This window comes from Musa acuminata, chromosome BXJ1-5 (genome assembly GCF_036884655.1).
Source record: "Musa acuminata AAA Group cultivar baxijiao chromosome BXJ1-5, Cavendish_Baxijiao_AAA, whole genome shotgun sequence".
NCBI lineage: Eukaryota > Viridiplantae > Streptophyta > Magnoliopsida > Zingiberales > Musaceae > Musa > Musa acuminata.
This window is the reverse complement of record NC_088331.1, coordinates 5,794,187-5,932,704: the sequence shown is the minus strand read 5'-3', so window position 1 is coordinate 5,932,704 and position 138,518 is coordinate 5,794,187. Positions and strand designations below refer to the sequence as shown.

Below are 138,518 nucleotides of genomic sequence, written 5' to 3'. Positions count from 1 at the left end.
CGAGAAACACCATTTCATCAGGCGGGGCCTCAGACAACAGCAAAAATACACCACTGTTTTAGTTGCAAGATCGAACCTTTAAGTCCTTAATAAACCGATCGAAGTGCAACCGCACGCCACGAAGGAGCTCGAGCACAAACTCGTTACTCTGGCAAGGAATCTTGGTCACCTCAAATATCTGCGACCCAACCTTCGGCTCCGCAACCCCAAGACTGAATTTTGCCTTCTTTCCTTCTTTCACCTTGGGAAGATTCATTTCCAAGAAGTTCCTCAACTCCTCGGTCATCAGCCCTATACTCCCACAAAAAAAAAATCAATAGATCAAAAAATATTGCGCAAAAGATAAAAAGAGTGAAAATAATTTGGACTTTCAGGCAGACCTTCCGAGACGGCGTTGCATTGGTTGAGGGCGTCGAGAGCGGAGGAGAACGGGTGGAAAGCGACGAGCTTTACCACCTTGCCGAAGCGAGTGAGGTCGAGGACGGAGTTGCGGACGGCCTCCGTGTTCTGGCCGATCTCGTCGAGTCCATAGGCGTGGAAGAGCGAGTAGCCGGAGGCCGATTCGAAGAGGAGGTAGAGCGCCATGGTCCGATATCTCGGACTAGGTTCTTCCACAGCGGCGACGAGGCCAAACTACCGGGAGAGGGATTTAGACTGACGAGCACGTAGCGATTAGGGTTTTTGCGGCCCGGGTTTTACGTCAGATGAATACCTGTCCCTACCTGTCTATGGTATTCATGCCACACTGCATCACCTAACGTACGAATGGTGGCAACAAGTGGGCCCCATCAGATGTCACCTAACCCCAAATAAAAAGCAGGTAAATACTTAGAGTAACGAGAAAATTTTCATTTATAGGTTACAAATGACCTGTTTTAATCCTGTCCGTTAGATTAACTCTAACGTTTGGACATTATTCCAATATTGTCCTGCTGTTGTCTATCTTGTCTACAATAAGCCATCAATATCAATGCTATACCACTTATAATATATATATATATATATATATATATATATATATATCATTTTATCATTTATTTGTAAATTAGGATTTAAATGATGTTCATATCCTTTAAAAAATGATTATGATTATAGAATTAGAGAAATATGTTTTCAACTAAATTATATAATATTAGATATAGTAGTCATCATTAATCTTAATATTTTGGATAGATTTTGTTGGATCAGTTTTTAATTATTCAAGTTTGATTTTGTTTCTTCCTACTTGTTGCAAGTCCATTTTAGTCAACATCGTTCTTATCTAATTTTGATTATGTTAAATCTTACAAAATTACATACTTTTATTTTTCAGAGATATATATTTTGAAATATATTATAAAGTTATTTTTATAAATAATATATTTTTTCTATACTTAATTAAATTAAATCGAAATTTAATTTTTTTTATGTTGAGATTACCGTCCCGCCGCTGCTTGGCTCACTTCCTCTCCCTCTTCGACCTGTTAGGGTTTGAGATCGTCGGCCTCTTCTTCTTTCTGTTTCGATGAAGCTGGTAAGCGTCATGATGGCCTCCTCCCTTCTCTTTCTCTTCCGATCATTCGTCCATTCCTGATTCTCGCCTGCTATGTGTGTGTGTAAACCGTTTTGAAGACATGTCTAAGCCAAGGGAGTGGCTACCACTGCCCGCCCACTCATATCCTCCAGCTCTGCGGCTTCCGCCTCCTCCTCGAGTGCCCCATCGACCTCTCCTCTCTCGCTGTCTTCTCCCCTATCCCTTCCACCGGCGCCGCCAACCTCGACGCCTCCTCTGGCCTCCTGCGAGCCCTACCGTGGTACAAAACCGTGCCGGGGCTCCACCTCTGGGACCCGTCCCTCATCGATGCCGTACTGGTCTCGTCCCCCGCAGGCATGCTTGGCTTGCCCTTCCTCACCCGCAACGCCAAATTCTGTGGCAAGGTATGCTAATTACATATAACGAGGAAAAAGATTGGAAATTGAACTATTGTGGTTTGTAAAGTTTGGATTTTGTGGTTTCTGGTTGATAGATTTATGTGACGGAGGTGGTGGCGAGGATCGGGAAGCTGCTGATGGAGGATCTCTTGTCGATGCATGCTGAATTCCTGCAATTTTATGGTGCTGATGCGTCTCCCAAGTGGATGAAGTGGGAGGAGCTCGAGAAGCTGTCGCCTGAGCTGAAGCAAGTGGTCCTGGGGGAAGATGGGGAGGGGTTGGGGGCTTGGATGCCCTTGTACAGGTTTCATTCTCTTCCCTTATTTTCTTCCGGCATGTTTAGCATTTTAAAGTTTGAAAAATTAATGATTCCAATTAGGTAATCATCCAATAACATTTCACATAGCTGAAGCATCTTCTAGTATTTTGTTGTGTTTTCTTGTCCTGAGTTGAAAAACAATGTGACCTGAGTGGTGGCTGTATAAGGTGCTGAACTCATTTTGTTCTGTTTCTGTGAGGTTGCCAGTAAAAGGCCTTCTAGTTCATGGCTCTCTTATTACTGTCACCATCTACGAAGTGATGGTCTCAAGAACTAGTTTACTTTATCAGAGCTGTAAAATTGAAAGGCTTGAGGTGGTACTAGATACAACATTCAATCTGGTTAATGATAAATGTGGTTGTTTTAACATGACAATGATTATTTTGGAATATGTATTACAAGTATATAATTTGCTACTATTTGAACTGTAATCACTAATTTCCTAAATTATCTGGGATTTGGTGTTGACTTCTTTTTGGTCTCTGTTCTCTATCACTTATAAACAAGTATGATATTGCATACAACAAGGTTCTAAGATTGGACTGAAGTTCATTATTCACTGTCTTCACTTTGTCCAAACTTTTAGTTATACCTATTTTCAGATATCACACTATTTTTGTGAGGCTTATTCTGTAGTGCAAATTGTGAAGAAAGACATTTCTCAGGCTGCAAAGTTTGATTTGTCGTCTATAACCCTTTCATGTTATTGTACAACTTAGGATTTATTTTTCTTGATGATAATTATCTGAACATATTAGTGCTGCAGATATAAAGGAATGCATGCAAAAAATCCAGCCTCTGAAGTATGGTGAAGAAACTTGCTTTAATGGATCCGTAATCATGAAAGCATACAGCTCAGGTCTGGACATTGGAAGCTGCAACTGGACAATAAATAGCCCCAAAAGAAGTATTACATATTTATCAAGCTCCTTATGCATGCCAGCTTGTTGGAAGGGTTTTGATTACCGTTCCCTGCTTGGGAATGATTTAGTTATATTCTCAGATCTATCATCACTAAGCAGCACTGCTAATACTTGTACTGAAACTCGTGAAATTAGGAAGAACGATATGATGGTGGACAATGATCCTTCTCTTTGTAGTGCTTCTGCTCTCAGGTAGGTTTTCTTATCATTAAATGTTTTGGAGCATTTGCTCCTTTTTCAGGAGTAATATCAGTTTTTTTTCTGTATTACATGCTGATTAATTTGTTTTCTGGCTGATAGTAAGGATGAAATACCCCATCAGTTGTTTGGCACTGATGAAACGTCAGATGAGATTGAGAAGATCAGTTTTATATGCTCCTGTATCATAGATTCCCTGGAAGGAGGAGGTTCAGTTTTGATACCCATAGGCCGACTGGGAACAGTACTTCTGCTACTGGAGCAGATATCTGATTCACTAGAGTCCTTCAATTTAAAGGTACATTTTAGATATGATATCTCTTTAAGTTTTTCTCTGATGTGTGGACATTTTATTTTGTATCCATTTCCTAGCCACCCTCTTTATCTTATTCTCTGTTTTGTAAACTTTTGTGTGTATCCAGCTCAAAGCCAGCTCTTACAATCTCCAATTTGAACTTGGTTTAGGTCTATATTAGTGGTGCACTTTGCAACCATTAAGGTCCATCATATCATTTCATCGAAAACAATCTTCAGGATTTGTTAGATTGGATTTGTTTCTTTATTCAACAAATTTATTAGATTGGTTAGATTAGTTCCTTCTTTCCTCTTGTTCTTCTTTGAGAGGCCCTTTCTCCTTCTACCTTGTCTTATCAATGTGCCATTGTGCAAACCTGAAAATTGCAAGGGTGTAAGTGAAATTGATCTCGACATTATATTTATCCGTCTAGTCCGTATGAAATGTTGGACCTTCAAGGAAACTAGAGAGAGAAATATCAGTGGTGATAGAAATCGATAAGATATGGGAATTGATCTAAGCTAGATGTCTGTCTACTTTGACTGATTAGCATGTCTACCAGTTATGATTGTAGATGAAAATTAAGTGTAGCTAATTTGGATTACTCATATGAAGAACTGAAATAGCATTTGTTAAACATGAGAGAGGTTTTTAGTAGTCATTTTTCACAATTATGCTTGATGCAGTTCTGATACCTGGTTTCTGACAGCATGAGTGATATATTAATTTTTTTTGTCTCTTGCATATAATAGGAGAGTTTGTGACGAGTTGCACTTGTTGCCATGGACAATGACGGACTTGGTCAAAGGCTGTATAAATTTGTCTTGTAAAATTAGATATATAACTTACAATGGCTGTTAAGATTTGGCAGGCAACCATGCATAAATTATGTGGACATAGAACTGGTTAAGTGTAAAACTGTACCAATCAAAAGATGAATCTAGAAATATAACCATTTTGCCATTGTCTGTAATCTGTATGCCTCCTGCCAGCAGGCATGAGGTTCATACCTGCTATCACAGGTCACCAATAAGGACACCTTCACTACAACATGTACCAAAGTGCCTATACCATGTTGGCACAAAATGGCATAGCAATGAAATTCATGAAAACAATTAGCACCAAACATTTTTTTGACATGTTTCCTTCAATCTCTTCAAGTTCTAAAACAACTCTGTTATCTTGAGTAATGAAGGGTAGTCAACCATAAAGAGAGAATCCAGTTTATGCCTTTTGGATGACAAACTCAATATCTTCGCGGCAAATACGAAGAATGGTTCACCAATTTTACATATGAACTTTTTGCAGAAAGATGCCCGATTACTACCTTCTCATAGATGTTTCTTTAGGGGTTTCTATGTGGTTGTCTATATTATCCTGACTCTTTTATTATTGTTATTATAGCAAAGTTATGTGTATTTCTTTTAGTACTCACCATAACATTTATCTTTGCTAGGTCCCGATATTTATGATTTCTCCTACAGCAGAAGAGACGTTGGCATTTGTAAACACTGTGCCGGAATGGCTTTCTAAGCAACGGCAACAGAAGGTGGCAACTTCTCTTTGTTTGTCTTGATTGTATCAATAATTTGTGAAATGAAATTGTGTTCATAGATGGTGATTTCATTTTTATTTAATTTTGTAGCTATTCTCAGGGGAGGCATTGTTTAACCATGTCGAACTCAGGAAAGTGAACCGGCTTCATGTATTCCCATCAATTTACTCATCTGAGTTGCTGTGAGGCCTCTGTTCTTCTAGCAATTGTATGCCTTTTGCTGATTTCTAATGATATGAACCTTTCATTTGAGAATTATGTATGAATGATTTCTCCAAATCCATATATGAATTCTAATTCTTAAGTGACATGTACTTTTTGTAGTTACCAAGATATTGGATGAGCTTATATTATTGTTAGCCCGTTTCGTAAGAGGGGAAGAATCATAGAGATTCTGTATGCTTTGAGAAGTGACGATGACAATTTTATATAGGTTTGAAAGTCCAGCATGCTGACTTCTTAATGTCACATCCCAAATCTTCATCAAACTTGGTTTGTAGGTGCCCTTATTATACTAGCATGCAATTGGTTTGTTGATCATCTTGGCAATTTTTCTATTTCAGTTAATGTTAACAATCATGTCGAGTAATTGAGTTTTTCTTCAACCATCGAGTAGTAAATGAAAATCTGTTGGCTGTATTATTGGCTTATCTAACTATAGTTTATGTTATGTTATTGTTTCTAATCACCTTTACTATTCCAACTTATGAAATTGAGCTCGTAACAGAATGATGTGGCAGGAGCCCTGCATAATCTTTTCTCCTCATTGGAGTCTTCGGCTTGGTCCAGTTGTTCCTTTGCTTCATCGATGGCATGCTGATCCAAAATCCTTACTCATTCTAGAGGTGCATATGCTGCAACATGTTACACTCTGAAATTATTTATTTTGATTTATATCATCTATTCTTCTAATATGTTATAATACATACATGTATTACTTGCAGCAAGGAGTTAATGTTGAAGTGGGTCTCCTGCCATTCAGACCAGTGGCCATTAAGGTTCTCCAGTGTTCATTTCTTTCTGGGATCATGTAAGTGGTCAACTTTTGATACTTGATCCTTGTGATTCTCAATATCCTTTTACATTCTATGTTTAAAGTTGGGATATGCATGTCATGCATGGAAACGGTTGATATGGAGGTGTTCATATAGTTGCCTAAGAACTGACAACTTCCAACCAAAGTAAAATTATCCTGTACTCATTTATGGCTGAATTCAGAAGTTCGTTTGTCTAATTTGTACTCTGGTTCATCTAAGCCTGGTTGAAATGGAGGTGTTCATATAGTTGCCTAAGAACTGACAACTTCCAACCAAAGTAAAATTATCCTGTACTCATTTAGGGCTGAATTCAGAAGTTTGTTTGTCTAATTTGTACTCTGGTTCATCTAAGCCTGATTATTGGCCTGCTTTATGTTCTATGGTCAAGACTTTGGCAAGCTAGTTATGATACTTTCTGTTGTAGACTTCTATTTGAAGTCTGAAATCACAGGGAGTATCCACCTCACCTTCTCACTTTTCTCATTCTTTGAAATTTCTTATTTTCCATCACCTTGAATGACTGGAAATATCTTCTCTTTGCATTTTCTTGACATAGACCAGCCAATATCTCTGCTAGTAGACTTTCCTGAGTTTAGATACTGCCTTTAGTTAGAAGTCTCTGCTATCATCATTGTCATTGGCCTTGGCACAAACCATTTAATGGATTTGGTCGCGATATATGGGCCTTGATATTTTACATCTGTCGTCCGATGCAGTGATCATTTTTTCATTTTTCTTCTTCCTAATTCTGTTTAGTTTTGTTTTAAAAGAAAATAGAATAACTAAAAGCATTACCCTGTTATTTTGAAGATGAAGAAATAGCAGGAAACAAACAGGATACAGTAAGACCGAGATATACCAAAACAAATGATAATCTCTGTCATTTGTTAGCTTGTCCTTTGAATTACTCCTATTTGAAGTCATAAATGGTAACAATCATTCTATATTGAAGCTTGGGATCCTAACGTTGAGTTTTTCTTGATTTTAGCTTAAAACTAGTGCTGCTCTGAGTCTTTTTTTACAACATTGTATAACTAAATATGCATGTAATGTTGGGCTTTTGTTTTTGTCTTTTTTTGCAGGATGCATAAGGTTGAACCACTGCTGGAAATCTTGCATCCTAAACTTGTTCTGGTTAGTTGTTTTGTTGTCATGTTTTCAGTGAGGTGCTTATGATCTACACTTTTATGCTATCAAGTGTCTTGTTTTCATGTCAATGTAGTACCCTGAAGATCTGAGGATTCAGCACCCTGTCAAGGAGAACAACTCATGGTCAGACTTGTACTATTCTGAAAATGTACAATTACGGGTTCCAAGTTTTGTGGAGGACGTCAAGGCGTGCTTGGAAACAAATCTTGCATTTCAGCTTCGGCCTAGAAGACTGACACAACAAAATATAGCCATTGCCAGACTAAAGGGGAGGATTTTCTTGAGTAAAGGAAAATATTTCTTGGCTGCCTCAAGAATTCCAATGGAATTCTCAAACAAACAGTTACTTTATTGGGGTTCTATTGAGCCCACTAGCCTACTTCTGGCATTGCAAGAGAGGGGGTTAGTTGGAACAATTAATTGGAACAAGGATGCTGCAAATGGTGTCTACACAATTCAGATAACCAACCCAGAGAAGGCAGTGATTGAAACCAGTGCAAGGAAGACCACAATCAGTTGTGAAGACGAAAATACCGCTACCCTGATTTATGAGGCACTTAGCAATGTATGTGATGGAATATAAAAGGGTACAATTCTGCAGAGGCTTTATTTAGATGCAAATTTAGCACTCATGGTCATTCACAATCAGAAGTTTCAGTACCAGCAATCACTCAGGATGCTTTCTCCAAGCTATCTGCTTCTGTTAGTTTCTAAATGTGACCTCACAAAATTGGTGACGACAAATGTTGCATGTTTGCGAGAGATGCTAAGGATTGCAAAGAAAGTGCTGGACTTTAAAAGCTGCATCTTTGAGCACATTTTTGCTTCAACTTGTACTTCCCTGCAATTTTGGGTGAGCTATTGATCCTTGAACAATTCTATGCATCTCCCTTTATTACTGATTACATTTTGATCACAGGAGATGGATTGATAGTGGTTAGGGGTGTGTAGTGACTTTTGTGCCTTAAGTTTTATGGAATGTTAAGGTGCAATTGAGATGATTGGTCATATTCTGTACATACCAAACCTTTTGAATGGTTATTTTCCTCAAAATAATATAAATTATGACCAAAAATTCTTTAAATCTGTATGTAATAAAATTAGAAGTTTAATTCAATACCTGTGATGCTGAGCAGTGTAGAACAGTTTAGAAGAAACCTCTACTGCACCGATGACTGGAGCAGAAGCTTGATTGGCTGCGCTTTAAGATTCGCACTCGGACCTCTGGACGGAGGGATGCCCAACGCTTTGTGCCGTACTGAGGCATGCAACGGATTTGGCCTTTTCGGGTATCCATATCTACCCGACCCGCTTACATAGTGAGACTCAGTGTACATTTTTCTGGATATTTACGCTTATTTCATTTATTTCAATTGGATTAAAATTAGTATTAATTGAATTTAAGATAGATACCTTAGTCAGATTATAAACGTTTGTTATAAGAACAATAGAAGATCAATATTTTTTTATGTTTATGTTTATCTGACATCTTAATTGAATTGAAATATCTATTAAATTTGGGACGAGTATGAATTGAGTAGGAAAATAAGTATTTTAATTGGATTTGAAATGGAACACGGGTTTGGATATTTAATCGGATCCGAAAACGGACTGATCGATCCGTGTCGGCCACGGGAAAGTATGTGAGACGCGCTTTAAGTTGAAAGGGCATCAACTCTTTCTTCATCCCCAAGTTCTCTATTGCTCAGCCATGGACGCCAAGATCCGCGAGTTCTTCGACTCCGTCGGTTCCTTCTTCAGCGGTGGCGATAACATCCCCTGGTGCGATCGCGACATCATCGCCGTAAGCCTTCTCCCGGTCCCTAATGTCAAAACCCTAATTCTGCCGTTTCTACTTGCCTTGATGTTTCTCGTCTTTTCGCTTTGAGACTAATCAGGCATCTCGTTGTCTTCCTCAATCTTGGAAGAGAAATTGGGACATCTTGAGGATATTATGCTCTTTCTTGGAGCAAATTTCTCGTTTGTCATCGATTCCTGATGCAGGAGATTTGATTCTTTATAAAAATGACATTTTTATTTAGTTTACGATGTATCATGCGCATCCCCTGGTCCGATCGCGACATAAGCCTTTTTCCGGTTTCTCCTACCAAAACCTTAACCTTTGAAAATCCTAATCAGGTAACTCATCTTGTTCCTCAATCTTGGAAGAAATTAGGGCATCTTGAGAAAATTGGGCTAGTTATGTAAGCAAATATCTCCAATCTTTCTGCCAAAAATGTATCTTTGCTGTCGTCATTTTATCTGGGCATGTTATCATATTAATTGTTCTTTTGTTTATTTCTTGCTACTATCATGTGTGTGTTTGGTTCTTTACAGGGCTGTGAAAGAGAGGTTGCAGAGAGTGGGAATGCAGAAAGCAAGAACGAAAGCCTTATGAGGTTGTCCTGGGCTCTTGTTCATTCCAGGCATCCGGAAGATGTGAATCGTGGAATTGCCATGCTTGAAGGTGTCTACACATCTTATGGACAATTGTATTTTGTTATCACAATCTACAGTCTCCTATTTTTTATCCTTGATTCAATGCTGGTCTTTGATAACACCAGTTACCTGATTTTGCAGCTTCCTTGGACAATTCAGCTAGTCCACTGCAATCAAGAGAGAAACTTTATCTGCTGGCTGTTGGGTATTACAGAAATGGAGACTACCCAAGAAGTCGTCAACTCTTGGACCGATGTTTAGAGGTGGGATCTTATTATTTATACTGTTATTAATTATGTGTGGTACACATATAACTCGGGTAGTATGTTTTTTTAATGTATACCATGTAGTTTAAAATTTCCTTGTCTAGTGGTGGAGCCATTTTTTACCAAGGGGAGGACATCACATAGTTCAAATGATAAACTTCTTTACCTGTTTATATTATGGATGCAACCACATAGCTGATTTAGTTATAGTAGAAGAGATGCATGTGATCATTTTAAAGGACGAGCAGAGTCATTTTCATCCTTATTTGTCATGTATTTGTAGGGAAAAAATAGTATACATAAAAACAAAAAGAAATAAGAGAATAAATTTCCATTGTCCATTTGTAGGAAATAAGCTGGAAAAGTTTCTATATCTTCAAACTGTCATTTGTGTGTATGTTCTTTTTGGCCATTTGTTTGGTCTTTGAAACCTTTATTCTTTATCTTCACTTAGTTAAAGAGAACTTTGGAACTCTTATATGTTTAGGGCCAGATGGACAAACTTCCTAAAATACTTGTAACCTGTAACAATTGAGAAGCTGCACAGTTTTAGTGCGCAATTAACTTCCACACCCCTTAGCTCTTCTACTGCTTGAGTGTGTATGTTTATCTAATTTAAGGAAGTTGTGAAGTGAATGCACATGCTATATCTTGTCTATAATCAATTTGAAAATTCAAATATTCTTTGTCTGAATTGTTCTTGCGCTTTAAATTCTCAAAATCCTTGTCTTGCTTGGCCAATTTACCTCTTATATGATTACTTTGCATTGTTTTGAATTTCTACATGCAGATTGTAGTTCAATATGTGATATGCCTAAAAGTATTTTTGGATGGATTTCTTTGAATGCTCTAGACACAATGAAAAAGTAGCATATTGGTAATTCATTATTTGTCAAGCAGATGGGAAATCAGTTTTCATGTATACAACAGAATGAATATATTAAAGTTGCTTCTCTATTTTCTCTCTGTCTTGACTTGTAGATTTTTTTTGTTTAACCCTATCAAAGCGGTCAAAGAACTTGTCAAGTTCCAACATCCCTTTAGATTTGCACACAGGACTGTCAAGGAAATCTTCATGTTTAAACTTCTAATTTATGAACACTGATTTTGATCCCTTAATCCCACCTTTCATCTAGGATTGGTTTCTCTTTTACTGCTGTCTTGACATGGCCCGCTACCTGGACTTTGTTGTCCTGAGTCATTACACTCTCAGTGTCATTTATTTTTTCTTGCTCCCTATGGACCGTGCAAAGATTCAAGGTTGAGGTTGCATTGTGATTGTTGTCTATGTATTAGCGCCTGAAGTTGAAACATCATGGCATTTAGTGGTTTGGCAATGCATTGGTTCACACTTATCTACAATCTAATGGTCTGATTCTAAGTAATATTTATTTCCTTTCAGCTGATACTGAGTGGCATGGGTCAATACACTGGTCCCATATTGGCCTGGTAGATTACCGAAAGTTGGATTACCATTTAAAACCTTGGTTTAGGTTAAGGTTATTGAGAATGATTAAAAGGTTGCTCATTACAGAAAATGGCTTTATTATCAAATGGTTGATTAATTCATCATAAAATGCTTTATTAAGCTTGGATGGAGCTTGCTTTCATTTTCCAAGGTAAAAAATGAATCTTAGAAGCATGGAGTTTGTAGGCTAGACTAAGGTAGGAATTCATTTGGTATGATTGTTAGGTTGGAGTGAGACAAAAACACTACCTATATTTCATAGATATCTGTCACAACAATTAGTGGGTATTATTTCACATCCATCTCAAGTCCAATTAATGGGTAATTGAACCTGGTTTAACTGGATGTGGTATCCATGGGTAGTCAAATAAAATAGATCAACTACCAATTTAACTTAACAATGGAGAGGCAACATGTAGTTACCAGTGAATTTTACCCTATCGAAATCCGAATCTGAACTTGAATAGCTATCTAGGTATCTGAATCTAAACTTGAATAGCTATCTAGGTACCTGAATCTAAACTCAAACCCGAACCCAACTTGGGTGACTAACTTTTTCTAAGGGTACCTAGATCCAGTTTAAGTGGATCAGGTATACCAGGGTCCTTGGGGAAACCTGGCCTGCTGCTATCACTATCCTTACTTTTATACTTTTATGTTTTGTACATATGCTATAGCCTGATGTGTTCACAGGTAACATAGGTAGGGCTGTAGAGACTCATATTTCACCACTGTTCAGAATGAGCTATGGAAGGACTTCCAATTGATTAGTCAGCTTTAAGGAACACTATAGATATAATTTGCTTCTCATATTGTTGCTCGTTGCAGTTTAGACTCCATAGGCTTTCCTGTGAAAGCTAATTTAATTTAGTGTCATTTACAAGGCAGGAAATGCTTGTAGATCTGTACAAAGTTTATAACCTTTAATGTGTCTCTGTGCAGTGCAGATAATGGTGCAAACATTAATCTTGGACAAGTTCATTTTTGTTGTCATAAATGCAATATCCCATTCTAATCTTTTACAATGTATTCCCTTGCTAAAATCTTAAGGCTGTAGGATTGCATCAGATTTCTAACAACTATATATTCCTGGACTTCTGTCAGGATCTTCATTTCCACAAACTAAAGTGTTGTACCGTCCAAAATAAAATCCTATGCTTGCAAGCATCTTATTTCATGGACCCATTCAGCCAAGTTTGATGAAATTTTGCTTTGAAGGTTTAAATTGTCTTTTCATGTTTTAGAGGTGGTTGATTACGTTTGACTATCCCTTCCTTTTTTTATTTATGACTGAACTTATTTGAAAACTGTTGAGGCATTATAAATCATAGGCGTGAGTTGAATACACAGCAATACTTGTTGTAGGATCTCTATGGAGGTAGTGATGTTGTGTATGAGTTCCATTCAAAACCTGTTATATTTTTAGATTTTTCTTAGTTACTTCTTGAGGTAGTTGAATAGTATATTTATTGTTAATGCTACATTATTTTGACTGATTTTGTAGATTGCACCAGACTGGAGACAGGCTCAAACCCTGAGAAAGGTAGTGGAGGATCGAATTGCTAAAGGTAAGTTGATCTTACATTGTGTCAATCCACCTGATTGTCGATGTCTGAAAGATTCTCAAGGAATCACTTCTTGCAACAGATGGCGTGATTGGCATAGGAATTGCTGCAACTGCTGTGGGGCTTCTGGTAGGTGGAATAGCTGCAGTGGTGGCTCGGAAGAAATAACGTGTTTCATTATCGATGCAATGTGCCATCTACCCCCTTCACCTTTTGATCCTTCCATATCTATGTTACGGTATCAACTTATCGCCTGTGTGGATTGTTAGTAGGGAAGATTTTGTGAATGCTTGATGCTAAATAAGCTGTATAAATAAATTCCTGCTTACATTTCATTGTTTTTGCGATGCTTGATATGCAGTGTGTCCTTTTACTGGTACAAACTGCTTGTTGGATTGAATTGTAAAGTTAAGGAGGTTTCTATTATAATCATATTTGCATGTGATGAGATGCAAAAATGCCCTGCCAATTGTTACCGCAAATCTTGTTTTGGTTCAGTCCATCGAGTTGAGACTAATGTGTCAACACTTCTGATCGATCTTATTTATAAGAAGTTCACTATCAATTGTGCTTAAATCGTCAGCATTTCTATGATTGTTGAATTGCTTGTAAAGATTTTCTCTTCGCGAGACATCGGGATTTGTCCGTCGTTCGTTTTCAAATTAATTAACTTTTTGTTTCGCGGACCCTTGGAGACCTGTATGAGGTTGTATTTAGGTTGACTCTTTAAGGGTATCTCATTACTTACACATGTTACACATATATATCTTTTTGAAATCCTATAATAACAGTAAAATTAATAGTAGTATTTTAGATGTTCTACTCTTATTTACTCTTAATAAATATATTAATCATTGTTAAAAGTATATTTATCAAAATCAAATAGTCTTGAAGTCACTCAGGATGAGTTAATTGATTATCATCTTAGTCGAAACTTCAATCATACAAAATATGATAAAAATGATAACATCAATATAACTTATTTACTCTTAATAAACATATTAATCATTGTTAGTAGTATATTTATCAAAATCAAATAGTCTTCGAGTCACTCATGACGAATCAATTGATTGTTATCTTAGACGTTAGAAGTATATTTATCAAAATCAAATAGTCTTAGAGTTACTCATGATGATTGTGACGAGTCAATTGATTGTCATCTTAGACAAAACGACTTCAATCATAATAAAAATGATAACATCAATCAACATTATATCAAAACTTCTATCTAGACTAAATAATACATGATAATATTTTAAAATTTTAAAAATATAATATGCAATTATTTGTGTTATATTATATGTTTGCAAGGATCGATATGTTAAATCATTTTGTGGATTCAAGTTATTTTGTTAAATGTTTTCTTGTCTACACATAAATGGAAGGAACAGTAATCATGAGAAACAATTCATGTCCTTTTTGCATTATTGATCACCTTCCTTTCACCATCATCATCTTCTGATGCACCGATCTGTAAGCTTCGACATCGGTTGATGAGAAGACCCACCCCGACATGGCTGTCAATTCTCCTTGGCCTCAGGAGACAATGGAATGTGATTGCTCCATAAAGGAAGCCATGATGTGATATGAGCGAGCTGACCTTGTTGAATTGGAATCTTTGGCGATGGGGATGAGGAAGCGGATGCGTGAAAGAAAGAGAAGGAACACAAGAAAACAAAGCGATCAAACTTGTCAAGATGCCTTATGATTTCCAAATAATGGCTACTTTGAATTCCCACAAGGATTCACGTTTCACCCTCACCGAGGAGTCCTTCCGCACCACACTTTGCCTGAGGTCTCTTATCCTCTTTAGCATCTTTGAGGGAAGAGAGATCATTTCCATCATCCGAACTCTGATACATATATATTAAGGGGGTAATCTGAGCAATCTTACCATCATACCGAATGTATATTTCCCAAAGCATGCTTTCTCTCACTAGATTTAAAAGCTTGAATGAGCATAAATAATAAAGTTGATGAGATCAGGTGAAGCAGCTATGCTGAACTGACAAGAAAAAATTATCATGATGATGTGCTGTGTCAACCTTTTGCATTCCAGCATGGTTTTGAGAACATCAGGAAGCTCATCTCAGACATGAGGCTGTGAACCCTATTTGTGTGTCCTTTCATGGTTGGATTCGTGATTCACCAAGCACAAGGTTGACCAAGCACAACCTGGGGGGATTTGTGGCAATTTATATGTTTGACTTGTTTCTTGCTGAAAGGCAATGTTGATCAGTAATCTGACCTGACCATGTAGACATCAACATGGAGTAATATTAACCTTCATGTGATTCTGACAAATGACCATGTAGGTTTTCAGACATTCCAAACTCCACAAAAATTGTAGGTGCTATCATAATTCTGATGTTTCCCATAAACCTCATATTTGTTCTTCCACTAGGATATGTATGATTCAAAGAATTCAGTAAGGATGAAGCCACTTCATGTAAATTTCAGAAAGAGTTGTGGAGATCTATTTTCGTGATACCATCCAACTTAAATTAGAACAAATTAACAGCTTGATTTGTGTCCTTTCAGGTGTTCCTGACATTATTCTTGTGGAAACTTTAATAGTAACAGTTTGACAGATGGAAAGGTAAGGATGATAAGAATCTGATCCTAAGAAATGATCTAATTGCAATACACTTCTAATAAAGATAGTATGTGTATAAGATAACATCACACTGCATCTAGAAAAGGTTTCAAACATCACATTCACTCACATCCTGAGTTCACCATTTGAATGGCTGTGATGATTTGTCCCAACCATCTGACCTTTTCATCCATGAGAACCAGTTTTGAAGGATGCAGTCAGTGCTACATCTTTCCTATTTCAATGGTCTCATGTTACCATGTTATTGTTGCACTAAGCTTTGAAGTATCATATTTTCGGGTTCTTACCTAATCTAATTTGGAATACTTGCAATTTAGAGAATATGATGAACAACACATCAGGTTCTTTTGCTGCACTTAGTTTAACACTTCTAGCAAAACCACTCTTCCAACTCGGAGAATTTACCTCGGTCTTCTTGTTTGATCTTTAATCTTAGGATAAATACACCCTTATTGTTTTCTTATTATTCAGAATCACAATGCATGAACCCTATTTATAGAGCAGAAAGTTACTATATAGTTCCTATTGAGGAACACAAACATTTAAGAGTCCTAAACACAGAGGTCTTCCTTTTGAGACAACTACCTTTTCATGAACATATTTACTGCACAACATTTTTGCATCCATCACCAGGTTTCATATGGCTCATACTGTGGAAAGTAACTCTTGTAGAATGCAAATCAAGCAGCAGTATCTTTCCACATTAGACTAGAAATTAACATCAATTTCTCGATCACAATAATCGGAAATCAGTTTAAGAGGTATCATCTAATTATCAACTCCAAGTTCATCCAAGAACAAATTTTTGGCTTAATTATTTTGGAAGGCAATAGATTTCTCTCTAGTCTAATTATCATTGAATGTATATCTAGGAATCAGATCAACCAAGTAAGAAAGATTGACAACCAAGTAAGACATTGGTCTTAGACCAATAAATTCATTGTTTTCTTTGTTCACAAAGAATCAAAAAGTACCTGTTTGATTAACATGATTGCCTATCAACAACCATGTTCAAGATCTAAGCAATCCAAGACACCACAAGAACATTACATGGTCTGGCAATGAGAAGTGAAGCTATTATACTGCTAGAATTGCATTGCAGATGACAGAAACTGGAGCTTACTGAGGAACTTGATCCGAGCACAGTGTAAAATGTAAATGATAAAAAAGCTAGTAGTGAAAATGATCTCTACATCTCAGAGCTTAGCAATTAAAACAAACAAAACTTATATAGTAAAGAAATCCTGATCCTTTAGATCCACTAAGATCTATAGAAAGGAGCCAATGAACATGTCTTAGAATGATGACAAACTATTTATTGCTGCAATTCTAGCAAAGTGGCTGCAACATGAAGCTCAAAACAATGTTCAAAGATGATGCTGTATATTGTTAGCTATGGCAAATAATTAAATCACGCAATATCAACAAAAACATTTGTTCTTCAGCTGACCTCAAGACCTTCTCAATGTGTGATACGAAAGAATGGAGGTCAAAGACCAGTTAGATTACACAGTTATTGTAAAGCCATCTCTCAAGGAGAAGATTGCTGTGAGGCTCGACAGAGTCAATGGGAAAAAGGAGAACACTAGAAGCAGCTGAGATGTGGTGCAGTGGAGTCAAACTGTGTTGCATTCATGCAAGACAAGGGATTCATTGGTCTACAGATGAGTGATGCTTTCGGTATCATCGATACAATACAAGAGGGAAATATACTGAAGCACTGTAGAAGCTGTTGTGGGAGGACACAGCTCATTGCCGTCACTGCATGGGAGACTGCCTTTATCCACATCCAAATAAAGACTGAGTCGGGAGGACAAGCACACCATTTAAAGGCCACAGAGAAAGGAGTGTACCCACTCCCTTCATCAGATGTTGACAGCCCTACAAGCATTAATAGAAGCTATAGTTGCTAACAGTCTCAAGCAATTCTGCCTCTCCTACAGCTTCCTTTGATCACTCGATGGAAGAGAGAACGTTTGCATCTCGGGAGACAGTAAGTGAGGAGATGAAAGAAGCGAAGCAATGGATGATATCAGAAGAATCAGCAAATGAAAACAAAAGGTATGATAGAGGCCACACACAGAGTGAGAAAGAGAGAGAGAGAAGATTGACCTGCATCTCCTCCATAATTGACAGCTTACTTAGATTCTTGTTGTCTCCTTCCTTCAATCCCCTACCAGTAAACCTGAAAGTTTACAAGAATCCAAGCAAACCCAAAAATACATTTAAAATCATGGAAAGCTCTTTGAGTTCTATGTCTGGGTGCAGCTGCACATGTCCATTCTCCCTATTCCTCCAAGAACAAACTCTGTCGAATACCATTCCCTCTGAGTTCGTGACTCTCTCTCTCTCTCTCTCTGGGCTTGCATTGGGTGTTACATCGAACATAGAATGATGTGACTAATGTGATATAGATTGGTAAGCAAAGGAAGTAGATATGGTCCTTCAGATCTTACACAGTTGTAGTCATGGGAAGCCATGAGCAGGGTACATGGAGGATGGGCCGATTCCACCACCCCCACCTTGGGATCTACTGCTGCTGCTTCCGTCTCCCCCTCCATCGTTCATCTTGCCTCCAAATTGTGCCGCCATACCAAGGTTCAGATATACCATTCTTGAGTCCAAGCTAAGGTTGACCATCCCAGAGGTGGAGCTGCTTGCATCACAAGCGCTTGTTCCTGGATTCATTCGGGGATAGATGGCCGTGGTCGGGTTGCTTCCAGCACCACCAGTACCGCCGCCACAATTAGCCTCCTCCCGGGAGATGACCAGTGCGGCGGACTGGACTAGCTCGAGACATAGCCGGAGCTTGTTGGGCTCGATGTGCGACAGGCCCGGTACCGCGCCCTTGAAGAGGAAGTCGGAGGTGAGGGTGCGGAGTATGTCGAGCGGTGTGACGCCGTCGACGGTGCGAACGTTGGGGTCAGCGTGGTGGTCGAGGAGGACGGCGACCATATCGGGGCACACCATTTCGGCCGCGATGTGGAGTGGCGTCTTCCCGGTGGGACCGGCCGGGGAATTGACATCGGCCGCGCCGAGTTCCAGAAGAGCCTTGACGACCTCCCGGCTACAGTTCTCGACGGCGTAGTGGAGGGCGAGCGCGTCATCGAGGTTCAGCCCCTCCCCCATGACCATCAGCTTCACGAGCTCGACGTCAGAGGAGTCGAGCGCGCGGCGCATGCGGCGGATCTTGTGGTGGTGGTCCTCGAGGTCCGCAGAGGAGCCGGAAACGTCGATCTGGTGGTGGTGGGCTACGAAGGAGGACCGACGGGCGAGGGAGGACTTGAGGCGCAGCTCCTCGATCCTGGCGACAACGTCGATGGGGAGGTGCTTCGCGAGCACCTCCGCTGGGAGGCCCGACTTGGCCACGAGGTGGGAGCAGGTGGTCCAGAGCTGCTGCATGTCTTGCTGCCGTGACGCCATCAGCACCTTCATCACGTCTTCGATCGACGCCTTCTCGGCCATGCTGGCCAATTGCTTCTGCACCCAATCGACATAGGGCAAGAACATCAGCAGATGTGTCTGCAACAAGCGTATTGATTAATGGAGCTCTACAGGATGAAATAAAGGTCGGGGATTCCAGGTTGACTCCTTCCTCGCATAAAATATACCGAGAGCAGCATTCGAGGAGAAGGTGATGATTTGTCTGTAATTTAGCAAACGGACACCCAATTCAAGAAATTGGGAGTGATGCACGAAGGGAGGAAAGGATCCATTGGGAACTTGTGATTAGTGAAAGAGACAAGCTTTTAGAAGCTGCTGTAGAAGATGCCTTTTGGAGCATACAGTGGAGGGAAGCAGAAGTGTAAAGAAGAAGAAGAGAAGCGAACAGTAGATGGAGACGTCCAAAAGAGAGCGAACAGATTAGATTTCAGTGTCCCAAAAAAGAAGAGCCGCTGCATTCGGTAACGAACAGAACTGTGGGCAGCATTAGGAGTCGTATATACGTGGGATGTGTGAGTTGGAGAGAAGACCTCGGTGATCTGCTCGAGCTGCTTGACGCCAAAGGAGCGGGCGGCGGTGAGGGTGTCGAGGGCTAGGTCGACGGCGGCGGTGCAGTGGGTGTGCCAGCATCCGCGCTCGCCGCAACTGGGGCGGGGCTCGTGCTTCTGCGGCACGACGGAGACCTGCCCGCTGTAGAGGAACTGCAGCATCAGCAGGAACACCTCGTAGCTGACCGAATTCACGGGGATGACGGCGCCTCCGGCGGCCCCGGGGGACGCGGCGCCCCCCCTGGGCGACGACAGCAGCCCCGGCGACGGGGGGTCCGTGCCGCAGAAGAACCTGCGGAAGAACAGGCTGCGGGCTGCGAGGATGCAGCGGTGTGCGTGTACCAGCCGGCCCTCCACGCTGAAGGTGACGTCGCTGAAGGCCTGGCCATTGATGAGGAGGTTGAGGTAGTCCAAGGAGAGGGCCTTGAGGGTCTCCTCCATCAACACCTCTCTCTCTCTCTCTCTCTCTCTCTCTCTCTCTCTCTTTCACCAGCTTAAGGTTCAGAGATATCTGATCATGGTTCTGAAGAGAGCTTTTTTCGGCAGAGCAGGATCAAAAAGAGAGAGAAAAGAGTGGGAGAAGCTCTGATGACAAGAATGAGCACCGCATGCCTCCTGAATCTTTTCACATCTCCATCATCTCCTGCAGCTGCTGCTGTCTCAGGGCTGCTACTTCTGGTTCATCATGTTCTTCTTCCCATCTGCCCACCTGGGTGCTGGTGGTGAGCTGAGATCTTTTTCCCCTGGGACGGTGGAGAAAGCGGTGGTGGATGCGTGTGGGCGAGGAAAAGAGAGCAATTTGGATGGCTCTCCTGGGTGGTAAAAAGCAGAGATCGGATGCAGACATGTTCTGAGAAGGGAAAATGAGACTGACCGGGGTTGGTAAGTGCAATAACAGGACTGACACCTCCTGCATTATTACATATGATAGGAAGGCATGACCTAATGATGCGACAAGAGGCTGTTAAAAGGTTACCCATCCCTTTATCTCTTCCTTCTTCTCCCTATTACTATTCCATTTACCTCATCATCACCACAACATTTCCACGTACTGATTACAATCCACTCGGTATCCAAAGCATGTAGCTCCGGTGGCTGATTCATCTGACCAAGACGTAGTCCCAGATTAGCCACCAAACAACACCAAGATGGGGGTCGATTACTCGTCCCTTACGAAGCGCATCCCCTCACTGAAATATTTGGGGAACCTTTCCATCGAGAGGTCCACATCGAGCATTGCCCCCACAGCACCCTACGGTTCAGAGATATTCTCAACCCCGAGCACTGCAATGTTGGATGTCTTCGATCGTATACACTCCCCTTGCTCGAATGCTCCGCGCCATGCCTGATTGCAACATCTGATGGACCATGTCGGATCTCTCATGAGTACAAGTAAACCACTCCTTTCTAGCTATCAACCCTAATGCCACAACGTGACAAAACTGCTCCAAGCGAAACCAGTGGCACACTTGTATGCTATCCCACGGCATCTGTCCTTGAAACCTTGTTCCAAGTCTGAACTCTTCTCAGCGGTCACTGTAGCAGTTATTGTCCACACTGAATCCAGTAGGAGTTTAGGCAGGTAGGTGAGGAGAGAGGGAGAGAGAGAGAGAGAGAGGGGGGAAAAGACTGGGGCTTACTGGGGGAGCTCGGCATCGTGCTTGGCGTCGGGGCCGATGCACATCAATGTCTACTATAGTTACGGGGACTGGCGCAGGCGGGGACAGCGGCAGCAGCGGCCCTGGCCATGCCATGCACGCCTTGACCGTGGCCTAACTCGATGAAGCCATGGTCTCGCTCTCCTCCCGTGCGTCGTGATGGAGCAACTCAACTCGCTGCGCATGCGTGAAGATGGCATGAGCGACGGAAGAGAAGGCGGGAGCGTCGCAGCCCATCGCTTACAGTCTTATGATTTGAGGTGTATGAAGTGACATCTGACAAGTCATCGTCGATTCACCACCATCTCTCTCCCATCCCATCCCATCCCACGCTTCGCTGGGCGCAGCTGCTGCATACCAAGCTTACTGCTACTGGTCCACATGTCTTTTCCCTTCTCTCTCCCTACCATGTACGTAGGAAGCTTCGATTTCTCCTACTACGTGTTGTGTGAGAGAGAAAGCGAGACATGTACGTGCGTACGTACGGCGTATAGGGAGGGTAATATTTTTTGTGCCGTACGTTCCTCGACCTGCGCTGCACGTGTATCTTCGCCTATCTCTTACCTTCACTCCTGGTTTCAGCTTCCTTCGCTTTGGGCTCGTGGTCCTTCTTCCCCTCAACTTGGTTGTCTTCTTCCTCTTGTCCTCGTTCTCACTCGATTGCTTCAGGAGCTTAGCTTGGTGCAACTCAAAGTTAATCTTGATGCTTTGCGCCTCAATTTTCCTCGCTCCTCTACACATATTCCTCACGGAAAGCCATCTTAGACGGCATTAGGGTAAAAGATCATTCGCTCCCATCAAACATGTCTATCAGCTTCATTCGAGACGAAAGATACTTACGGTAATGAGCTACACTAATGATTAGAATCGATTTTGACTTGAATGGTTTGAACAAAATTAGTACCGATTTACGTTCGCTCGACCTTTTCTCTCTTAATTCCATATAGATATGGTTGTACTTAGCGAAGCCACATGCCATTCATTTCACGTGGAGTTGGCTTCTTCACTTGCAGCCGATGGGTCCCCAAGTGAACCCCTCTCGCAAGAAGAGAGAAAAGCAGTGGTCTGCAGGGGGTCTTAAAAGAAGGGAACTTTAGAAGATAGAGTGACTCTGTTACTTCTTTTCTGGAGAGGTCCATCAATGTGGTGGTCCAAAAGTAGCTCAAGAAGATTTACCATTCATAAAATTGGCGTTTTCTTTGAAGATTTACCATTCATCAACATGCACATGACATGCATTCCACACTTGTTGTTTGGCATGCCAACCTGAAACTGGCTACTTCATGCAAGGTTCTCCATCTGATCCGCTCTCATGTAACTCTCAGTGAACATGTTGCCACTATTGAAGCACAAGCAGCTGTCCCCTCACTCAGCATGGATACTATATGAATGCAACATAGAGTATTCCAAAGCTTGTAGGGCTCCCTGCAAAAGGATATATATAATATATACAAAGATGGTGTCCCTCTCTCTCTCACTCTCTCTCTCTCTCTCTCCAACAGTTGAGCAATCATTAACCAGCAAAGATCAACTATTTATGCACATTGTGGCAATTACTTTAGGGAAAGTAAAGGATGTCAAGGCTTGGAGGTGGATGCATGCAAGTGCCCCACCATCCCTAAATGTGATAGATAAAAGTGGGACAAGATGGGCTAGTTCATTTAATGCCGACTGAACCATGGGGCTCACACATATGGCTTTGATGGCACCTGCAGATCAAACATATAGTCTTCTTTACTTGGGATCATTTTGGATTAGAATAATTCTACACCAGTCTTACTTGAGTCATCATGTGGTAATAGTCTTCTTCAGCACCTGCACATTTATTAGCTCATGGACAACCCAACTCGGTAAGATATATTATACTCAGAGAGGAGTTCTAAGCTCCAATCTTTGGCCTCTCGAATGCCTCTTCTGCGGTATGCATGACATGCAAGTGGGAGCGACAACCAGGGAGGAGGAGGAGCTCCATTCTTGGCACTAATCGTGGCCATGGAATCAATGGCATGCAGATGGTAGCCCCATTGCTCCATTAATGACTACAGCACTAGATCGTATCATATCATGGCGTCCACCTTGCACCGAGAACAATGGATGGATGGCTAAACCCCTCACGTCGACTCTCTATCTGTCTGCCTCATTGTAGGTCTCGGGAAGGCCATGTCCTCCGGTGTTGCCCTCTCTTTTTTGGAGGTGTTGCGGAGGTCAAAAACCCACCATGACATGAAGGATGATTGACGACGTGACTTTTGTCTCTTGCGACCTCATGAGTGGAGTCTCAATTGGCAGCACGTCGACCTTCTACGACCTGTGAATCTACATCGGAAGCATCGTGTTTTGGTCTTCAACAATGGAAACCCACATATGGTGAAAAGTAGAAACGAATGCTTCGGATTTCATTTATCGAAATGGAAAACAACAGTGCTATGTGACATTGGGTTTGATCATTAATTGCGTCACACATCTATGATTGTTTTTACCAATACGTTCTCTTTCGTTTTTAGCCAAAATAATAGTCTAAAAGATGACTAAAACAACTCAACCAAGTTTGCCGTATTTCATGAGGTAGTAATAGTTCGAGGAAAATGAAAACAACACCAAGAAATATTCTACCAGTGTGTATCGATATACGAACTTTATGAGAGGTGGAAAACTCATTCACAAGCTCTTATTTTGACTCCAAATCAAACACAGCTATTACACTAAAAGCAAGAAATTGCAGCAAAGATCAGTTTGCGTTACACAATGTGAGATGATCGACTCTCAAAGGTGTTACCAAAGCTTTATGTAAGCTTTATTTAGAACAATCTCTAGAAGAGAAAAGCTTACGAGTGGGCATGTGACAACATAGTAAACATACCTGTTTATGCCACACTCGAGAGAAGGATAGGCAACATGAGATCCATACCGAATCCACTGATGGGGTCCATTATGCCTCGACGAGTGGTGTAGATATGACAATAGGCAACAAAGATACGTCACATATCATTTTCAAAGGAGTAAACGCTAAAGAAGGTAAGCAAGTAATAATCTTTAGTATACGACTTAGCATAGAGTACAAATGCGGATCCAAATCCAATATTGATTTAAAAGATCCCAAATGCAACTCAAGGTTGCTCCGTTTGTAGAGATCCAAAAGCTGGAGAAACGATAAGATTGCTCCTTTACACGATCAAAGCATGAATTGAAAGGTGACCTTTTTGCTTGACAAGGGAAGACTATGTATATGGAATCGGTGAGAGTAGTCTGATACACTATGATTGCTCTCTTGTAAAAGGATATCTCGATCGATGTCGAGACTTCATCCAGATGAGATAGATTCATCGGAGCTCAAATTCTCAAACCATAGCACCACATTGGGTCCTCCGGCAAAACCGGATCGAGTGGGCCTTGAAATGTTGAGTAGTCAAAGAGAAGGTTCAGCCCATTTCCTTTCGTATTCTTTTTCCGTCTGTGATTACTCCCAAAATGATAGACAGACGTATGGATATACGTAGTCTTTCTGTACTTTCCTCACTTCTCGTGCTTCCGTGCGTGCCCGTTGTTGCTACGTAGGTTGCGTGCATGTTGGCAAATGACAGTCTCCTATTCGCTCAAAACTCTTTACAGACGCAGCTGTTGCGTACACAACACAACTTTCGTTCTTCCCCCACTTTTCCGCTTTTAGACTTTCTGAGTACCTCTAATTATTCATTGAATTGTTTATCATTGATACGTGGATCGACGATTCCCGAACGAGAGACGATACTCGGAAAACTCTTTCTTTTGAACGAAGAGATGGAGAGTATGGCTATGGCTCCGTGAGCGATATAAGGGAGCCAATAGAGGCCAAAAGTGAGGTAATGAAAGCCTTTGTTGGGGACGATAGATGGTTAATCGGAGGAAATGGCTTTCAAGACCAAAGGAAAGAAGATTGAGAACCTCTTCCGCATCTCCTACTCATGAGAAGCCTAAGAGAATAATGTAAGTGAAAAGTGTTGGAATTAAACTTATTCAAGTATAAAAAGAAAGGTTAATTTCATCAAAAGAAAGATTCATTGTATCAAGAGATAGATTCATTGCATCAAAAATATATATATTAAATGTTTATGGAAGTAGAAGCCAAATTGACTATTGGTTCTTGAAGAGATTTCTTCAAAGAAAATAACTCATTTTGAATACAATTAATGTAATGTATAGCGAGTATATAAACCTTATTGGGTCATAAAACATATAAAGTTTCTGAAATTATAAAAAATTTTAAGAGAAATATAAAAGATTTAATCTTGTACTCCTCCTTTGTTTAATAACTCTATCTCTTCTTTCTATCAAGTTCCATACTTGGTATCAAAGCATAAGTTAAGCTATGGCCTCTTCCCCAACTATTATCCAACTCCAAATCTCCATATTGGCAAAAAAAAATTATGACATATAGTGTATATAAATGAAGATTCTTCTAAAAGATGAATCTGTTGAACCAAGTCCGGCACGAGCAATGAATGCAAAAGCTAGAAAACAACTCAAAGATAAAGGAAGAAAGAGAAAAAGGTCTTGTTCATGATCTACCGAGAGCTTAATGATATAATGTTCGAGATTATTACTCTAGTAAATACTTCAAAGAAAGCTTGGGAAATGCTTTAAAAAGCATTTGGTGGTATTGATAAGGTAAATAAACATTGTCTAGGAGTTTTACGAGTCAAGTTTGAAAAATTACAATAAGATACTTTTGAAACTATTTTGATTAATTTTTAAATGATATAAAGATAAAAAAAAAGTGATATAAAGATGAAATGGTGAACAAATAAGTGATAAAAAAGCAATAGAAAAATACTAAGATCTCTAGATCCAAAATTTGATTTTATTACTATTGCAGTTGAAGAATACAAAGATTTAGAAAATATCTTTAGAACAACTTATGAGTTTCCTTCAAGTTTATGAACAAAAGATTACAAAAAGAGGAGAATATAAAACTATGGAGCAAGCACTATAAACCAAGCTTACTCTTGAAAATAAAGGTGAATCAAATTCTTAAAAAGGAAGATGATGTGGACAAAGAGGAAGAGGAGATAGAAATCAGACTAATCAAGAATCTTCAAACAATGGAAGTAATAGAGAAAATTCTAACCAAAGAGGCTGAAGTTATGGTCGAGGAGGTGGCCGAGGCCGTGGATGTGGTAGAAATTATAAAAGGTCTAAAATACAATCCTATGTTTGCAAAAGGTATGTACATTAGTTATTATAATTCTAATAATCAAGGTGATAAGATAAATTTTATTGAGGAAGAAAAGAATGAAAATAAAATTTTGCTAATGATTTCTAATAATTTGAAAGCGGATCAAACATGGTATCTAGATACAAGAGCCTCGAATCACATGTGACATCAAGGAGTTATTTTCAGAAATATATATAAGTTCTTCCGTGAATATTATATTTGGTAATATGTTTTAGAGACCAATAAGGGGTAAAAATTTTCTTGGATTAAATAATGGTAAAATATTATGCATTTTAGATGTTTATTATATTCCAGATATGAAATATAATATTCTAAGCTTGAAAAAATTACTTGAAAAAAGTTATGATATCGAGATAAAAGATATAGCTCTTTCTATTTATCATGAGAATAAAAAATTAATCTCACAAGTAAAAATGATAAAAAAAAAAACAAAATATTTCCTCTATATTTATGTATTTTTTATCGGTCAAATTATTTTAAAATTGATATTGAGGACATTTCTACATCTTAATTATGCTCCCTTAAATTTTGAGGCTTTGAAACTTCTAGATAAGTATAATATAATGATAAGAATGCTAAGAATTAATTGCCCATCAAAATTATATGAAGTATGTGTCATGGGTAAACAAGAAAGAAAGCATTTCAAAGTTAGAAGAACAAAAAGAGTATGACATTGACTTGATCTCATGCACTCAAATGTTTGTGGTCCTATCGGTCTAGTATCACTTGGAGGCAAATATTTTCTTACCTCCGATGTTCATAGTATCAAAACCTGGGTTTGCATGTTAAAAGAAAAGAAAGAAGTTTTAAGCAAATTCAAAGAATTTAAAAATTTGGTTGGAAAACAAAGTGGTTGCAAGATTAAATGTTTAAGAACAGATAGGTGTGGTGAATATATATCAAATAAATTTGAAAGTTTTCGTAGAAATATGAGATTTTACATCAATTCTTCATGTCATATATACCTCAACAAAAGAGTATCTTAGAAAGAAAAAATAGGATTATATTTAATATGGTATGATGCAAGTTAAAGGAAAGAAAAATTCTTAGGGTGATGTTGTTGCTTATGCAGTTTATTTGCTTAATAAGTTTCCTATAAGATAAATTAGTAATTTTACACGAGAAAAAGTATGGAGCTTGCAGAAACCAAGAGTCGATCATTTAAGTATTTTTGGAAGTGTTGCATTTGCTAAGATACTAAAAGAAAAGAGAATAAAATTAGAGAATAAAAGTCAGAAATAAATTTTGCTAGGTTATGCAAAGAATTTTACTGGCTATAAACTCAAGAGATATTGAGTTTGATGAGTAACAGATTTGGAACCAAAAAAGTGATGAGCAACATAAGAAAGCTATAACTTCAAAAGATGATGATATAATTATCACCTAGATTAGCTAGGTCACATGATTCAAGAAGTCCGATTATAAAAAGTACAAGATCGATTTATTAGCTATATGATGTGACTTGAAGGATTGATACTAATAATAATAAACTTTTTTATTTTATATTTTTATAGAATATGATCCATTAATACCTTTGAAGAAGCTGGTAGAGAAGAAAAATGATGACAAGTTATAAATGAGGAGATTCATGCTATTAATAAAAATGAAACATGAGAGCTTACTACACTTCCAGAAGACCATTGAGCGATCGGTGTTAAGTGGATCTTTAAAACAAAAAAAAATATAAAAAGGAAGGTGGAGAAATATAAGACCCAATTGGTTGTAAAGGGATACAAACAACAATATAGGATCGACTATGAAGAAGTATTTACACTAGTTGTTCGACTAGAGATAGTAAGATTATTTATCTCCCTAGCAGTTCAAATGAAATGAAAAATTTTACAAATGAATGTCAAATCAGTATTTCTTAATAGAGTTCTTGAAGAAGAGGTATATATTTAACAACCTCCTAGTTTTATTATTCATGAACAAGAAGACAAAGTATACAAGTTAAAGAGAGCTCTTTATGGGCTTAAATAAGTCCCACGAGCATGTAATTCTTAGATAGAAACTTATTTTATTCTAAATGATTTTTCTAAATGTTCACATAAACATGCTCTCTATACGAAATCGAACTCTGATGGAGATATCTTGTTTATATGCTTATATGTAGATAATTTAATATTTTCAAATAATAGTAGCTCTATGATTAAAAATTTTAAACACTCCATGAAGAAGGAATTTGAGATGATTGACTTAGACTTAATGACTTATTTTCTCGGTATCGATGTTATACAAGACAATGAAGGAGTTTTTATCGCACAAAAAAATTATGCAAATGAGGTTCTAAATAAGTTATCTATGGAAGATTGTCACCCTACAGATACACCTATTGAATATGACACCAAGTAAACTAAGGAAATTCAAGTGATTGAGTCGGAAGTTACGATAATCGAAAAAGTACAACTGGATTTGTATTTTATTTTGATGAAGCTATATTTACTTGATCTTCAAAAAAGCAATTAATCGTTGCTATATCAAGTTGTGAAGTAGAATATAACAGTATATTCTTATATTTGTCATGCAATCTGATAAAGAAAATTACTTCAAAAACTTCATATGTCATAGGAGAAGTCAACCAAGATTTATATTGATAACAAATTAACTATTGCCTTAGCTAAAAATCTAGTTTACCATAAAAGATTGAAGCATATCGATACAAGATTTTATTTTATAAGTGATCATATTAAAAATAAAGAAGTAGATCTACATCATGTCAAGACAAGTGAACAAGTGATCGATATACATACAAAATCTTTCAAATTTAAAATATTTCAACAACTTCGAAAAAAATTTGGCATGTTAGATAAACAAGTTTAAAGGGGAAGAATGTTGGAATTAAACTAGTTCAAGTATTATAAAAAGATTAATTTCATCAAAAGAAATATTCATTACATCAAGAGAGAGATTCATTGTATCAAAAAGAAAAATAAATTAAATATCTATGAAATGAGAAGTCAAATTAGCCATTTGTTATTGAAGGAGTTCATTGAAAGAGAATAATTTATTTTGAATACAATTAACGTAATATATGTTTGGAGACCATATAAATCTTGTATGGATCATAAAATATATAAAGTTTATGAAATTATAAAATATTTTAAGAAAAAAATAGAAGATTTAACTTTGTCATACTTTTTCTTTATTTAATAATTCTATCCCTTCTTCCTATCAACAACAACAACAAAAAAATATTCATCTTTTTCATTTAGTAATCAATCCATAGATTTTACATTGCCACTTTCCATCTCTCCAACTATTCATAACCTATTATACCAGCATGAGGATCGAGCGAATTAAACTGTATTTGTACCACCTTGACACTGAAGACATCACGAGAAACTGTATTCACTTTGGCTTGTCCCTGAATTCTCCATCAGCGTCCTCCAACACTAGACAGCGGTTCCTGCAGATACATATTGCAGTAACCTGTAGCATGAAAAACATTCATTCCACGTAGAGAATCTCCTTACAAGGTGCTGACAAGAGATAGGTGACAATATGGTACAGAAACTACTGCTGTCTTCTAGCTTTTGTGACTGCAGGCGACTGATCGTTCCATGGATGAGGAAGCCATGAGGTTGGATCCTGACACTGATGCTGGTGCAGTATACAAGAGCGATCGACCTGTTCCTCTTGTTTCTTCTGCTTGGATTCATAGGAGTACGCAGGTGCAGGTGCAGATTCCGCAGAAACCCACGAGGAAGAGAGGTAGGAAGCTGCCAGGAACTCTCGTCCCATCTGCTCATATACTGACAGCGTCGAACGTACGAGGAGAGCATCGTATGTGTGTATTGCGAATGATAACTGATATAATATATTCTGGCATCCGATCCATAGATATGTCGACTGTCACAATGGATCTAGCATGCGTTCCGAAGCCAACTTGACACATCGAGCTAACTCGATACATCGAATATAAACGCGATAGTCGCTTTTCATCCAAACAAAGCGACGTCGTCCTGAGCTAGTCCAGAGGCGCAGGGTAGAACCGAATGAAATAGGACTGGACAAATCAGACCGTGCCAACATCCCAGCATACAAGCTGGCCACCTATCTACGCAGCCCCATCCTGAGCTATTCTAGAGGCGCAGAGCAATGCTGAATGAAGTAGGGTCAGACAGATCAGACTACACTTGCGTTCCAGCATATAAGCTGACCACCTATGATGACAACGGCCATTAAACACTTACGTACGGAGACACCGTCGATCATTAATAGCTACATACGTCATGACAACATGTATAAAAGTCACACTCAGGGATAATACTAGGGGTTGGACCTCATACACACATTTTAACTCTCTCATCTCTAACCCAAGCATCGGAGGGATCGAGTTGGGAATCTTCCTCCCGATTCTGACCTATGTATAGGTACTCGACGGACAATTAAATGAGTAATCTTTAGTCTCCACCTAGGAGAATGAGACCTATGCCCCCTCAATCAGATCTTGGATTAACATGCTCCAGCTCAAAGATCATACTGATAATTTTACGTACTCGGGATGGATCAAACTGTTGATATCTTGATCAGGACATAAAGATGTAAAACAACAATACCGAGAAGCAAATGAAGGAAACCCTAAGTGTGTATTGCCACCGTCTACTACTGTGTAGAAAATATTTATATTCGCACGGCATGTCAATTGTCATATCTAAATTGATTAGATTTTACGTATCGAGCTTCGATTGATGGAAGACAATGATCATAATGGTGGGTCGGATAGTTTCGAATACTTGGATTCTTGACATTTACGGTCTTACTTGATCGGGTTTGAAAGGGAGGTTGAAACGGCGGGGAACGAGACCACGAGGTATGGCCCACCGGCACCGCTTCCTGGAAAGTGGCAACGCTGTGGGCGACCACATCACACAACCACATGGGACGCCCACTGACAACTCAATACCACCCAGCCGCAGTAACACATGGAGTTGGGGCCCGCCAAGGTCGAGACAGTCGTACCCACAGCATCGGTTGTGCAGGAAGACAGAGAACCCAACATGGGTAGATCTGGACGCACCCAACACAAGATCCGGTTGGATTCATCTTGCCCGATGTGTGGAGATGCATACATGCATGCCATGCACGCGAAGCACCACGAATCAGAGGCAAAAGTCCAAAAGCAAAACAACAACTCTTCGTCTCGTCCCATCATCTGTCACATCAATGCCCGAAAGCAGAGCCCCATTTCCGCCCGCGAAGCTTCCTCGAAGCTCACTGCGCCCCCCGAGTCTTCTCTCTCCTCCTTCTTCTTTAAACTCCTCCCTCAGCTGCCCCTTTATTCAGTCCATCGTTCTATCTACTCCCCCGATCTCTTAGCAAGATGAAGCTCAGCGTGGATTCTTTGTTGAGCTCCTTGAAGAGGAGCTCCTCCTCGAAGAACGAGAAGAAGAAGAGCAGGCGCTCCGTCGCTCGGGCGGACGCCTCCTTCGCTTCCAACTCTTCTTTTTCTGCTTCTTCCTCTTCCGAGGAGGAGTATTCGGCTGTCTCTGCCCGCCAAGCTACGCCAAGATCCGTCCTCCCGCCGGGCCATGGAAAGGCGCCTGTCGTCTTCCTCCCTGACGAGGCCTCCTGGCTCGACCTCTTCAACGTGTTCGACTGCGACGGGGACGGCAAGATCACGAAGCGGGAGCTGGAGGCGGTACTGCGGCGGCTCGTCCCGGACCCGCCCACTGCGGAGGAGGTGGCATCCATGGTGGCGGAGGTGGACCGCGACGGGGACGGGTGCATCAGCCTGGACGAGTTCGGCGCGCTCGGGGCGTTGCTGGGCGGGGGGCGCGGCGGGGAGGCCGAGCTGCGGGACGCCTTCGCGGTGTTCGACGCGGACGGGGACGGGAAGATCTCGGCGGAGGAGCTTCTGGGCGTGTTCGCCACGCTGGGCGACGGCGGCTGCACGCTCGACGACTGCCGCCGGATGATTGGCGGCGTCGACACCGACGGCGACGGCTTCGTCGGCTTCGATGATTTCGTCCGCATGATGGACGGCCAGATGTGTCACTGACGCCGCCGAACCAGATACGGACGGCGTTCATGGGTGAAGAAATCAATAGTTGTGGGCGGGAGGGTTTTGGTGCCAAATTTTTGTAACATGTAAAAAGAAATGGTTGGTTCCGATCAATTAAACTGCTTCCCCCCCAAAAAAAAAGAAAAAGAAGATAAAAATGTGTTCGACTAAATGTTTTGATGCCAAACCGAGATATTGACGAAGCAGAAAGCAAGAACGAGTGAGATTAGGCAGCGAATGTTGAGAGGGCAGTGAACGAGAAAGAAGAGCATCGAAGGGTACCGTGAATGCTGTGATCTCGAAGGGCAGAGGCAAGAGGGGCACATGAAGGCCAACACTTGTCCCTGTTGTCGACATCTTCTAGCGCAGACACTGCGAGGAAGAAACCTTGCAACCTCAAACACCGTCTCATGAAGGCACATAGATGAATGTCCGGTTCAAACGAATGTGACAGGATCTTAATAATACTGCAAGGAAGAGACTTTGGGCTTCCACATCTAAACATTATTAAGGCACAACTCCTGCAACGGGCCAATGTTCATCGTACCGTATGTTAATCTTTGCAGGAGCCGTTTCAAATAGAACAGTGTGTAGACATAGCGAATATACAATTAAGATTCTTCTCGAGCACCTTTAATATGATCTCTCTTGGCACATGTAGACAACTCTGTGCAGCTTTTGCCCAAAGCTTCAGAAAGTGAGCACGGAACCTGCTCCAACCAATAAGAGTCCCGAGGGTCAGATGACACAGCTCGCAGGCACCAAATTCTTTTAAATCATTGTCCAAAATGGAAGAGACGGTTTGGGTCCTCTTCAACTCATGCAAATGGAGGAGCTTGAGATGGTGTACCGTCCGGTAAACTAGACCGATCGGTAGACATCCAAAACCGGCTTGTAGCAGAGTTGAGAGCAGGTCCAAGATTCTGATTAACACCCTTCATTGATCCTTTTATTCTTTGTTGGACAGCATTATCTTCCTCGTGCCGGGTTGGAATAGGTTCATCAGTTTGCGGTGGCTGATCTATTTCTTCTGCAGTTACCCAAGGAATCTGAGACTTGGAAGGATTGTGCTTCTGGAATTTTGCTTCTCTGGACAAGAAAGCCACAACAATTCTTATCGGATAGCGATGTAAGTGAGCATCTTCCTGTGTTGATTTACAAGCAAAACTACTACCTATAGCTACTACTCCCATGCATCCTCATCAATATATAAAATTTTCTGGATTAGTTTTAAAATTTGCATCCTCATCATTAATTTAATATTTAATTTGCAAAAGATTCACAAGAAACCGACACTAACACCATGTATTCGAAATTATAGAGGCATCTCGCTGTTTTCTGTGGCTTTTGCATCTTTTCATAAACCATTCTAGGGGAAAATAGACCTACGTTCATGGTCCTAAATCCTTGTTTCCATCAACTACCTTTGCTAATTATATTAACATGCATGGGGTTGATGTAGTTTTTTCAAAATCAGCATATTTACCTCTGGCAATTTAGCTCAAATCAGTGAACTTATGACGATCAACATTAGAAACTGGACATCAGTTAATAAATAGCAGAGGATGATACAAGGGGGAAAAAAATGCTTTGCATATATATATGGAGAAATTAGAAGACATGCATATTATGTAGTGTGGAGCAACTTTAGGTTTGCCAAGAATACCTTTTTCTTATATATTCTGACTCATTTTCTGCAGAACCACTTGTCAAGAAGTCCTCCAAATATTGCATCTCCTTCCTCATCTGCTTGTATTCCCTTCAACCGTTTTTTCTTTTGCCGATCATTGGCCTGCAAAAGAAACATGAAAAATAGCTACAATTAGCCAAATGATTAAGTAGAACTTGGCTACCTGCAATGAGTAGGCACAAACTGTATGATATCTTTGACAAGAAAATCCAACTATCATAACTACCAAAATGTTGTTCCAAGTTGCAGAACTCTACGATAATGCGAAGATGAGGCACATCCTGTCATGCCTAAAACAGTGATATTTATCCAACTCATGCTTCATGTTTGAATTATATCAAAATAGTTAAGTGCAATTTGGGTGATATTATGTTTGGACTATTAAGGACACTAGAACTATTCAGGGATGCATCAAAAGAACTAAGCTCCTTTGAGACGGTTGTCAGGAATACAATGTTTGAGTTTCAAGGGACGCAATTTCGGGTTCGTAATATATGAAGTATCATTTCTAGATATCTCTAACAATATCAATCATTTCAAAACAGATTAAAAAAATGATTAATATGTTGCAAGTATTCAAGTATCAGTAATATGTTTGGAACATGTAACTTGGAAGTACAAGTTTCACCATCCTCTTCCAAAATCATGTAGATTCACTTATGAGTATGCCATGACTCACTTCATCTCCAGCTCAGGATGCTTCGACTGAACTTAAAATGGACTGCAAGAAAGCTTTGTAGAAGGACGATCACATGCTTTGGAGTCCCAAAAGCAAAAGAGGGCCACAATGCATTCTACTTCACAGGAATCTTTTATCTCATGGCATTTTTAAATGCACCAATCATTTATATCAGGATATATTACTCATCCTCGGTAACAAAGTTCACATATTTCTATTTACATGATCGCAATTTCAAAGGTATATACAACAAAAGAACATGCGTCCAAGGATGTTAGAAATTAAATTGCCTAATATCGCATGCCAGATTGTATACATAGAAATCAAGGTTAATTGCAAATGGTTCAACATAGATTTAACTGCTTCTTTAAAAAATTCTAATCATATACACGTCATCATTGGTACCCGAATTTGAACCAAGAAGGGGGAAGATAATTACACCAAAGTCGAAGAGATCAGAGAAGAAGAGGCCGTTCTTGGGGTGCTGCAGCCGCGGCTCCATGGCGGGGTGGCGAGGGGAGCGATGTCGGGGCGGAACCCTAGGCGTTCCTCCGTGAATTAAGAAGCGGCAGAGACGAGAGGAAAGGGCGGAAGTAGTGAAGGACGGGGAGAAAGGGCGGAGCGATGGGGGTCCGATTTGGTTAAATTAACGCCTTAAGTTTGAGCCGGGTTTGGTTCGGGCTGAGTAGCGGGATTTAATTGACCGGGTTCGACGTCATCAACAGAGGAGAAGACCGGTCCGGTTCACGACCACAAACCCCTGGACGCCAATGGGAAAGCTTCCTCCGGCATCATCATCAGGCAAATGGAGTTTCACATGGCACAGTGTTTCACTCTCTTAGTGCTGAGGCTGAGGCTGAGGCTGAGGCATCCTTCTCTCATGGCATCCCTTCGAAGTAATCATGTAGCTAATGCCACCCTACAGACTTAGCATGATCTCTCATTCCACTGAGGAGCAAATGAGACCTCAGCTAAGATGCCAAAACCTTGATTGACTGAGAATACAGATGGTGTTGGTATAGAAGACATGTCCAAAGAGCAAGAATCAAGTTGGTTTTTTAGAACTTGGGAACAAGTTCTGATGACAAAGTGATATGAGACTATGGCAGACATGTCCAAAGAAAATGAATGGGCTTACCTTAATGTTCCCTTCGCTCCCTGATCAAGTAAACATCAACCAGTTCTCGACTTCGTTGATGTTTAAGATTTAGAAGGAAGACGAGGCCGAGAGAGATTAATATGCGGATGATATGGAAATAGAAGGTCAGACTTACTGAGTTGTGACCAGAAGGCAGTCAAATATCTGGTTCACAGTTGGAACAAGAGCATTGAAATAGTTGTAAGAGTACTTCTACAAGTGAATTCTACACATCTGCCGCATCCTGAGATCCCATGGCATGAAGTCTATTTTGCGACCACGGACTCAAGCACATTTAAGAGCTTTGGCATGGTGGTGGATGTGATCGTCGATGAAGGTCGAAATGAAGTAGTAGGAATGGTCATAGCCAGGTTGCATCCGAAGCACCAGCGGGGCATTTGCACCCTTGCAGGCATCCTCGAAGTTGTGGGGCAACAGCTGATCGTGAAGGAACTTGTCATCCTCTCCCTGTCCAGCAAAGCATAGTTTTCGGTCATTGGTCTAAGACATACAATATGACCGATGGCATAGTCTATAAGCTTCCGAGAATTTGTTATCAAGGTTTGAGATCACTATCTTCTAGATAGAATCATGTTCCAAGAGTTGACAGCAGTTGATTACTGGCAATTACATGTTCTAATTACATTAACGATCTGAACACATATTTACTGTAAACATATTAATCATGAATACCTGTACAACTCAATAGAAAAAGAAAAGCAACAATTGGTACAGATAGCAAACACTCAAAAACAATCAAAATACTATAAATACCTGGTCAATTAATATAGGAGTCGAAATTTTGCTGCACTTTTCAATTAACAAGGTGGCATCATATTCCTGAGAGGAATTAGAAAGGCGCTTAAAACCCGAAATCAGAAAAAGAAGGAATACACTGTTAACATTCTCAAAGTTATAAAATCAACCGAGGGGTCTATTGCAGGGATCTCACCTGCCAGTCAGATTTATCGCTGCCCAAATAGTTTGAAAAGGCCTTCTGGCCCCATGGGCAGTTTGTGGGATTGGTGATAGGTGCAAAAGCAGAAACTGCCTGAACAAAGTATCAAATAATGAGAATGATGAATGTTGAAAAATCAAATCAAGTATTCTACTTATTCTTGAGTTGAGTATCAAGTCCACAGAATACCTTATATTTTTCAAGGTTTTTCAAGTAAATGGTCAGCGCACCATGGCCACCCATTGAATGCCCAGAAATTGATGCCCTTGATGTATCAAGTTGTTCAAAATTTTCACTGAGGACTTTTGGTAGCTCCTTAACGACATAGTCATACATACGCCAATTTTTCCACTTCTCTTCCTTAGCATTTAGATAAAATCCAGCACCTAACAATGGAATGAAATATAAGGCACACAAAAATCGATAAATATACTTGTTTCAGAATGTTTGTGTAGTAATTGTTACTCGGTGAGAAATCGAGCAAATACTAAGCATTTCTCAATATCAACCCGTGTCTTACTGAAAGTTCAGTGTTCCAGTATACCAAGGAAGCATAAATTTTCCTTATTTATCAAACATATGATTGCAGTAAGTTCCAAAGTTTATGTCAGGATTTGAAGTTTCAACTGGTACCCACTGAGGTTGAAATGTATAAAAATTCAAGGAAATATTGCCCCCAAGGAGTTAAATAGATATCTTAACCAAGGTCCGCAATACCGTACCGTACCATACCAGAGTTTCGACATGGGCTCGCTACAGTGTCTGCTACAGTGCTGCTACGGTGCCGGACCGGTAACAGGCGGTCCGCGTACCGGAAGCCTGTCGGACCGGTACGTACCACCCATACCGGGCGGTACAATCCGGTACTGCAGACCATGGTTAAAATATACAAAGGCAACAGTAAAGTGTGACGGTCGATGATAGATCAGAAGAAAAAATATATGAGAAAGTAGTAAATTCATTTATGTCTCGTAGAATAGTCAATGAATGATTGCATTTGTTAAAATTTTTTACAATTATAGGTAAAAGCAATTGCCTGAAAATAATAGAAAAACTTCAGAAAAGGTTTTAAACATATCCAAGGAAGACATATAATGTATGGGAAAGAAATCAAGTAAGTTAACTCGCATTGCAATTGTAACAAGAAGGATAGAATCACGTTATAATTGCAAGGAGAGAGATGATGATCAAATATGACTTTATTAGAAACAATAAGCGAAGCTAATAACATTGCCCACAACAGAGCTCAACATGAAACATCCATGAAGCAAACAGTTAATGGTTGGAAAATCAGAAAGGATTGTTCCTTGCCATTGTAAATTTGTGATGTAATATTAAAAGAATCTCCTATAAATAAACAACAATTACTTATGAGCAAATGTATCATCTTTGCAAGTTTTTCTCAGTTTTACTGATACTAACATATTCATTGAATAGGCTAAAATTTCCATGTTTTATTAAATGAGAAAAAATGTTCAAACCTGTTCCAGCGTCCATACCAAATGAGGCTGAAATTTTGTTTTAAATAAGGCAGGTTCAACCTATGAAAGATAAGCACCTCAGCAATTATAAACCACAAACATCCACAGAAGAACAAAGAATCTGTATAATAATAAATTAAATCTTATAGTGGCAATAATCACTTCATATATGAATAAAATGATTTTTTCAACATGTCAAACTAGGCAAATGCTGTTTGAGGAAACTGTATATTGAACTGCAATCTGACACCATATGCTGGTGTAGTCTCTTTAAGATCCCTATGATATCCTTTTCACATATTGACTGCAAATATAAGAAATGCATTTCAGAAAATTGTTATATTTTATCTGCAACAGCTACTCCTCTTGGTTTCATACATGTAGCACATCACTTTTATCCCATCTCATGTCTTGTGCAGTATGATAATGAGAATCACACAACATGGGCTAATCTTTTAGTATACAGGTTAGTTCTAAGAAACAACCAAATTGGTGCAACAAATAAGTTCAAATATTTTATTATCCTAACTAGGTGGCCATCTAATAAATAGGAGGATACAGATGCCACCAGATGCATAATTTTACTTTAAAACTTGAAATAAATCATATGTTTGCAAAAGCTTGTGCTTTAAAGCAAAAGCAGTAAGGGACTAGCCTACCAATCAATTTCATAAATCCTTTCTTACCATGTACATCAATTAAGTTCACCACCAAGAATCCTAAAGCCATATTGTCCTCTCTCAATGGGCACAGAAATAGCTAGTGTATTAAAACATAAAAATAGTTTCTACCTTTTAACAGATTTATCTCCAAGTTTCTAACTCCTTTGTTATCATAAAAACAGTCTTGATTGCTGCAGTCCCAGCTTCATCCTGTGATCATTTATAAGGAAAATAAGTAATTTGAAGTTTGAACATGTATCTTATTGCTTGGCCCTCAAAATAAAAACACAAATCGTTTTACAGTATCATTGAGCATAATTAGCATACTTGGCTTGACTCTTTTCCGATCCAGAAGTGAATGTCATAAAGGTAGGTGCCACCTTTGCCAGTTGTCTGAAACAAGCAACTCACCACATAAAAAATATGAAGCAGATAGCAGCAATCAAGGTGTAGAGTCGTCAAGCACATTTGTAGTTAGCCATTATGGATGATTCTTGAGAGATCAGAGCTAAAACAACTTCACTTCTGAAATACACCAAGTTTTCATTGTCGAGCAACATTTCAATTTATTTAAAAGACTGCATTTTTATACACCATGTGAAGACATCTAATGCAGTTTTAAAAAGAGAGCTAAAACATCAAATAATTCCACACTTCTGATTTAGCTTGAAAATTGCCAAACAAAGTAGACGAGATGATGAATTAAACATAACAAAGAGAACAACTATTGACAAGACCTGATAGACCTGCTCGCACATTAATTTGGAAAGGACAGGTCTCAACCAAATGGTTCTAATTGCTTAAGTTATTAGTAGTAAGCCCAACCAGTCATAGTAACCACAAGAAGAACCAACATCACTGAACCATTAGGGTGTTACAATCTTCCCAACTCAAGATATAATACCCTTGTCAATGCCCAACAAATTCATATCTAACACAGAATTCATTATTTTTCAAAATATACCATCTCGTAGCACAAAATAAGCCATCTCAATACATGGTGACCCACATGAAAAGGCTCATGGAGTTGTGATACTAATGATCCAACAAACTATACCGACAATTACATAATCATACTTAATTTCAAATCCTTTTTCCCAGATGAACAATGCAATATGAGAAATAGGTCACATCCTTGTGACTGTCTCATAGTTAATCACCTTCACAATTAATGGTCACAAAATAACCTTACAACCAAGAACCAGCATGTATCTCTTCAAAGATCATTATGATTAATTAAAGACTTTATTTTCCACCAAGAAATAACAACAATCCATCATCATATCCCAAACTAGTGGACTAACTTCCCATCAGCATCACACATAGTTGAAGCCCATACGATCCTAAATCAGGGTTCCCAACCATCATAAGGGCCCAAATTGGTGCACCCTTCTACAGATTGGTGCACCCTGCTCCTGGTCAATTCAAAAAATTCAGCTAAAAAAAGCCTATATATATTGATATGAGCTTGGTCCTGGTTGGTAAACAGTATCTCAGTCAAAGAATGATTCCTATGGATTAGCACAAGGGAGGACTCTTTAGCTTTGAAAAGTAGTAGACAACTCAATCCCAGTTGGAATAAGAGTGGAGCAATCCTTACTCGAACTGTTACAGTCGATTCAGGCAAGGAGAACACTGATCAAGGCTCTTCACTCAAACCTAGTGGTAGTAGATTTAGACTTTATCTTTCTATTCTTATTGTATATAATTTCATCAATTTTCTTTGTAGCTATATTAGAATGTAGAGTCCTGATTTGAGTTTATTCGGTGTATAAATCAAATATGATTATAAAATAGGTTAGACAAATCCAGCCATGAGCCATATTTGAAGAGTCCCAGAGGACTCTATTTTCAATGTTGGTTGATGACAAAGTTTTCTCCCATACAACCTCTTAGTGAACATATATCAGAGGACGTAAACCAAGAGATCATGCTTGGTTGTTATTTTCCCTTTTATGCAACAAAGTTAATTTAGTTTGATGGTGATCTCTGTTTCTTCCTTCTTTTTCTTCGTTCTCCCCTTGGAGGCATATTCTCCTCTTTAAATTGGATAATTCCCAGATAGGAGAGTCATTTCCTATCAAAATCATGCCAATAAACCTATCCAAACAAAAAAAAAAAAAAAAAAAAGATAACAGAATTTTTTTGTTCGGTTGAAACTTAAAAATTTCTTTTTGAGATAAAATAATTTCCAAGTTAACAAATTAAAAAAAAAACTTAACAGTGCTCTATATTAAAAAATTATTTACAAATGTAATTAAAATATTAACACCGAATTGACTCTATTTTACGAACTAAAAATAATGATCTATGATAATATAAATTCTTTAGTTGAAAAGTTCAAATTAGCAGTCAGAAAATACGAGTGAATTTTGTATAAGTTCTAGAAACCGTAACTTGTACATGTGAAGAAGAAAGCAACAGTTCTCAGGCAAAGAAAGAAAAATAATGAGAAGATAACAAAAATTACCTGTAAAATTATGTATGAATCTCCAGAGTAGAATTTACCATAATCGGACTTTGGTATAGGCACTGGTTGAAAGTTCTCAATACGCCATATTTCTGTTCCTCTATGCTATGTGGTGTTAAGTAAATGCTCACATTAAAAAAACAAAAGATACTACAAAGAAAAACAATTTGAAGAGTAAAAGAACAGCTAAAAAATTTGGGCAACCAATAGTGACAATAACTTGCCCACATGGTGCATTTTATAACATTTCTTATAAGGATACACTTTGTGTCCAACTCCCTGAAACGCAGGATCAACATATTTTGTAGAACTAGACATTGTATGCTGAAAGATTTTATACTACGACAATGGAACAAGACGTCTTCACAATTTCAGAATGTGCTCAGAACACTGAATAATTGAAAAAAGCTGCACTCAGCAGAAGAAAATAACATAATCAATAATCATCTAGAACTAATATGTACTGTGGCCAACTCATCTACAGGTTTTACCATAAAAATTAAACAACAGGTTGCTGGTCAACACAAGTCAGCTGTGCAGTAAGCGAATCATTAAACCACCAAATTATATAAAATAGCATTTCTATAACTTTTCTCAAGCAGGACGGATAAATGTACATGTGGGAACACGATATTTTTTTCTTACAACACACATGAGAAACGTTAACGAAAGAAAAGCGAAAAGTGTCTTCCATGATTCATCATCATCGTCTTCATCTCTTCTCCCACACGCAGTAGTCATTGCCAGAGGCAACGACGTGGAAGTTGGAAGGAACGAGATTCCCCACGTCGTATCTCGAGCCTAGCTTTGTCAATATCTTCCCATCGATCATTGCCATGTAGAGGTCAGCATCAGAGGCCAGAATGTTGAGAGCGCTACCCGAATGAATTCCATTTCGTGTTATGGTTTCAGCCAACCGAGTTGTTATTTTGTGCTCCTCTCAGATGTTGTTACATGCACGTTTCTCCTGTGCCTTTCCATGGTTTCATGATAAAATAATATATGCAGTCGAGTATCTTTGCCGACAACTCCTTTTCATCTTGTGATTTGTCCGCCCCAACCTATTGATTCTGAGATGAGTACTTTCTTTAGAGAAATAGAGAAGATTGACTGGGAAATTGGGTCTGAGACAAATTAAGTTGTGTATATACGATGAAGCATGAGTTGTAAGAGAGAGGTATAGATAAGATTCATAATGTTTGAGTTTTGGTGCAGTCAATAATGGAGAAATCGAACGTGATATTGAGATGCATTATTACTTTGATCATCGGCGTCGATGAGGAGGCCATATGCGAGGAGACATAAACCATGTTATTTAATCCCTCCCCTTTTTTCTCTCAAGTCAAACGATTAGTATATTGCATGGTGTCAATAAACCTTATGCATGAATGCATGGTTGAGTAGTAGTACGTACTTATGTAAAGCTTCCCTTTTGATTCGTTAACGAAGATTAGTGTTAGCTTATTCCAACAATACACTAACATCTCCTCTTAAAATAATTTCGAATATTGCCTTTTTTTTTTTTTTTACAATTGGTATGATTAATCATAGTCTCTTCTTTTGAGTGTTAGAATTGAATGCATGCATCTGAAAGCCAAATTTCAAATGCATGCATGCATATTTACGTGACGTAAAGATATGAGTTATTTTTCTTTTGGTCGACACTAGAGATGATTTCAAATGCATGCATGCATGCTTCAGATTTATTCTTGACTCACATCTCGGCCACATCCGACGCCCGAGTCACGTCTCTGCTAGCCCCTTGCCCGAGCCGCTACAGCTCGGTCTCCGACTTGCAACTCGTCGTCCGTAACTCCGAGTTCTGGTTTCAGCCAACCGAGTTATCTTCTCCTTCAATCCCTAGTCGAACATGTGGTCGTAGAACTGCACACACGAATATATAATCGTCAGGCTATAAAACTATTTGAATCGAATGTTAGGCAGAAGCATACTTACGATGGAAGGGCCTCCCGGATGCGTGAGTATATAAGCGTAGCCTTGCATGACCTTATCAGTAAGGAAAAGGCCACAACCTTTGCGTCGAACCGGTATCGTGGTTGTCGACGAAGGTGACAGCCTTCTCTGGCCACTACCGCATCATGATGGGCGCGGGCGCCTTCCCTTGGGGATCACGCATCCTCCACAATTTACCTTCCACGGCAACTTGTAGTATTCCCTTTGTAGTGAAATCGAAGGTCGTCGCTGGGCCTCCGACCTGCTGAACCCAATTAACCAGCCCTCGGCGGTTGCCGTTCTGATCGTATGCTGGCTTCCCATCGTTTCCGTAAGCTAATGAACTCCAGATCTCAGCCACCACGAAGTTTGGCTGTGTCTGTTCGACGTAGATCTTGGCGATGCTTGAGTAACCCTTGGCAAAGTTGAGCCTCCACCCGTCGAAGTCGATGTCAGTCTTGAGCCAGTTCAGCCAGTCCGTGAGCTCACGCTGGACCTGCGTGTTGAGGTGGTTGATGTTGGGAGCCGCCGCGAAGCCCTCGCCGGTGTCGAGGTTGCCGGTGCCGTCGGAGTACTGTGTGTCGTCCCTACAGATCATGTGTGGACACCAGTCCCAACAATACACTAACATCTCCTCTTAAAATAATTTCGAATAAATGCAAATTCTTCGCAATAATCAGAGTATTTCCTTTCTTTGGTTTACAATTAGTATAATTAATCATAGTCTCTTCTTTTGAGTGTTAGAATTGAATGCATGCATCTGAAAGCCAAATGAGTGTTAGAATTGAATGCATGCATCTGAAAGCCAAATTTCAAATGCATGCATCTCTACGTGACGTAAAGATATGAGTTATTTTTCTTTTGGTCGACACTAGATGATTTGTGGGCCAAAAATCCACAACTATTTGCATCACATAGTAACATTGATAAGATATGAATTTCTCCTAGTCATTTCTTGCTTTACAAATGATTCCTTTGGCTCTCGAGAAAAGAGGGAACCATTGGCCTCTAAATTAATAATTTGGACTACCAATTCAGGAAGGTCAGCCTTAACAAGCTAATTTTTTATGCTCTTAACTACAACATATCAAAATAGTCAGGTCAAAGTTGTGATTATTACTTGTAAGTGATGCATAAATAACATCAACAAAATAACAGCTGCAGATCGGTATACAGCTAGTGCTTCTTAGTACATGCTAGGATATAAAGATATAAAGCATGAAGTTGTACCACAATATTACTGGTAGCAAATAATTTTTATAAATACATCGCTAAAAGGAAAACAACAAATGATAAAATAACGAAGGTGTGGAACAGATCTTTCAGTCATTTGATGAGAAAAGCAATCCTGCTTCAAGTGAAAAAATTGAAAAGCTAAAAATAGCACAGCATTTTAACTATACAAGTATGTTATTCACCCTTCAATGAACTCGTACGAGGTTGCTGGCCCACTTGGATCAACTAAAACACTAAAACCATATCTCGGGGTTTCTAAAACACGGGGCTACGCTACATCGGTATGTGAAAAGCCTGGTTGATAAGCCCATCCCCAACCACTCCGCAAGAACGAAAGCGTTCCCACAATTATTCTAATATCAGCAAACAGCTAATCAGCCGAGTACTAATCGACGGCATGTTCAAGCTACGGCAATGTTTTCCTGGATACACTGCGTACCATCCAAGGGAAGTGTAAGATCCACACAGATCACAAATAACCCCGTGACGTGATCCGCCCACGCTACATCAGATGGAGGAGAAACCAACAACATACGAGAAACTAAAGTAAAACGAAGATCCGAGAATGGGAACGAGAAACAACCATAAAACCCTAGGTATCCAAAACAGAGGCAGATCAGAGAAAAATACCCATCTCTTCGGGCGTGGAGAAGTTCCTGCGGCCGGTGGGCTTGGCCTTGAACCTGCCTCTCCCCATGATCGACCGTGATCTGGCGCAAGCGATGAAGGATGGCTTCTCGGATTCTCTGGCGCTCGGTTGGCCGATCGGCGAAACCCTACTTACCTCGTCGCCCACACGCAACGACCCCTTCTCTCTCTTTCGCAAAGCTTTGATGGTTGCAATAACATAGTCAATGATCTACCTTTTTTCCCAGAAAGAAAATAAATCTCACCTTTTGGAATGATACAAGTAAAACTTCAACTATGACAGAAGAATGCGAGCAAATAGTACTTTCCCATTGAAGCCGCCTCTTGGCAGTTCCCCACATCGCCGTTGTCTTTAGGAATTTGAAGACCTTGCTATTTCAACCGATCAAGTTGCTAAAATGACAAGCAAAAGTCGCTATATAGTTCAGAAAGAGATTCAAATCTCTCCGGAGCCAAAAACCCTAAGAGAACTGTTTCCTAGGGTGCCGAATAATTGGTGTGAGATCAAATAAAACCATCCAGCGTTTCCTTCACTAATCGAACGATTTTGATCGCATGAATCGAAAACTTAACATAATTATAACAATGGACAACAAAAAAACCCTAGGCCGAGTCGGTCAACAAATCAAAAACAAGCCTTAATACGAAAAATGAATTACAGAGCTATTTAAGGTTTAAGAGAAGGCAACGTACCTCAACGTGCAAGGAGGACGAGCGGCCGGAGACCACAGGGGCGATCACCAAAGCAAGGAGCAAGCGAGAGCAAGGGCTACGCTGCGTCGGGGCTTCGGGGAAGTGGGTGTCTCTCCGTCTGGAGGATTATTTATATTGTGCGAACCGATTCGTGAGATCGGTCCGTTCGAGTGGATTTGGGCTCGCGAGATCGTGAGTCGGTCCGTTCAAACCGGAGCTCGGACGCATAGGTTATATTTTGAGTATTATTGAATATGAAAGAGAGGGGTCGTTAAGTATTGAGAACCTTACATGAGAGAGAGAGAGAGAGAGATATATATAGATAGATATGATGACTAAATGAAAGTTAAGATTTCAGTTCATGAGAAGAAAATTAAAAGGGTAGCTTAGTGCATGAGACTGTATGCTGAGATGATGACTTCCCTGTTAAGTATTGCTCGTAGATTATCTTTAAAGGTTTAACTAGAAAATTTGCTCGTAGATTATATATACCAAAAGAATCTGATATAAAGTAAGAAATTTTAATAGAAATACACTCATCTTTATACTTATTGCATCCTAGAATAACCAAGACGTATAGGGATTTGAAAGAACACTACTAGTAGCTAGGAATGAAGAGAGATATCATCTAATTTATTTAAAAGTGTCTTACATGTTAACAGATCAAAATAAAACATGAGACACTAGCGAATACTATAAATCTATTGTGAATACTCCAATGAAAATGGGAAGAGGTCAATATTAATTTTGTCATGTGTCTGTGTAAAATCAGCAAAAAAAAAAAACATGATGAAATTTGAATCATTGTGGATAGTTTAACCAAAACAACCCACTTTCTATCTATTTATGCTAACTATTCCATGAATTAATATGCTTAATTATATATCTAAGAAATAGTTAGACTTTATAGTATGTCTGTATCATATTAAGGTTCCATATTCATATTAAGATATGGGAAGAGTTTTTATAAGGCATTAGAGACAAAAGTTAGTTTTAAAGGTTGCTTTTCATCCTCAAATAGATAATTAATAAGCATATACCATTGCTCTAAAGATTAGGCAAATACATGTATGATATAAGTGGGACTAAGAGTAGGGTATTACAGGTAAGCACATACCATTGATCTAAAGAATGGGCAAAAAATCATATCAATATTTGGTTAAAAATTATGTTATTAGATAGATTATGTTAGGTGATATTAGTTACATATGGTACCAACTATATATGGACGTGGATCTATGTGGGCCATTGGATCAAATTGAATATTGGGCGCATAAGTTGTGGCTTAATCTTGTGTGAGTCAATGACGTTCTCTCCAAAATTTTATCCTCCATCATGAATTATCTTATTTATTTATTTAGATAATTGAATTTCAGAGATTTTTTTGTTAATTTAGTTATTATATGATCTTAGGCAAATATTAGTTATTATAATGAAAATAAAATATATTATAGATCTAATTAGATTTTAAATAAGACTATCGGACAATAAAAAGAAAGTTCATCTATATTAGAAAATCTTGAGGATAACAAAAACTCTTTATCATTCACTCTCGTGTCTATAATGAATCTAATCAACATGTAATACAGAAACATAAACTTAGGCCAGTGGAAAGTAGGAAAAATAAAAAAGTCTAACTTCTTATTTGCAAATCTAAATTGTGATACTTCAACATCCCAACTATCTTTCTTTGATTATGACATCCAAGATAAGATCTATCCTTAAAGATTTCAATATTCGTACTAGATTTGGAACATCTGGTGTTTCCATAGGCTTGAAATGAGAAATTAAAAGCAAATATCAACTATTTGTTTTAATTTCTTTAGTTATTGTGAAGAACCCCGAGATATGTACTGTGGCCAACTCATCTACAGGTTTTACCATAAAAATTAAACAACAGGTTGCTGGTCAACACAAGTCAGCTGTGCAGTAAGCGAATCATTAAACCACCAAATTATATAAAATAGCATTTCTATAACTTTTCTCAAGCAGGACGGATAAATGTACATGTGGGAACACGATATTTTTTTCTTACAACACACATGAGAAACGTTAACGAAAGAAAAGCGAAAAGTGTCTTCCATGATTCATCATCATCGTCTTCATCTCTTCTCCCACACGCAGTAGTCATTGCCAGAGGCAACGACGTGGAAGTTGGAAGGAACGAGATTCCCCACGTCGTATCTCGAGCCTAGCTTTGTCAATATCTTCCCATCGATCATTGCCATGTAGAGGTCAGCATCAGAGGCCAGAATGTTGAGAGCGCTACCCGAATGAATTCCATTTCGTGTTCTGGTTTTAGCCAACTGAGTTATCTTCTCCTTCAATCCCCAGTCAAACATGTGGTCGTAGAACTGCACGCACGAACATATAATCGTTAGGCTGTGAAACTATTTGAATCGAATGTTAGGCAGAAGCATACTTACGATGGAAGGGACTCCCGGATGCGTGAGTATATAAGCGTAGCCTTGCATGACCTTATCAGAAGGAAAAGGCCACGACCTTTGCGTCGAACCGGTATCGTGGTTGTCGACGAAGGTGACAGCCTTCTCCGGCCACCACCCCATCATGCCGGGCGCCTTCCCCTGGGGATCACGCATCCTCCACAGTTCACCTTCCACGGCAGCTTGTAGTATTCCCTTTGTGGTGAAATCGAAGGCCGTCGCTGGGCCTCCGACCTGCTGAACCCAATTAACCAGCCCTTGGCGGTTGCCGTTCTGATCGTATGCTAGCTTCCCATCGTTTCCGTAAGCTAATGAACTCCAGATCTCAGCCACCACGAAGTTTGGATGCGTCTGTTCGACGTAGATCTTGGCGATGCTTGAGGAGTAACCCTTGGCAAAGTCGAGCCTCCACCCGTCGAAGCCGATGTCAGTCTTGAGCCAGTTCAGCCAGTCCGTGAGCTCATGCTGGACCTGCGTGTTGAGGTGGTCGATGTCGGGAGCCGCCGTGAAGCCCTCGCCGGTGTCGAGGTTGCCGGTGCCGTCGGAGTACTGTGTGTCGTCCCTACAGATCATGTGTGGACCCCAGTCGAGGCGGGCATCATCGGTTCCGCCTTCGAAGATGCACCATATGCCTCTCCCGTCTTGCTTGTCTGCGCAACGATGGTTGATGACGATGTCGGCCACGCATTTGACTCCCTTGTCGTGGAAAGCACCGAACAGCGTCTTCAACTCATCCTGATTCCCATACTTGGAAGCACCCAAGTCGTAGAGCCGGCCCGGCATGTAACCTGAGAGGAGAAGTGTCACAGAATAGTTTAGACCAAGGCCGACTCGATCAACATGTGAGAGTGATCACGACGGCAAATACGAATCACGGAACGACCTTGAACGCCGACAGAGTGCGAGGGCGGAGGCAGCCAGACATGGGTGACTCCAGCGTTGGCTATATCAGAGACTTTGTCTTTCAAGAAGTTATACCAGCCGCCTTGCTGCCTCCACGACTCCCAGTTGAAGCCCTGCAACGTATTCGTTTCTCTTACTGTAAACGCGATGAAGGACGAAGGAAAGAAATGGATCTGTTTATCTCTACCTGGAAGAGTATCTGGGACTGAGCCAAGTTCGGAACGACAAGAAACAGAAGCAGAAACATCCAAGGACCAAGTGATTTCACTTTCAGATCTGAAAAAAAAGAGGATGCAAACGAATTATAAACAGATATCTACATGAAAAGAAACAAATTAACAAGTCACCATACACCACAAAAACATATCAAACCCTAGACATCTCGGACAACTCAAGCACACGCAATGCATCTCTCAAACGAGAAACATCCTCGTATGATGATCTTTGATTGTTTCCCCAAACAAGCTAAATATTTCACAGCAAACCTAATTTAGGATAATGACACAAGTATGAAGACCAACTAATCGTTAAAAGTTGTGTTTAGATCCCCAAACAAGCTAAATATTTCACAGAAACCCTATTCACTGCCTCAGCCCCCCTAAAACGTTTAAAGTTGTGTTTAGATCCGACCCGACTTGCTAGCGAGTCTGTCTGTATACTCGACCCATAATTCTGCCAGTCAAATTAAACGGTTCGGATCATTTCATTCGATGGTTACGGATCGAGATCGACAGGCCCAGTAGACATGAGCTGATCCGCTCTTCTGTTTAGATCTAGCTAAATGCACAATTAAAAGAAACGCTCTTAACTATATCTCTTTTAAGCTTCTCCTCCTCTTTCTCGTTCTAGTCAACAACCACACCACCGACGTTCCACTTCCATACATTTGATGGGAACATCGAGTTCCTCCTACTCCTCGTTCGACTCAGTTCTTCGATGATTGCCTCCAAAACCAGCCTGGTTTCATGGGTCAACGGGTTGGGTGGCGCCCGTTCCCTCCACTTTGATGTGATTATTTTGTGCTCCTCTCAGATGTTGTTACATGCACGTTTCTCCTATCCATTTCCATGGTTTCATGACAAAATAATATGTGCAGTCGAGCATCATTGCTGACAACTCCTTTTCATCTTGACTGGGAAATTGGGTCTGAGACAAATTAAGTTGTGTATATACGATGAAGCATGAGTTGTAAGAGAGAGGTATAGATAAGATTCATAATGTTTGAGTGTTGGTGCAGTCAATAATGGAGAAATCGAACATGATATTGAGATGCATTATTACTTTGATCATTGGCGTCGATGAGGCCATCTGAGAGGAGACATAAACCATGTTATTTAATCCCTCCCCTTTTTTCTCTCAAGTCAAACGATTAGTATATTGCATGGTGTCAATCAACCTTATGCATGCATGCATGGTTGAGTAGTAGTACGTACTTACGGAAAGCTTCCCTTTTGATTCGTTAATGAAGATTATTAGTGTTAGCTTATTCCAACAATACACTAACATCTCCTCTTAAAATAATTTCGAATAAATGCAAATTCTTCGCAATAATCAGAGTATTTCCTTTTTTTTGGTTTACAATTGGTATGATTAATCATAGTCTCTTCTTTTGAGTGTTAGAATTGAATGCATGCATCTGAAAGCCAAATGAGTGTTAGAATTGAATGCATGCATATGAAAGCCAAATTTCAAATGCATGCATGCATGCATCTCTAAGTGACGTAAAGATATGAGTTATTTTTCTTTTGGTCGACACTAGAGATGATTTGTGGGCCAAAAATCCACAACTATTTGCATCACATAGTAACATTGATAAGATATGAATTGCTCGTAGTCATTTCTTGCTTTACAAATGATTCCACTCCATGTGCATCACATGCATATCCCAGTCCTCACCCGAGTCACTCCAGATCGATTCTCGACTGGCGACTCGCCGACCCAATCCTCGCCCAAGTCACTCCAGATCAATTACCGACTAATAACTCGCCGGTCAATTCCTTACCCGTGTCGCTTCAGATTTATTCATGACTCACATCTCGGCCACATCCGACGCCCGAGTCACATCTTTGCTAGCCCCTTGCCCGAGCCGCTCCAGCTCGGTCTCCGACTTGCAACTCGTCGTCCGTAACTCCGAGTCGCGCCAAACCAATTACACGACCTACGGCACGACGACCTCTCCTCGTTCGGCCTGATCGCTCGATCAGCAGTCTCGACCCTTCTCAAGGCGCGGGGCACTGCCCCTCTAGACCGCCCCACAACGAACCGACCTCGGTCCCACTCGCAACACAATCGTAACATTCTGACCCAGACACGCTTCCCGGCCCTTTGAGGACCCCACGGCGCGCCTTGACGGAGGGAGGAAGAAGTGATAAGATATATTTTGCCCCCCGGACACGTCACAGGTATTTACCGGGACGGCACCATCCCCACACGCCAAGACAGAATCTGAATCGAGGCACTGTTTGGTGCGTCCATCACGCCAACCATGGACGCCAACCCGTGTACGATCGACCCCCTTGCAGCAGTATAAAAACCTCGGGCCGTCGTTTGCCATAAGAACCATACCTCTTCATGTGAGATCAAGCAATCACTCGTCGTTTTGGGTCAAAACCCACCCCTGGGTATGCTTTAGATGGCAAGCCAATCATCATCATTCAATCTTGAACAAAGGTTTTTCTCGGTAGAGATGAGGTTAATGGAACTTAGACAGTCACGATAGGATCCTGTTGGCACTGCTACAGTGGATTAACGTGAAACAGCAACAGGGTTCGTGGAGTTCAGATGAAGCATACCAGGGAAGGATCTCCGGAGACGGTCGGAGAAGGGGGATGAAGGCAAGAGCGCCGTCGCCATGGATCCTCTCTGTTCCTCCTCCTCAGAAGCTTCCTTGGCAGGCCGGCCGAACCCAACACAAGACGGCGAATGCGGTGCGGTAGGGCTCCTCAGGAAGCAAGAAATCGTTCCCTATTGAGCTGCGTGCGTGACATCAACTTGATTTGGGCGGATTCAGGAAGTCAGCTCCGCATGTGTGAAAGGCTTCCGAAGCGGCAAGGAAGCTGCAGAAGTGCGAGGCACGAGCCGCAGCCCGACGCCGTATCTATCGCAATTAAATGCACGGCGACATCCTACCCGACTCAATTCAACGCGAACCTTGGCGGTTAATTGCAAATGGTTCAACATAGATTTAACTGCTTTAAAAAATTCTAATCATATACACGTCATCATTGGTACCCGAATTTGAACCAAGAAGGGGGAAGATAATTACACCAAAGTCGAAGAGATCAGAGAAGAAGAGGCCGTTCTTGGGGTGCTGCAGCCGCGGCTCCATGGCGGGGTGGCGAGGGGAGCGATGTCGGGGCGGAACCCTAGGCGTTCCTCCGTGAATTAAGAAGCGGCAGAGACGAGAGGAAAGGGCGGAAGTAGTGAAGGACGGGGAGAAAGGGCGGAGCGATGGGGGTCCGATTTGGTTAAATTAACGCCTTAAGTTTGAGCCGGGTTTGGTTCGGGCTGAGTAGCGGGATTTAATTGACCGGGTTCGACGTCATCAACAGAGGAGAAGACCGGTCCGGTTCACGACCACAAACCCCTGGACGCCAATGGGAAAGCTTCCTCCGGCATCATCATCAGGCAAATGGAGTTTCACATGGCACAGTGTTTCACTCTCTTAGTGCTGAGGCTGAGGCTGAGGCTGAGGCATCCTTCTCTCATGGCATCCCTTCGAAGTAATCATGTAGCTAATGCCACCCTACAGACTTAGCATGATCTCTCATTCCACTGAGGAGCAAATGAGACCTCAGCTAAGATGCCAAAACCTTGATTGACTGAGAATACAGATGGTGTTGGTATAGAAGACATGTCCAAAGAGCAAGAATCAAGTTGGTTTTTTAGAACTTGGGAACAAGTTCTGATGACAAAGTGATATGAGACTATGGCAGACATGTCCAAAGAAAATGAATGGGCTTACCTTAATGTTCCCTTCGCTCCCTGATCAAGTAAACATCAACCAGTTCTCGACTTCGTTGATGTTTAAGATTTAGAAGGAAGACGAGGCCGAGAGAGATTAATATGCGGATGATATGGAAATAGAAGGTCAGACTTACTGAGTTGTGACCAGAAGGCAGTCAAATATCTGGTTCACAGTTGGAACAAGAGCATTGAAATAGTTGTAAGAGTACTTCTACAAGTGAATTCTACACATCTGCCGCATCCTGAGATCCCATGGCATGAAGTCTATTTTGCGACCACGGACTCAAGCACATTTAAGAGCTTTGGCATGGTGGTGGATGTGATCGTCGATGAAGGTCGAAATGAAGTAGTAGGAATGGTCATAGCCAGGTTGCATCCGAAGCACCAGCGGGGCATTTGCACCCTTGCAGGCATCCTCGAAGTTGTGGGGCAACAGCTGATCGTGAAGGAACTTGTCATCCTCTCCCTGTCCAGCAAAGCATAGTTTTCGGTCATTGGTCTAAGACATACAATATGACCGATGGCATAGTCTATAAGCTTCCGAGAATTTGTTATCAAGGTTTGAGATCACTATCTTCTAGATAGAATCATGTTCCAAGAGTTGACAGCAGTTGATTACTGGCAATTACATGTTCTAATTACATTAACGATCTGAACACATATTTACTGTAAACATATTAATCATGAATACCTGTACAACTCAATAGAAAAAGAAAAGCAACAATTGGTACAGATAGCAAACACTCAAAAACAATCAAAATACTATAAATACCTGGTCAATTAATATAGGAGTCGAAATTTTGCTGCACTTTTCAATTAACAAGGTGGCATCATATTCCTGAGAGGAATTAGAAAGGCGCTTAAAACCCGAAATCAGAAAAAGAAGGAATACACTGTTAACATTCTCAAAGTTATAAAATCAACCGAGGGGTCTATTGCAGGGATCTCACCTGCCAGTCAGATTTATCGCTGCCCAAATAGTTTGAAAAGGCCTTCTGGCCCCATGGGCAGTTTGTGGGATTGGTGATAGGTGCAAAAGCAGAAACTGCCTGAACAAAGTATCAAATAATGAGAATGATGAATGTTGAAAAATCAAATCAAGTATTCTACTTATTCTTGAGTTGAGTATCAAGTCCACAGAATACCTTATATTTTTCAAGGTTTTTCAAGTAAATGGTCAGCGCACCATGGCCACCCATTGAATGCCCAGAAATTGATGCCCTTGATGTATCAAGTTGTTCAAAATTTTCACTGAGGACTTTTGGTAGCTCCTTAACGACATAGTCATACATACGCCAATTTTTCCACTTCTCTTCCTTAGCATTTAGATAAAATCCAGCACCTAACAATGGAATGAAATATAAGGCACACAAAAATCGATAAATATACTTGTTTCAGAATGTTTGTGTAGTAATTGTTACTCGGTGAGAAATCGAGCAAATACTAAGCATTTCTCAATATCAACCCGTGTCTTACTGAAAGTTCAGTGTTCCAGTATACCAAGGAAGCATAAATTTTCCTTATTTATCAAACATATGATTGCAGTAAGTTCCAAAGTTTATGTCAGGATTTGAAGTTTCAACTGGTACCCACTGAGGTTGAAATGTATAAAAATTCAAGGAAATATTGCCCCCAAGAAGTTAAATAGATATCTTAACATATGAACTTTCATGTTTTCTGCCTGAAACCAACAATTCATATATGGAGATGTATTTTAACAGTAAATTAACATCTTAACACATTGAGAAGTTCCTATTTCAAAACTTGTAAATTTTCTTATTTTTATTTGTTCATAATGCTTCCATTTTATATGATCGTTGAGAGAACCACTCCAAAATAGCCAAACCTAAGCAATAGGCATGTGCAGATTTATACACAGTTTACTAAAAAATGATCAAGCAAGAAATTTAAAAATCCTAGTTTCGAAATTGCGCGGGATTCCTGCGAGAATCAAGAATTTGGACCTGCACGGCTAAACTGATCTCCACATGCACCAAATTCAAACTGCATATTGGATCACACAAATCCATATTTGCATATTACCTAGATATTTTTATGTCGAAGCCAAGGTCCATATCTATAGAGAGAGAGAGAGAGAGAGAGAGAGAGAGAGAGAGAGAGAGAGAGAGAGAGATTCATCACATTATTCCACTATACTGTTTATGATTTGCATAGCATCTACACCTTGGATTACATGAAATATGAATTATAGCTAATTGTTTTTCTAAACAATAGAGTAACATAAAGTTGTACACTAAGAAATGTATTAGTCAGCTCGTTCATATACATTAAGATTGAGACAACATTTCCAATCTATACATTAAGAGGACCTAATATTTGCTGATTTACAGAATATATGACAACATTAGTATGCCATTTGTTACACACAAAACTATTTTATTTTAATGATACTGAAAATTTATAATAAAATCATTTTTTCTAAAATGACTTTAACTTGAATATGATCATCAGGCATATTAAAAGGTCACACATTGATGTAGGTACACTATTGCAGGAAACATCTGCAAGCTCATAGATTCAACAAGGAAAAAATCAGAAAAGTAATTCCAAGATTAACCAGGAATATGTTCAAAATCTGCTCAAAAGTCGAAAATCAAAGTCAGATAATACACTGGAGAAGTTTACATCACTTATTAGTATCCTTGTCACTTCAATTTTTCTTCAGGTAGTGGAACAGGTTTCATGGCAGTGTCATTTTCTCCAAAAGGTAGATCAAATTAGACATCTATCTCAGTTGCAGTTCATAACAAAATAAAATAAGTTCAAACAAAAAAATTTTACGAAAAAAATTGAAGAACAACTATCCTATTCCAAATGTTCTTCTCAAATTAAGTGTGAAGGAAATAAATCAACCATTTGCTCATTGTGCTAAACTAGATTGTATCAAATATCAAAATATCAATGAGGTTTATACTCCTACCTACACCAAAATCCCAGCTATCTGCTTCTCCTTCTATGTTCAGTCCCCCTGCATCGAACATAAAGAAATATAAGTTTAAACTGCATGACGCTAGGAGAGCTTACTGTGAACTTAAACAGCCCACTTGTGGTAGCAGTGGAAAAATGACAGCATCAATACTTGATTAACAACAACAAAGAATGGTGCCAATGGAAAAAAAAGAAAAGGTAAGCGTTCCTGAATAAAAAAGTTTTTGATGATTAGGGAGGTTAGTATTTGCAAGGTTGTTCCACTTGTTCTGGAAATGAGCAATAAAACTCATTTCCAAAAGATAATATGATAATGGTTTGCCAAATTTGTAACCATCATTCAATTTGCATAATTATAAAAGAGAATTTTGTACTACAAAAAGTTGAGGAGAAAATATGCATGAAAGAGATTTTTTTTAAAATGATTTTGTTGAGCAATAGAAAAGGACCAAGAAAGAACCTGACAAATACTTTTGGAGGGATCAGGATGTTCCCAAAGAATTGCAATTTATTAAATGGCTACAGAGAAATTCTAATATGTAAGTGAAACTTTTATAACCCGAAGTCCTACATTCAGTTATTTCTCATTTATCTTCTTTTTCCTTTTGCCTCTTTCTTTACCTCAATGCACCTCCAGAACTTTCTCATTTACCAGTCACTTTTTGTATATACATGGAAGTTAAATGCGTGAACATAATATTAATCTTCAGTCAACAAGGTAAATAGTATTTTTGACAACTTAGCCATCTAAGATTGTGAGTTTTAAAGCAACCATATAAATAGTAATGAATCAGCTACTATACCAACAAAATCACAATCAAACTATGATATCAGAGTGTAGGACATCAATTAGAACAAAAAAATCTGGTGAACGCTTCCTGAACAAGTATATCTCATAAGTCCTCTGTAAAGGTCATGAAACTTTCTGACTCAATGCCATATAAATACCAGACATGAAGATCTAGAAAGTAAAATTTCAATATGACAAATAGATAGCTAAATTATAATAAGAAATAGGCAGATACACAAAAATCTATTGAAAAGAATACCAGGTATCGTTCCACTCTAACTGGTAACTTACTTGGAGATGTATCGGGAGCAACTAAAGCAATGCCCTCACCCGAAGCTGCCCGCTGTGCTCCAGACTTCATAATAAAATTCTCATCCGTACATGTCAGGCCAGAGAGCCAGTAAAGGATCTGAAAAAAGGGCGGATACCAGTATCTAAGCAGCAGAGGATGCAGCGGAAATAATGTTTTCAGCAGATCGACTAACAGAACAGCCATGAAGGCAAAATGTCCAGTATTTACATCATCATGAAACCAACAGAAGAATAAAAAGTGGCATAATATTTATTGAAAATATTTTTTATAACAATATTCAGATAGCAAGCATCATGAATGACAAAGTAGCTTGAACAGAATAAACATCTTCATGTGAGACACAAAAACAATATATGGGACTCACTGATGAAACCATTTTATAGCAGGCAATTCAGCAGAATTTTTTATCTATTAGTTCTAAGTACACATGGTGGATAAGTAAATTAAGACATTATACTTCACGCAGAAGCAAGAGGAAAAATTTTGGGGTTACAAATTCAGCAAAAAAAGAAAAATTGCTACAATAAGCAAGACGAAGCAAAGTCATAACGCAGATCGTACATCTGTAAATAAGTGGCACGAAAAATCGATCATCAAAGTTCAGATCCAGCTATTGTCCAAGGTTCGAAACCGGAATGGGGCATCGATCGGAATGTTCCCATTCCAGGTCCCATCGACATGCGAGAATACATCCAGAGTTGTTATTTGGGTCACAAAAGAAACCACTTTCACGCCAGACCTTGGAAGGCTGGTGATCCAGTCATCTGAAGACGCAAGATCCATCCAATTCGAGGAATTGGGATCCAGAAGTATTTTCCTTTTCATGTTTTGACAACGGTAAATCGAAGCCATGGACAAGAAACCCAGGTAATATCAAGAAATGCACGATAACTGAGACTCCACGAAGGGGGGAAGGGCGGCGCGTACAGGGAACTTCTGGGAAGGGGAGGACGGCGGGGGGAAGTAGACGGTGAAGGTCATGGAACATCCCAGCGTGGGGCTGAAGTGGCGGTACCGACGATTGTACCCTCCGAACATCTTCGAGTTGCTGATCTCCGTCGGCTTCTCCTCCATCTCCGCGTCGGTTTCCTTCTCAGGAGGGCAGTCTGCGGCGTGCGGTGGGAGCCTGCGGAGGCACTAAATGATTCCCGCATGTCACATGAAGCCACTCACAGTAGCCTAGAAATGGGACCCATAATTCTTTCAGCTCAGCCCACCAAAATGGGCTGGGGATGGGACCCGTAGGGCCTTTCGGCCTAGTCCGATCTACTATTGGGTAAGAAAAGTGGGTGTAGTCGTTTATTTCTTTAAATGTGGAAAACACACATCTCCCCCATCATATCACAGGTGCAGACTACACTCGGGGAGATAATCTAGAAGTCCACGTGGTAGACTTCGGTGGCATCAGGGTAGAACAAGCCGAAGTTTTGCTCCACCCCGGCCGGCTTTTTGTTCTCATTGAACAAGGCGAAGATGTACGTCTCCAGAGGGGATGATGGCCTCTTGGGTGTGCCTCTGTTGGCCCTCACCCTCCCCACCACCTTGTTGTTGTAAGTCCTCGCGTTCTCCCTCGTTGCAGCGAAACCGCCATCGGAAGGCCAGCCCGTCTCGGAGATTATCACCTCCTGCAGGCCACGCCCGCCCACCTTCTCCAGCGCCGAGTACATGGCGTCGACCATGGCATCCAAGAGGTTGGCATAGCCGAGAGAGCCGTCCTGCACCACCGCAACGTCGGACGTGCCGAGCGCGTAGTCCAAGCGGATGTCCCTGGGGTTATCAGCGTATGCGAAGTAGGGGTAGACGTTGACGAGCAGGGGGTAGTTATTGGCCGCCAAGAACCCCACGACCGATGCCATCACTGGCCGCGCCGCATCGGAGAACGCGCCTTGTGACGGCGGGTACGAGACTCCGAGCGTCGCCATGTGCACGGCCGTCGTGACGGGGATGGCCAGGGCAGCAGCCCGCAGGGCGCGGTCGAGGTTGCGCATCGCCGGGAGGACGTACTCGGCCAAGCCGCCGGGGATGATCTCGTTCCCGGCGCATATGCATCGGAATCGCACGTCTTTGTCCGCGTGGGGTTTCACGTTGGTTTTAACCCACTGGGCGGCGAACGGCGGGTCGCTCGCCAGCCGAGGCAGGTCTTGGTTGAAGGTGCCGAGGATGACTGCGATCCCGGAACCACGAAGAGCTCGCAAGGCAGCTTCCTCCGGATGAAAGAGGCGAACTTTGTCGATGCGCCTTGATCGGCAGAGGCTTACCACCACCCCTTCCGGCGGGAGGTTGTCGCCGTTCATCCCCCAGTTGACACCAATCCCTGAAGATGCTGCATCAACATCGAGTTGGGAGCATAATGAATACACTAGAATTTTTTTTTCTCTTTATTATTATCATCATAAAATTGACTTTTAGAAAGCAATACGATTGACAAACAAAAATAAACGAGAAATGGAATTCAACATTAAAAGATTACCAGCTGCAGTTGCGGCAACGAAAGACTCTGATGCCATCTGCATGCGAACAAAAAGTTGTCAGGTCATCAACTATACGAACTCGGAAATTGTCTTACTTTTCGCAATAACTATTAAGGGTAAAAAAGTCGCTTGATTTAGCCAGTGAAGATTTTGACTTATCATAATGAAGAACAAGCAAGTGCGAGAAGGTAAGAGGTAGAGAGATGATATAGACAAAGCTAGAGAGATGAAAGAGAAGCTATCCTCACGACTACGAGGAGAGATCGGACCGTCGTGCTGGATGTGAAGAGGGACGAAAGCGGGGGTGGGGATCTATATAGAGCTCCTTCTTGTTCAAGCGTGTGCAAGAAAGTAGAGTTAAGGCGACGACTTCGATACAACTTCAGTCGAGCACGGCTTCTCCTACCTTCTCACCATGTGATCCACACCTGGCGAGTAGACTAACTCATATATCAAGCAATAAAACAAGCAGAGAGAGAGAGAGAGAAGTATTATTAGAAATTATTGAAACAGATGCAATAAATTAAGAAAAGAGACCGAAATACCAGACAGAATAAACAATTAAAAGTAGGAAATATATATTTAGCAATTCCACTTGCATTATAGATCACCAGCTAATTACGTGTTGGAGGAGTTCGGATTGAGGGCGATAGAGAGAGAAAACAATAGGTGAGCTGTCTCACGACAATAAGTTTGACGAGAAAAATCCATGTGATTGGGCACTTGAGATAAAGTCAATGCATGGAGGATGTTTGAATAGGAAAACAGACGCCTAAGTGGGTTTGTGGGATGGATGCAGGAATTCATTAACAGGAACCTTATCCATTCACGTACACTTCATTTCTCCTCCATTGATCAACCACTATTAGACTAGAGGATAGGAACAAGACTTTTCTTGTTGTTTTGTCCTCCTGGGAATAAATGATAATCTAGTTTACATAAATTCAGAGAGGAATACCAGAAAAATTAATGCAGAAGGGATATTCATGCAACATTTTTGAATAACTATTAACGTCAATCGAAATTTCAAACGTTATAATTTTGATAAGGATTAAGTGTTAAATTAGAATTTAAAGGAACTAATACAATACCACTAGTTTTGATGGATATATAAACAAAAGACCTGTTTTGAAAGTAAATTCTTTTACATTGTACCGTATCAAAGTTTCAAGATTTACTCGATATGGTACGATACTATATATCAAACGATATACGTTCGATATACTAATCGATATATATATATATATATATATATATATATATATATATATATATATATATATATATATATATATATATATATATAGTTAGTTAAAAATATTTGACAACATCGCCTCACTTCTCCTAAGGCGAGTCGACGTCGCTATAAAAACGAGACGACGTGCCCATGTTTTGCACGAGTTTAGACTATATATATAGATACCTTCTTGCTTATACTGCTTCTGGACCGCCAGGAAGTGCCTCATAGCCGTTCTGGCCATGAACGCGGTTTGATTGGACAGGAATGCACTTTAAGATTACCGCAACAATCAAGCTGATGGAACCAATCAGTAGGCTGAGCAACCATAATTGCCAGCCTAATGGCACTGTGCTTGCAAAGGTTCCGAGGAACTCCACTATGATCACTTGGAATGCCACTGTGGATGCCAAGATGGTCACAAAGATCCAGTTGCTGAGTATCCCACGGAACACATTGATCCTCTCCATTTCAAGGCTGTTTATTTCATTGAAGACCTGTGCAGTCGAAAATGATTCACAATTATCAAGCAGAGTGAAGAGGAAAGTAATAAATCAGAATGAACAATCACTGGTTTTCTTATTCTCAAAAATCAAGCTCAACCTATATGTTAAGCATCATTTGATAATATTTACCATCATCCTGTAGTAAAATCTGGTCGTTTGGAACAACAATATAAAAGTGCTTGTTTCTCTTCTAATTCTAAACCACCTCGTAGCTGAATGGTTATATTAAGACCAAGTTGCCTACACCATAAGTTTTATGTGGCATGTACAGGAAATGACTCATTGCCATCCTACTATTGTCTTATGGGATTTTACATTTATATCTTGAACTTCAACTTGACTTTTTGTTGAAAAGTTGGGAAACTTCCAATGGTTACTTTTTCTTATCTTGGAATCAAGGAGCTAATTAAGTTGTCATTAGGAAAACCACACAACAAGTAGAATCCAAGCACCCATTTTAAAACTCTTTTAATCTCATCAAGATCCATTGTAAGTCTGTCAATTGAAGTGACCTTGTATGTAAGGTGGCCTGTATCTAAGCATAGCCTATTGCTGTAATCTTTGCCATCTGGTTATCTCGGTCTAAGCCACCACACTATTTTGGCTTAATTGTTCATGAGGACCTGATCGTGTATTAGGGTTAAGGGCTATGGTTGATGTTAGTCTGAAAAATAAATGGTGTTGTATCATCTTGAGGTATAAGTTGAAAGATATTTCCTTGATAAAATTTTCTTCTCTATCCATCTCATGAGCAAACTATATTGCAGGAGTCAAAGCATAAACGTATTCAGCTAAATTTGGTCCCAAGAACTGGACACTATTTCTGCTTTATACCTTACTAGCCAGACAAAAGCTACTGGAAACCAAATAGAAACTATTACCTGGCAGAAGACGAATGTGTTGAATATAAACGTGTTGAGAATGGTGTCAGAATCTGGACCTTCGATTCTCAGAAGTTTTTTCCCAACAAACATCAGAACTCCTAGAACAATCAGCTGATATATACTCTGGCCAATTATATTTCTCCACATGATTTTGGTAATGAAGCTTTCATTCCGCCCAACAGGTGGTCTTTCCATCATATTGTCGTTTGGGGGCTCTGTTGCTAATGCCAGAGCACCTAGCGTGTCCATAATCATGTTGACCCAAAGCAACTGGACAGCCGTGAGAGGGGCATTACCTAGAGTTAAATGTTGTGTAATTTAAATGCGGAGTAACTTAAAAAACAGTCCTCTACACAATAAAAAAGACATAATTACCATCAATAAAGATCAGGAGTACCTGTGATGCATGCAGAAGCAAAGTTGAGCATCAGAGCAACCACGTTAACTGTTAGCTGAAACTGTACAAACTTTTGGATGTTGATATACACTGCACGACCCCATTTTGCTACATTAATTATAGATGTAAAATTGTCATCCAACACAATCACATCAGCACTCTCTTTAGCTACCTGCACATGACATGTAATCCAAATTTATGAGCTAAAGACATACAAGGAAAAGATCATTTTTGTAGATAATTGCATCAAAGCTAGCTATTTAGAGAGTTGAAACATGAAATCATGATCCCGTACAAGACAGACAAGTCTCGTGCACCAGAGCAAAAGCCAAGAGCAGTTTACAGATTTTCGTTTCTCCGCCAGACGAGTCTCACTTAATATTTCTTTAGGCATGTTTATGTCTGCCTATGTACATAAAGAAATGACATCATAATGACCTTCAGCTACCTTTGTTGATCACCTGTCACTTCTTTCCTTCACATATGCTAACCAAAAACTACTTTTGTTGTTCACATATTTACCGTTATATAAAAAAATAAGACATAAAATTGGAAATTGCATTCTGATACGAAGGCTTTTTATTATTAGGTAAACCACTTTCTACTGCATTCTGTATAATTGTAAAGGATGATCTTAGTTTAGTCCTAAGCATTGTTAAGGATGTTGATGTTGTTGTTGTTGCAGGCGATCCTGTGAATAAAAAATTGCAAGTCCAGAAGCTTTGCATGGTTCTTTGTTGCAGGCAATCCTGTGAATAGAAATTGCAACTCCAGTTGCTTTGCATGGTTCTATGTAAATGGGGGTCACGGTCTTATTAGATGGTAAAATTATCCGAAAACATCGACATTCATACAAGTTATCCAAGATTATTAAGGATAACAAATTTGCAATAGGCTCAAGAAGACGATATAACATAATAAGGGCTCTTGTAATAGATGCCATGTGTTATTTGAAAAGGTACCTCAGAAAAGGAAGCAAACTATACCTCTGTGCCAGCAATACCCATTACAAGACCAATGTCTGCCTCATGTAGTGCTGGAGCATCATTAGTTCCATCACCCGTCACTGCTACAACTTCATTAAACATCTTCCTCAAGTTTGCCACTAAAGTATGTTTGTCTAAAGGCAAAGATCGGGCCATTACCTATAAATGACATACATTTTTATAGATGGCCAAGTAAAAAGTAGAATAAAGCAGAGCCACAACATATAAGTTGCATATTCAAGGTTCATCACAAGTTGTCTGATGATTGAAGAAGCAAGAGAGAGTAGGTTAATGTTGCCGGATAATCTTTGCAATAAACATAAGGTACCTGAATTTTTGGTATTAGATCATTCATCTCTTCAGGACTCCTGCTTCGAAATTCTGATCCTTCTATGGCCAAACCATCCTCCGTCAGTATGCCACACTCTTTTGCTATGGCTTTAGCTGTGTTTATGTTATCTCCGGTAACCATACGCACTTTGATACCAGCAGCTTTACAAGTCTGGACAGCTTCCTTGACTCCTGGGCGCACTGGATCTTTGATGCCAAAGACAGCAATTAGTGTGTAACCAGAAGCAGGAATTTCTTCCAGATCTGCATCTTCACTTATATCCTTAAAAGCCAAACAAAGTGTTCTTAATGCTTCACAGGCAAAACTATTAATCACATTCATCATATCCTCCCTTTTCTTTTTGGATAAAAAAATTGTGTTTCCATCACTATCAATGATCTGGTCACACGTTTGCAGGATAAGTTCAGAGGCACCTTTGCAGAAAGCACGTGTCCCTCCACCAGGTAATGTAATGAGGACAGACATTTTCTTTTTAACTGAATTAAAAGGCTCAACTTTCAATTTTTTGCAGTCCTGATGCTGAGAATCTACATGTCCTTCTAACTCCAAACCAAACTCTAACAATGCTGTTTCTGTTGGGGTACCCAGTATTGTGTTTTTACCATCTTTTCCTCTTACCACCTCTGAACCACTATTCAGAAATATACATTGCAAAAGGACTACTAGAACATTTTCAGAAATCACAGACTTCAGATAAGCAGCAGTCTCACTGCCCCTAAATGATTTGGATACTTCACAGATCCATATCTTATCAACAATCATGTGGTTAGTTGTTAACGTGCCAGTTTTATCAGTGCAAATACAGTTAGCAGATCCCATTGTCTCACATGCTGATAAATGCCGCACAAGTGCCTTCTCATCCATAAGTTTTTTCATCGCAAAGGCAAGACTCAATGTTACAGCCAAAGGTAGCCCTTCAGGAACTGCAACAACAATTATAGTAACAAAAACTGCAAAATAGTTTACTATTGTCAAAGCATCATTTGGAAACCATTTGAAGCCAGTGTGGGATAATAACTTCTCAGATATAAACCTTACTAAAAGGATGAAAAATGTCAGTGTTGCAAATGCTAAACCAATCTTCCCAATTATTGTCGCAACACCATTGAGCTTAACCTGCAGAGGTGTTTCGTCTTCCCCACCTTGACTCAATGTCTCCATTAACTTCCCCCACTCGGTCTTCATTCCAACAGAAGTAACCAGCATTCTGGCGGATCCATCTTGCACTTTAGTCCCTGCTAGCAGAAAAGGCTTTTCATGAGAAACATATACTGGCTCACATTCTCCGGACAAGCTTGATTCATCTATCAACAAAGCATATCCAGAAACATATAGCCCATCTGCTGGAACTCGATCTCCAATTGAAAGATGAACAATATCTCCAACCACTATATCATATATAGATACCTTCTGTCTGTAGCCATCTCTGGTTATTTGAATGAAGATTTTCTTCTTTTCTTTCTCCAAATCTCTGAATTGTAATGACTGCTTGTAATCACTGATTGAAGTGACTACGACTACCAAGAAAATGCTGAGAATAATTCCCAGCCCATCATACATACCTTTTGGCCATCCTTCAGTAGCAATGCCGACTACTATAGATATCAATGCACATATCATAAGAATGATTAATGTCAAATCATGTAGTGCATCCCACACAAACATCCAGAAACTTCTTGGAGGCTTCTCAACATATTGGTTGATGCCATAGATGTCCTGTCTGATAGATAAGTCACTTGTTTTAATGCCATAATCAAGTGAAACAGAGACTTCTCTTGCAACCCCATTAACTCCTCCATGGTTCCACAATCTCTTTTTATCATGTCCTCGTGCAATGGATGCCAATTCGTCAGGGTTTATAAAGTAACCAGCTTTTCTCACCTCTTCTGAAAGTTGATGTTCAGTTTTTGCACCAGCTGCATTTAGGTTAAAAAGAAATTGATAGTCGGACTTAAACAACCGCACTTTATATTTTCAGTGGATGAAGTTCATACCATCAATAAATTGTAGAGCAGCCTTTTGCACATAAAGAGCAACACGAATTTTTTCCTGTTCAGATAACAAACCACAAGTACATTATTCCTCATCATTCACCGTATGGTGTTTCAACCAACGTAACAAAGTTACAAAGTCAATTGCAAACAAACAACTGCTAAACAGCAAAGCAACTGTTTTGATAAACCAGCATAACAAGCTAATGAGATCTTACAATCTGTAAAACTTAGTTGCTATGTGTGCATGCAATGTCTAAAACTGTGTTCTCAGTACGAAATACGTTGCATGGATTAAAGATCATTATCGAAGACCATACAAGTTGTAACATTAACATGAGCACCAGTCCGCTTCTGAAAATATACTTTTTTCACGTGACATTACATGCTAATAATAGTGAAAAGGAGACTGTGCTATGCCTGTCAAATATAGTGGAAACAAGTTGAACTGCATAATAAGGTAAAGTCAAGTTGGAAAGTTAGCATCTTTATTAGGTGAAAGGCTGACCGAAGTAGTTCTTTATTAAGAGACTGTTACAAGTCTTGCTTTCTTCTCCTTGAATAGTCAACTCAACTTTTTTTTTCTTAATTTTCCTTAAAAGGCCCTCATTTATCAATTCCCTCCAAGTTCAAATGCAGAAAAAAAAGGTTTTATTGAGCTAATCCATACAAATGTACTAAAGTAATAATTAAAGATGAAGCTCGCCACAACAGCAATTCCAAACTATAATGAGTATTTTTATCACGATAAAGACGGCCAAAACTTAATTACAAGACATATTTGAAATACAAAATCCCATTTCTTTTTTCTTCACGGCCAAAATTTGAGGTCTGTTCTGGCCATGAAAACGCACCTACAACAAAGCACTGCATGTGAGGCCACCGCAGCACTTAGATGACCATACAGATGCTCATGGCCATAAAAATTTTGTTGTTATCTGATATAACAAGAACAGTATAGCGGCTAATACCTAGTGACCCCATCTCAGAAGTGGACCCCTTCCATTCAATGAATGTTTTCATTATTAATTGATCTGTCCTCGTTCAAAGGACATCAGCATCGTTAGTGGATCTGCCCTGCTTGAATATGATAATGACTAATGGTTGAAAGCAGTGGCTTACGACATCCAAAACAAAGCTAGCAAAGATACCCTCTGCACATAATGTAGCAAAAATGGCAAGATCAGGTTTATTCTTTTGTGGCACAGAAAACATATCTATTTCCAAAAGTCTACCAATTGGGAGGGCCTTGTCCCCATGGAACCCATCTCACCAAACCTAAAAGGCCTGAGGTGACATGCACCGTAGGTAAGTCAACTACTACTAATCAAAATCCCGGATTGTTCAAGTTAAACCAACATTCTGAACCAAATTAGATTTTTCCACCATTCCTAAATGTATATATTTTTATTTTTTGGATAGTTTATGCTGTTTTATGATTCGTATAAGTCAAAACACACCTCTCTATCTATCTATCATTTAATCGAAGGAATAAGTGTTAATCTCAAGTATTTTTGCTCCTTATTCATCGGTCAGGTTTTACATCTCGATAAAACCCGGTCATATGGACAAAGGAAAAGGTAGAGTGGAATCAGCTAACGCAACGCGGAAAGTTGCGACTTTTGAAGTCACCCATGAAGTTTCAAGAAAGTTTCCAAGCGTGGAAACTTCAAACGGTGCTTTGTGACGCCGGTGTCACAGCACAGGGTGCAGTGACCACTCAGCGCATGGTAGAAATCCCCTGGTCAGAAGGCTAACTTGCGCGCAAGGGACTAGAGGTGGAGCATCGAACTCCAATCCCACCCATCCCGTTTCAACTCTCTCTGAAAATATTCGAATTTAATCGGGGAAAAAATGAACGAAAATTTTAAGCCGAGAAAGGTCAATTGCGTCCGAAACTTCGTACAAGAAATTCCGCATAGATTGACAAAAAAAAACAGAGGAAAGAGACGACGAAACGAGGGAATTCGATAGTGGACGACTATGCTTTTAATCCTGTTGTTGGTGATCTTTTTTTTTTTTTGGGTTTCGGGCTTTTACCTGGATCTTCCTTTTCTTGGTCTCGACCTCGGACCGCTTGTCGAGATCGGGGACCATGCGGAACCTGCGGCGGCGGTTCTTGACCACCGCCCCCACGGCCCTCCGCCACCGCCGCTGCGCCTCCTCCTCCGGGTTCTTGGCCGCCACCTCGAAGTTCTTCTTCAAAAAGCGCTCCATGCTCTCCCCGTCGCCCTGATTCCGACCGACAGTATCAAGCAAGCAGGAGAGATCGTCCTCCTCCCGTAGGGTTACTACTGTCTAGTGGCGCGCGCAAGGCAAGGCTTTGTCTTCGGCAGCGCTCACCAGGGAATTCCATGGGAAGAAGGCAGCTTCAAACATCATCCGCGATGAATCTGCGGGAATCTCTCTCTCTCTCTCTCTATCTCTCTCTCTCTCTCCAATTAAAAAGTCTTCGATTACCGCTGCAGTCCGCTAAGCGCTGTCGGTATGCGAGAACGATGAACAAAGGCACGCACGTACTGCATATTTGTTGTGACTCACCTGCCTACCCGCCATTGAGTTTGGAGACAGCAATGGAGCCCAATCATAAGTCACGCACGTACCGAGTTAACAATAGGGGGTGAGTTAGCTCGGTCACGGTAGCGGGTCACGAGTCAGCTTGGGCTCGTGAATGCTTCCCATTATCGAATGATGGGACGAGAGATGGGAACTAAAACTCGACTTAAACATATTTTTTTTTCTGTCAAATTATCTTAAATTAGATTAAATTGATATCTGAAAAAAAAAATCATGTTACAAAAGGTGTATATAAATATATATATATATATATATATATATATATATTATCATGATATCCTAAACAGAATATTATGAATACCATCACAAATACCACCAGCCTGCTAGTGTTCATTCCTGATAGGAAAAAAAGAATGAATTAAATTGTTAAATGTCTAATGAAACTCCCATGGTACATAAATTACAAGACAAAAGAATTGAAAGTAAAATACAGCATTTGTACCATTTCAAGAATGAATCAGGTAAAGTTGGCACTTCTAAAACATGATAGAATGAGCAAATTGCTAAGAATCAGTTATCTTCCATTCACTCGTGTCGCAGAGAATGAAGGCCACAGTGACTTGCTACCTTCTCAGACGGATCTCACCATCAACAAGGTTTACTTTGTTTTCCTTCTTGAGTTGGACCTTCAACTTCTTACCACCTAATTGGAAGCCATTCATCACACTGATGGCAGCCTGGGCAGCTGCAGGTGAGTCGTAGCTTACGAAACCTACAAAAACGAAGAAGCCGATTATATTATAGAGGATGTATGATAAAATTTACTTAAAGACGTGTAGAGTGGATATTAGATGGTTTTACCAAAACATTTGCTAACACCGGTTGCTTTGTCTACGAAAACTTTAGCACTCAAAACCCTGCCAAATCCCTGAAAAGCATTTGAGAGCTCCTCATCTCCATATTCTTGTGGAATATGGTATATAAATAAATTTGCACCAGAAGGGCCTATACCGGTAACAAACAAAGAAACAAATCATCATGGGGACAAAGAAAATCCATATTTCTGAGTGCCAAAATTTGACTAACAGTCGCAATCGGGCACGCAACTTAGGCCCTTACGAAAACAGATACATAGAATAAGAGAAGATTTAGAAGAGCACATTAACCTTCGATCTGTCCCCCAGAAGTTGTGCTAGGGCCTGAAGGTGTTGCCAGATTAGCCTTCATGTTAACCGGGTGGCTTGAGACATGGGAATAGCCCAGATGCCTGGCAGTCGTTGGATATGATAATCGATACTGAAGACCTGGCAAAGTGGGATATGGTGAACTTATAAAGCCACCGGATTGTACTGTATTAAAACTTCTAGAAGCCGTGCCTGGAGAAACATCAGAACTGACCCCACGTAGTGTATTTCCTTGATTAATAGGTGGGATCATATTATGAAATGCAGCTTGGCTTTGCATTGAAGGTAAAGGGTATTGCATAAGCCCATAAGTTCCAGGTGGCTGTGCACCAATGAAGAACAAAATTTCAGCTCATCAGGGTTAGTAATTGTAATATGGTCGGTAGCACAACTTCAAATGGATGTACAAATGCACTAAAAAAGTAATATTTAAAAACTTAATAAACAAAAACCATAAAGTCAGAGCAGGTATCAGATGCACAATCCTCTACGTACGAGGACAGCAAAGAGTAAGTTTACATATGGCAACAACTTGTCTTTGTCTCATGAGTTATTATATGCAGTTATGCACAAAGATGATAGGATCAATTTATTAGAGATGGCACAATATCTGACATCAAGGGCTGGAAAAAATTAGAACTCGAAAAGCAGGTGTTCGAAGCAACAGAGAATAAAACCACTGAGGATATTCCAACTGTATGTTTCGTATTGTTACGAACAAAAATGCAAACACGGTGTTTAATGTAATGCTCATGTATGTCTGTGTCTTTTGGTTTGTTCATGCTTTGCACAGCATGTAGAGGGTTGGTAGTAGGCTTAACAGCCCCCATTTTCTTTCAGTCTGTAGTGGACCATTTTGGATTTTTTGTTGTGCGATCGTTCAGAGCTTGTGAAGTATGTTTGTAATTTGCATTAGTTATAAAGTGTTTCCTGAAATGATTGCTCGTGGATCTCGAGTGAGACACTTTCTCTAACCCGTTTTCTCTTTTGTAGGTCCTAAGGGACCATAGGAAGTTTTGGGGAGGATGAATTTTGCGGACGGACATACAAGGGTGCCGCACGACTTAGGCAAAACCAGCTAAGTCCGTGACAGATGGTATCAGAGCGGGACAGGCACTCATAGAGACACTTGGCATGCAAACATGGGGGACCTAACGGGGTTGCGTTGAGAGCAGCCAATCTGCGCGACCGTTTGGGGGCAAGCGAGCATAAAGATGTAGGAAAAAGGAGTCGCTCAGAAGAGAGGGCATCCGAGATTGGCATTCAGAGAAATAGCCAACCCTTCACGCAAGAGGCACCATGAGGACAAGTAAGATGGGAAGAATGCGTAGCGCACAAATGTTGGGATAGCTGAGAGCTACGACTCAACGTTGGCAACCATACTTGATGATGTTCAAGGCAAGCGAGGCGTTTGGTAAAGGATGAGACCATGTAAAGTGAAATGGGTTGTTCAGCGACCGAAAGAGTTGTGCAAAGCTCACCGAGGTGAGGGGAATTGCTAGCTCAAAGAATTAGGTACTCATGCAAAGGATTGTATGCAAACGATGGAGTGTTCGTGGCTATCCCAAGGTGATCGAAACTCGGCGCCATGGAGCATTGAAACTCTCTTCGACATGAGAAAGATACATCCGTAGGAGGTTGAGGTGTGCAGCGAGTTCAGCATGTTACTAGGCCTTAAGGGGTGCAGCGAGGGGTTATATTGATGTGGAGTCGCAATCTAGCAAGTGCGTTAGCGAGAGGCAGAACAATGCACAGTTTGTTCAGCAAGGCGGAGTAGTCCAAGGGGATAGTGGTCTCCAAAACTTTCAAAGAGAAGGAAGCGAAGAAAGAAGTTGCTCCAACAGGACAAATATCCAGGAGGGATAAGTCCCGGCTCTCCAGAGGGAGAACTATATGCAACGGACAACACATGTTGAGGAGGAGTACCTCAAAACAACTCCACAAAGCTCAACGGACCGAGTGAGCGACGATGAGTTATCGTATGATCTTGCTTGAGATAATGCATTGGGGGAAGCATTGCGAGATCAAGTGGGGGAGCGATCCAAGGCAACACAAATGAAAGCACACTTGGAGTCAATATAAAGATCGAACTCAATGGAAGGCTGACCCGTGGCATGGTGGGCGTGATGTCACGGCCTTAGCTGGAATTGCCTAAGGCGTGAGGCACCCTTGCAGCAAAGACGCGAACTTAGCTTGTGTTTGCCTAAGTCGCGAGTTACCCTTGCGACAAAGACGCGAACTTAGCTTGCGTTGCATAAGTCGCGCTTTGCCCATGCGATTTGCGTCCACAAAGATCAGCCCACTTGTAACCTCTCGTAGGTCCCGAAGGACCTGTAAAAAGAGAAAGTTGATTAGTTCGAAGAACAAGCGACAGACAAGTCCCAACGTCTCACGAAAAGGGGAAGCTTTACAAGCAATTCAACGAGCACCTTGCGTGCACAAGAGAAAAGAGGGAGAGGGGGAAAACAAGGACTTTAGAGGGTTAAACGAACAGCTGTAAGTCCACAAACAGCTGCTCACCGGGTGTCAGGCGTGACAACAAGTTCCCGTCAAGGTAACGTGCGAACTTGCGAAAGATTGTTCAACGCCCAACACTATACCAAAGCCCCATCCTGCCTTGTGCCACCCGGGTGGTTCCAAGGGGCTGAGATGGCTGACGTTTTGTGAGCGGAAGCGGACTGCAGAAAACAGCCCGTGGCACATGAAAACGGAGTTGTTTTGTTCAATTTGGTGAGCGATCGCTTTGTAGTGCTGCAACTTGTTCGAACTTACATTTTTACAAGCAAAATGACTCAAAACCAAGACAAAACATGCTGCCAAGTAGCTGTACATGTAGATGAGAGCGACGAATGGTTCGTTGAATGAAGTTGTTGCGGGTGCGCGACGACCGTTCGTGACAGTGAGGACCATCATCAACTCAATACAAATCGAGGAGCGGAGCAACTTGCGTATAACTTGGCGAAGTACCGAAGTCGTATGAAGGGAGCCAGCATAGAAGGTGGAATATGGAGCAGAGGCACAGAGCTTTCCTTGGACAGAGGTCAAGGACATGAACTCTTGCAGAGGCAAGAGCGGGATCAAGTCGTTCCATGGGTCCCTCATTCTAATGGAGCGGGCTCATCCTACATGGTGCCAAAGATGAAGGGAGCTTCGAGGCACATGCACCTTACCTCAAAGAAGCATTTGACGGAAGAACTAAGGCGACTCAACTTGCGAAGGCGAAGTTGGGTTCAAAAGGCCTTGGCATAGGGCAAGAGGACGTGGAGGTGGGTACTCTTGAAGAATATGCCATAGTGCTACTATTCAAGTTGCCATGAAAGAAGCGGTGCGCAGCGAAGATTGTGCTGGTAGGGGCAGGGGCCCAGGATCCAGACAATGGTGCACTAATATCAGCGAAGTCGGTGGACTTCGGGAGCTACTAAGCGACAGACTGTCCTAGAGTGGTGCTTCGTCTGGGTGTAACCCGAGAGCGGGTGGACGAAGATCGATTGTCAAAGGAGCGAACACAATTGAAGGTGGAAGAGGCCTTGCGACGTGTTAGCAAAGGCCATATATCGAGGGACCAAAATTCGAGTTCATCCCACAAGGATCAGAATGCAATGTAGACGTCACCAGGAGGCGACATAGTGCAGCGGATCATGGTGGAACAGTTCGTGACAATGCGATATACACAAATCTAGTTCCATGAGAGACTATATTATACGAAGGTATGATCGGGATCTACTAGGTGCTCTACTTCGGTAAACAAAACGACAGCAATAAGCGTTATGGATTCAAGGAGTGAAAGTTATGGTACCGCAGAGGTGGGTTTTCTGTGCATGCATCGAATTTTGCATCTGATGAAAGCCTTGGTCATCAGCATTTGGGGGCTATGTACCACCGATGGAAAAGTTCGAATGCAAGTACTAGTGAGTCCCATGGGAGGGACTTGATCATCCAGAGGTATGATCAGAACGGCTAGAGAGTTGGACTGCTCCAGAGTCCATATTCGCTTAAGGGAGCCCGAAAAGCCAGAGGACAAGGCCGAGTAAGCGAACGTTGCTACTAAGGAAGCTAAGGAGAATAGAATTGATGCGAACCTTGCAACATGATGGCTAAGGCCATGCATGGGAGTTGCAGTCTGTCTTTCCATCGACCAAGGAGAACTGCTTGGAGAACACAGAGGTGTTGAAGCAGGTGGTCGAAAGGGGCGAGGAAGCGACGACGAGTCCAGAGGGGCTTAGCTACCCAAAACCAAGCATCGGTTAGAATGGAGGTGAACTCGGAGTGCCACGGAGGCAGATCTATCGATCGCGAAGAAAAGGATACAGATGTGAGGCGACGGATAGTAGGGCCATGGGCATGGCAGCACTATGGTACCGCAGAGGCGAGACTTCCGTGAAGCTATCAATCCCTTGCTCTCATAAGGGCAGAGCGCTTGGTCATGAAAGGGACCGAGGAGGTGGAGAATGCAGAGGCAAACTCCAAGTACCGAGACAAAGCTGAAGGGTAGAGGCCAAGGAACTTCGTAAGACCAGTGTCAACAAGCCTCTCATCAAGATAACCGAAAGTGGAGGACTTCGGGTCGATGCAAGAGTGCACGACCAAGGAACGAAGCAGGCAGTATGCAGTGTTGTACCTTTGCTACTCAATGGAGTAGGCGGTTGGGTTGATGGAGAAGACGGTACAATCACAGAGACGATCAAAACTATTAGAGACTTACTCCAAGTTGGGGTGAAAACTTCCTGCATTCCAGAAGTTTGTTGGCATTGGGAAGGTGAATCACAGAAACTAACCTAACGCAAGAAGTGCAAACACTTCAAGTGCTTTAGAAGTGTGAGCAAAGAGCAGGCGAATGCCAGTAACCAGCTCGATGCATGAAGTACAACCCTTGAGAAGGCGAGCGAAGTAACTTTTGCCTTCTCAACTCTTAAGAGAATGGGCAAAACCGAGTACCCCAATTCTCTTATCTATCTAGCAGAGGAGCTCTGCACATATTCAAAAACCCTTCTAAGAAACCAAATGGAAGACAATAGTTGTCAAATCCTCACCAATAGTGATTAGTGCTATTGAGAGTAGATTATCCACTTCAATTCCCAACAAAATGCTAATCGAAAGTTAAAGTGATGCAAACCTATCTGGAAGTGACAACTAAGTGAAAGAAGAGTCGATGGGCAAATTTTATGGAGGAAGGACCCAAAAACTTCAAAAGTTTGCGAGGCGATACTCGTTAAAACTCCAACAAGCATCTACCCAGGTTAAGCAGCATAAGGCATTTGAGAGACTAACACATAGTAAGGATAGTCTTTTCCTTCATTTGAAGGATCCGCAGGAACCAACAGGGATCAACACAACTCTGCCAACCCCACACTAGAGTCAGAGTTATTGGCGAGTTGAAGCAGCATGACGGATCAAAAGTTCGACTACTCAACAACAGCAGCGGAGAGCAGCTGGGAGCCAAGAGGTGCATTATAGCTGGAGCAGAAGATTGAAGATTCAGCAAAGGCGAGGAATTGTAGTGTCGACAAAGGCTTCGACGAGGACGTCGAAGAAATAAGTGGGGGAGAATGTTACGGACAAAACTGTAAACAGGATGTTTAATGTAATGCTCATGTATGTCCGTGTCTTTTGGTTGTTCATGCTTTGCATAGCATGTAAAGGGCTGGCAGTAGGCTTAGCAGACCCATTTTCTTTCGGTCTGTAGTGGACCATTTTGGATCATTTGTTGTGTGACCATTCAGAGTTTGTGAAGCCTGTTTGTAATTTACATCGGTTATGAAGTGTTTCCTGAAAAGATTGCTTGTGGATCCCGAATGAAGCGCTTTCTCTAACCCGTTTTCTCTTTTGTAGGTCCTAAGGGACCATAAGAGATTTCGGGGAGACAGACCTTTGCGGATGGACACGCAAGGGTGCCGCACGACTTAGGCAAAACCAGCCAAGTCCGTGACAGTATGTTGGCTTCGCTTTGCTTCTCTGAGGATATTCCTGTGGTGAGCTTGGCTAAAAATGACCCACATTAGTCATGGCCAAATTGCCCTATTGTCAAAGAAAAGCCCTAGAAACTTTTACCTATGTATCCAACTTTGACATAGAAGATACTAAGGATGAGTAAACAAACTCTTCCAATCAAGAAGTGAATCATATCCCAGAAAGTTTAAACTCTGAAATAAGCTCCTACACCTAGACTGGTGGTTAACCTACTCCTCTCATTCATTGGACAAGGTTGTTATGGGTTTCCATATTTTTTCTGTGACAAAAAGGACAGCAGCAAAAGAATAGACAGACGCCGAAAGATTTAGTAGTTTTACATATTACACCTACACGGAAACAACACAAAGAGAAGTACCATGTTGTTATTTGACTTCACTTTGCATGGTATTACAATCAAATTTTAGCTGTAGGGGACTTTCAATTACTCATCGTATTTGAGTTTGTAATACACAATGGAAGAAATGCCTAGAGCATCTCTTTGAATGAAAAAGTCTGCTTTTCTTGATTCCAGTGTTATAAGCTTCATTTTACTTGGTCTCCTATACTCACAGTTAATAAGATGCTTCAAAATAATCTTAGGTGATTTAGGAATTAAATCTTTCATATAGGAATTTGTCTTTTATAATTTATATGTTTATTAAGTTATCAGATGTCTAAGTTGTTCTAGTAAGTAGACATCATTGGGATTCATCTATTTCTAATGAATATTCAGGATTGCAATCAATGATAGGAGATTCTTGCGGTACAAGGTGTTTTTTTTTCTCTTAGCTACATCCTCTATGTCCTAATATGAGGAAAAAAAAACAAAAGGGATTTAACTATTGTAGTATTTGGTTTATCACAGCAATTGACTCTTTAAGCACTTTTTTGGATTATTGGCCCATCTTCTTTTGTTTCTTATCCTTGTTATGCTGGAACCTCACATAATGTTAAAATATTGTGGTATTGGAATGTGCTAGTTCTCTTGAATGGTAAATTATGATTCATGTTGTCCTTCAACAATATGTTTTCTATTCCATTCCAGCTTATCGTGAGCATCAACACACCCTGTCCAATGAAAATGCTGGATATAATTAAAATGGTGCTCAATTTCAACAGCTTAATTTGCAGTTAAACACCTTGAAGTTTGTCAGTTGTTCCTATATGTGCCTTACTCTTCCTACCAAAATGTAACAGTTCAAAGAAAACCAAAGTTAAATTCTATGGGCAACCGGAAAAAAAAAATCAGATGTCAACTGTCAAAAGTTGTCCAAAATAATAAAAAGCACCTTCAGATCATCTAAGAAACCTAACTTGAATGATGAAGTAGATGAGTAAACAGATCCATGTGCAACAAGAACCATTGCAAATCAAGAGCTATCTAAAGTAAGCAGTAGAGACTGATGATGTTCACCAATACAAATTCAATCATTCGTTGCAACATGTAAATAGATTTACTTATAAAAGAACCAGGTAACTCCTAAATATCAGTATATCACTTATGTAATTTTGAGGATTTCACCATTCTAGATAAACAAGTTGGTTACAAGAAAATTGCTACGCAAAAAATAGCACAAGTTCATAAGAAAAGATATGAGAAGCTTTCATGCTTTCTGGTTGAAAGACTGTAATCAAGCATGAAAGAAATAAAAGTATCCCACCTGATACCCATATCCATTGTACGGAGGAATATAGCCCATTGGTAAAGCACCAAATATTGATGGCTGATGCATTGAATTACCATGAGCAAGGCTGGAGGCCTGAGATTGAGCTTTTTGTGCTCTTCGAGCTTGCCTTTCCTTCTCTGTGTCTGCCCACTTAACAACCAGAGGCACACTTGAACCCTGCGTGTTGCTGAGAGTCATAAGAAGGCAAGAAAGAAAAAAAACATAGCCTAATTCCAACTGGGCTAGATAACTCGAGGCTTTATATTTGTTGCCTGATATAGAAATTATGGTAAACAAATTGCTTCCAATACTCTATAGTCTATAATACAGTAGAGTATCCAACATCTCATTGCAAGAGATATCTAGTCTCCGAACAAATCAACTAGAAGGATCTCCTCAGATGGACTACTGCTAACTTAAGACTGTTCCAGATATCTTCCTTTTCATGGCAATCAAGCATTCTCTATGGCACTCAAGACAAGGTGGAAGATCAATCATCCCTTAAACACAAGTTTTTGTCTGAATCACTACATTAAAAGTTTTACTAAAACCAGGGCTAGCTTTGTCATCCTCATCTACTTAGTAAACATGGCATACACTCAGTGGGAATGTGGTTTCACTCCTTTTGAACAAAATTATCCTAGTGAAAGATCAAGCTTCGCTTAAAAGCTAAAATTACCTGCGAATAACAACAAACATTTTTGCCTGGGAAAGTATCTTGTGAATCTAATATGATTTTTAAAACTTAAGAGATCAAAATTGCACCTTTTGCACAAGCAGGAAACGATCAGTACAAGCTACAAGAATTTGTTTTGCCTGTATATGCTAAATTATCCCTTCATAAATCATATATCCAGTGGACATCACATTTTTCCACTTTTCTTGTGCCTCTTAACAGAAATTGGATTTTAGTGACATTAGTTGGATTAGCGACCTACCATTGATCTTTGACAAAAAGGAAATCAAATTATTTCATAAAAGCAACATGTCATACTTAGGGTTATTAGGGAAACCATATTGCCAAACTGTTTTATTGTCAGTAATAATGATACAAAAGGTGATGACCATTTTGAAAATTTCTAGCATTTTATATTTAGTCATGGCAGCTTGATTTCAACATGCAAAGCAAATTGAGATATAATACAAGTACTTCAGCCTTGTAACTGTTCTTTGTGCCCTTGAGCAGGACAGTTGTGCCATATTGTTCTTTCTTCAGAAAATATGTTATGATGTTAGGTCCCCAAATTACTTTTCTTGAAATCATTAGGAAAATATATATCCTAGATTCACAAGAATTGTCCAACTGGAAAGAGGACAACGTTGCATGTTAACCTCATCAAAACAGCTGTTTCATTCCAGAAATTCTGCAAACGAGTTAAGCATGAAATACACGGCAACCCTCCTTGCAGTCTTATCAGGGATACATGCATCTCATGGTGTTTCAATGCTTCTTCCTACTATTTCATTTTTTATTCTGGTTAGACAATGTCTCCCATGAATTTAATCTCAAATGATTTTGTAATGCTGTGATGGGATCCCATATCCAAAAGCTGCCATGCCTGAACTCACTATATTCCACCAAGATCTCTTTGGTCTTATTCTTCCTCTCGTAGCACCTTTACTTTTGATCTGACTGATCCATTTCACTGGTACACCTCAATAATCTTCTTGTAAACATACTCCAACTGTCATCTTAACCTCAGTTGATCATACATTCAAATGAACTAGAATTACCATAAGTTCAACTAACAATCCAGTGTTTCTATAAGGCATTTTTGAATGTAACCACAATGAAAGGAATTGGTAAGGAAGCAAGAGAGCTATCAAGAAGCTTGAAAGCTCAACAAATACTAACCTCCATCCTATGTTTTCCATTCAAGGCTTCAAGTGCTGCCAAAGATTGTTCTTTTGTTTCATATTTCAGGAATGCACAGCCTGCTATATTAGACGGAAAAAAAAGGCACTTGTGATATTTAGACACTAAGAACAACAAATATGAAGTACATTTATGGAGCAAGCAAAATAAGCCAATGAATCAAAGAGTTTTCATCATGTTAAGAACAAAATGCACCTTTGCTTGTTTGTTGAGAACTTCTCAAGATCTGTAAGTCCCTAATAGTACCATATTTCGAAAACAATGCTGCAACTTCAGCATCGGATGCATTCTTTGGAATCATTCCTATGAAAAGCTTGTGTTCTGGATGACAAATAGAAATTTCTTTAAACAATCTATTCTAGAAGAAGTTATAACCTACAAATTCATAAACAGAATTTTCAATTTAACATATAAAATAAAAAGTACAAAGAAGAAAAAGGAAAGAAAAAAAAAAACAGAATTAAAATTTCACATCACTAATTTGGTGGCAGTTACCTAGTCTTTCAAGCTCTCCATCAGCATACTTTACTTGCATTGGACTAGAAGCCTGAGATGCAGAGAGAATCACCTGATTCAGAACTAAGCAAAGATCCTCCACCAACTTTTATGAAGAGCTGATGGATAATAGCAACTTCAAAATATAATAAGCAGTCATAAAGGAATTATGAGACCAACAAAACTTGATCATACAATTCAGAAAAGAATAGTTATGACAACAAACGTAGGACAAAATTTTGTATCAGACAAAGAATAGATTCAAACCATGGTTTTCAGAGAGGGCACATTAATTTGACATACGGGTATCATCTAGTATCATGCATACTGCTATGACGGTTTACTTCTCCTTCATTAATCCCTAATCACACTCAATACACTATGAAATTTTAAATAATCATGAAAGTCGTGTCATAAGTAGATTTGACAAGTGTCAAAATTCTCACTAGCCTGAATAAAGAATTCAACAGATTTCCAGGAAGCACAAAGGATTATGCTTGCTTCAGATGACTAGTTTGTGCACAAGACAAAAGTTAAGCAAGCTAAGTAGTAAAAGAACTTGTCCTAAATCCTACAAGGGAACATGGAAACAGAAAGTCCTACTTTCCATGTACCCCAAGTACTTAAAGGATGCAGCTTCTCTGTTGCCGGCTAAAGATGAACCTGGCCACTAAAATCTAGACTAATATGCAAGTAGCCATCAATCGCAACGTATTTGGTCAATTGAAGAAAGGACTCCAATATATCTGACCATATATGAATTTGTCGTTATGCAAATGGCCATAATTCTACTCACAAACTCTCTAAAAGGTGTTATATATAGCATGATCGAAGCACCATACTCATGGATGTGAATGCCCAGCGCAGCAAAACAAATTCATCCATTCTTTTCTGGGGTGAGTAATTCAACCACACCATTCATCCAATTCCACCAATGTGGCCAATGATCCCATGTTCAGTGCCCAACATTTCCAAGCAATCTTTGATAACCAGAAGATTATGACACAATTCATAAACGAACGACGCAATCTCAGAACGAAATCTCCAACATATTCGTCGGGAATGCACATAATAATTTCTAGAGTCTCAGCACCCCCTCCAACAGGTAAACTAAAGCAGAAATGCAGATCCACAACATTTGTACCCTGTCTCCAAGGAAAGAAAGAAAATGGGGAAAGAGATTAGGTAGGGAATGCCATACACCGGGGAGCGTCCGCTTGTTATGGTATGCGGCGACCGCCTTGTCGGCCTCCTCGCGCGACGGGCAGATCAGGAAGCAGCAACCTGGAAGCATCACCAAACAGAATCGGTACCCCGAAAAAACGAGCAATTACATAGAAAAGAATGCGAAATCTGAAGCGAGCAACATTAGCAATTCTCCGGGATCCGAATCAGAGGAATGGGGAGAGAAGGAAAAGAAGGGTGATCTCAGGGCGGGGAAGCACCTCGGGATGCCTTGGTGACCTTGTCCTTGATGATGCTGACCTCGTCGACGAGCGCCACCTCCTTGAACAAGGCCCGCAGCTCCTCCTCCGCCATCTGCTTGGGTACCTGCCCCACGAACAGCTTCACGCTCTCTTCTCCTCTCTCTCCCCCTCCCCTCCTCTCTCCTTCCGCCATTCCCACGCCCAAAGATCTCCCTCTTCCTGTGGTCGCCTGGGCTTCAGGATTCGAGCACTCCCTTTCTCTCTCTCCCCTATTCTTCCTTCGTCCTCTCCTCGTTGTCTTGGTGGTGGCCGTTTAATGATGGTAATTATTATTTTATTAAGGGGTGCGACAACACCAACAAAACAACCCTTTTACTTCTTTTTCTGGTTCTTTAAAATTAATATACCAATTTAGAAGAGGGCTTCTTTTTTTACTGTCAGCATTTTTTTTATCGCTTTATTTGACAACTTTGAACCAAATAGGAAATCATTTTATTCTGGTTAATTTTAGTTTGAAGGCATTTATGGAGGTGGGAATTACGAAGTAAACGGCCCCACACGACGGCGTCGCATCGAGTGCGCCACGAGTCAGAACCTGCGGCGCAGCCACGTGGCGTCATGACAGCGGCGTTCGCGGGCCGTTTCCTGTCTGCCATCCGTACATAGACGTCTCGTCCACCGGAGGCTCCTTTGAACGGGCGCCGCGGACTTCGGCTCTCCGTCAGATTCGCTGCCGCCCAGCGATCGTACGGTCCGGAATGGTGGTCCTTGAATCGTTATCCGTTTCCTTGATAAGCCCTGGGGGGAGGGAAACGACGAAAGGAACGGAGCATGACGGAGTAGCAGCTCCGTAATTATCGGGAAAAATCCTGGTCCGAACGCTAGTGCTGCCAGGCTGGCCGCGCTTCTTGACTTCGATACGCAAGTGGTCATCACGCGACCGGCACGTGAGCGCGGAGCGATCTGATCCAGTCACTCGCCGGTGCGTTCAAATCTCATGCATAAATGGGGATGGGTGGGGAATCGCAATACTAACAAACACAATTGCATGTACACGGCGACATTGTAGGTGGTCCATCAATTGGATCAAGACGATGAAAAGAGACCATGAATAGATCTGGTGGTCCATCAAATAAAGCTGCCCAAATTTGGCTGAAGCCGACTGGAATCTCTATGAGGTTGTTTACCTGTCCTTTTGCATGCGAACACTTGGGGGATACCAAGCAACAAGATCTAATGTGAAAGCTATATGCCTAAAACATGAACATATTTGAGCTAAATCACCTGATATAATGTTACCTTTGAAACAAGAACAATGAGAAGTAAAGATGTCAAGCTCAAACATAGCTGTGAGACCATAATTTTCACGGTGAAGATCTGAAAGCTGTCAGTGACAACATATGAGTGTACCCTTCGCAAGACAGCAGTGATTACTGCTATAAAAAATTGCCACTAGAATGCCAAATTGGCAAAGCTTTTTATTATTATTAGGCTGTTCTAACTTCAGGCAACATGAAATGGAAAGTACTGCGCACTGAGTTGGGCTGTCGTACGTTCATGTATATAGATGGTTGAATCACTCGAGGACATACCAAAATCCATAGAATTAAAAGATGTGATGATGTTCCAAGAGTCACTGCGAACCATAAAACCAAGCTCACCAACAAATAACATTCATCTTGAAGAAAAAGGAATAAAAAGAAGAAAAGTAGGGCAATCAGACATCACCAATGCACATAGAAAGCTGTGATAACACGAAACGGAATGTACATTATAATCAACAAGAACCTTGGCAAGGTTTATTTGTGTATACACAAATATAGACTACATAGCATGCCATGATAGCAAACCTTGTACAAAGATCTGTACAAAGTATGTACAAAGCAGATTGTGGTTAGCGACAGTTAGCAAGCAGTCTTTACAATCTGAGATCATTGAGGGAACGGTGGTGCAGAGGCTTCTCTGGGGTGAGCAAGGTGTGGTGTGATATCCCTGCTCTGCATGTACGACAGAAATTGCCCTGGCAGCTCCTCGAGCAATGCTTGAACAACGGAAACCTGACTTCCTGCAGCACAATCACAGGTGTCAGACGATCTTCAAAAGGAGAGCTGACATAAACAAACCCCATGTTTTGATTTGTTACCCAGACGATGGAACCATAGAGGCACAAGAAAAAAAAAGTACCAACCACATATATGCAGTAAGCGCATGTGGGCATGCACAAAAAGAAACATTGGAGGAAGGGTGGAAATAGGATCTATGCGGGCAGAGATAAAGACTTTGGTTAAAGAATTTAAAAGATTACCGTATGTTGCTTTAGTTACAATATAACAAATATACTATATGCAAATTAATTTAGTTAAATAGTCTGATTTATATAAACAAGCAAGCATAAAATTCGATACATTCCCCATCATCATGTTATTATGAACAATAACAAATGATGTGAAACAAAAATAGAAGAGAGAAGGAGAGGGTGAGAAAAGAAGTGAAATATAAGAGGACGAAAAGAGAATTCTCTTTATTTCAATAGATACTAAGAGCTAATAGTTAGAAATATAAAAACTTAATAAGGTTTCAAAAACTAGAATGCCTCATCAATCTTCCTTCCTTCCAAATTTATAGATTCCTTGTATATCGAATCCCTCAACCACCTAATTAATGAGTCACAATTTACTAAAAGTCAAACACATTACAATACATATTAAAGTCATGGTGCATTGTATCTTGGTAGTTTTGAATTTTCATAATTATCTCAAGATACAAATCATTTTCTCGAAATTTGATAGGGTTGAGTTTGAAATTTATTGTCTTAGAAATTTGAAGCATTTAATGCTCACCATGCACTACATCATCCTCCTCGGGTGAAAAAAAAAACTCATCCACGAGTTGTTATCCTCACTCCACATTAGGAGGACGTTCGTAAGTATTATCATTAATTCTCTTGAGAACTAGGTAGGGACCAATTTTCTTCTCTTTGAGTTTATTATAAGTTCCTACTAAAAAACACTCTTTTTTAAAAAAGACTCAAACAAGATCTTCTTTAAAGATCTTCCACGACGATGCTTGTTGGCCTTTTCTTTGTAAATTTGGTTGCTAACTTTAAGTATCTTCTTTACTTCTTCATGAATTTTTGGCATGGTAATAGCAAAATCCTATCCCTTTGAAAGGTGATTCAGGTACTCTAGCAAGGTCTAGATAATGAGATGAAATACGATCATAAATAATCTCAAATGGACTTTTGCCCGTAGAACGATCAACAACCGATTTATATGCAAATTCAGCACGAGGAAACATGAAATCCCATTATTTTGGTCTTCTTGCAGTAAAACATCGTAGTAGATTACACAAGGTTCTATTAACAACCTCAGTTTGTCCATCTATTTGAGGATGATAAGTATTAGTATATAATAGGTTGGAGTCAAACTTCTTCTATAAACTTCTCCAAAAATGACTAAGAAATTAGTATCTTTATCTGATTTGGTGGTTTTAAGATATCCATGAGTTTTAACCATTTTATTGAAATAAGGGTTAGCAATATAAGAAGCATCCATGGTCTTTTTGCAAAGAATAAAATGTGTCATTTTAGAAAATTGATCAACAACAACAAAGATAAAATCTATACCTCTTTGAATTTTCGACAAACCAATCACGAAATCCATACTAATGTCATCCCAGAAAGCCTTAGGAATAGGTAAATGAGTATATGCACCAAGATTGTGAGTTTGCCCTTTTGAAGTTTGGCATATTCATCTTTTCACATAACGTACAACATCTCAATAGAATGTAGCGCCAAAAATATTTCGCTTTGACGAGAATGACTATTTTGTCTCTCCCAAAATAACCTCCTAATCCACCAGAGTATAGTTCTTGGATAATATGCTCTCTTCAAGAATATTTAGGAATACAAAGTTGATTTCAACAAAAAAGACTACCACCTTTGATAACAAAATCTTCGTGGTAACTCTTTGCGCATAACTTCTATGTTTCTCCAAAATCTTCATTATTAGAGTAAGTATTTCTTATTGCATCAAATCCTTTTAGTTGGGCACACATAGTATTAATAAGCGCCAATCGTCGCGTCTGCAACCTTATTATATATTTCATTCTTATGCTTAAAAAAAAAAGTATACTCTTGTAAAAATGCCACCCATACAGTGATTTAGAAAGCGCTAGGCACCAAAAGGCGCCAAGGTCCAAAAACGCCCGAGGCACTAGGCGCTCGCCCGAGCAAAGTGAGGCGCTAAAATATAAAAATATATATAATATAATTATTTAAATTTTTAAATAAAATATGCTATTAAATTAATCTAATAAATACAAATACTATTACTAGTATACTGTTAACAGTATACTATCGAAAGAGGAGAAGAGTGTAAGGGAAGACTCGGAAAACTGATGGTGTTGACTGAGAAGAGTGGGAGCGGCAACTGCAAGCGACGACAGTGGCAACGGCAGCAGCGACAGCAGCAACAGCGGGAGCGGCAAGCGGCGACAGTGGCACCGGTAACAGCGAACAGCGGGAGCGGGAGCAGAAGCGGCGAGCGGAGACAGTGGCAACGGTAGCAGCGAGTAGTGGCAGCAGCAGCGGGAGCGGGAGCGGAAGTGGCGAGCGGAGACAGTGGCAACGATAACAGCGGCAGCGGAAGCGGCACTAGTGGGAGCGGCAATGGTAGCAGCGAGCAGTGGCAACGAGAGCGGCGACGGCAGCAGCGACGACAGTAGCGTGAACAGCGAGCAAGGTTAGGGTTGGGGAAGTCACGCTGATATCGGTGCTTTAGTTGGTTCGATTGAACCAACCAAAGCACCGGAGACCAAACCAGACCTCAAACTCTAGTTCGGTCGCCTGGTTTAACCCAGGCGCTCGCCCGAAGCGCCCGGTGCCTAGGCTCGAGCGAGCGCCCAGGCGGCACCTCTTTGAAGCATGCCGCCTGGAAATGAAGCGAGGCGCTCGAGCCTCGCCTAGCTTCGCCCATGCGTCGCCTCGCTTCGCCCGAGCACCTAGGCGAGCGCCCGAGCGCCTTTTTAAATCACTGCACCCATCTTGTATATTGTCTATAGAGATTTGCTTGAAAATTTATATGTTTAAGAACTTCACGATCAGAATTTACGATATATTATCTTCGCATTAAATAAGGTCTCCAAAGTCGTAGTGCTTAAATAATAACATAAAATTCAATATCATAGATTGAATAGTTCTTATATTGTTAAACTTTTCGCTAAAGAATACAATTGAATGTCCTTGGCCAAGTACACTCCAATAGCCACACGAGGGGCATCATAATCAAATTTAAATATTTTAGATAAATCTGATAATACAAGAATAGAAGTAGAGGATAATTTCAACTTTAGTGATTCAAAACTGTTGTTTGCCTTAGGTGTCTATTGAAACACTCCTTTCTTTATACAATAAGTAAGAATAGGAGCTGCAATAGTGCTGAAATTCCAAATAAATCGACAATAAAAGGATGTCAACCCATGAAATCTCCGAATATCTTATAGGGATGTTGGTATTGGTTAAGTCTGGATAGCTTCAATCTTCTCAGAATCCACTTGGATACCTACAGAGGTTAAGATGAAGCCTAAAAAAGCTAGGCTCGAGGTCATGAAGGAGCACTTCTTGCTGTTTGTCTCAGGTGTTCATAGAAACACTCCTTTCTTTATGTAATCAGTTAGAGAAGCTACAATAGTGCTGAAATTCTGAATAAATCGATGATAAAAGGAAGTGAACCCATGAAAACTTGATCATCTTATAGGGATGTTAGTATTGGCCAACTCTAGATAGCTTTAATCTTCTTAGAATCCACTTGGATACCTACCGAGGTTAAGATGAATCCTAGAAAAGCTAGGCTCAAGGTCATGAAGGAGCACTTCTTAAGAGTTACATATAACTTTTCTACCTTTAAGGTTGATAGGATAGTTTTCAATTGTTCAATATGATCAAGTTTGTTGTGACTATAGTCTATAAATAAGAATATCATCAAAGTAAACAACAACAAACTTCCCAATATAAGAACGCAGAATTCGATTCATTACTCGCACGAAGGCAGTCAGAGCATCTAAAAGTTTAAATGGCATAACTAGTCATTTATATAAACCTTCTCAAGTCTTGAAAGCAATTTTCCATTCATCTCCTAGTGTAATACAGATTTGGTGATAACCGCTTCGAAGATCAATTTTAGAGAAAATTTGAGCACAATAAGCATATCAAACAAATCCTCCACACATGGAATAGAAAATCTACACTTAATGTAATCCGATTATAGCTCGACTATTGACACACATCCGCCAAGTTCCACCCTTCTTTGGAGTCAATAAAGCTGGAACAACGCACGGGTTTAAACTTTCCCAAATATAACCCTTGTATAGTAGTTCCATAACTTGCCTACTCAATTGTTTATGTTCTTTTGGACTCATCCAGTAGTAAGATTTGCTCCTAGAATTAGATCGATTCGATGTTGAATGTCTCGAAGAGGAGCCAAGCCACTAGGAAGTTCTTCAGAGCAGATATCTTTGAATTCCTCCAAAATAACTTCTACTTCACAAGGAATTTCCATATGCTACATGCATTCTTTAGCAACTAATATAAATACAACTCCACTTTCTTCACTTTCTCTTATAAACTTATTTAAAGTAAGGAAGTTATTTCCCTGCCTTCGGGTTAAAAGTTTAGGAGCAAACTCTTCTCTGCATGGCAAAAACACAATTCTAACTCTATTGAATTTAAAAGCATAGGTGTTCTTTCTACCATAATGGATAACATACCTATCATATTGTCATAGTCTTCCCAAGAGTACATGGCTAACATCCATTGGTACTATATCATACTACACATCCATTGGTACTATATCATACTACACATCATCTTTACAATTTTTGCCCATCGAAAAAGAAACTAAGCAACAATTAGTAAACTCGTACCTCATTGCCTTTCTTGAACCATGCAATCAGATATGGTTTAGTATGTGGTTCTGTCTTGAGCTTAAGCTTGTCTACCATATCTTGAGACATAATGTTCTCACAACAGTCACCATCATAACAAGAGAACAAACTTTACCTTAACACTTGTAAAGTGTGTTTAAAATATTATTTCGTAACTATTCTTCATAAGAATCATCTCTTGGAGTAGCAAGCGCTCTATGGATTACCAAGCATTCGTCCAATTTAGGTGCAATTTCTTTAGAAGCCTCCTCAACGTATTTATTATATCTTAGTTCTTCGATATCTTCAAGTTGTTCATTGGCATCTTCTTCTTCGGCAAAATTACCTTGTGCATCATCTTGCCTATTTGGGCACTCGTTTATGTAGTATCCTACTTGTTTGCATTTGAAGCATGAAGGAAAGTGACAAGTGCGACTAGATTGTCCTCCATGGTTGTTAGGAGTTAGCTTGGACACATTTTTCATTATTCCGCTAGTTTTTGATCCATTAGCATTATAACGAGTAGAGTCAACTTTAGAAGAGGAATGTAAAGGAACATTAGAACACATCTTTGCTCCACTTCTAGAAAGTTTTGCTTCAACTTTTAGTGCTAATTGATAAGTATCAAATAATCTCCATAGTTGTTAAATCTCCACTTCATCTCGAATCATAACTCATAGGCCACCGACATATCTTGCAACATATTGTTCTTCAATCCCTTAAGTGTTATTTCGAGCCCTCAATTTATTGAATTCTTCAGTATAGTTGATGACGATTTTGTTACCTTTCTGAAAATTATTAAATTATGAAAAGAAAGTTTAAACATAATCAGATGAAAGAAAATCCTCATGAAGCCAAGATAAAATCTTCATCTTCCCTTTCCGAATGTGCATCTCTTACATCCTATCCCACCATATTGAAGCATAACCTCGAAGCCTATTAGCAATTAATTTTAATTTCTAGTCTTCGGGTATCTCCTTGTACATAAAGAATTTCGCAATGACACTAAGCCAATCAAAAACTTTTTAGGTTGAAGTCGACCATAGAACTCTAGCAAGTTAATCTTGATGTTGTCATTTACACGAAAAACCTCTCCATGGATGTCTCCTACAACTTCTTAAGATGTAAGGGGATTCATGTTTTTGAATCCATCACTTGCATAACCATGGCTTAAGCCTCTAAAGACCAAGGTATACAATTTCGAATGATACCGTCCAATACGGGCGGTATGTACCGGTCCGACAGTAAACCGGTACACGGACCGCTCGTTACCGAGCGGTTTTTTTATTTATAAATTATATATATAAGTAAAGCGATGTCGCCTCATTTTTTTGCAACGTCACCCCGCTTGGGGAGAAGAGAGGCGACGTCACACTTTTTTTTACTTTTTTATATATAAATATATATAAATATATATATAGACAAAAAATTATATATATACATATATATATACACACCGAATGGTATACTGCTCGATATACAGTACCGTACCATATCGAAAGAAGGTCGAAACTCCGATACGGTACGATATTTCAATCCTTGCTAAAGACATGGGTTTCTTGATGTTCGAGGCGCATGGTAAGCTCTTCAACTTGTCTACTTAGTGCTTCAATTTCTATATCCTTTTCACGTCTATCTAGTTGCATCATTCTTTCACTGCATCACCCTTTGCCCCTTCTAGTTGTCATAAGAAGGAAGTATTCCAAGAGCATAACAAGGCTCTGATACCAAATGATGTGAAATAAAAAGGAAGTGAAAAGGTGAGGGTGAGAAAAGAAGTGAGATATGAGAATATAAAAAGAACTCTCTCTATTTCAAGAGATACTAAGAGCTAATAGCTCGAAACACAAAAGTTTGATAAGGTTTCAAAAAACTAGAATGCCCCACCAATCTTCCTTCCCCTTTTATAGACCTCTTATACATTAAATCCCTCAACTACCTAATTAATGAGTCACAACTTACTAAAAATCAAGCACAAATTACAATATATATTAAATTTATAATGCATTATACATTTTTGACGATTTTGAATTTTCATAATTATCTCAAGATATGAACCATTTTCTTAAAATTTGATAGTGTTGAGCTTCGAATTTATTATCTTAGAACTTATGAGCATTTAATGCTCACCAATGCACTGCATCAACAAAGCTTTACCAAAAAATGAAAATAGAAGTAATAAACATATGCATAGCATAAAGGAAGCTAAAATATTTCCTAAAATATTTATAATGATCTGCAAAAGAAAATGTTAATATGCGATCTTTTCTTAATGGGGAATAAGGTCTTAACGAAATAGAACTATTTTAAGAGGTGCAATAATAGACCTTACATTGAAATTCATAAAAACCTGGTTTATCAAAAGTTTCAAGAATCAGGAGGGAACCATGTACATTGTTCAGTTCCTACTGGTTCACAGCTTGACTGGTTGTGGTTAATGTATGCCTTTTTGAATGCCATAAGCATGATTCTAGATGCACTACTACATGAGGAGACCTATAATTCCAGCATCATATCATCCATCTAGAAAGACACGCATTGATCACTTACCCTGCACATCCCGCATTGGAACAAATTGTACAATATCTCGAGTAGCTATTCGGCCTGTAGAGCTCTCTAATCGTTTTCCATTATCAGCATCCAAGATCTACTCAAAAGAGGTTTACATGAAAACGTGTTATTTCCTATCACAATTAGAATAGAAGATAAAGAGAGTAAACAGTATCCAGTTTAAAGAATTGGCGACCACCAAGTAGCAGGTAAATCATGTAAAATTCCAGGAAGAAAAGCACTAGTAAGTATGTCAGAGTAAGTAACCAGCAAGACAGAAAATAAATACAATGTGAAGATGAATTGTCAAGATATCTTACCTCCATTTCTTTGTAGTCTGCACCCCCAACTCCAACAATAAGAATTGACATGGGTAAATCAGAAGCCTTAACAATCGCATCCTTTGTTTCCTGCAAATCTGTAATAACTCCATCCTGGAAAGGCAAAAATATAATATAATAAACCAGAATATATATTAAAAAATTGAGCTGTTAAATGGCATGCTAATACTGCTTTTACCGTGATTATAAGCAATATGAAGTACTTGTTTTGCCTAGTGGATAGAGATCGGCTAGCAATTTCTGCAGCTTTGTTGATCACCGGCCCGAACAAAGTTGGTCCAGCAAGAGCAACATTGTGCAGGGCCATGGCATATGCTGACATAATACCTTCTACTCCAGAAACCTGCAACAAGAGAGCAACTATTTGCAAGTGAAGCACTTGTCCTGGTTCTGGAAATTCAGTCAGACATAAGAATTTAAAATGTCAGGCAACTAAAACATTACTAGTAAGGGGAAATCAATGGATTGTTTGTCAGATTTCCAATTTTATAACATGGGATAATACCAAAGATTTCCAATTTTGCAACATGTTCACTAATGATTTAAAGACATTTCGACATGCTCTTTTATTGAAAACGAAGAAAGCTTAACTGATTAGTTAGAAAATGAGCCGAAAATGGGTCATCTGCATCACAAGAGGGGAGAGCCCTCGGATCTACCAAAAACAGCTAGTTTTTTTAGCTACACTATTGAGTGTAGCTAAAAAGATGAAGATGGAGGAAGGAGGAAAAGGAAGGAAGAATCGGGAGGAGGAAAAAGACAGAAGAAGAGAAAGTAAGAAGAGGTGGTGGTGGAGGTAGAGGAGGAGGAAGAGCAAGAAGGAGAGGAGATGATGCAGGAAGAAGAGGAGGAAGAGAGGGAGGAGGAGAAGAGGAAAAGACGCACATGCGTTCGCTCAGGCATTCGTGATCCCTAAAAGATTAAACGGGTCACCTCCAACCCATTTTAATGGTTCATAGCAGACCGCCCAACATGAGATCGGTCCACATAGTGGTTTACGCTTAGACCAATACATGAAATTGGCAAAAATTCTAGTACATTAAACCAAATAATACGATCTAACAAGCAGTCAAGCTAGACTATCAGACATCCAGATTCCAGAGCAAGCCAATAGGGTAACAACTCACCCTGGTTAGGTCAAATAACTAGTTCTGAGGATTATGAGCAATGGCAATAGACATGATACAAACAGAAAAAAGGAGCAGCTGTCGTTAAAAAAGAAGAGTGGACCACCCAAAACAGTCATCTGTCTGTTCGGTCCAGACGAAGTTGAGTTCCTCAGGGAAAAACAATACAAAATTCAGTATTTGATTTCATCTCATATTCTCACTGTATTCTGCGATACTGTACCAGAAAGTTACCACCGTGATGCTTTTACTCCTTGCAAGATTATTAATCTAATCATACAAACATATTATATGTACAGGATTAGAAAGAATAAAATAAGACTACAACATGTATTCTTCACCTCACACTCCTCAGAATTTCCATTCAGGTTGAAACAATGAGAAACTGACTCATAAGCTATCCTTCCACCAAATCCCCATGCAAGAAAACGCCTATCAGAATCATAGAACTGTAGAACCTCTCCAACTCCTATTATGGCCTGGTTAAAAAATTGTAGGATTACCTAATTATAGCTTCAAAAACATAAAAAGGCTGACTCAGAATAATTTTCTCACCTGTTGATAAGAATTCAAACGTCCAGAAGGATCAATAAAATGCAAGGAAGCCGGAAGCCTTGGATCCCCATTTGAAGCTAAATAAACACATATTTTAGCAAGCAGAAACTATAGTCCTTTTGTGAAGCTTTATAAATGACAAACAAAAAAGACAGCCGAGCACACGAGGTTGCTGTCAATGCTAGGTTTGAAGAGGGTCGACTTATGCAGCCTTACTCTAGCAAGCAGAGAGACTTTTTGACTCAAACCTTCCAAATTGTAAAAAAAAAAAAAAAAACCTTACTGTAGTGCCAAAACGCAATGTTAGTTGTAACTATTGAAAAGAAAATGTGTCATCACTAATTGCGCACCTGTAAAATCGATGGCAACCATAAAATTAAGCTCAAATCCACTTGATATATAATCCAAGAAACTATACTGAGTTTTCTCAATGAATTTATCCACAAACAGCTGCCCTTTAAGCATCTGGACAAAAAAAAAAAAAAAAAGTAAATAATGTGCTACCAAATAACCCACTGATAACCTTATGGGTGGCAGAAGCATTATACCTTTCTATTGTCAGGACGTGCAACGGATGAAATATAAAAGTTTGCACCATTTTTTTCCCTGCCAAGCTTCTCAAGATCGGACACACTTGTTTGAAGTTTTCTGTAGAAAGTGTAAATTATTATGAAACCAAGTTACAAGTTGAATAAGGTCTGAAAAAAAGAAACAACAGATTAAATTAATTGCAAGGAATTAGTTACCCTATCAGATCATGCTTGCCACTGCTGTTGAAATCGAAACACTCGATCATCAATGGATTCTCCTGCAAACATCCCAAAAAAAACCACTAATAACTAGGAAGATTTTAGAAGTAAAACAACAAAAGTAAACTATTTAGAAATAAAGAAACAAGAGTCAGCTATCTGGCACATTTTAAATATTGGGTTACACTATAAGACAAACATGCCTTGCTTCCAAATTGCTGCATAGACAGGGTTACAGGTTTCCAAACTGGGTTCAGGTTGTCATTGATAACTTCTGTTTTGCATATAGGGATCGAGCTACCACTCTCCACAATTTTCGATATTCTTAAGAAAGGATCCTGTAAGATGAAGATTGAAGACTTGGATAAGAACTGAAAATCAAAGAATAACTTAACCTAGCAAGAAGATTTTAGCCTTCACATGCATACACTTTTGGAGAAGGTATCCTTATTTTCCAACTTGGAGCAGCGCAATATCATCTCAACAGCGACCCTTGAAGCAACTGTCTCCTCTGCATGAATAGTTATTGTTCCTGAATGCAGACCAGAATGCCCACGTTGGTCTTGGAGATTTAGTGTCATGCTCCTACTTGGCTTCGTTACTATCTGTTAAATGGAAATCAAAGATCAACTCACTTTTGATAAAATCCTGAGCACAAGCAAAGAAATTTGTGAAAAAAATGGAAGTGCTAAATGTAGGAAACATAGACAATTTACTGCAACTTGATTGTTAGAAAGCAAGACTGTCTTGAAAGCCAGAACAATTTACATGTACTCAGTTTTTTTATATACATAGGCATCAAAACAGACATAATAAACATAAATATATATAAATAAATATTTAATATAATGAAAGAAAGCTTGTAAACATCAGAACATGTCAAAGAACTTCTAAAACCAAATTTTCCATATATAGCTTGTAAACATCACAATGTGCTAAAGAGCTTCTAAAACCGACTTTTCCATATATGACCATCAGAATAAACATTCAATGGGACAGATTTTTAGAACCTCTGAAAGTGCACAAGAAGCCTCCCCAAGATAATCTTGCTCATTCAAGTTCAGCATCTGCAACAAGGTGGATAACAATTTAAACACTGAACTCAGTAAGATTTTTTTTTCTCGTTCAATGCATAAAATAATATATGATTTATTGACTGAAAGAAAGTTCATTCTTATGAAGCAAGGTTAAAGTATACAAGAATTAAATTTACTCTCTCTATCTAGAAAAACAAAAGACTCCAAATTCTTGGACAAAGAACTCCAGGTATTTCCCCAGTTCAAATTTCAAAAATCTGACACTTTTGAAACTTCAAACCTAACAAAAAAATTAATTTTTATGACCGTCATTCACCAAACTATCAGGTTAGTTTTATCTGTACCATGTAGCAATGTCAGACCACAGAAGCAGATATATCTAGACTTCTTCCTATTATCTTCAATCAAGCGAAGTTGACATATAACATCATAATGACTTTCAATCTAATTGATTAAATTTCTGGTCAACAAAGAAATAAAGAGGAGGCAAGCAAGAACCTGAATTTTATTTTATTTTACTGAAAAGAACATCAGAAACTTCTCTTTAAGACCTAAGATCTCCAATCAAACCATCCAATAAGAGGGTATTTGTTCAGTGACTTAACGGCTGCCAAAAACAAAAAAGAAGGAACATCCTTGGAGTGCATGGATGAGCTGGAGAAAATGGATACACAGAAAGCAGTCAACGTTTCTCTTTCATTCTCCTATTTCTTTCACAGATATTTAGTGAGTGGAACTATTCACTGAAGTGTCGCAGGAGCAGATAAATCACATACCACAAGCATTTAAAGCCTATCCAAACTTCAAATATAGCCCTTTCCTTTGTTAACTCATGTTATTTTTTTGCCATTACAATTCTAAAGTTATTGCCACATAGGATGAGTTATCAAGCTCATAAGCCAGGCTTATCCTAGCCTCAGTAGTAAATCACCTACACTTGATAAATTTGGCAATTAAGCTAAATACTGAAACTAGAGACAAAACAGAAGCCCTCAAAAATCTGATTATGGGCTCGAACTTGCCATCAGATTGCATGCCATGGCAGATTCCAACTTCACATGCCATCACATAGCATCAAAGAAAACTATCACAGGCTCCACAATCCAACCAATGATGCAGAAGTTCAATTAATTTTTAAAAAAGCAAATCATTTAAAACTAAATATGTACATATTAAATCTAAACAGCCATGACCAAGTTCGATTGGACCAAAGGATTACAACAGAAAAAATAGAAACAAACCCTCCATAGCTATAAGAACCAAGGTATACAGTTTCGAATAAAATCGCCCGTACCGGTCCTTCAGTTAACCAGTACACAAACCGCCCGTTACATATATATATATAAGGCGACGCAACGTCATCTTTTATAAAAATATTTTATATATAAAAAAAATCTTTTATATAAAAAAAATCTTTTATATATAAAAATATTATTTATTAATATATATATATATATATACGAGGTGACATCGTCGAATTATATATATATATATATATATATATATATATATATATATATATACATACATACATACATACACCGAGCGGTATACGGAATGGTATACCGCTCAATATACAATATTGTACCGTACCGAAGGAATGTTGAAACGCCAGTACGGTACGAAATTTCAAACCTTGATAAGAACTACAGCTAAGAGACAAAAAAAGGTAAATTGTTTGAACAGGAGTCTAGAGCATGTTTCAGTTTTAGTCAGGGTGAATGATGCAGCCAAGCATGCACCCAAGGGTGTAGATCTAGTTCAAATAAGGCCAGATTGAATTTAAGTGTACTTTAGAACAAGGTTTGAAATATCGTACCATACCGGCGTTTCGACATACGCTCGGCATGATATGATATAGTATACCGAGCAGTATACCGTTCAATATATATATATATATATATATATTTATTTATTTATTTATTTTATTTATTTATTTATATTTATATATATACATATATATATATATATAATTCGGCAGCGTCGCCTCTCTCTTCTCCCCAGGGCGACGTTGCCTCATTTATATATATATATAAGATTTTTTATATATATAATATTTTTATAAAAGGCGAAGGCGACGTCGCCTTTAAAATATTTTTTTTTTCCTTTTTCGACAACGTCACCGAGGCAACGCGACGTCGCCCTTAAAACATATATACATATATATACATATATACATATATATATATATATACATATATATATACCGCCCGGTAATAGGTGATCCGTGTACCGATCAACTGGCGGACCGATACGTGCGGTATTATTCGAAATTACATACCTTGCTTTAGAATTGAATTAAGTAATAGAAAGATTAGTTTTTTCCTTCTCTTTCAATTATTCTCAAGCTTTCTGTTTTCATTTTTTGAGGTATTTTAGAGATAGGTTAGAAGTTCACAGGTGGCTCAAAGTACAAGGCACACCCTTTTCTCTATGCAACACCAAGTAAGTCCAGTCAAAAAGAAATTTTATCAAGCAGAATGCACAAGTAAAGGAATAGGACAAAAATTATCCAGTTGCATGGCGATAAATTTCCTACAGAACTCATAAGCTGTAGGTTAGATACTTGCTAGTAATATACAGAATGATAACAGACTGAATCCACAATGGAAAGCAGTTTATTTTGGAAATATACCATAATGCATAAGTTCAAATTCAAGTTTATTCTGTGTGAAAAACAGACCCCTATCTCTATTTTTTTACAGTTTTAACAACTGTCCTTTTTTCTTTTACTTTCCTCTCACGCTCCTCTCACTCTGTCCCTTTCTTTCTCTCTTTCACATATTTCTCTCTTACCTCCTCCTCCTCTTCCCCATCCCTCCTGCCCCGCTCTATCGCCACCTCGCTACCTCATATGAATCGTTACTTCCTCCTCTGCCACCAGAATGCCTCCACCACACCTCCTCCTCCCCCTCCAATCCTGTCTTTTCCTCCTCCGCCAGTCCTCCTCTTCCTCCTTTCCCCCTCTATCTTCTCTCCCTCTTTCTCTTGGTCCAGACAATACTGATCCATGGTACATTGGTCCATACCAAAATCATAATAGTCCAAACACCAACTGATATCAACACCAAATCTGATTTTTTTTCTCAAATAATTATTAAAAACATTGGACACCAAGGCAAACGTCAGGGATAATTCTCAAGAAAACTCTTCTTTTATGTTGTTTTTTCTGATTATAGAGATGAATATATGATTGGATTGACTGTTCATATGTTGTTTGTAATAAGCATCAATGATTAATGAAATATAACAAGATCACCTTATATCATTTATTATACCTTCTTGCTATCTTCTCTTATTATAATGCTGAAAAATAATATTATTCATGATAAATAGATTAGAGCACTAGTTAATTAATTATCATTTATCATGAATCATAACACATAAAACATATTCGAGTGCTAAATAAATGTCTGTCTTTATCCCATGATATTGCATATTTTAAGTATTATATGTCCAACAAATGCCATATCATATCTTATTTCTGCAGGTTTTGAAATATCAATGTTCCCATTTCACTGTGTCTTCTATCCATAGACATGCTCCGTAAAGGCCAATAAATGGAGAAAGAAATTTGATAAACTAACATAGGAAAGAGGGATTTGAAGAGAAAAATTTTAATGACAAATGCTAAACAAAAAAAAGCTCCTATACATAAGATTATAAAATAACTTAAATTCATGGATCATTAGCTTATTTTGTAACTTTTGTTGAACTAAACATCGCATGCAAAGAATACTATCTATGACTTGAGGTATAAACCATTGAAATTAGTCCACAGGATTCTATAGACCAACTAATGATTTCCCTCTGTCCATCTGAAGATATTATGGCTTTTACAATGCCCTAAGTTCACCATTATCAAGATAGACATGGCATTCATAAACCCTATAGAAACAAAAAAACATAGGAACTGATTAGAAAAGTAGAGATCTGCAAAAGCATAACTCATAACCATTACTTAAACCCTAAATTTGCAAGAAGCAATTACCTTAACAGGTATATTATGGTATTTGGTGTCAACATCATAAACTCGAATCCTGCAATGTAATATATTTAGGAAGAACAGATAATAGACATGTTTGGAAAAGATACAGAATATGATAAGAGGCTTACACCAATGGTTGAACAATCTCAAACTGATAGTTGATAGTAAATTTTGTGATCCAAGCAGGACTCAGACTATTCATTATTACTTCTGTACGCCCAAGTTCTTCAAGCATTCCATCTCTTTTTTTGGAATAGAGAACAACCATTGGATCGCTCTAACAGATATCAAACTAAAATCATCAACAAAATCTTGATTACAAAGCACAACATTACTACTACAGTTATATTTATTTATAAAAAATCAAGTTGTTCTAAATATACAAAAGCCGAAAAAACAAATTGAAGAAAATGACTTAGAGTAAACATAGGATAAATTGTTCCCAAAGTTTGTCACTCTGTTCACTGCATTTTATTAACATGTTTGGTAAGCATCTTGCTTCACAAAGAAAGATAAACTATGAAACAATAAGACTCAGATGGTAACACCTCAGTTTAATCCCACAATGAAAATGGGAGGAGGGTTGAGTTGATTTATAGGGTTAGATGGCCTAATACACTAACTTGGGCTTAAGTATTTATTACCAATGCTTGATGCCTGATCAAATTACTGGCTATTTATCACAGCCTGGCTAAGGTGAGAAGGCAAGATTAGTTCTTCTAGAAATTCAAGTACTCAGAGAAAAGAAATCTCAGCAAAGAACAAACAGTAACTACCCTTCACGGAAGAGTTCTAAGTTTAGAAGTCAAACATACTGCCTTGGTGACCGACCATTGTGCATATGCATGTATGTCAAGTAGTGAAACAGATGTATCTGCTACCAGATAAACATCATTAATAATCATGTTTTTTCCTATCTTAGACTCCATGCCCAGCAAAACTTCAATCATAATGGTCATCAGATTAAAAATATTGTAGCGATTATCATGGTCAGAATTAGTTATTTCAATTAGAGACACTAAAGCATACAGGAAAACTGAGAGCTTGATAAATAGATAAAACCCAATTTAATAAACACAGATTGTACATAACCATGCTGAAAGAAGCTAGTGGTATGTTCAATTTCTTTAGTAATATAATTCAGCTAAATTCATCTGAGCATTGCACCAAATTTAAAAGAATATTCCAGGTTCAAAAACCTATTTTTATAACACTAGGCTCAAGCATTCTCAGTGCACCTGGAGTTAAAACACACTATTCTTCAGATTAAGATATAGAATATAATGCACTTTGTCAATTCTTGCTGAAGAAATGAAAAAAGAAAAGGTCTGTCTCATGTATGAATGCAAAAGATATATGCAGTTCAATATATCAAGGGTTAATGAATGCATACGGATGATGTGGAAAGAAATGATAAGAAAATAAAGAGATACACACTGTATTAAAAATATTGAAGCACCAAAGTATATCATCCATCTGTCCCATTGTAGTGCACATCATGCAACAAAGCACAAACTCTCAGAAAACTTTAACTAAGGAGAGTTGGTAAGCGACTGGCGCACTTCCACAAGGGTTTATCAGGATAAGGTACATCAGATGCTAACCTATAAAGATGGTCTGAGGCAAGGGCAAGGGCAAGGGCAAGGGCAAGAGCAAGGGCAGAGCAAGTTCATAGGATTAAGTTAGATAATCCGAATGTTAATCCAATTGAAGGATTTGGCACTCCATACCACATTAAGTATTCAATTCATTAATCGAATGGATGTAACTCAACTATAGGCAAGCATGTTAAAATAAGTAGCAATGAGACTCAATTGATTAAAGCATGTTCTTAAATGTTTTAGCCTGGGCTTAGAATTGCTAAGTTCCAAACAAATCTGCATCACCCAGTAGATCATTGTATGGGTCAATTTGACAAGAAGTAACCACAAGGGAACAATAAGTAGCAAAATTACCACATGCATGAAAGGAGCTCAATTGTTGTTATTCTATGCCAAACCAAGTAGACTATCGTGTAGATGCAAATCCAATAACTAAACCATGAGTGAACAATTAATTACAAAAGAACTACATTGAGAAGGTATGTTTCTATTGAATGGTTTAGGTTTGGGTTTGCAATTGTCAGACTCCAAACAAGTTTGGTTTGGTTAAATGCCTTATGTTTTCTTCTTAGGTACATACATCAAATTGATTAGAAATTATGCTTATTACTTATAGTTATAGTCAAAGGTCAAACTAGGAAACAAACATAAGATATATTATTATATGTACATTGATTTATACCCACTTTAATCCTTATGGTAAAAGTTCCAAAAAGGACCAAATCAAATGACTTAAATGAAAAAACTTTTAAAGATTTTGTAGCCATTTGATTCCTCTATTAGTGAAGATTTGATATTTTCTGAGGGAAATTTTAGAAGACTTCTTTTAGGGAAAAAAAAAAAGTTGATAGCTACTAGAGAGGGTCATGGCTTGAATGATGCAGGAAAAGACAGTGTTTCTTGATGCTCATTGGCCTTACTAAATTTTCCCTTTTATCCGCGAATCTGTCTTTTTTCCATTCTAATCTTCTACAACAATTCCTGTCTTTCTCGTATCTATTTTTGTCTTTTATCCATGCATTTCAATATAACTGTTATAAGTTTACAAACTATATGCTGCTACCCATATTCGAATGAATCACAAATCAGAGTGCTCCGTTTGCATAGTCTCAAGCCTTTTCCTTAGTATTCGATCTTAATCTGCATCTGGCTTTTAGAAGACAAGTTTGCTTGAAGCATCATTACAATCAGCGAATGACATATTTTCAGAAGACTAGTTTTACAAAAGTTTGTCTTGGGAATAAAAATAGAATGAAATATAACAACAAAATTGCATCATCAAGACCACGAGTTCAGTCAGTAACAAGCATTGGCCAACTTTAGCAGAGTAAAAAATCTTTAACAAAATGCTCAGGAATCAATGGTTCATGAAGATGAATCACAGTGATGCTGCATCATAAATTCCTTTTAACTGCAAAATGCACATTTTCCATGATGTGAACCATAGGGTTTACAGCTGTAATAATTATGTAACATTACAGCTAGCTTTAGTTCAATTGCAAGTTTATCGGGTATCTTCCCTTTTTGTCAAGATCTGCAAATGTCCAATCCCATCATAAACAAGACCAAAAAGTTATTGTCAATACATCATTTTTTGCTAATTGGACAAAGGGAAAGGTAGGGACAGAATGATCACTCAAACGTAAATGTGACGCTAAATGATACACCAGGAAAAGTACAAAACTACAAAGAGCCATCCTTCAATGTGGATAGGAATATCAAAATATAATTAATAAAGATATGGTCAATTTTCCGAACATACCTTGGAGAGAACATCAAGGTTGCGCAATTTTGAAGCAGAAAATGACAACTAGAAAAAGGAACCCATGTTAAGATCAATAAACTGACAATCAAAACAAATTTAATTCAGATCCAAATAATGAGAAAATAACAGCCAACCAAATGGAGCAGTATAACCAACAACAAATTTATCAGCAACTAAAAAAACTAAGGAATAATAACAGACTACCCGATTGGCCCTTGCAGTCTAATATTTATAAGGTTACTTGGTAATGCTGAAGGCACCAAGCAAGATTTTAAATACTGGGCATACTGCTCCTTATATGGGCCTGTATTTAGCAGTCCAAATGGGAACCTTCATGTGGAGCAGACCAGACGAGACCAGACCAAACAGGACAATATCCCGACCATACCTCTCTGTTCTCCCATCTTCTCTCTTGCTAGGCAGTATTGATATGTATATGTAGACCAGTTAAGCCGCAGCCAGAACTGACAGCAGCCGAAGGTTGTAAACATTGACAACACATATATCATAACTATCATATGGCTGATTGCAGTGTATTTATCCATTATAAGAGCTCCCAGATCAGCTCCCAGTTCACCTTTCATGTTACGCAACTACTTTAAGCAATTCATGTCAGTGCCACTAATTTCATATAATTGTGGAAAGCTAAAAAGAGATGGTCACAGAGGAAAAAAAACTATAAAATGAATCATGGATGAATCAACAACCTGGTACAGAAAATCCACAATAATTTTATCTGTTGGTAAGGGGCAAAAGCATGACAGTTCTATCTCTAATATAAATATGAGTAAATCTTCTCAACCAATTGTCAAGAATAACTCCAGAAGGTAACTGAAACAGGGAGAACAACCAAGTTCTTTTTTATTATTTCCTATTTATTTTTTGTTTTCTCAATTATAGAATGAAAAATGAAAACACGATTGAGGATTAAACAACATAATTTAACGTATTGTTTGCCTTACTAGTCTATACCGATGTACTGACCAACCATTGGTACAATACGTACTGAACCGTACTAATATACAACATATGGTATGATAGGGTATACCAATAAACTAGTATATATCGCATGTACCGGTCCCCTATTGAACAAGTGCATACCGCCCAAACCAAACGGTATGCTACGGTATAGCGAACCTTATTTTAAGGTCCCCTCTCAATGAATACTCATACAATTAATTACAATATCAATGTTGGAACACAAATGCAGATTCAAAAATGCCCTAGTCAAAAAGTGCTTCTGTTACCCCAAAACAAGGTAAATAAAATAACATAATCAATACCATAATTAAAATACAATCAAACTGGTATGTACCAACAGGTATTTATTAATCTAACCAAGCACCAATAATGGTTCATACAACTTCAATTAGCAAAGTTTCACATACATTCCGTAGGATCTCCCCATCATCATCATCTTTGTAACAATTAGGGTAGAGGATGAGAATCTCTTGCTAGTCATAATTTACCACTTGGTAAGGATTTGTAACAAATATTTATATATTAAATCATTTGATAAAAGCAATTCATCGCGCCACTAATATAATGAATTCCATGATCTCTTATTTACTAAGCATAAATCTTTTATTTTTATGTAGCCCCTGTAGCCCATCACCTTTTTCTTTTGGTATGGTGTTGCATATGTTTTGTAGTCAAAAATAGATTATATGCAGAGTAAGGTTGTGTACATCCTAACCTTCTCTACATCCTATATTGGTCATAAGTCCATTGAACACGTCCTTCCTTTTATGGAATATCTTTCAATGATAAAATTAATAATCACATTCTTACATATACTTCTCTACAAACATTCCAAGTTAAAGTTTTTGGTGAATCTCCAAATAAAACTCCTTGTTGGTTTAATTCAAATATGACCCTTGATTTTTTTTTTCTCTTTTAACGTAAGTAAGCATCAACCTAGCAGATGAAAAATACAAAACTTAAACTCTCCATTACATCCAAAATTAATTTCCTCTCATGAATTCTTATTGAATACATCAACAACTATAACTTCTAAATAGGAAAAGAGAAGTCCTGGCCTCGAGAGAAGCTCCTACTCTGAAATGTACCAAGCACAAGAGACTCAATGATCTGGCACTTAATCTTTAGCACATTATGTTCCTAGATTACTTTTAAGTTTTAATTTGATAATCATGTTTATCATGAAACAACATATAAATCAAACCCTGAGGTTTTTGTTAGAATTTCCTAATGCCTTTATCATAGTTGGCAGAATAAAAAATTTTCCATTCATAGCTTAAATTAATTTTTGAGATGCCAATAGTCTGAAATTTATCCATGCCTAAAGCAATTACCCATTTAAAATCTACATAAGTACCAACGGCTTCATCTTTCCAGTTTTGCCTGCTTATCATTTATGCACCAGCCTTATTTGACTAAGAGTCAGATTTCACCTATGGTCCACCATTATCATCTAAGTCGAAGATGTCCTTCAGACCATCCAAACCTACTTTTCAATCACGCACGTTGGATAGACCATTTTTTAGCCAATACAAATGATTTGAATGCTCAGGCTTGCTGCAACTTGTCTCAGTGTATATTGCTGCTGGTACATTCTGTAGGTATAAGAATCCATGGCGTTTATACTGTCTGCCAATACTTGAGGTTAATTCCAGCAGGTTCTTCAAACCTTAATCTTGCTATTTCTTTCCCCAAACGAAGAGTGGATAAAAGGTTAATTTATTAACCTAATTGAAAGTTCCCAAGAGACAAGTACTCGGACCATCAATCACAATTTCAATGTCGGAACACACTGTGAGTTCAAGAATTTCCACCACAGTGAAAAGCCGCTTGCCTCTCACCCCAAAAGAAAGAAAATGATATAAACCGAACGAAGGCCCCACCTCCATGGGATCCGATCTTTAGCAAGGGTTTCGTGTAGAATCGGCACGACGAGGGTCGGGTCAAGATGCAAGAAAACGAATCGAATCCTAGGGTTTGGCGAGGTCAGAATTTAAGAGGTGGTTTCTCACCTTCGACGGCCCCCGGGGGTAGAGTCGGCGTAATGAGGGTCGGGTCAAGATCCAATAAAACGAATCGAAGCCTACGATTTCAGGGGTGGATTCTGACCTCGAGGGTGGTGAGGAGGTTGCGAAGGCACCGGGAGTAGAATCGGCACGAGGAGGGTCGGCTCAAGATCCAAGAAAACGAATCAAAGCCTAGGGTTCGGCGAGGCTAGAGTTCCGGAGGTGACATCTCACCTCGAGGGTGGTGAAGAGGCCGCGAAGGCCGCGGGAGTGGAGGAAGTATCCCACCGCGTCGTTGAGCTCCTGCGGCGCCGCCCCGGCGGCAGGCCCCCCGGAGCCGACCGCCTGTTGACCGCCCCTCACGTCGGAGAAGCACCCGCCCATCGATCGATTCCTCCCCTGCCGCGCCTCGCTCCCTCCCTCCCTCCCTCCCCTCCACTTCCTCACCTACCTAATCCTCCCTTCGTTTCGGGCCGCGAAGCCAATCGGAGACGATCGCGCTTTATATTTAGAAAACCGGAAAACCGCGTCGACATACGCGTCTATTTCACTATTTGGGGATTCAAAACGAGGAATGGAGGAGGGTATGCGTCACATACTGTAATATTCGTGCGATGATCGAACGGGCTCCTGATCCAAAGGATATATCTTGATAGAGGATGATTTGGAGGTCAATCAAAAGAATAAATTGGTCAGGTCAATGAATTGGATGCATCGAAACCCAGTCAACGCCGTCCACTCTGCACAAAGGAACGGAAATTACAGAGAAACTACGCATTTGAGTTAATTGATTGACCGTGATCGATTTGGTGTCATTGTTTAAGATGTTAGTTCTTTTTGTTTTCTCTTTTGATGGATAATGGGACCAAAAGTCTAAGCCCTATTTTTTCGAAGAAAAAAAAATTATTTTCTAAAGTATAAACTCTCAATCAAACACATGATCTAAAGATACGTAAAATATCTTTATACCAGTGGTACCCGATATATCTCAAAGTATAATAAAATATCTTTGTCTCGATGGCACCTGACGTATCTCAAAGTATAATGATGTATTCATCCAGAGCAAAAAAAAATTATATGAAATATGAAATGTATCTTCTTTGTAATAAATCTCATTTCGATATATGTCAACTTAACATAAAAAAATCAAGTAAACTAAATCATCTCAAGTGATATATTTACTTGATATCTTGTTTATGTATAATTTATTCACCCATAACAAAAAGATATCTAAAGCATATGATGCATGATGCATCCATCTAGAACAAAAAGATATTTAAACCACCTAATATTTTTCATAGTATCTCGTATCGTTATGGTTGTGTTTAATGTAACTTAAATTATCTTATTTGTATATTATGCATTCACTAAGGACAGAAATACAGTTAAAAGTGCAACTTTGGTGATACATCTAAAGTATTAGTTATTTTTGGCCAATTAAGACTCTAAATATAAATTTTAATCAATATCTACTAAATATACTCAATTATCAAAGACAACAAAGAGCGTATTGTAAATCGTGGGATAATACATACAAATATCTTTTACCCTGAATCGAAACAGTGAAATAAATATGAGATACAAAAAATTGGATTTCTCTCTTTCAAACATGATAGTTTTATAAATATTGGATCAATTTTGTTAAATTAAATTAATGATCAAACTTGATTAAAATCTTATGTGTCGGCTTTGATAGGAAAATTATATATATATATATATATATATATATATATATATATATATATATATATATATATCACTAACTTAGAAAAATTTCTTTGGTTTTTAGATCATATCTCCAAATAAGAGGTAAGCAAAAATGATTAGCTACCTTGTGTTTTATCCCTTAATCGAGTTAAAGAAGACGATCGAAGATACCTCAATTCATAAAAAGTAGTCAAATGAAAAGTATTCGAAGATACCTCCAAATAAGATCGTGTTTTTAGATCTCATGTGTCGGCTTTGATAGGAAAATTATATACCTCAATTCATAAAAAGTATAGTCAAATGAAAATGGTATAGAATAATGTATTGTTGGACTCGGTTATTATTTCTGGGTTTCCATAATTGATATTTTTGGAGAAAAACGAATTTAAGTATATAAAATATTTCTATTTAAAGGAAAAAATGTTAAGAGCACTCAAAATATTCTACTTATTATTAGGGTTGACAGATATTTTTGAATTCCTAAATTTGGCAACCTTGAGAGAATGAGGAACTCAGATATGGAAAGATAAAGAATCTTCAAAATCTTAAAAATACATCGTGTATTTGTGCGTGTTCAGTGAGAAACATTGTTAAACTTGATGTTCTTTGCCTGTGATGTGAGAATGATCATGTGGATTTGGTGTCTAAAAGACGATACTTGAGAGACCCCTTAGCCAAAAACTAGAGAGAAAAGAAATGCCATGTTTTGAATGCCTGTATCACGACAGCAACCATGGCTGGAACGCATGAATCAATAAGACTAATATCGAAGATGAAGTGTCAGGCGTGCAGTAGGAATCAAACATAGAGGTAAAGACAGAGATGAACGAGAATATTAATATGAATTTAATTCAAGAATATTTTAATTCATACGTTCGGCAAATCCTTATGAGGAATGCTTCTTCCCTCTAACAGAAGAGAAGATTCATTCTACAGCTCAAAAGACCTGGATATCTCTTCTGCTGCCATTAGTCACTTTTGACAGCCAATAGACACATTAATACGATAGGATTCTTGCACTGCTCGCTTCCATAAGGTGGGATTCTTATGCTGACTGCAGCTCTCGGTCATTCCCAGGAACTGAATTGATAGAGAGTGACAACCTTTCCAAGTTGCTGGGGATATCATCTTTCTCCATCTCCGGCTGCGCCATGCTCCTGATGAACTCGGTAAACAGCGGCCAGTGATCCGGAGAGAAGAACTCAGCACCCATCCTATGATAAGTGAACGAATCCAACGTCGATTTCTCAGCTAAAACATTCTCCTTGATCTTAGTAAAGCCAGCGGTGCCGACCCGGACGAGGGAAGAGTTCTCGCCGGCGACCTTCACCCCATGCCTCTTGCACGTCCCCATTACCTGAGATAGTAGTGACTGCGGGCAGGACCGGACACCCTGAGGCTGCTCCCCGTCCGTGAGGTCCATGCCCGGGATGATCATGGTGCAGGAATGCTTCGCGAAGATTTTAGCCACATCCTCGTACCCGTCTCTGCCGTCAGTGTTATAGAACCCGGCCGTCAGCTGAGACGGGCGCGACCGAGTGTCGTGCCAACAATGCAGAAGTGGAACCTTGGCCGAGAGCGCGACAGGCAAATCACCAAATACTTCTGACGCGACCGAGAGCAGGCCGTCACCGTGAGACAGGAGCTTGCCGGTGTACCAGGAGAGGAAGAATTGCCCGTAGGGTGTCTCCCAGGAGCCGCCATGGTCCTTGAAAAAGTTGCCGAAGTCCGGAGACTGGTTGTACCCAGGGGCATCGTGAGGACCAGAGAGGCCCCATAATGGGCTGCCGGTTTCCTCCGCGTGTCGTTTGAGATCGGCAAGCATGTATTTGTCATAACACTGGAATTCTCCTACACCGGTGAAACGATTGCTTCCAGTGGGAGGAAACGAAGGGTAACGGAGCTCGCCATTTGGCCCGAGACCGATCGTGATATCCTGAGGAAGAAAGACTCCATTTTTTTATCGGTATTTGAGCGTCTGATAAGGAAGGAAACGAAGAAAAGAGGCAGCTTGACTCACCGTAATGACGGAACCAAAGAAGTCAGCGAAGGCGAGGCGGAAGCTCCGGAAGAACTCCTCGTAGGCTTCCATCGGGGTCCTGCCGTCGAGGACAGGGAGGTCGTCGACAGCGAAGGAGAGGCAGTCGGCACGGCGGCGGCCGGCGCGGTCAGTGAATAGGATGTCGGGGTCTGTAGCGGCGGCGGAGTCGACCGATTTGGGGAGGGGGAGGCGAGGGCGGCGGTGGCAGTGGAGGTGGAGGGAGACGCGGAGGCGAAGGCCGGCGTCGCGCGCCATGGCGGCGACGGCGAGGTAGGAGGACCAGTCGCCGGAGTCCATCGCCACGCCCCAGGAGATGGGGAGTTCGACTCCATCAACGCCGAGGAGGGCGAGGGCGCGGAGACCGGCGGCGATGGCCTTGCCGTGGTTGACGACGTTGCCGTCGGAGACCACGTCCAAGGGCAGACCCACGTAGAGCCGACCCGGACCGGCCTGAACCAAAAATTAAACCACACCATTAATTACATTTAAAAACAATGAGAATAATCCGAACCGTTCGTTTCCTTCATTTATCATGATAAGGACACTCATCACCGTAGAAATAGAAATTGCACACGTAACCCATAAACACTTCAAATACGATATTTTTCGCAGAAAAACACAAAAACATTAAACAAAATTGAATATTATTAATATCATACATAAAAGAAACCACAACCAGCTTCAGAAAAGGTCAGATCTTGATCAAATCACAAAGCAGAAACTGCACATGTAATTCTGAGAATTTCCTGATTAATTTTCATTTTATAGCATAATTTATCTCTCAAAATAATTAGAATATGATTATTTTTTACCAAAAAATTGGACAGGAAAAAAAAAATGTAATTAAATTCTTAAAAATTATATAATATTAACCAAAAAAAAAAAAAAAAACAGATCTACCTCAAACACCAAGCGATAAATAGGAAGTCTTAGGGTTGTGTAGAAACAGAGTCGCAATTGCCAGCCAGAAAGATCAAAACAAGGATTTTAGCTGCATATACCTTATCCTTTCTGGGCGGCGATGCTTTCTCTTCCACGACCACCTCCGACCGAATGGCTCCTTGGCGGGCCACCTGAATCGACCGCTTCCTCCATGCCACGCTCGCGGGCGCCTCGAACCCGATCCTGCTGGTCCCGGATCCGCCCCTGACCGAGCTCCCGAACCCTAGGCTCCGGGCGGGGAACGCGTTCGGCTTCGCAACCGCTGCTGCTTGTTTCGCCATCAATCCTGCCTCCATCCTCTCAAATTATAGAAGATGTACACACCAAAAGCGATAATTATATTAGAATGAGAAGAACAAGAGGAGGAGGAGGAGGAGGAGGAGGAGTCGGTCGATTGAGCTGCTTCTGCTGGGATTTGGGGATGGTTTGATTTCAGAAGGGAGGAGGGAGGCACTTATATAGGGGAGAGGGAGGCGAAGATTAGAATGCAGGCCGAAAAGGTCGTGCCACGTCTTCACGCTCATCTACAGCCGCAAAATAAACGGAACCTCGGTGCTCAATGTTCCAAATTTCTGTGGGTTCGTCTTCCTCATCCACAAATCCCGTTTTCGTTATGCCAAATGTCGCATATGCCCCCACCGCGAAGTCCCCTTCTCTATGGAAAGTGGCGGGGCTTTCTGGTCATTCTCTTCAACTTTATGGGTATTAGCGCTGAGGATAGGGGAAGCGGGAGCTTCAGGAAGCCTGATGGTTCTCAACACCGTACAGCGATATCCAACCGATGCCAATCGGACGCGCGGGTTCGTATGATCCGGTAGGGCAGACGGTGGGGAGAACCCGCAGGATGGCGCGGAGCGGGGCGCGCGGGTGCTCCGACGGAAGCGGCGCAGGTTGACCGATTCGTTCTCCTCCTTACTCGGTCCACCAAGGAGTCCCATTCCAGCCAAGTGTACGGAAAGATCGATTCCCAGATCGAACAACTTACTGTTCTTGCCGAGACGAAAAATTACGTGAATGGCCGGTGAGAAGGAGGGGAAGACAAGTGCGACTTCTCCTCTTCCTCCATGTGGGGAGGTGGACGTGTCGGTGGCATCTCACTCGCGCAATTCGAGGTAGGACTCGGTAGGGAACTGTTCGTGATGCATCCACGGCATTTTGCACAGCAAATTTGGTCGTCCGTATTAGGGTTGCTTCCCTCTTCATGGTTGGCATTTTGATCATCGAGTTTGGTGATTTGGTTCAGGCGTACAAGTTATCCACATAACAAGTGGTGCCAAAACCCTCGTCGTCCAATCTGATGCAGAATCATCAACGACAAACACTTCAGTTTGCGTGTGGTGTGAGGGAAAACCATACTTCCTATCATTCCAAGATTTTGTTGTTTTCTGTGTCATATTAGAATGTGATGGTTCTTTAAAATCTATGTATCTTAAGAAACACTATTATTTCTCTGATGAACACATGAAATGATATGACAAGGATTCATACATTAGACCTGAGATAAGGGACATGATCGAGTGTTGTTCCTAGGAATGTGAACGTAACATCAGACATCTAATAGAGATGCAGTCACTTACAAATTTTGCAAAAAAGTATTGGATGTCTCACAATTGTTGGGGTAAACATTTAGCTCAGTTTACTTTTTTGATTCTACATTGTATTCCCATACTGAAATTGCATGCGCAAATTTCTATTTTAGTGAAAAAAATATTATAGTGGGTAGTAGGAATCAGATCATAGAGTTGCTTCTTTAGGTCATGGCAAAAATTCCAATATAAATGTTCTCATAATTCCCTTAATATAGAAATTATATCATGATTGGAACTCAAAAACTTTCATTCATATATTTTGGTCAAGCTGTCATACATAGCTTATTGATGGTGTCGAAAGATTGTTCAGACCAAGATACTAAAAAGAACAGAAAAAACACAGGAAAAAAAGAAAGAAAGCCTAATAATTCACTTATCAAATGATTACTGTAATGCATGTTCGACACACTTAAATATGAACAACATAAACAGAATTGGAGAAATATATAACTAGACATTATCAAAAGAACAAACAATGGCTAAATATAACGTCAAATAGAATAATAGTCAGGTGGAGAACTCAGAGGATGAAGTGCAACTCAAAGTCTTCAGAAGCATGACAAACACAAGTTCGAGGAAGTTGGATGAAGCATCTCTTGCATTTTATGGTGAATTCGTTCGATTAGAGACCTTTCAACTGACCAACTAAGCCAGAAAATCCAATCCATTTCTCCAACGCGCTTGCCAATGATACAAAGGCCAATTTGGAATACTCGACGTCCTGATCACCTACTGCAAGAAGAGAGTACATAGAGGCTTGGTCAAATAGCAGATGAAGAAAGATATTTGGACAGGGTGAAGTTAGTATAAGGCTGCATTAACTGACCCGACGAAAACAAAGATGCCAAGGAAGAATTGAAATTGTCCACCTCAATTTTCTCTTCAGGGCTGGTGCTTAGCTGCCAAGCGGCCCAAACCAATAGAATGGTGAGATTAAAGCAAGCAGGATGTTCAAATAAAGACTCAGAATGCATAATACTGATTGCATCTCAAGTGACAACCTTAGCAAAAGCTGCATTTACATTTTGCACCCAGTCAGCATTAGTGCTTGGCCCCAGGAGAGAACTTGCTGCAGTAAGATCATTATTCTCGATAGCTTGGCCCACTTTGCTCAACTTGTAGATTAGTTCTTGCAGATAACCTGTAAATTGCAATGAACTTGTCAGCTAAAAGAATTAGCATTCACTCTTTCCTAGTACTTTATAATGGAAAATATATATTGCAAACTTTCCAAAGCACAACTCTCGAATCAGGTATCAAGAAAGCAGAGAAAATAAGTAGATGATTATGGATATTTTATGCATCATGTGCATCTTAGGAAATTCTTGAGCTAACCAAGAAAGAAAATATTACAGCGGACCATTCTAGATCTTTCTTCCATAATTTTTGGGATCTTTCTTTCATATTATTTTGTGTGCTTGATATCAATTTAATTCAATATAACCAACAGAAGATTTGACCAATACCCAGAAAGTATCCATGTCAAAATAAAGCTTTTCAAAGAGATTAATAGAGTGGAAAACAGACATATACCAGGTCAATAAAAAAAAGAAAAAATATGAATCGCTAATAAATAGAACCTAATCGAGTGAACTTAGGATGATCTAATTTATACAGAAGTTTACTAGATCAGCAGATCCTTAAGAAGCCCATTCTTGAACTGGGCATTTGTATCCAAACTGTGGAGAAAATTCATCTCCCCCTGGTAATGACTTTCCGCGGAGGTAATTACAACTTACATTGCCAAACAATGGCAAATACAGAAGTATGAAATGAATAATAGAGAACATCAATTTGACCTACCACTTAAAGATTAACTCACCTCTGTGGATCAATCATCATAAACAAGATTCATATGTATATGAGACAAGCTTCATGCTGTAACTGCATATGAAGCGCAATGGCCTTTTTGACCCCCATTGAACTAAATTACTAACCATTTTGCGCTTTTTGATACTAACCAATCTTTGTTTCCTTTGAAAAAGAAGTTAATCAATATCTTGACCAGTAATGACATTTCAAATAATGGTAGATCATTGCAACAACAAAAAAAAAACCCAAATTCGACAAACCAGACGTTCAAGATTGCAATGCAATTTCCAAAATTGTTGCATCTTTGAACTAGAATCATGAATGTGGTCGTACAGCCACCTAGAATTAACATACATCACACAAACCATTTCATCAGCGACAGTGGATCCAAACCAGCACAACAAAAATACCACATACGATTTAAGACGTCGCTAGATCCTCCGAAGAGGTTGAATTGGACATGGAGAAGAAAGCTCACCTTTTTCCTTGTCGGAGGAGATGATGACGCCCTGTCTCTCGAGCCTCTTCTTCCGGTCCTTCTTCACCCTCTCCAGGAGCTCCTCGTCGTCGTCCGCCTCCAAGATGGCGGCGGAGGCGGGCCTGGCGAGGGAGAGAGTGAGGGCGGCGAAGCAGGCGGCGAGGCCTTCCCGCCTCCCTAGAGTGACAGCCGCACCGGGCGCGGTTGACGCATTCTTGCATGGCAACGGCACGACACCCCTAGTTGCCGTAGTCGTTACAGCAGCAATCGTCGTGGCCATTGGCAGCGATCGTAATGGTGGAAGAAATGCTGATGCTGACTTCAGCTAGGGTTTGCTTCCCCTCCATCAAATTGGTGGCATTACGGGTGGAAGAGGTGAGCACTGCAATCTGCTCCTTATCCGAACCGGTGGCCACTCAATTGGAGCTCAAATTGGCCGGAGTTAAAATTATTATTATTATTATTATTGTTATTTCAGCCTATTTTACTCATAAGATCGTCACCATATATGTCAATTATATTTATAAAATAATTTTAAAATTTATCGAAAATTGTCAAATCGATTTTTTAACGATTGGATATGACAGGTTAAAAAATTTAGACAGCCTAAAAATCTAATTTCTATTTGTAAATATAAGACTACCAAACTAAATAGAGATTTCTCCATGTGAAATTTAAGACACAATCAGTCCTAAGAAAATCTCAAATATTTGAGCTGATTTATAATCTCAGTGAAGTCAAATAATTATCAAATCTGGTAGCTCTTTCTAGGATTAGTGATGCCACTACAAAAGACACCCACATGTATTGTGCTCTTATCTACTCCCATCACCTGTTCAAACAGAGTCATATAAAGCTTTATGTACAGGCAATGTTGAGCTATGGACCCATCAAACATCTAATACTTCTAACATTGCAGTGACCATTTGACCTTGGCATCTGCTACCACTGCAAACATACCTACCATGTCTCTCAGGTGCCATAAAAAACGTTTGGCAATAAGAACAGATTACACATAGTAGATCATCCCAACTTCGATGAGGCTGATGTGAGGTATGCTTAAAGCCACTGCAGGGCCCCTGCAATTCTTTCTTAGGAAAGAGTAGGCGACATTGATGATAAACTTCTTCATGAATGATGAAGTCTTCCTTGCCTTTATATAAGAGTGTCCCAATATGTAGGCAACTCCTGCTTGTTTAGCCTCCACCAGTGCCAGTAGCTCCTCCTTCACCTGAGGGTCGATGTACTCTGTTTCAGGCAGCTCGAAGTGGACACGGCGCCGGCGGCTCACACTCGGTGATTCTTGTTCGTATAGTGACTGCAAGCTTTGTAGTGTTTCTGATTTGCTGCTCCTGATCATGGTAGACTCACCTGCAAGCTGATCAGCATCCCTCATCACCAATGTTGTGCCAGTCGTATCAGAAGTTCGGATAACAGCCATTCTTCCTTCCGGCGATGTGTCATAACTCCCAGAGGATGCTTCCTCGGCTTCCATCTGAATGAACTTGGCAATGCTCAATGCCAGTAGGTTCTCAAAATTTTCATCTTTTTGTACATCTTTGTAGCCATATCTAACAATGCATCTGTACATTCTATAGGCTCTGGGACCAATCCGACCAATAAGGTATCGTTCATCTGGTGGAACAAATGGGACTGGAACTGACTTCACGCAAACAAAGACGAGAACTTGATGGAAAGCAGGGAGGTTGGTTATGAAATGGGAGAAGATAGCTGGTACTCCAGTAACCAATTCTGTGTAGATGAGTCCAATTCCAGGGACACGAACAATTCCGAGGCTGGGGCCAAGTGTAAGGATCCATTTCATTGAGACCTTGTTTTGCAAGTCAAAGAGATATTTCCTTCTTGTGCCATAGTGCCACACATACATGACGACCATGAAGACAAAGGAGAGAACCAAAGGTGCCCAACCTCCCTGGGGGACTTTCATAAGTGAAGAGGAGAGATAGACTGCCTCAATACTTCCAAAAAACAAAAGAAGCAACAGTGAGAAGATGATGTTCTTTTGCCACACAAGTACCATGACAAGAGCTATTAACCATGTCGTCACAAACATGACAGTCATGCACGCTATACCTGAAATCATAAAATCAGTAGACCTAATTAGCTTTAGTCATACCTCCAATCAAAACTTCACATGAATATAAGGCAGATAAATCTTAGAATCCCTGAATAAACAATTACTGCTAATGACAATATGGGGAACCATAGAGAGTATACACCACCTTGCCCTTACAAGCAAAGAAGTTGATTTTTAAAATTGAATCATGGGCGCTGGAGCAAGGTTCACCCCCGTTAATAAGTTAAAAGTAAAAAAAATGAACATGAGATGATGCAAAAGCATGAATACCATAAGTCTCAACAGAAAACAAATTTTGATATAATATGAAAAAAAAAAACTGTTTTTAACACTTTGTAATGCTTGGCGATGGGAATAGTTGGCTTACCATAAGCATTTCCGATAAGGGTTGTGTCACGGAATCCAATTGTCACAGCAAGACAAAGTACCATGAGGATCCAATTAATTTCAGGTATGTATATCCGGCCATAAATCCATCTTGATGTATGGACAACCTTGACACGTGGGAAGCAACCCAAAGCAAGACATTGTTTGACAATTGAGAATGTCGCTGAGATAACAGCTTGACTAGCAACTATAGCAGCAAGAGTGGACACCACAAAAACTGGCCAAAAAAAAGGTTCTGCAACAAAAAAGGAACAAAAAAAGAAGAGAGGAGGACCGGTCAAGCATGAATTCTATTGAGACAATGTTCTTGAGCTATACACTTACTTACGTGGTATAGATGCATAAAAGCTGGTAGATATGTTATTGAAGTTCTTAGAAAGAAATGCTGCCTGTCCCATATATTGTAGTACTAGACAAGGGTATATAACACCGACAAATGCCACCTGAACAATAGAAGAGTTTGCCAAAGGTTCATCATATCATGATACGAGTTCACCGTTTACAATTTAAATTAAAAGCCACAAATGAATGATTAGCTGCAATTTTTACAAGCACATAAAACACAAGACTCTGCTGGACATTTGTGTAATAAAACATGCACACACAAGTCTGTTAATTTCCAGATTGCAACTGCCCAAATATCCATCTATACATATAGAATTTGCCACTCAAAATAATCAAGATCAGAATTTCCCAACTTTTCCACATGCCAAAGTATGGGATAAATAACATGGAAATAATAGATAATTTGTTAAAACCTTAAAAATCAAGATGATCATCTTTGGATATTTCTCGAGTTAATTTGTGCAGTCAATCTTTAATGTGGAGTGGCAAGCTTAATGTTTCTGTAAGTTCTTTTTTTGTGAGGACTACAATTTGCAACATGAGCATCTACCAAGTTTGTTTCTGCACAGCCAAGAAGGTGCAGTTGCTTAAGTGATGTAATTCAAGAAGACCTAAAAAAGCCAAAATGAAATCAGAAGTTCGCAGGTGAGGAAAATAAAAATGATCTTACAGTTAGTCAGTGAACATAGCAACAGCCCTCTAAATGGTTATACTAACCAGACAGACAATGCAAAGAAATTCCCAACCAAATAAGTTCAGAGATTTTCCTGCTTTTATCATCTTCACTAATTCAAATCAATAGTATCCCATTTCTTGAAATCTAAAGTAATTATGACTCTTTAATATCTTTAAATTAATCTTCCTATTCACCAGGTGCAAGCTAAAAACCCAATTACATCAACTAATCTACAAAGTAAGATTGCCACAAATAAACTTAATCAATTTAAAAAATAAGAAGAGACAAAATTCAGTCAGTTCAGTTGCTAAATTATTGATGGAATTAATCTATAACTGCAACTCTTGTACTTGAATAAATATTATCTTTGAATACCTATCAAGACTCTGAAAAATGAATATATGTTTATCATACCCTTATAGATGCTTGAGTGAAGTGGCCAAGATCTGCAAACATAGCTTCAGTACCTGCAAACATGAAAACCTAGGTGTATGAATTATGATGCTATTATGGCAAAAGAATAGAAGCTTTGATGATCTAAGTGCTGAAGTTACACACTCTCATTTACCTGTGATAGAAAGGAGAACACCCCCCAGAGAAATCCAACCATCCTTGCCTGTTTGCTGGAAGAACTTAATGATGTAGAGTGGAGAAAGAGCATGATATATCTTGGGGTTCCAGTGAATGGTATTGTACAACCCGATTACACCAATGCACAAAAGCCAAATAACAACAATAGGTGCAAACATGAACGCTACCCTCTGAGTACCCCTATGCTGCAAGGAAAAAAGGCCAACTAGCACAAGGCAAGCAACCAGTACCACCTCACCTGTATAGAAGCTAATAATTATGAGACATTTAAAAAAAGACTAAAAATTGTAATTAAAATATTAAATAATTATCCTTAGGGGTCAAACTAAGGAGCTTTATTGACATTTGGAAAAGCAACTTTAAGAAAAGCTTGCTACCCTGATTAGTTCAATATAGAGTGTCTGCCATGGCTTTGACTGGTATATGATACTATACTTACCTCCAAAGAGCATCTCCTGAATGTTTTTAGAACGCTTGACCCATGAGGTTTGGTTTTTGACAGATTATCAGAGAACCAATTAGACCCACACTGTGTGGGCTATGGCCTTCATTGGTATACGAGTCATTACCCACCTTTAAAGAGCATCTTCTAAGTACTTTCAATGGGGTCCTTGTTGTGACAATCAATACTGTGACTTGCTCAGGATAATGCTAAAACATGCAAAGCCCTTGAGCAGTATGTATCAGAAATGAATTTTGTTCTCAATCAAGTACCATTATTTTGTGACCATTCTGACCTCCCAGTTAAAAAAAAAAAAAGAATTATTTTAGGAAGCAACTATAAATCCATCCATGATGCTTAATGTTATCAAACCTAATGCATATAAGTAATAAAGTTAGCATAGGATAACACTCAAAGACATGAAAACCACATGCCAAAAACATCTTTAGAAAGATGAGTAAAAGAATTTATTGAACTCATAAACCAGATTTTGAATATCAACTATAATTCTAGATACAAATTGTTTCAAAAACTTGAATTAGAAAGGTTACTCCAAAAGAGTGAACACGTATAATGTATGGGCCTAAGTCAGAAAACTACACAAAGTTCGACTATCATTAATCTATCGATGCCATTTTACTTTTTAGATGAATATAACACCAAAGATATTGAACCATAATTTTTTTCTAAGACAACACTACAAAATGAAGCATCTTGATGCACAATGCACATGTTAATCTCCTTATTATCCAACTATCAGATATTCTGGGTTGTCTACTACAAACATCTTCTGAGATGATTGAGACTATGTTCAACAAGCTGTTTCTGATCATCACTTAAGAATACAATTTCTTACAACTTGCTACTGAGGATCACTTAACAAACTGGTATAAGGACACTTCCTTCAAAATAGCATCCCCTATAACTCCAACAGTGTGCTAGATCTAAAAGTTGCACTCTGGATTATATACAATGATAAATTACGCTGGTTTGTGTTGGAATGTGATGAAAATTAAATGCCCAAATCTAGAATGGAAAGAAACCATTACTGGAAAGAGATTGTAAATGCAGAGTCAGCAAACTTTGTCAACGGTATGATGAAAAATTCTGTGAGCAACCAAAGCCTACCATCATGTAGTTCCTTGGCACGAACTTGTAACCCAGAAATAGATGATAAAACTGCAAAGTGATCAATAAAAGAAAAGTGTCATTGCTTATACAAAAGAGAAGTAACAGATAAAATTCATCATGTACTAACAATTAAAATAGACATTATAAACGATGTACCAGAAATTGCTGGTGTAAGGACACCATCACCTATCACCATGCAGGCACCAAACAGCACTATAAGAAGTAAACAAGTTCTCAGCTTTTTATGCCTCTCAAGAAATCTTTTCAGTGGAGAAGTAATCACACTTCGGGGGCCATTTCGGTAATAAGTGGAGAGCTCCTCATCAGCTGCTTGCTGATTAGGAAGCAAACTCAATTTGGCATGTCTGCAGAGTAGGGAGTACAAAGCAAATGTTCCACCTGCAAACAATTTCAAAACTTTTCAATACAGGTCCAAAGAAAAAGAAGGGAATAGAAATATTCCAGTCATACCTTCACCATTATCATCAGCGCTCAAGACAATGACAACATACTTCAGCAATGGGATCAGAGTTAATGTCCAGAATATCAAGGAAAACAGACCAAATACCGTCTGCTCATTTTGATATTTGTACATTTTCCCCGAAAATGAACTTTTGTAAACATAAAGAGGAGATGTACTCAGGTCACCATACACTACACCAAAACTTTGATATGCTAAAAGTAACAAGTTCTTATAGTAATTCTTCCAATGAACCTGCAAGATCAAGGAACAAAATGCAATGGTTTGAAAGAAGATAAATCGCAGACTATGAGACATCTGACCTACCCAGAGCTAGTAAGAACATGCAAATAAAAACTTGGGAGCTGATCAGTCCCATAATGACCAAATACTTGCCAACTTAAATAATAGCATTAAGTCAACAGCTTAAATGGGAAGTTTACAATTATTCAATGCATGTGTCTCACAAGCAACAGATAAAAGAGCAGAGCCAGTAATCTCTTGTTGCAGTGGTGGGTATATGAAAAAAGCTAAATATTCTTAACTAGAACATTATTTCTGCCAGAAAAAAATCAGAAATAAATATCCATATGTACATCGAGTTGTGGTTGGATGCTTGCTTATATAATACTTCACTCTAACACCTGAAGATTTCTGGGTTTTCTGCTCACCAAATGTTGAAGTTACTATATTTTTTTTCTTAAAAATAAAAATAAAAAAACCAAATTAAGGTCACAATCAAATTGGAATTTATTATCCAATTATTTCTCTGTCTTCTAGTATTTTCTATGCCTTCTCATCTATAATCGTACAAAGTCAGAAGCACATGCAAGTACATAACATGTCATGAACATTGAGACCAGCTTATAATTTATGATCTGCAAGGAGTTTATATTTGACAGATTTCTTACTGTTAAGCAACAAACAAGCGTACTAAAACTCTCCCTTTTTCAGAAACTGTAACCCTGAATCCAACCCCCAATCCAAACTGTTTCCCATTGCACAAAATTTAGAAAGCATCATCTTTATCACAGATCGTGACTAAAATTCTGGACAGTAGTGTCCTTGACAGTATACGACCTATATCTCAATCAATCCTCTAGGTCTTCACAATACCAGATCTTAACTATTTGCCAGCTGATCCAAATAAAACTACTGCATCTCGATTAGATAAGCTTCATTCCACAACTCGACATCCCATTCCCTCACCCAAACAAATATCGAAAGAAGAAGAAGAAGAAGAAGAAGAGGCGACATATGAGCATAAACAATAAGAACTAAAAAGCAACAAAATCGAAACAATCGCGTAAAAGATCAAAATGGACAGCAAAAACTAATCATGACCCCTCGGCTGCCCACCCGCTGGTCGTCGGACGTCGGCCCTCTCTCTCGATCCATCGCACCGCAACTGTTTCTCCTTCGATATCGAGATCAAACCGAACGAAGCGACATCTCCGATCCCAACTCAAACTCTCGAAGCGAATTCAAGGAAAAAGAGAACGAAAAGGGAGGCCAAAACGATGAAACTTCGAGGGGATTTGGGCGATCGGGGTGAGAACGGATCGGATCACCGCCACTAAAATAAGCGAAGCATCACCCCCACTATCGCGCCTGCAGTGCAAAGACGACGGCGAGGGGGAGTTGTATTATAAGCTTTAGGGGCCGTCGATGTCGTCATTGGTCAGGCAATTGGACGGATGAGATCTTCGTCAGTTTTGTGACGTTGGCAATCGTCTGTGCCGGTTGTTCGTATCCAAAACAAAACCTATCGTGACGTTAAAATTGCTGTAAATAATTCTTAATATTTTCCCTAATATTTATAAACCATACGAAATCTAATATATATATATATATATATATATATATATATATATATATATATATATATATATATATATATATATATATATATGAAGATGAACACGACGGAATGCATCAAGATTCGTGCAGATGTCCATGAAACGAAAAAGGACACTTGTTTTCTACTGAAAGTAAAGTATCAGCTGACGTGAGTAGGAAGACGAAGACTGCGCGTGCGCTCCTCGTTGTCAGTAATGGTGACAATGAGCATTTTTTATCTGTTGGAGTCATACAGAATGTTTCTGCAGTAGGTTTATTGCTCTCTCTCTCTCTCTCTCTCTCTCTCTCTCTACCCAAATCATTTGTATCACATTTAAAATATTATTTAATATACAATTCTGCTCTGATATCATCTTGATTTTTCGATCAATGTGATTGCATCTCAAAACTTATATATTTTTAATATAATTATATATATTTAATAAATATATTACATTAGTTAGAAAAAAAGGTTAATCGATCAATAATCATAAATATATTACATTAGTCAATTTTCAGTCGAAATCGAGTCAAATTGGATGTCAAATACATGGCATTTGATGTCACCATAATGTGAGGGAGAACATATTACGTGATCTCACATAAGCAGGGAACATTTTGCCTATTATTGGCTGCTGCTACTATGTGCGCCCATGCATCGATTGGAGGTTTGGGTGCGTCCAATTGCGTCGGAGCGTGCAGACGTCCACTTTCGTATGGGCACGGTGATCACTGCATTGATTCACGAAAGGTGCATCGGACGGCCAGGATCCCAAGAGTGGTCTACATCAAGAATAGTCCTTACTTACCAAACGCCAATGATAAGTACTGTCATTTGATTTGACCAAATGTTGACTTTCCTATATCAAATTGCACAGGCTAATTATATATTAACTTTTATACTTGAATCTTATTAACATCACGATTGCTGTAACAAAATAAATAATTCTATTCATCTTAATATTATCAATTATATTGACGAAAAATACAACATACCAAAAAGATAAAAAAAACAATTTCAATATTAATTTTATTTTAAATTATTTTTTTGATGATAAAATTATTAAAAATAAAAATTATATTAAAATTATATTTTTACCAATCACTTTTACCTTGATTCATGTTTTCCATCAATGTAATTGACGGTGTTAAAACAAACGAGATTATTTATTTTATTTTTAGAATTATAAAAATCTTAATATAATTTTTTTAATATAAAAATCATGTTCAAATGATAATATGTAATTAGTCCTAAGATATAAGAAAGCTATAAATTATATTTTTAAAATAATTTATTCTTTATTTTAAATCTTTATTGTTCATTTGATATGACCAAATCATGTATATATATAATTAGATAATTAAGATAAATTACAATCAAAACCCAGCATGCTACTATTTAAGCTAATTGCCATTCAGTGACGATATCAACTACATATCATCCAAACCTAACCATTTGCAAGTAGGCCATGGTTTGTATATGCCTCCAGTCAGCCACGTGTATATTTCATTATGTGATACATTGTATCAGCAAGTCAGCTACTTGTATGTTTCATCGTGTCAAGGGACCCACTCAATTTGTTTCTACTATCATAAAACAGGACCTACTGGTAGATGCTCCTAATAGAAAATTCATGCAGTTTCTGTTCTATCGTGCATTATGAGCTTGTCTGATCTTATCATGTTTGTCCTGTTGACAAGTCTTTTCAGTCCAATCAAAGATTAGTAATTCATTTCCTCCTCTAATTCATTACTAGAAGGATTAAATATTTATTTGGGTGACTGTACTTGGAGAGAGAGGTGTCTGCATGTCCTCCCTTATATTTTAATTGAACTGTGGTACTTGTTTCATGCTTTTGATTCTTTCCTTAATTTCTTTCATGTACCATCCTTAATAATTATGTTTACTACTTGCTGCCACTAATATCATTATTTTGAAAGATAATACTTGCCATAATCTTCTCTTAATATAAATACTATAATAAATATTTTTTTTAAGTATCAAATACTATAGCTGTTAATTTATTTTACTATTCTGAATTAGATGTAAAATCCTAAAGGTTAAAAAAACAAATAGAAATATTATTTATTTATGTGGAAATATAAAATAGTCCTTGAAAACCCTAATTAAATAGTTCATTATTTTTAATTGCTATATTTACATTTAAAAATATTAACAATTAAAATATTTGAATCTTGTATGAGAAGATGTAAATGATTTAGTTTTTGATAGTAATTATTTTTTGTTTGATTATTAGTAGTTTCATAAGAAGTCCGGAATGGGTGGCGCCGTTATACCTTTACTTGCGGTTGACAAACCACCGTACACCATCGCATCGGCGTTTCTCTTCCCTGTCTATCAGCCACGTGGACAACTCCTTACGTTTCAATGAAGTACAGGTCAGTAAAATTACCTGGTGTCTCCGCTGAACCCAGTGGATTGTTTCCGACACGCGGAGTTGTGTCGAGTCTACTCTGCACGGCGTCCCTGCCGACAGCCGAATTCCAACCAAACCACCGCCCAACCACAGAAATGTATTACGAAAAGACTTCCTTACCCCTAACAGCAAATGAATTCTTCATGTTGTCCGTTCGTTTTTAGGACGTAATGGTAATTTCACTGTTCATTCAGTGCGGTGGCATAATCCGCTGCTTTAGCTCATATACCGTCTTGGTGTGGCTGGCCTCTAATTCGTTGACACCTAAAAAACTATGGTGGCCACGGGGGTGACAGACAACGGAGGACTGCCACGCGACTCGCCGCCTAGGTCTCTTGCCGCGAAGCAGCAGGCCGCGCCCGCCAAACTGGACGGTCGCGAATCGTTAGGCCCACGCGTCACGCGTCACGCGACCAAGGGGCGGCGCGGCCTAATCACTCGGACCGCGGGAGGCCCGTAAATAGACCGAGCCATTCGGCAGTCTGTTTCGATTGCACCATACAGCCTGAATTATCACGTGGCGACTTATTTCTAAAGACTGTTCGGGTCCCACTGTGTGTCGAGAACACGCGTCTACAGAAGGCATGGCGGTAAATGAAGAAACGAGATTAGAATTTGACAGCCGTTAAAATCCTGCAGAAAAATTCACGTTTGCATATTAACCCTTTTAAGAACTATAAATGCACAAAAGCCCCTTTAATTAATTGCGCTTTGTCCTTTCGTAATTAAAATTTGACCTTATTATAAAAAGAATAAATCAGAGCACTAAATTGCTTTTGGTCATATTCATCATCACAAGCGTAATAATGTAGCTTACTAAATATGATGCAAAATGTCTCTTTATTTACTTCAATCGCTGTTACTATAGTTCTAATAGCTGTCATTGTATATTGGTTAAGTCAAATCTAGCAGTCGATACTCACCCTTACATATACCAAATCTAATCTTTTTTAAGTCGTATTAACATATATTTAAAGGAAAATACTTCAGATATAATGGTTAGAAATAAGAAAATAGTTATGAAGAGGGGTTTTTATGCAAAAACGCAAAGGATCATTCTGTCCCACGATTCGGTGTCTTCCGTTGTCACAAACGCCGTCTATCGAATTTTTTGATATTAATATAAGAAAGGCAATTATTATTATAGTTAATTAATTAATTATTTTCCTTCCTCTCTCTCTCTCTCTCTCTCTCTCTCTCCCTCTCCAGAGAAGAACACCTCTCTGAAAGAAAGACCAAGATCGGAAGGAACCCCACGCAGGCGTTCGTGGCGATCGCCGTTTCCGATCTAGCTTTCTGAAGTTTCGATCCACGTCTCTAATCCGGATCTCGGAGACCGCCCCGCCGTGGTACGCTAGGACGTGGATCGCCGGTGGATTCGGCAGCCGCCCTCGTTGGGGAGGGATTCTAGGGTTTGGACCCCGGAAGCGGGTGTCCCGAGCTTCCATAGGTGGTGGGAGGAAGGGGATTCGAGGGTTTCGGGTTCTCCTCTGTTGGATTTTGGTGTTAGGTGGGGAAGAGAGGGACGGAAGGAGAGAGGAGGAAGGGAGAGGGCGGGGGATTGGATGCTGTCGGTGGGACGAAGGGAGGATGGCAGACAGGGGTTAGGGTTCGGGGGAGGAGGGATGGACGAGGATAACGAGCTCGAGGAAGGCGAGGCGTGCTCCGGTCAGGAGGACGACCCCTCAATCGACCCCGATGCTCTCTCCTACATCGTAAGGCCTCCGAGTCGGTTTGAGTTCCAGTAGCTTCAATTTCCTTTTTTTAGTAGAATTTTTGGAGCTTTCATTATTTGAGATCGTATGCCATTGAGGGAACCTAACTCAAATTAGTATTAGACATGGGCATTTGTATGTTTTCGTTTATTTTAGTGTTATACTTCCCTTTTGGTGTTTGATTGAATATTTGATATTGTTGTTGATGTTCTTTTCTAGAACATAATTTGTAGAACAAATCAAATTAGGTAAAACTTCTTAAGATGGTCATATTTCAGTTAAGACAAAAGGCAATTCTGTTACTCTGAAACCACGATGCCTTCATTTTTAAAAGGTCTCATTTTGCTTCAAGGGGTGATGCAATTTTAAGTTCTTGAGATGGTCATATTTCAGTTAAGCCAAAAGACATTTGTTATACTCTGAAACCTGAAAGATCCTTTCTTTCAGTTTAAATAGTCTTGTGTTACTTTAAGGACCTGTGCAAGTTAAAGTTCTTGCAAGCTTGTTAGCTTGCGTTGCCAGCATCATGGCATCACTGGAATTTCACAGTGGGTTCTCTCTGGAAGTCCTAATATGGCTCTTGTTGTCTTATGCATGGAAATTACAGGGCTGGATGGTACCTGTCTTTCTTGTCATGGGATTTTAGTAACGTCCACAATCTTTGGAACAATGAAAAGATTTTTGAAGCAAGCATAATGTCCTAGCACACACTGGCACTTATAGCTGAGATTTGATATGGTCATTAATTGTGTTGGAATTTCTTTTTTCCAGGATGAAAAAATCCAGGATGTATTGGGACATTTTCAGAAAGACTTCGAAGCTGGGGTCTCTGCAGAGAACTTGGGTAAGGCAGAATAGTAGTCTGCAACAGGATATTGGTCATGCAAATCATGGTACTGATGGTGTGAGAGTTCAACTCATTAACAGGTGCAAAATTTGGAGGATATGGTTCGTTCTTACCTACTCATCAGCGTTCTCCTTCCATTTTATGTCAACCTAGAAGTCCACAAAAATTGCCAAATCAAAATGTCACCAGATCTCCCTACAAATCAACAGTCGAGGTACATTCTTTAATTTAGGCTATGTTGGTTGTCATATTCCAAATCTCAGCATGAAAATTTGGACAATTGGTTCTCATGCTTTCATCATTGATACACCCACATGCACAGCTTGTTCTGATTGAGATAAAAGAAAATTACACTGGAATTGCTACCACGTGTCCCAAATAACTACATTTCACAGCAGTTTAGCAGAGGACTTTTCTGATGTATTACCTTATATGTACAGGTCACGAATCAGGACAATTCAGTTACAATGAGTTCACCTTTTCCCAGAAATAACACTGTTGCAGTGTCACTACTGGACAACTCATATAAAACAGACAGTTGTGTGAATAAGCCAAATGTTCAGGAGCCTAGTTCAGAGTGTTCTTCATTTAATAAAACAACCAATGGCACTGACCACAAAACACTGAAGGTTCGCATCAAAATGGTTGATAATAACTTGGCTAGAAATAATGCTGCCATCTATAGTGGGTTAGGCCTAGATTATTCTCCATCTTCATCGTTTGAGGACAGTCCTGATGGGAACGAAGGGGTTTTTCCTGGATTCAGGGATCTGCCTGATGAATCTCCTGGGACCATCATCCAGGTAAGCTGCTATTGATCTCTAGTCATCTTTATGCTGAATCTTTGCTAATTCCTGTATAAATTAATCAAGCAGGTTATGACATGTTTTGCGGTTCCTGGTGGCTTTTTGCTTTCACCTCTTCAAGATAATCTATTTCACTTGACCGAAAAGGATATCTCCTATATCAAACAAAGCAAAAGACATAAGTCCTACAAGGGATTGCCTGAAACAACTATAGACTTTGCAGACTCTACTACACATTCTAGAGAAGTAAAAGGTCAAATGAAACAAACAAAGGCAAGGGGGCTGAAAGGGAGACCAAGTGAAATTAAGGATTCAGAAGGCAAAGATAATATTACCTTCGGTAAGGAAATTGAAAGTGAAACCCACTCTGGACGAGAGCCCACTTCTAGTTCCTTTAATATGCCAGCATCCTCCATCTCAAAGAATGCAATCAAAGAAGCAAGACCAATAGTTGGGAATGCAGTAAAGATTGACAATAAACTGTTGGATCAACCAAGTGAAATGAAGAAGACCTCATTGAAGGACCAATCATCTTTTACTGGTTCTGTGAAGGAATTATTTGAAAGTACACCAAATAATGACATTGACAATTCAGGAAATGAAGTCATGAATTCAAGAGGGCAATTGACTGCAAAAGTTAGCATGTCAAAGAAAGCACTTGAAGAAAGAAATAAGGATTATCTAAAGGATAAGAAGTCTGATTTACAGAGAGAACGGAGAAGCAATATTGAGAAAGATTTGGATATTACAGATACCCACTCAAGTGGACACAAGAGGAGCAATGAGCAAGTATCTGTACCTACTGATCGCTTTAAACCAGGTTCTTCACCATCCAGGGAGAGGATATTGCAACAAAAGGAACAAAGGTCTGACAGGAAAAAGAAACTGAAGGTAAGTCATACCAATTCCGAACCATTTGGGGAAATTCTGAAGGATAATGTAAGTGGTAATGTAATTGCAACGACAAAAGAAAAGAAGAAAGCTTCCCATTCAAAAGCAGACAATGCTCAGAAGAAGTCCAAGGTTTTAAAACCACGTAAAGATTTGAGTGGGTCTAGCTTCAGTGAATCCCATGGAAATGTCATCTGGGATGTCAAAGCTGAAGAATTTGAAAATGGAGTTGGTTTACTGAATCGTTCAAAGGGTAAGCAGAAGGCTGTGAAGTGTAAGCATGAGAAGAAGCCCATTGTGTCTACCCAAGCATCAAAGGAAATGTCTGGTTGTAATAAGGTTGAAGATACTCCAATTTCAGGAGCATTTGTTATTGAACCTATACTTGCACCTTTGGCATGCAATGCCCCAGTTACAGATGCAACTGTTGCCCCTCAACCTCCTGTTGTTATTGAGGAACACTGGGTATGCTGTGATATATGCCAAAAATGGCGTCTCTTACCATGTGGGACCAATCCTGGTCATCTTCCCACAAAATGGCAATGCAAATTGCTCAATTGGTTGTAAGTTTCTCTTCATAGATGAATGCAAAATGGTTCCTTTTTCACTTAGTCTCCTTTGCTTTGCACCTCTTTACGTTTTCATAGTTTATTTAATAGTTTATGATTATATACTATGTAGGCCAGGGATGAATCGATGCGATGTCAGTGAGGAAGAGACAACAAATGCTCTACATGCATTATACCTTGCCCCTGCCCCAGAAAATGGTGCTAGCTTAGAGGGCCGTGATGTTGCTGCTCCTAGTGCATCTTTGACTAGTGGAGTGCGTCTTGGTCAAAATCTTGAACTTCATGTGCAAAATGTGCCTATTACTGAGAAGAAAAAAAGTGCATTAAAGGATGCTTCAAGTATACCAACTCATTCAACTCCTACTCAGATCCCAAACTTTGTGAAAAAGGATGAGCAGGCCTTTGTTAAATCTAGAAGTTCAAATGACACAAACCTGTATCTTCATTCTGAAATAGACTCATCAAGCAAAGGTGGCCTTGGTAACACAAGCAGACTAACTGATTTCGGTGTGGAAAAACATAAGCCAAAGCAAAAGGATAAGCATAAAAATCGTAGGGGCAATTCAGATGGAGGTACCATTTTACTTGCCATCCTTTTTTAGTTTATATGAACAAACTCTGTTCCCATTTATATTTCTTTTGTCTTTCAGGTGATCATAGCGGAAAAAACAAGAAACATTCAAAATCAGAAAACCAGAGAGGCATCGATCAAGATGATCTTAGAACTTCTAAGAAAGCTGGGAAGGAAAGCTTGCAATATACCAATAAAAGTTGTACCAGCGATAATGTAACTGCAAAGGCTTTTGAGGTAACTGACGTTGGTGGTTATTCGACTAAAGTAATCACAAATGATCATACCAGATGGGACAATAATCCCTTTTTGAAAGACTCAAAATGTGACACTAAAAGCAATTCCTCTGCACCATTTAAGAAGTCAAGGGATGAGGTTCAATCTATCACAAATTGTGAGAGTAAGGACCATGTCAGTGCTTCAGATGTAGAGAAGTATAGTAATCTGGATGTTTCTGTTAAGAAGAGGAAAATGAAGGAGTGGCAAGAGAGTCAGCAGAATCAGGAGGGACTTGTGAGTAGGCAACATGTGGGAGAAAATGGGGTTATTGTTAAAGGAGCTCTTGGTGAAAATGAACCTGTTAAGGATAGGAATTTTGAGTTATTGCTGTCTGAAAGAAAGAGATCCAAGACAAGTAAGCTGAATAGTAAGATGGATAAGAATTATACCATGACCAAAATGTCTTTGCATGCTAGTGGAGAGCATATACCTGATGGAATGGATGAGGCCCTTTATGTTGTGGAAAAAGAGCATCGGTTCAGTCAGAGCCAGGAGAATGCAGCATCCCTGAGGGAGCTAGACTTTGATTCCTTGAAGAGGGATATTGCCTATGCACAACCACCTGTAGCAGCTAATTCAAGTTCTTCAATGGTTTCAGGTTCCCACAAAAGTAGATCCAATCTTCGGGAAACAAAGGGTTCTCCAGTCGAGTCTGTTTCTTCATCACCTTTGAGAATATTGGGTATTCAAAAACCTTCATGCAAAAGGACCTCAGAGCAAAAAGATTATGCAATTAATCCTGATTCCTCTCTGTTGGAGAGCCCCAAAAGGTGTTCAGATGGTGAAGTTGATGGTGGAAATGGTCATTCTGGTAAGTTCAGAAAACAAATTTCTATTCAACAACAATCTTTTGAGAGTCATAGAGTGGCAGGTTCTGGAACTCTTGATTCTTTGGGAGAGACATTTGACTATTTAGAAAAGGAAAAGATCCAGTTATCTGTTGGCAAATCTGAAGAAAGGTTGCATGTGAAAAATGGTGCTTCTGATGATTTCTCACCTACTGAGCTTGGAGAGCAACATCCATATAAATATGATATCCAAGACCTGGGTAAAGTGAATAAAGATCACCTAGTGAATGAGTCTAGTCAGCGGAAGTCTAGTAAGAGTTCTTTAAGTTCTAAAGGGAAACATAGAGGTAGCAAATCTGATTTAGGTAAGAATAAGCTTAGGGTTTCTGGTCCTTATACTGTGAACAAAGACTTTCACTCTACAAATAATGGCAGCAGCTGCAGATTTGAGGCCACTTCGGGTTATTGTGAGGATGGAAAAGATGATTTTGATGAGAAGGATGAGAAGGATTGCTTGGGGAAGAAAGAACCTACTTCAAGGTGGATGACAAGTAGGCAATATAATAGCACTAATTTTACAGTGCAAGATAATGTGGATTCTAATGCTCCCATCATGCATTCTAGTCAGCAAAAGGACATAGAATCAAAAGTTCCCGTCTGTGGAAGTAGACACATTAAACCAGAATTTCAAGTGAAACCTTCTTTCCACAATGAAAAAGAATTGGACCACAATCATTTGGATAAGATTGATTTTCCAGAACCGCCTTCTGGACTAGGAAAGTCACAATTGAAACTGACTGCTGGCTGTAAACAAGATACTCAGTATCGGATTCCTCATATGGTCTCTTCTCCTCTCAAGGCAAGCAGATTGGATGTTGGGATAGTTGATGCAGTGAATGCTGATGCATCAAAAGTGGTCAAACATCATAGGCAGCCAGAAATCCACCATAGATCACACCAAACTAATATGAGACATGCAACTCCTAATGGTCCTGACACATCCAGTCCATTAAGAAAGGAACATTATTCTGCTGTTATGAAAGAAGCAAGAGACCTAAAACACTCAGCAAATCGGTTAAAGGTTAACATCACACTTTCATGTATCACTCTTTCCATCTTTCAATACAATTGTATAAATTCGTTGCCTACTTCAATGGATTGTCTTGCAGAGTGAAGGACTAGAACTCGAAAGCACTGGTCTGTACTTTGAGGCAGCTTTGAAGTTTCTGCATGTTGCTGCTCTCATGGAACCTGTCAATCTTGATAGTGTTAAACAAGCAGAAGCTGCACAAATGTACTTTGAAACAGCAAAACTCTGCGAGTAAGTCAATCATTACGATGATTTATTGGTAGGTTGTCTTTTGTTTTAATTGAATATATAAAGCTGTTTATAATATCAACAAGAGAAGTTTTCTATCATCTGTTAGTGCTATTAGTTTCGGCTATTTTGGGACCCTTGCTAGCCTTAGAAGATTGACGACCTCCTGTTCAGGTTGGCATCCTAATGGTTGATTCAATTTTTTTGTTGCCAATGGATAATTGATCAGTAGTCTGATTAAATCCTTAATACTGTTGATTTATTCTTGTGGACTCCTTTGAAAAGCACACTCTAGCTTATGGTTTAAAATCTCAGGTATTGGACCTGTATTGGTCACTGGATCGTTCAGTATGGGTCTGGTTCATACTGGTCTACTGAGACGTGGTTTGTTGGTGCTTTCTGTGGTACCATGAAAAAAGAGGGGGTGGATGGGGAAGATTTGAGCCGGCAATGGTGAGAGGCAGATTACAAGCGGGAAAAAAACAGTTTGAACCAAACCTTGGGAAGGTTGGTCCATGTGCCTGTTCATTATTGGACTGGTAAATATGGCTTGGTATTTGACCAGATGGGTGGTATTTTTAACCAGCTAACAGTGAGTTTAAAGAAATGTAAACAGCCAAGCTCATCCTTATTAGTCTCTACTCTTATAAGAACCTGGGTAGTTTTAGCAGATTGAGGGCTAGCATCATAATGTTCAATTCCTTTTTCTGTTTCTTCAATGGGTAACTTATCAGCTGTATGATTAAAGCCTTAATACAATCGATTTATACTCGTGGACTCTTTGAGAGGCATACTTCAGCTAACAGTGAGTTTAAAGGCAATATATGTTTAAACAGCCCAAAATCATCTAATTTTCTTGTAGTCAATGTTGTAGGACCATATATTTGTAGCTAGGACACTTATATGGGTGTTTGTACCAAGTTTTTGTTCATTGCATGCATCAACCAAAACAATACTTGATTTCAAACTCATACCATTGACATGACTAACGATGAAGAGACACTTAAATTGACATAAATGGTAACTTTTTTTATTGAAGATTTAAGAGAGGGAGTTTTTTTTTTTGTATGCAGTTGTGAATTTTCATCTAATTTATGACTAATAAAAGAAACAGTAACATCTTGGCTAAGCATTACCTATATGGTTTGCCCAGATAAAGGACTCAAGGGTATCATTTTGACATGTTGGTGTTAATAATTATTGTAACTTGTTTATGAGCAATGCATACAAAAGGCCACCAACAATGCAGTTCTGCTAGTAAATTATCTAGAATAGCATGTGCATTTTGATTATGTTAATTTTTAGAAAGATCATCTTTTTAGAGTCTATGTTACCATTTTTCAAAATAGCAACCTATGTTCTTGTACGACAACCATCTGTTATGAAAAATGGATGCATGCTATCTTGCATTTCCATTATTTTCTTGGTTTTTTTCTTCGATTTTGGATATGAATGTTGTTGGAACCTATTTTTCTTATAAACAAGGATTTTTTTAAAAAAATCCATTGTAGACCCATATTATTTTTGAAAGCTGTTATCAGGATAAAAATTCCATGCAATTTGAACAAATTGCTTAAACATTAGCAGTATAAAAAAAAATGTAATGCCATTTTGTGTATTATTTCTGATGATTGACATTGTGTTAAAACATATTTTGAGAGCTTATCATGTCAATAATAATAAATTGAACTTTGCAAAATTTTTGGAGATAAGCTTTAGGCATGATGTTCAATTATCTTTCTGTACAAGCTAAAGGGTTGGACAAAATCTTTTATCTTTTCAATGTTCTAAGGACCAATTATATCATGCAGGTGGTTAAATACAATGTAGCATATATGTCGTATGTGGGTGCATATGTGGTCAGATAAATGATTCATCTAAATAATTAAACTCTGTAATCAAGTTCAAAAAAATTTTGCTCAAAAAAATAATAGATAAATATAAAAACAAATTTAAATCTTATAAAATGATATTTAATTTTTTTTGGGAAGTTATTTAAGTGTTATTTTCTGAGGAGCATGTGAAGGTAATGTGATTTACAGTACTAAATATTATAGTTGTTGAAAATAATATCAGAGAAGGGATTATAAAGCATATACGTGATTACATATGCCTCATAGGTACATAAAGTTGTACATCAGCTGCACAGACATTTGTGGTTGTACATGCCACCACACATGACGTGAAGCCAAGATTGTGGTTGCACTGCATACTGAGACCGTATAGGTCCTATGTGATATGGCCATATGACTACATACACGGATTTGCCTGCATAGGCTGCCTAATAAAGCATCAAATTTGTTTCAAAACTTTATGATAAAATTCTCATGGTGTATTCTTGTTTTTGACAGATTTGTGGCCCATGAGTATGAGAAGGTCAAGGACACGGCTGCTGCAGCTCTAGCATATAAGTGTGTTGAGGTGGCTCATCTGAAGTCTGCTTACTGTAAAAATCCTAATGCAAGCAAAGACCGTCATGAATTGCAAGCAGCTTTGCAGTTTCTTCCTCCAGGTTGTTGAAATGTGTAGCATTTTTACGAGTTCTTTAAAGATCCTAACTAGAATAGCTTTTAGACATTAGGTTAATCTATGTGACAGCTCTTAGAATGCTTCTTCTAAGGTTCTTAAAGAAATTTTTGCCTGCTTATTTTTTTTCTGCCATGTCTAAATTGGGTTATTAATCATTGCTGGCTACTTATGGTGGTTGAGATGAATGGGATGGAAATATCTATGCCTCTAAGTAGTATATTTCGTAGGATTTTTTTGAGAATAGAAGCAACAAACAATGTATTTAGTCATTTGCCTGTCAGTGTCTGCACCAGAAGAAGGTCACTTCTAGTCTCTGGCAATTAATTTTTAACAAACCTTTAAACTGTTTATGAAGTTCATCTTATATGTATTTTATCCAATGAAAGATAAATGAAGTGGCACAAACATGTTTAAAAGAGGCTAGTAGGTGTACCAGTCGAATCAGGTGATGTTGGTACAAACATTTTGGACAACTCCTAGTTTGACTGGTGTTACTGATCGCACAAGAAGTCAAGAATGGGAAAAGTTCCATACAGCTGATACTGAACAATTGGGAATTATGGCTCATTATTGCGTTTAATAAAGATCATAGTTCACATTTTTCCTATTGATTTGACAATTAAAAAATTTATATTAGTATTCAGATGACTGTAGATCTGGTTTTGCTGGTTAAGTATAACACACATGTAAAATCTGTAATAAAAAAATATATATATTCCTTTTGAGCGTGCTTGTCATTAAAAGGTTTGGACCTTTTGAAAGGGGTATATTCTGTCCATGATTTCATCAGTTTTTATTTTTTCTTGCTTAATTATAGTTTAACCATCAAAGATACATTTTAAATGAAAATGTTTGTTGCACTAAGCATAGGGCTTTTTTTTTTTTTTGCAAAATTGACGGCACTCGAATATTTCTTTCTTCATATTACATGCTCATGTTTCCATTTGCTCCTTTGGTTAGTTGCAGACTGCCTTGAATTTGACTATTTTCTTTGCATTTTTAGGAGAATCACCATCATCTTCTGCTTCAGATGTTGATAATTTAAACAATCAGATTATATTAGGAAAAAATGCTTCAACCAAGGCTGTTAGTTCTCCTCAAGTTGCCGGCAACCATGTTATAGCTGCACGCCACCATCATCAAGTTATGCGGTTGCTCCATTATGTAAGTACATTAGACTATTATGAAGTTTTGGTTTTATGTAAGTGCATTAGGCTATTATGATGTTTTGGCGACTATAGTTTTAAGAAATGATCACGTGGCACTTCTCAAGATTTTGTTATCACGTAGAAGAAGCATTCAGCCTTAGAAGCATTCTAGGGTTATCAAAATTGATGGCACTTCTAGTCACATGGCAGGTTAATCTTGCAGAAGTAAAGTCCTCTTACTAACAGGATGAGCTCATTATCTAGATAGACCTAAATGACTGCAACAAGATTGTAAGCATGCCATATCTCATTGCATCATGTAAAACCTTGTTGTCTTGTAATGAGATTCTGCTTTGCTAAATCATGTGCATATTCAGGTTTGACTTTACTTCTGCAAAAGGAAGCATCTTGGCATATTATAACTCTATTCTATGAATCCAGCTTGCCAAAGTGGTATGGAAACAACATTAGTGTTGACTGAAACTTTGATATGCCTATTCTGATGAATGAGAAAAAGAAGGTTAACAGCAGAATAAGATGATAAAAAGAAAACGTGAAACGAGGTTTATAGTTATACTCTTCTATCGAAGAAACACAATGTTTGACTACTTAATGTGACTGCTCCAGTTTTTTCTTAATAGGGTTTTATCAGGCGCTACTCACTATCTTAGAAACTACTATCATTTTAAGAGTTGCAAAGCCTCTCTCACAAAGCCAATTAAATTTTGAATAATGTAACATAGAGTTGAAGGACCAAATTCAATTAATTAATCCACATCCACTCAGACCAATTTAGCTGCAAAATGATGATCCTATGATTGCCTTTAATTGTGACTAATGGCCCAAATGCTGATTATTGTTTTCTTTTCCAAACATTCCAAACATATTGTTTTTTCTTCTTAAAAATTGTTGATGATAGCACCTGGATTGTAATTGGTTATGTTTTCTTTTCTGTGAGTATTAAGATTTTTCTGATGGTGCTTGATTGCAGACAAATTATCTAAATTGCGCATTTGAAGCGACTAGGAAAGCACATATTTGCCTTGCAGCTACTGTTGACAGCTTTGGAAAGGACAGAGTGGATTGCCTGTCTTCTGTAAGAAAGGCTCTTAATTTCAACTTTCATAACGTCGATGGGTTATTGCGACATGTACGACTTTCACTGGATTCTATTGGCCGTTAAAACCTTGAGATAAAGGAAGAACACTTCTGTGAATAGAAACTGTCAATATCTTCTCATCTGTTGCAGTCTCGGCTTTCCAGAAATGCTGGGGTGGAAATTAGTGCGTGGTTGCATTTCAACTTCTCTGATAGAATGGATTTCTTCCTGAAGAGAATTCTAGGCTTTTTAAAGGAAAATGTATATAGAAAGATCGGCTTTGCAAATTTTGTATAGTGTTTTTTGCAGCCGTTGTTTTAGAGATTGACAAAGGCATAGGTTATTGTTAAACAGCATTAACAATGTGAGACACGAATTGGTTCTCTTACTAATCTGTCTCAAACAACGTGCTACACAAAACGTGAAGGTGTATTTGTGACTCCAGATATGAATTTGAGTTCTCTGTTCGAAGTTCCATGGTTGAATAAATTGGCATGTTATGGTTTACCTTATCTTCAAGGCTTTTTCCACTGTTTGCTTCAAGATATTTGGGAACTTGTCTGGAACTGTTACATACTTGAAATGTTTCTGCTAAGCACAGTTGGGTATGAAGTGCCAAATATCTCCTTTTTCAAATTGTTATGAAGCGCACCACATTTGACAGTACCTATCATGGTATGTGGTGTCCTTGTATATTTGGCCACACTTGCTCTTAGCTGCTACTTGTTTCTTTTTTCTTTTTAATTTATTTACTTGAAGTTGTTTATAATTCTGGTATTTACTTTTCTTATACTTTTGTAGGTTCTTTTGATTGTGAATGAGGCAGAACAATACTGAGTTGTATGAAGACATCTAGTTTGTAGGTTATCTGACATGAAGCTTTTGCTAACCTTTCCTTAATAGGTACAAGCATTTGAAATTTCCATTATGCTTCTCATTATTTGCATGAGGATTAACTTTTAATTTTTTTTACTCAGTGCTGTAGGATTGTAGGATTTCTATAATATTGTCAGCAACACTAACAATAGCTGGGGGCAAGAGTACAAGTTAGGTCAATGTTGCTGTCAGTCTTCAAGCAAAGAGTTCCAAAGGTAAGACTCCTGAACAACAATTCATAAGATTTATCAGTGAAAAGGCATATACAATTTTACAATCTACTCAGGAATGAACACAATGAACTCATTAATTTGTTGAGATATTAGGTGAACTTTGTTAAGCTCTTTGGTGAAATGCCAGAACTAAATCTGGAGAAAGAGTAGCACACAGAAAGCAAGAGTGTAGGCTTTCTCAACAATTAACTCCACCAACAATTTTGATTTGAACTTGACTAAAATTGATACTCAGTCTAATGTAATTTGGAAATGTGTTATCCTCTTTGCAAGTTCTTTTGTCACTGAACCGAAGTCGAACCATGCACGATTCAACTAATTCATTGTGGGATTCAAATATTTGAATCCTGACATCATGCCTTAAAACATTCCAGACTTATTACAAGGTTTTGTCAAGGATTAAGTCTTTAGACTAGCAATAATATTCTTTAAACATCATTTTCAGTCTTATTAGATATTGACATTACATGTCTTGTTGCTTACTGGCGCTCGCTAATTTTCCGTTCTTTCTGTTCCAGTTTGTATGTGGCGTGACGTGGCAGCTATATGCTATTATTTCTACTTTATCATTAGTTTTAGTTGCAAATTGTACAGATGAGTGTTTGGAGTTGCAACTCTGACCCTGTGTCCCAACTGTAATTAAATTTTACTGAAATGAGATGATTCATCCCTTAATAAAAATTTGCACAGCCAAGTTAACATGAATTCTGCCACCACTGTTTACTGTTCTTG

General features: G+C 39.2%; 17 protein-coding genes and 1 long non-coding RNA gene across 36 annotated transcripts in view; 5 read left to right on the top strand and 13 right to left on the bottom strand.

Moving 5' to 3' along the window:
* The window catches only part of LOC103984244 (nucleolar protein 56), a 3,813-nt gene extending 3,116 nt beyond the window's left edge, over window positions 1-697 (bottom strand). Inside the window, exons 1-2 of the mRNA XM_009401705.3 lie at window positions 381-697; window positions 77-291 (exon numbers count right to left, since the gene is read on the bottom strand). Of these exons, the coding sequence (XP_009399980.2) occupies window positions 77-291; window positions 381-585 (420 nt within the window). The 5' untranslated portion in view covers window positions 586-697. The remainder of the gene's footprint in view (window positions 1-76; window positions 292-380) is intronic.
* Window positions 698-1,412: 715 nt separating this feature from the next.
* Window positions 1,413-8,395, top strand: LOC135673336 (uncharacterized). The gene is made up of 11 exons (XM_065182221.1): window positions 1,413-1,513; window positions 1,612-1,917; window positions 2,007-2,215; window positions 2,989-3,345; window positions 3,454-3,649; window positions 5,103-5,195; window positions 5,292-5,383; window positions 5,929-6,046; window positions 6,146-6,231; window positions 7,321-7,372; window positions 7,461-8,395. Exons 1-11 carry the CDS (start codon window positions 1,505-1,507, stop codon window positions 7,968-7,970), a joined length of 2,028 nt encoding a protein of 675 aa, XP_065038293.1. The 5' UTR covers window positions 1,413-1,504; the 3' UTR covers window positions 7,971-8,395.
* A 637-nt stretch (window positions 8,396-9,032) lies between these two features.
* Window positions 9,033-13,460, top strand: LOC135673335 (mitochondrial fission 1 protein A-like). Its single transcript, XM_065182220.1, has 5 exons — window positions 9,033-9,191; window positions 9,725-9,854; window positions 9,968-10,089; window positions 13,065-13,128; window positions 13,208-13,460. Exons 1-5 carry the CDS (start codon window positions 9,099-9,101, stop codon window positions 13,291-13,293), a joined length of 495 nt encoding a protein of 164 aa, XP_065038292.1. The 5' UTR covers window positions 9,033-9,098; the 3' UTR covers window positions 13,294-13,460.
* Window positions 13,461-17,934: 4,474 nt separating this feature from the next.
* LOC135673333 (BTB/POZ domain and ankyrin repeat-containing protein NPR5-like) lies at window positions 17,935-20,505 on the bottom strand. Of its 2 annotated transcripts, none has more exons than XM_065182219.1 (2): window positions 19,717-20,505; window positions 17,935-19,219 (listed from the first exon to the last, which is right to left on the bottom strand). In XM_065182219.1, exons 1-2 carry the CDS (start codon window positions 20,173-20,175, stop codon window positions 18,209-18,211), a joined length of 1,470 nt encoding a protein of 489 aa, XP_065038291.1. In that variant the 5' UTR covers window positions 20,176-20,505; the 3' UTR covers window positions 17,935-18,208. The 2 variants fall into 2 exon arrangements, with proteins under 2 accessions (XP_065038291.1, XP_065038290.1); XM_065182218.1 differs by having other exon boundaries at window positions 17,935-19,222; window positions 19,717-20,499.
* Window positions 20,506-20,566: 61 nt separating this feature from the next.
* Window positions 20,567-21,923, top strand: LOC135673334 (uncharacterized). The gene is made up of 2 exons (XR_010513277.1): window positions 20,567-20,705; window positions 20,814-21,923. It is a non-coding gene; the product is annotated as an uncharacterized LOC135673334 (long non-coding RNA).
* A 9,913-nt stretch (window positions 21,924-31,836) lies between these two features.
* Window positions 31,837-32,780, top strand: LOC103984240 (probable calcium-binding protein CML17). Its single transcript, XM_009401699.3, has one exon. It carries the CDS (start codon window positions 31,928-31,930, stop codon window positions 32,603-32,605), a length of 678 nt encoding a protein of 225 aa, XP_009399974.2. The 5' UTR covers window positions 31,837-31,927; the 3' UTR covers window positions 32,606-32,780.
* Window positions 32,781-36,207: 3,427 nt separating this feature from the next.
* On the bottom strand, window positions 36,208-46,339 carry LOC135673332 (S-formylglutathione hydrolase-like). 6 transcript variants are annotated; one of them, XM_065182212.1, is made up of 12 exons: window positions 46,217-46,339; window positions 45,828-45,916; window positions 45,506-45,738; window positions 41,949-42,094; window positions 41,687-41,791; window positions 39,544-39,609; window positions 39,346-39,426; window positions 38,555-38,614; window positions 37,263-37,459; window positions 37,068-37,166; window positions 36,890-36,955; window positions 36,208-36,583 (listed from the first exon to the last, which is right to left on the bottom strand). In XM_065182212.1, the coding sequence occupies exons 8-12, from the start codon at window positions 38,568-38,570 to the stop codon at window positions 36,401-36,403; spliced, it is 561 nt and encodes a 186-aa protein (XP_065038284.1). In that variant the 5' UTR covers window positions 38,571-38,614; window positions 39,346-39,426; window positions 39,544-39,609; window positions 41,687-41,791; window positions 41,949-42,094; window positions 45,506-45,738; window positions 45,828-45,916; window positions 46,217-46,339; the 3' UTR covers window positions 36,208-36,400. The 6 variants fall into 6 exon arrangements, with proteins under 6 accessions (XP_065038284.1, XP_065038287.1, XP_065038286.1 ...); XM_065182215.1 differs by having other exon boundaries at window positions 45,506-45,703; XM_065182214.1 differs by having other exon boundaries at window positions 41,949-42,076; window positions 45,506-45,916.
* On the bottom strand, window positions 43,776-44,237 carry LOC135675156 (alpha-amylase isozyme 3D-like). Its single transcript, XM_065185430.1, has one exon. It carries the CDS (start codon window positions 44,235-44,237, stop codon window positions 43,776-43,778), a length of 462 nt encoding a protein of 153 aa, XP_065041502.1.
* Window positions 46,340-48,170: 1,831 nt separating the features above from the next.
* Window positions 48,171-53,469, bottom strand: LOC103984237 (alpha-amylase isozyme 3C-like). 5 transcript variants are annotated; one of them, XM_065182204.1, is made up of 6 exons: window positions 52,829-53,469; window positions 52,356-52,751; window positions 49,751-49,839; window positions 49,544-49,676; window positions 48,643-49,448; window positions 48,171-48,570 (listed from the first exon to the last, which is right to left on the bottom strand). In XM_065182204.1, exons 2-6 carry the CDS (start codon window positions 52,414-52,416, stop codon window positions 48,319-48,321), a joined length of 1,341 nt encoding a protein of 446 aa, XP_065038276.1. In that variant the 5' UTR covers window positions 52,417-52,751; window positions 52,829-53,469; the 3' UTR covers window positions 48,171-48,318. The 5 variants fall into 5 exon arrangements, with proteins under 5 accessions (XP_065038276.1, XP_065038277.1, XP_065038278.1 ...); XM_065182205.1 differs by having other exon boundaries at window positions 52,356-52,713; XM_065182206.1 differs by having other exon boundaries at window positions 52,356-52,688.
* Window positions 53,470-53,619: 150 nt separating this feature from the next.
* On the bottom strand, window positions 53,620-58,708 carry LOC135673331 (S-formylglutathione hydrolase-like). The gene is made up of 7 exons (XM_065182211.1): window positions 58,509-58,708; window positions 57,560-57,677; window positions 56,471-56,518; window positions 54,675-54,871; window positions 54,480-54,578; window positions 54,302-54,367; window positions 53,620-53,995 (listed from the first exon to the last, which is right to left on the bottom strand). Exons 1-7 carry the CDS (start codon window positions 58,653-58,655, stop codon window positions 53,813-53,815), a joined length of 858 nt encoding a protein of 285 aa, XP_065038283.1. The 5' UTR covers window positions 58,656-58,708; the 3' UTR covers window positions 53,620-53,812.
* A 150-nt stretch (window positions 58,709-58,858) lies between these two features.
* LOC103984234 (putative glucan endo-1,3-beta-glucosidase GVI) lies at window positions 58,859-60,420 on the bottom strand. Of its 3 annotated transcripts, none has more exons than XM_009401695.3 (3): window positions 60,301-60,420; window positions 60,052-60,088; window positions 58,859-59,904 (listed from the first exon to the last, which is right to left on the bottom strand). In XM_009401695.3, the coding sequence occupies exons 2-3, from the start codon at window positions 60,086-60,088 to the stop codon at window positions 58,955-58,957; spliced, it is 987 nt and encodes a 328-aa protein (XP_009399970.2). In that variant the 5' UTR covers window positions 60,301-60,420; the 3' UTR covers window positions 58,859-58,954. The 3 variants fall into 3 exon arrangements, with proteins under 3 accessions (XP_009399970.2, XP_065038282.1, XP_018681859.2); XM_065182210.1 differs by having other exon boundaries at window positions 60,052-60,090; window positions 60,298-60,411; XM_018826314.2 differs by lacking the exon at window positions 60,301-60,420 and having other exon boundaries at window positions 60,052-60,286.
* A 739-nt stretch (window positions 60,421-61,159) lies between these two features.
* LOC135673329 (probable calcium-transporting ATPase 8, plasma membrane-type) lies at window positions 61,160-68,951 on the bottom strand. Of its 2 annotated transcripts, XM_065182202.1 has the most exons (7): window positions 68,446-68,951; window positions 66,409-66,463; window positions 64,391-66,330; window positions 64,063-64,221; window positions 63,077-63,248; window positions 62,677-62,975; window positions 61,160-61,786 (listed from the first exon to the last, which is right to left on the bottom strand). In XM_065182202.1, the coding sequence occupies exons 1-7, from the start codon at window positions 68,620-68,622 to the stop codon at window positions 61,484-61,486; spliced, it is 3,105 nt and encodes a 1,034-aa protein (XP_065038274.1). In that variant the 5' UTR covers window positions 68,623-68,951; the 3' UTR covers window positions 61,160-61,483. The 2 variants fall into 2 exon arrangements, with proteins under 2 accessions (XP_065038274.1, XP_065038275.1); XM_065182203.1 differs by lacking the exon at window positions 61,160-61,786 and having other exon boundaries at window positions 62,711-62,949.
* A 368-nt stretch (window positions 68,952-69,319) lies between these two features.
* On the bottom strand, window positions 69,320-81,802 carry LOC103984232 (RNA-binding protein BRN1). Of its 3 annotated transcripts, XM_018826304.2 has the most exons (10): window positions 81,539-81,802; window positions 81,295-81,377; window positions 80,094-80,145; window positions 79,794-79,919; window positions 79,578-79,660; window positions 77,717-77,899; window positions 70,299-70,428; window positions 70,089-70,226; window positions 69,784-69,927; window positions 69,320-69,694 (listed from the first exon to the last, which is right to left on the bottom strand). In XM_018826304.2, exons 1-10 carry the CDS (start codon window positions 81,711-81,713, stop codon window positions 69,546-69,548), a joined length of 1,263 nt encoding a protein of 420 aa, XP_018681849.2. In that variant the 5' UTR covers window positions 81,714-81,802; the 3' UTR covers window positions 69,320-69,545. The 3 variants fall into 3 exon arrangements, with proteins under 3 accessions (XP_018681849.2, XP_009399966.2, XP_009399968.2); XM_009401691.3 differs by having other exon boundaries at window positions 70,089-70,428; window positions 81,539-81,801; XM_009401693.3 differs by having other exon boundaries at window positions 70,089-70,428; window positions 79,578-79,657; window positions 81,539-81,801.
* Window positions 81,803-83,270: 1,468 nt separating this feature from the next.
* LOC135673326 (protein BONZAI 3-like) lies at window positions 83,271-105,592 on the bottom strand. Of its 3 annotated transcripts, none has more exons than XM_065182196.1 (16): window positions 105,376-105,592; window positions 102,152-102,199; window positions 98,917-99,065; window positions 98,792-98,840; window positions 94,774-94,830; window positions 94,192-94,368; window positions 93,967-94,101; window positions 93,761-93,822; window positions 93,563-93,662; window positions 93,365-93,479; window positions 93,015-93,091; window positions 92,801-92,938; window positions 91,511-91,675; window positions 91,312-91,425; window positions 90,992-91,088; window positions 83,271-83,585 (listed from the first exon to the last, which is right to left on the bottom strand). In XM_065182196.1, the coding sequence occupies exons 1-16, from the start codon at window positions 105,523-105,525 to the stop codon at window positions 83,452-83,454; spliced, it is 1,767 nt and encodes a 588-aa protein (XP_065038268.1). In that variant the 5' UTR covers window positions 105,526-105,592; the 3' UTR covers window positions 83,271-83,451. The 3 variants fall into 3 exon arrangements, with proteins under 3 accessions (XP_065038268.1, XP_065038271.1, XP_065038269.1); XM_065182199.1 differs by lacking the exon at window positions 105,376-105,592 and adding an exon at window positions 105,245-105,330; XM_065182197.1 differs by lacking the exon at window positions 92,801-92,938 and having other exon boundaries at window positions 105,376-105,586.
* Window positions 105,593-107,671: 2,079 nt separating this feature from the next.
* Window positions 107,672-110,381, bottom strand: LOC135673327 (inactive beta-amylase 9-like). The gene is made up of 3 exons (XM_065182200.1): window positions 109,891-110,381; window positions 108,869-109,339; window positions 107,672-108,784 (listed from the first exon to the last, which is right to left on the bottom strand). Exons 1-3 carry the CDS (start codon window positions 110,125-110,127, stop codon window positions 107,894-107,896), a joined length of 1,599 nt encoding a protein of 532 aa, XP_065038272.1. The 5' UTR covers window positions 110,128-110,381; the 3' UTR covers window positions 107,672-107,893.
* Window positions 110,382-111,771: 1,390 nt separating this feature from the next.
* LOC135673328 (thylakoid lumenal 16.5 kDa protein, chloroplastic-like) lies at window positions 111,772-114,116 on the bottom strand. Its single transcript, XM_065182201.1, has 4 exons — window positions 113,711-114,116; window positions 112,422-112,561; window positions 112,247-112,319; window positions 111,772-112,152 (listed from the first exon to the last, which is right to left on the bottom strand). The coding sequence occupies exons 1-4, from the start codon at window positions 113,988-113,990 to the stop codon at window positions 112,043-112,045; spliced, it is 603 nt and encodes a 200-aa protein (XP_065038273.1). The 5' UTR covers window positions 113,991-114,116; the 3' UTR covers window positions 111,772-112,042.
* A 286-nt stretch (window positions 114,117-114,402) lies between these two features.
* LOC135673325 (potassium transporter 7-like) lies at window positions 114,403-121,458 on the bottom strand. 2 transcript variants are annotated; one of them, XM_065182195.1, is made up of 9 exons: window positions 121,200-121,458; window positions 119,852-120,095; window positions 119,537-119,779; window positions 119,378-119,428; window positions 117,785-118,045; window positions 117,631-117,683; window positions 116,524-116,638; window positions 116,176-116,430; window positions 114,403-115,804 (listed from the first exon to the last, which is right to left on the bottom strand). In XM_065182195.1, exons 1-9 carry the CDS (start codon window positions 121,236-121,238, stop codon window positions 114,720-114,722), a joined length of 2,346 nt encoding a protein of 781 aa, XP_065038267.1. In that variant the 5' UTR covers window positions 121,239-121,458; the 3' UTR covers window positions 114,403-114,719. The 2 variants fall into 2 exon arrangements, with proteins under 2 accessions (XP_065038267.1, XP_065038266.1); XM_065182194.1 differs by having other exon boundaries at window positions 121,185-121,444.
* Window positions 121,459-125,291: 3,833 nt separating this feature from the next.
* On the top strand, window positions 125,292-137,189 carry LOC103984226 (cysteine-tryptophan domain-containing zinc finger protein 7). The gene is made up of 11 exons (XM_009401684.3): window positions 125,292-125,832; window positions 126,604-126,676; window positions 126,760-126,893; window positions 127,120-127,482; window positions 127,555-128,939; window positions 129,058-129,518; window positions 129,596-131,664; window positions 131,753-131,904; window positions 134,253-134,413; window positions 135,434-135,594; window positions 136,570-137,189. Exons 1-11 carry the CDS (start codon window positions 125,683-125,685, stop codon window positions 136,759-136,761), a joined length of 5,301 nt encoding a protein of 1,766 aa, XP_009399959.2. The 5' UTR covers window positions 125,292-125,682; the 3' UTR covers window positions 136,762-137,189.
* The last annotated feature ends 1,329 nt before the right edge of the window (window positions 137,190-138,518 follow it).

Excerpts from the sequence above, each read along its gene's own strand:
- LOC135673336 (XM_065182221.1), top strand. Across the intron at positions 2,216-2,988 it reads GCTTGGATGCCCTTGTACAG|TGCTGCAGATATAAAGGAAT; the intron begins GTTTCATTCTCT and ends TGAACATATTAG. Across the intron at positions 3,346-3,453 it reads TGTAGTGCTTCTGCTCTCAG|TAAGGATGAAATACCCCATC; the intron begins GTAGGTTTTCTT and ends TCTGGCTGATAG.
- LOC135673335 (XM_065182220.1), top strand. The coding sequence starts at position 9,099 with ATGGACGCCAAGATCCGCGAGTTCTTCGACTCCGTCGGTTCCTTCTTC. Across the intron at positions 9,855-9,967 it reads TGGAATTGCCATGCTTGAAG|CTTCCTTGGACAATTCAGCT; the intron begins GTGTCTACACAT and ends CTGATTTTGCAG. Across the intron at positions 13,129-13,207 it reads GGAGGATCGAATTGCTAAAG|ATGGCGTGATTGGCATAGGA; the intron begins GTAAGTTGATCT and ends TTCTTGCAACAG.
- LOC135673333 (XM_065182218.1), bottom strand. The coding sequence starts at position 20,175 with ATGGAGGAGACCCTCAAGGCCCTCTCCTTGGACTACCTCAACCTCCTC. Across the intron at positions 19,223-19,716 it reads AGCTCGAGCAGATCACCGAG|AAGCAATTGGCCAGCATGGC; the intron begins GTCTTCTCTCCA and ends GATTGGGTGCAG.
- LOC103984240 (XM_009401699.3), top strand. The coding sequence starts at position 31,928 with ATGAAGCTCAGCGTGGATTCTTTGTTGAGCTCCTTGAAGAGGAGCTCC.
- LOC135673332 (XM_065182214.1), bottom strand. Across the intron at positions 36,956-37,067 it reads GCGATAAATCTGACTGGCAG|GAATATGATGCCACCTTGTT; the intron begins GTGAGATCCCTG and ends AATTCCTCTCAG. Across the intron at positions 36,584-36,889 it reads CTCCTATATTAATTGACCAG|GGAGAGGATGACAAGTTCCT; the intron begins GTATTTATAGTA and ends TTTGCTGGACAG.
- LOC135675156 (XM_065185430.1), bottom strand. The coding sequence starts at position 44,237 with ATGATCTGTAGGGACGACACACAGTACTCCGACGGCACCGGCAACCTC.
- LOC103984237 (XM_065182204.1), bottom strand. The coding sequence starts at position 52,416 with ATGGCGACGGCGCTCTTGCCTTCATCCCCCTTCTCCGACCGTCTCCGG. Across the intron at positions 49,677-49,750 it reads AGTCCCAGATACTCTTCCAG|GGCTTCAACTGGGAGTCGTG; the intron begins GTAGAGATAAAC and ends AATACGTTGCAG. Across the intron at positions 49,449-49,543 it reads GCACTCTGTCGGCGTTCAAG|GTTACATGCCGGGCCGGCTC; the intron begins GTCGTTCCGTGA and ends TTCTCCTCTCAG.
- LOC135673331 (XM_065182211.1), bottom strand. The coding sequence starts at position 58,655 with ATGGAGGAGAAGCCGACGGAGATCAGCAACTCGAAGATGTTCGGAGGG. Across the intron at positions 57,678-58,508 it reads CCCCTTCCCAGAAGTTCCCT|ATCCTTTACTGGCTCTCTGG; the intron begins GTACGCGCCGCC and ends CCCTTTTTTCAG. Across the intron at positions 54,579-54,674 it reads AAAACCTTGAAAAATATAAG|GCAGTTTCTGCTTTTGCACC; the intron begins GTATTCTGTGGA and ends TACTTTGTTCAG.
- LOC103984234 (XM_018826314.2), bottom strand. The coding sequence starts at position 60,094 with ATGCAGATGGCATCAGAGTCTTTCGTTGCCGCAACTGCAGCTG. Across the intron at positions 59,905-60,051 it reads CGTTGCCGCAACTGCAGCTG|CATCTTCAGGGATTGGTGTC; the intron begins GTAATCTTTTAA and ends ATGTTGATGCAG.
- LOC135673329 (XM_065182202.1), bottom strand. The coding sequence starts at position 68,622 with ATGGAGCGCTTTTTGAAGAAGAACTTCGAGGTGGCGGCCAAGAACCCG. Across the intron at positions 62,976-63,076 it reads TGCTTCTGCATGCATCACAG|GTAATGCCCCTCTCACGGCT; the intron begins GTACTCCTGATC and ends ATTTAACTCTAG. Across the intron at positions 61,787-62,676 it reads ACACATTCGTCTTCTGCCAG|GTCTTCAATGAAATAAACAG; the intron begins GTAATAGTTTCT and ends TCGACTGCACAG.
- LOC103984232 (XM_009401691.3), bottom strand. The coding sequence starts at position 81,713 with ATGGCGGAAGGAGAGAGGAGGGGAGGGGGAGAGAGAGGAGAAGAGAGC. Across the intron at positions 77,900-79,577 it reads ATGGAAAACATAGGATGGAG|GGTTCAAGTGTGCCTCTGGT; the intron begins GTTAGTATTTGT and ends AGCAACACGCAG. Across the intron at positions 70,429-77,716 it reads ACAATGGATATGGGTATCAG|CCACCTGGAACTTATGGGCT; the intron begins GTGGGATACTTT and ends ATTGGTGCACAG.
- LOC135673326 (XM_065182196.1), bottom strand. The coding sequence starts at position 105,525 with ATGGGCGGGTGCTTCTCCGACGTGAGGGGCGGTCAACAGGCGGTCGGC. Across the intron at positions 93,823-93,966 it reads TGCAGCAATTTGGAAGCAAG|GAGAATCCATTGATGATCGA; the intron begins GCATGTTTGTCT and ends GGATGTTTGCAG. Across the intron at positions 83,586-90,991 it reads TCCAATGCGGGATGTGCAGG|GAAGTCAGGTTTCCGTTGTT; the intron begins GTAAGTGATCAA and ends ATTGTGCTGCAG.
- LOC135673327 (XM_065182200.1), bottom strand. The coding sequence starts at position 110,127 with ATGGAGGCAGGATTGATGGCGAAACAAGCAGCAGCGGTTGCGAAGCCG. Across the intron at positions 109,340-109,890 it reads CGCCGCCCAGAAAGGATAAG|GCCGGTCCGGGTCGGCTCTA; the intron begins GTATATGCAGCT and ends TTTTTGGTTCAG. Across the intron at positions 108,785-108,868 it reads TCTTTGGTTCCGTCATTACG|GATATCACGATCGGTCTCGG; the intron begins GTGAGTCAAGCT and ends TTTCTTCCTCAG.
- LOC135673328 (XM_065182201.1), bottom strand. The coding sequence starts at position 113,990 with ATGGCCACGACGATTGCTGCTGTAACGACTACGGCAACTAGGGGTGTC. Across the intron at positions 112,562-113,710 it reads CTCCTCCGACAAGGAAAAAG|GTTATCTGCAAGAACTAATC; the intron begins GTGAGCTTTCTT and ends TGCAATTTACAG. Across the intron at positions 112,153-112,246 it reads GGCATCTTTGTTTTCGTCGG|TAGGTGATCAGGACGTCGAG; the intron begins GTCAGTTAATGC and ends CTCTTCTTGCAG.
- LOC135673325 (XM_065182194.1), bottom strand. The coding sequence starts at position 121,238 with ATGGATCGAGAGAGAGGGCCGACGTCCGACGACCAGCGGGTGGGCAGC. Across the intron at positions 119,780-119,851 it reads CGCTGATGATAATGGTGAAG|GTGGAACATTTGCTTTGTAC; the intron begins GTATGACTGGAA and ends AATTGTTTGCAG. Across the intron at positions 119,429-119,536 it reads CCTTACACCAGCAATTTCTG|TTTTATCATCTATTTCTGGG; the intron begins GTACATCGTTTA and ends ATCACTTTGCAG.
- LOC103984226 (XM_009401684.3), top strand. The coding sequence starts at position 125,683 with ATGCTGTCGGTGGGACGAAGGGAGGATGGCAGACAGGGGTTAGGGTTC. Across the intron at positions 125,833-126,603 it reads CCGATGCTCTCTCCTACATC|GATGAAAAAATCCAGGATGT; the intron begins GTAAGGCCTCCG and ends TCTTTTTTCCAG. Across the intron at positions 127,483-127,554 it reads CTCCTGGGACCATCATCCAG|GTTATGACATGTTTTGCGGT; the intron begins GTAAGCTGCTAT and ends TTAATCAAGCAG.